Below are 107,621 nucleotides of genomic sequence, written 5' to 3'. Positions count from 1 at the left end.
CTTAATGATATTTAGTGTTGTACACATTTTCTCCTATTGAGGGGGAAATCATAATTGTACAGTGAATAGACCAAAATATGCTAAATTCTGTTTTGAAGTCAAATTTTGAAGCAACAGATGTAGTATTTGTTTTCAATGGCTCAAACATGGCAGGTTACAGTGGTAATCACCAGCAATCTCCATTCCTCCACAGCTGCTTATCACATCAATATTTACATGGTGTGGTATGCGCATTATCTGTACTTCATATTTATCAGGATAATGGTAGCGATGCCAGTTTACCCACTTGACTTGTTTTTTCACTCACTGTAATAAGCTCAGAATCAATGATGTAACTGATCAGAAATGCTTGCAGAGTTTGCAGGCAATGACTGAAGATATGTTCTGCAAAAAGTCAAAAAGTTGAATCTATATAGGTGAAATATGTGGAGGGGGAAAGGCTTACATTGTCCTATCTGGATTAAAGGGGCATAGTCCGGGTAGTGTAGAGGGCGCTGTTGATGATACTGCCGATCACCGTTAGCTTTGATACGAAGGTTACCAAAGTTGAGCTGTCATCAAGAGTAAAGTGCGTAGGTGTTGCTATTAAAAAGTAACATTGCCTTCGTTGTCTTCTCTGCGCATCGCGCAGTCTGTAGTAATGCCAGGGTGCGTGCATATGTGCTTGTTATTATGACATCACAAAAGAAGTTTGCTAAAGCTGTCATCCCCCTCAGCCGAATCACGAGCCAAACTGTAGTCCGACCACTGACTACAGTGAATCGGACTTCTTCAGACTCGGGGAAGTGGGCCAAAGCGTAAGCGCTGAAGAGGAGTCGATAGCGTAGGTCTAAATAGGAAACTTGCGCCATGCGCCCGCGTATGCATTTGACTCAAACACCGGGACCATGCACCTTTAAGATAAGGGTTAGAGTTGGGGTCAGGGGAAGAGTTTGGGGTAATTGTCCAGGGGAATTGTCCTAGAACCCTCTCAACCCTGTCACCAGTTGCCTTGGTCAACCCCAAGAGCATAAGAGGAGACCCTGTTTACCCATGGCTGTCTTCTTGTCTCGAAGAACATCATATGTTGTGTATAATGTACTTAAGCAGTGATCTCGCCAAGAAGGGAGGATTATATACAGCATGGAGAAGCTTTACCCAAGTTTCTTTCAATATATGGAAAGTTTTAAAGGAAATTTTTATTGTAATGTTCTCAGAAAAAGTGTATCATGTGCTGGCAAGTGTCTTGTACATACAATTACATGAATCTGGAAATTGATTTTTCAAAATTTAGGTAGAATGAATCTTAATCAGACAGCTTTTTCATTTTCAATGTATAGTAGTAATGAAAATGAATGACATTATATGTGTTATTCCAGATACATTATACATATTTAAAAGCCATAAGAAAGCATTCAGATTTACCAGAAAGCTATAGATTCCATCTAAATCATACATGAAAGGACTGTATGTATGCAGATTTCCCATTTGAAGTGAAAACTAAAAATGTGCTTGCTACCAAAGGGATGATATTCATACATAGTGCCACTGACATTGCAACTCAAATATGCCATTGTGCATCTGCTATGACAATAGGGAAAGTTTATGAGGATCCCATGCCCTGATCGATGAACTTTGTACCCCAGCTGGTGACTGCAGCGATGCTAGCCACAGGAACTGCTATATCATAGCTTGACATGTGCACGGCATATGAATGAATAGTGGTGCAGTGCAGTTGGTATTATTCCTGTTTCACACACCAGTCATGTACTGTTATATTGTCAGTATGATCACATGTGTCTAGATGCAAGTGGTGATATGGGAGGCGGCCAGAAGGGTGACATTTTCTTTTCTTTATAGTTGTTATTCTTCACTCAGGCTTATTGTGCCTTCGTGTCAGTGGTGAGATTATGCTTCCTGTGAAGTGCATAATTTAGGTAAATGTCATGTGGATTCACTACTGTGCATCTGAATTCTTTGTTCCTGTTTGTTGCAATCAACTGAATTTTGATGATCAATGCAATCAGCTATACAAATAAAAGTAGGAGGCATATGTTTATTATTGTTATGTGACCTAATCTGAAATACTCAGCTCATTTAAATGGGTTCTCTATCATACACTTTCATAATTATAGTTTTGATTGTACCAAAGCTTCGTAAAAATGAATTCAATCTAATTTTAATTAAAAAGATAATTAATCTAGCTGCCAGTGAGGGAGTATTCATGTGCATGTGTAATGTCCTACTTCAGGCAAATATAAAAAAAAGGAAGGAATAAAGTAAGAAAGAAGACACAAAAAACCAACCAAAACAGGACTCATCTCTGCATGGCCCCAGTCAACAGATCTCTTGCATTCGTACATCTCCTGAAATTGCCCCTAGCATTTCAACCCTTTGTCATTACAGTATAAGGAGGTTTATGTGACCTCAAAATGTCTGCACATTCTGTAAGTGTTCATAGAAAGTGTGGATTAGGGCCTCAAGGTCGTTCACTTATTTGAGGAAGCAGAATCTGCAAAGAAGCAGCAAGGCCAATTCAGTACTAGTATCCCGGGGTCTCACATGGTGCATGGTAGCAGCCGACATGCAGCCAAAATTTTTGGACTACTCCATGCATGCACGTAACGTGGTATATGCAAATTAGCGACCTCTCCCCCTGCCCCTCCTCCTCAGCTCCCCTCGTCTAACGACACAGGTGAAGAGAGTCGCGCGCAGCGTGAACATCGCACGATCATCCCGTTGGTTTGGCTCAGTGTACAATGTGCATTCGCACGCGTACGCACGCTAGTAAATCCAAGGCGGTACAACTGTCTAGGTAGGTACTGTAGCCGTACAACGCGCCCCGCTCGCGCTTACTCTCGATTTTACACGTAAGTGGGCGTAGTACGCCATGGAGCCTAGAAGCGGCCATTTCAGGAAGCAAACAGCAAGATTATGGAGAGCGTATACTAACTACATACGTGACCCTATATTGGACTTCATTCTGCCTCTCATATCCTCCGTCTTACGGGTGCAAACAGCCCTACCGATGTATTTAGGACCTCACAGACTCATTCAAAAGCAACAATTTTGCCTAAAGGAATGAAATATAATTGCAGAAATTCCATTTATGCAACATATGGATTCCCTTTATTTTCCAATTGTACTCCCTCCAAGTCCATGCATGTGCGTGCTTCAAGCATCCTTTCTCTACCTCTCCTTCTTCTTCTCCCGCTCCCTCCCTCCCTCTCTCTTCCTATCTTTTGCTCCTGCTCTGTTGGGCGTATATCACACCAGGCCGGGGGGGGGGGGGGGACGTGTCCCCTGTATTTTGTTTAATAATTCCCTGAAATTTCAAACTGATAGTATTCCTTTTTTATCATTATTAATAAAGTTTGCGTGTGCAAATATGTTCAAAAGATTACATATTATTCATTAAAAATTCTTGAATATTCCACCAAAGATGTGCATCACATCATTGAATTTCAATTCTGACAATGGGCTCCCTCTCCCTTCATCCACCTCTCTGTATAGTGAGCATACAAAAGCTCTCTTATGTGGGAAGGAGAACGAAAGAAATTGCAGCCGCTGCTCCGTGTAACGTTTTGCCTGCTAAATATAAAATGACATGTGTGAACACAATAGACATTATCATTTTGTCCGCGTCATCACGTTTTGTTCTTTTTTTTTGGATAAATTTTGGCGAGCGCAGCGAGCGAGCCGAAAATTTTTGTATTCAGCTTCCATGGAATTCTTGTCATTTTTTGGTTACTAAATCTTACAATTCTAATCATAATGAAATATTGCGACGGCCTTATAGATAACGATTTATACCAACAAACTGAGGACTTGGAAAAATACTCTAAATTAGTACGCGCGAGTGAATGGAAATTTGTATATTTCCGTGTCATCATCACGTTTTGTTCTTATCTTTTTTTTTTGATAAATTTTTGCGAGTTAGCACAGCGAGCGAGTCGAAAATTTGTGTTTTTCAGCTTACAAAACATGGAATTCTTGTCATTTTTGTCCCCGCCGAACGAGTTCGAGCAGGGGACTATGAAACGGGCTCCGTACGTGTGTGTGTCCGTGTGTCCGTCTGTCCGTCCGTGCGTCCGTGTGTGATCAAAATGTTCAAAATGCTACTCCTTCGCCATTTCTAACCTGATTTTGATTCTGTTTGCTTTATATGATAGCACTACATGGGAGCTTTGAAACTTCTATACAGAATTTCAGTTGTGACCTTTGACCTTGACCTTTGACCTATATTGTACATTTTGCTTCAAAATGCTACTCCTTTGCCATTTCTAACCCGATTTTGATTCCGTTTGCTTTATATGATTGCACTAGGTGAGGGCTTCAAAACTTCTACACAGAATTTTGACCTTTGACTTCTTTGACCTTTGACCTTGATTTTTGACCTATATTGTACATTGCCTACAAAATGCTACTCCTTCGCCATTTCTAACCCGATTTCAAGTCCGTTTGCTTTAAGTGATGGCACTAGGTGAGGGCTTCAAAACTTCTACACAGAATTTTGACCTTTGACTTCTTTGACCTCTGACCTTGATTTTTGACCTGTATTGTACATTTTGCTACCAAATGCTACTCCTTCGCCATTTCTAACCCGATTTTGATTCCGTTTGCTTTATGTGATGGCACTAGGTGAGGGCTTCAAAACTTCTACACAGAATTTTGACCTTTGACTTCTTTGACCTTTGACCTTGATTTTTTACCTATATTGTACATTGGCTACAAAATGCTACTCCTTCGCCATTTCTAACCTGATTTCGATTCCGTTTGCTTTATGTGATGACACTAGGTGAGGGCTTCAAAACTTCTACATAGCATTTTGACCTTTGACTTCTTTGACCTTTGACCTTGATCTTTTTACCTATATCGTACATTTTGCTACTAAATGCTACTTCCGGCGGGGACATATATTACGCACTGCGTAATTTCTACTTTTCCTTGTTTTTTGCTTATGTGGGAAGCTTCTTCCTGTCCGTGTGAACGGACGGTGATTTGAAACTTAATTGCAAACAAGTGGTCGTGTTCACTGGCGTAGCCAGGGGGGGGGGGGGGGGGGGGCGATGGGGGCGGTCGCCCCCCCCCCCCCCCCCTAAGATTTGGACCGGGGATTTGGGAGGCGGAAAAAAAAATGCGTGTATACTGTATGCATGCACATACATTTCACTCAAAAGTGTGCACCAGATCGTTGAATTTCAATTCAAAATATGCAAAATCTCTCGTGCTTGGGAGGGGGTATCCCCCTCCCAAACCCTCCCCCTCTGTGCCTCTTTCCCTAGCTAAGTACACTTTTTAGATTTACAAAAAATTCTGAATAATTCTGAGTGCACAAGACGTATCACTTATATTCCGAAAACTGAAGGTTCCCTCATGTATAAGGGGAATTTCCCCTTTTAATCGACCCTTTCCTTCCTCAGCCCCCCCCCATCAGGTTTTTTTTTTGTTTTTTTTTGTTTTTTTTTGGTGATTTCCCAAATGTTGATTCCATCAAATATGCGTATACGAGATATCTCAATTTCAACCTTAAAAAGATAAAAGCTCCATGGGAAGGGAAGGGTGGAGATAACACACGCCCACGCCTTCTCCCTGCTCGCCCCCCGCCGTGCAAAGAAGTAGACTGTGGCTATACCCAGATCGCTTTATTTCAATTCTAAAAACGCAAAAGCTCCGCGAGCGGGAGGGGAAATCCCCCATCCCCTAAGCTCTACCTCACTAGACTTTATACATACGCACAGATGGTGCACATTCGGAATAAGAGCTAAATTCCGTGATTTTAACACTTCGATGAAAAAGTATCGCACCAAAAATTTGCACCAGATCGCGGAATTTCAGGTCTGAAAACGCAAAATCACCTTCGTGTGGGAGGGGATATGCCCCTATCTACACCCTCGTGTGCATGCTTTTTCTGTTTGATTGCTGAACAGACAGCGTTCATGATATTCAGTGTAAGAATTGATACAAGAAGACTAGTGTATTCATATTATACCATTTCATAGGCAAATTGTTCAATAATAATCTACACTAAAATGTACTGCAACCTTAAACAAGTGGGACTGTTTCAACTCGTTAAAACACGCAAAAACATGCATCAAATTGCACCATTTGCAACATCAAAATGCAAAAAGTTCTCACCGTGGGAGGGGGACACCCCCTCCCACCCCCTCCCCTACCCCCTCGCTCGCTCCGCTCGCTCGGGTTTAGTCGCGTTCATGATATTCAGTGAAAAGAATTAATACAAGAAGTGTATCTAAATTATACCATTTTATAGGCAAATTGTTCAATAATAATCTACACTAAGATATACTGCAACCTTAAACAAGTGGGACTGTTTCAACTCGTTAAAAAACACGCAAAAACATGCATCAAATTGCACCATTTGCAACATCAAAATGCAAAAAGTTCTCACCGTGGGAGGGGGGACACCCCCCTCCCACATCCTCCCCTACCCCCTCGCTCGGGTTCAGTCGCGTTCATGATATTCAATGAAAAGAATTGATACAAGAAGTGTATTTGAATTATACCATTTTATAGGAATTGTTCAATGATAATCTACACTAAAATATACTGCTACCTTAAACAAGTGGGACTGTTTCACGTCGATAAAACGCGCAAAAACATGCATCAAATTGCACCATTTGCAACATCAAAATGCAAAAAGTTCTTACCGTGGGAGGGGGGACACCCCCCTCCCACACCCTCCCCTCCCCCCTCGCTCGCTAGGCTCGCTCGGGTTCAGTCGCGTTCATGATATTCAGTGAACAGAATTAATGTAAGAAGTGTATTTAAATTATACCATTTTATTGGCAAATTGTTCAATGATAATCTACACTAAAATATACTGCTACCTTAAACAAGTGGGACTGTTTCACGTCGATAAAACGCGCAAAAACATGCATCAAATTGCACCATTTGCAACATCAAAATGCAAAAAGTTCTCACCGTGGGAGGGGGGACACCCCCCTCCCACACCCTCCCCTCCCCCCTCGCTCGCTCCGCTCGCTCGGGTTCAGTCGCGTTCATGATATTCAGTGAACAGAATTAATGCAAGAAGTGTATTTAAATTATACCATTTTATAGGCAAATTTTTCAATAATAATCTACACTAAAATAGAGTGCTACCTTAAACAAGTGGGACTGTTTCACGTCGATAAAATGCGCAAAAACATGCATCAAATTGCACCATTTGCAACATCAAAATGCAAAAAGTTCTTACTGTGGGAGGGGGGACACCCCCCTCCCACACCCTCCCCTCCCCTCCCCCCCTCGCTCGCTCCGCTCGCTCGGGTTCAGTCGCGTTCATAATATTCAGTGAAAAGAATTGATACAAGAAGTGAATCTAAATTATACCATTTTATAGGCAAATTGTTCAATAATAATCTACATCAAAATAAACTGCTACCATAAACAAGTGGGACTGTTTCACGTCGATAAAACGCGCAAAACCATGCATCAAATTGCACCATTTGCAACATCAAAATGCAAAAAGTTCTTACTGTGGGAGGGGGGACACCCCCTCCCACACCCTCCCCTACCCCCTCACTCGCTCCGCTCGCTCGGGTTCAGTTGCGTTCATGATATTCAGTGAAAAGAATTAATACAAGAAGTGAATCTAAAATATATACCATTTTATAGGCAAATTGTTCAATGATTATCTACATCAAAACGAACTGCCACTATAAACAAGTGGGACTGTTTCACGTCGATAAAACGCGCAAAAACATGCATCAAATTGCACCATTTACAACATCCAAATGCAAAAAGTTCTTACCGTGGGAGGGGGGACACCCCCCTCCCACACCCTCCCCCCCCCCCCCCCCCCCCTCGGTCGCTCCGCTCGCTCGGGCTCGGTCGCTTCGCTCCCTCGCAGACTAACCGCCCCCCCTAAGATGAAATCCTGGCTACGCCGTTGGTCGTGTTTCAAATTAAGCAACTCGGCGCATGTAAAAAGGTCTTTATAATTTTCGCAACGGGGACGTTCAGAGGAAAAAAAGAAGAAGAAATGTTTTGAGCATGCGCAAAATCGCTTATTAAAAAGCGATCGTCGAAGCGTCGTCGTCGTGAGTTTTCACTACGCGTTCTGATGGGTTATCGCAGCGAGCTACAGTACTGGATGCACCGATTATAATAATAGGAGCTCCGTTTTATTTTGTGTAAGTTTGTATGACGCAGGAGAGGAGAACGTCCAACGCAATCGTCTCGAACGGTCCGCGTCGCAAATTTAATCTCTCATGAAAGGGAGGCAGGTGGTCACTTCATTGATTATGTAGGTCAAGTGATATACGCCCTCCACCTCCAAAAGCTGTCTATATATGCTTTTTCAAGCACTTAAAATGGGTCTTGTGAGGATGATTAAATGTAATAAATTTTGATAAACTTTGGCGAGTGAGCGTAGCGAGCGAGCCGAAAATGTTTGTATTTCAGCTTACAAAACATGGAATTCTTGTCATTTTTGATATTCTAATCAAGGTATAGTGACGGCCCTATAGATAACGATTTATACCAACAAGAGGACTTGAAAAAATACTCTAAATTAGTACGCACGAGTGAGCCGAAATTTGTATATTCCCGCGTCATCATTACATTTTGTTTTTATCTTGTTTGATTTGGTTTTTTGCGCCCCCCCCCCCCCTTTGTTCGAAACCGTTGGCGCCCTCTTTTGGTCCAATCGGCGATCGCTTCAGAACGAAAGAAATTGCAGCTGCTGCTCCGTGTAACATTAATTTGCCTGCTAAATATAAAATGACATGTGTGAACACAATAGACATTGACATTTTGTCCACGTCATCATCACGTTTTGTTCTTTCTTTTAAATAAATTTTGGCGATCGCAGCCAGCGAGCCGAAAATTTTTGTATTCAGCTTCCATGGAATTCTTGTCATTTTTTGGTTAAATCTTACAATTCTATCATGATGAAATATAGTGACGGCCTTATAGATAACGATTTATACCAACAAACTGAGGACTTGGAAAAATACTCTAAATTAGTATGCGCGAGTGAATGGAAATTTGTATATTTCCGTGTCATCATCACGTTTTGTTCTTATCTTTTTTTTTGGATAAATTTTTGCGAGTTAGCACGGCGAGCGAGCCGAAAATTTTAGTTATTCAGCTTACAAAACATGGAATTCTTGTCATTTTTTGGTTATTATATCAACGAACTGAGGACTTGAAAAAATACTCTAAATTAGTATAATAAATATGAGCGAGTGAGCCGAAATTTGTATATTTCCTCGTCATCATAACGTTTTGGTCTTATCTTGTTTGATTTTTTTTTTTTTTTTTTTTGCGCCCCGCCACCCCCGTGTTCGCAGCGAGCGAGCCGAAAATTTTCTATATATTGTCATTTTGTCCGCGTCATTATCATGTTTTGTTTTGATCTTGTTTGATTCGGTTTTCTGCCTCTTCTCCCTCCCCATTCCCCCCCCCCCCCTCCCCTCCCCCCCGGTCCGGGTGAGTTTTTTTTTTTTCCTTCTTCTTCTTCTTCTTCTTCTTTTTTTTTTTCGTTTTTTCCCCCCGTTTTCGGCGCCCCCAAGGAGTGGCGCCCGGGACACGTGTCCCCCTTGCTCCCCCCCCCCCCCCCCCCCTAGATAGGGCCTATATTATACGCCACTGCTTATAAGCGCCTACCCCCGGGAAAGGCCGAGACTTCACCGGCGTCGGCGGGCGGGTCCTCAACCACAGAACTCCTCAACCCGCGCGGCCCCGACGGCAGTGGCGTAACTTTGCACTTTGCTTATTCGGTGCAGGATTTTATACCTTGAATTTACCTTGAAGTGCCACACCTCCATCTTCACGTAGATAGATTGCAAGTGTGGCAGGGTTTAGGGAGCTTTTTAGCCCATTAATAACCCAATTTAGACAATTTCATTTTGAAGGTGAGGAGTGTCTGTGACTGGATGACATCTTCTGGGAGTTTATTCCAGCTGTCTACCACTCGTTGGCTGTAGAAGTGTTTTCTTACGTCCAGTCTAGGACGTGTCTTTGCAAGTTTCTGGGAATGCCCTCGGGTACCTTGATAATTGTTTTCTGGAAGGAGTAGGCAGGCGACATCTATTTTCTCTGAAACGTATCCACTTTTATTCTTGTGACTACTAGTATCTGATTTGTAAATATTAATCATAAGTATAGTAAGATTTTTTGTAAATGATTAGTAGTAGTGTGGGTTTTTGTTGTTAGATCTAAGGGATTATTTAAATGAATATTTATTTTGGAGCAAAATGCCCACCTGGCAGAGAGCTCCATAAAGAACATAATAACAACAACGCCCTCTATTAATCATTCTGCTTTCTAAAATGGCACCTGCATCTGCCCAGTGTTATTTTGCGTATTACGTAAAATCGAGAGAGTAAGCCTCCGTAGCAGGGAGGTCTCTTTCCGCCTCCCTGCCCCCACAGAACTCCTAGTAAAGAGTTCTGTGCTCCCGGCTGCGAATATTTTGTAGCGAAGTCCGTGTGCGCTTGCTGTTGATACAGTAGTTACCAAAGACGCTTGGTAGTTTTACACACACGCTGAGATCAGTGCAGTGGCTGGCCCCGCTGCTGTTTTGCGTACCCATCGTATGTTTGTCGTATCGATCTCATTACACACGCATTACCACCATCGAAGCTTCGATCAAAAAGAGTCTGCTTCGATCTGTTGAAACGGGATTCCTTACAACAAAGCTAGGAAATCATTTCAATTGACATGGCGTCGCGTTCAAAAAATTGGCAGAGAGATCACATGTTACACACCAGACATTATGGGGCGGATGTTCTGCGTGACAACAAACTAAACAAGGTAGGCCTGGAGTAAAATTGTTAATGATTTTGGAGCTTCGATGTCAGATGTTTGTGCAGCGAGGTCTTCTCCGTAGACAGTCCGTACGGGAAGAATTAGAAGTGCGACGCCCACTCGCCGCGGCCTGCGTCCGCGTCCCCTTGCCTTTACCTTGTCCTTGACCTTGGCCTTGCTTGGCCTTTCTCTTGTCAGAGGCAGAGCAAGAAGGTTCCCTCGTTTTTCCAATTTCGATGATGAATCAATCATTGTACTTTCCTATTGTAGTTTCAGCAAATTAGATATTAAGTATTCAGCTAACGTCGAACACTATTGTCTCGTTTTCTTATAATCTTAGCTGCACATAGAAAAGTTGTGATTGGATGTGAATGAAACTGTACAGGAAAGATTGAGAATGACACAAGGAACAAATGATAAATTTTTTGTAGTGATGCGGTAATTTTTGTCGATTTTATGAAGGATTTTCGATATTGTGGCGGGTGAATGTGGATAATGTGGGAGTTCAAGCTGCACATTTTTGAGGTTTGCATGATACGCGAAGAACTAAGTAAAGTGCATGTTCTAGTTTCTGCTAGGGCGAGGAGCGCTGCGCAGCTGGAAGTTGACGTAATAAAACAAGATTTCTCTATTGGGAAATTTGGTGTGTTTTAGCATGCATTCGTACTGGTGGAAACCACTGATCTGATCTATGGAAGAACAAGATCAGTGGTGGAAATGAGCTGCTTGGCAGAGGTCTGCGCTCTCAGAGTGCTTCTCTGGTAAATTTTTGGTTTCTACTGAAAAGAGTGCATGTCTTGGTCCTTAATATTTCACCTCAGGACTGGGACTGCCAGGAGTGGTAGAGGTACCGGTAGTAGTCTATAGTAGGAGTAGTTCAGTGAACAGTGTCGTATGTTTATATGAGTTTCTACTCAAAACTGGACATTGGAATCTAGTGTGTTTTTCTTAAACCTGATAACAGGGCCATGATTTTTTTTTTTTTTTTTGTCTTCTCATGTGCAGTCTGTGCATACCCCAACACTTTCATGTCGCTCAGACTCACTGGTTACAATACCCTGGAGTTATGCATAAGTGTGACCACGGAGCAAGGAGGTGGAGTCCACCTCCCTGCACCTGTAGTCCTGGGAGGTGTTGGAAAAGGAGAAGAAACAAGAATCACTTCTTTGTACCCATGCTCCGTGCTGCCGTAGAAGTCGTGCTGTCTATCGCAGGTGTTAATACATGTACAATGTAGATTGATGTGGCGAAAGACAGCACTTCTGATTTAACCCATTTACAGCTGTAAGGTGCACCAATTTTGCTATTTAACACATTTCCCATAGGCACCTATCCAAGCATACTCAAGAATAGTCTTTGTAGACTTCAACATGTTATGCTTCATTCAGGAAATACAACGTAGACTACCTAGCCAGCAGCAATTCACAGTCTCCTTCAATGTTTTCAGCAACACTTGTTTAGTGTGCAAAGAATGTAAGACAGGCAAAGAAATTTTGGGGAAATTGCACTTCTTCAACTTTCATATGCAGCTAGACATGCAGAAACAGTAATGAATATTCAAGTGCTAATTCAAACCCAGCAAAGAATATTAGCGAGCTTTAGATCTGTGGTGTGAATGCTAAGACGACCCAAATGTTGTTGTCCACATGAGCAGGCTACATTTTCCATTGTTCGACCTGGGAGGTGGGTTGGAGGCTGGTTATGTAATTACAATGTACTTGTTTTGTGCCAACAGATTTAAAGTGCTTGCAATTACAATGTGTACTGCCTGTTTATGATGAGGAAAATGTTTTTGAATTTTGTTCCATCCATATGATCCATACCTAACTTGCATTATGCTTGAGATAGGTGTGTGTGCCTATTGCAGCCAAATAAAAATATTTCCCATCAACATATCAGGGCAGTTATTCAGGAAGTTGTGATCGAACCACTTTCAAGCTGCAGGTACCTACAGCTGTACCTGATATGTGCTGGTACTACCAGGGATGTTTATTGTGGGCAAAATGTATCCGATTGGAACCTCCAGGGCCAGGCAGGGCTTTTTGTTTCATAGGTTTTAGGAAGTCACAGTGGCAATGCAAAAGAGTCAAGGAAGAGACACTAAATACACATTAGTAGCTTTATATAGTTTACATAAAATCTTTTATTAACGCAGACTAATTGTAATGAAAGGAAATTATGTTTTCCTTGTTTAGTGAAGTATTATGAAACTGTTGCTATTCTGGCCCAGTATTTTAAAGAGTGAATTTTGAACTTTACAGGCAAAACAATGTTCTCATAATTTCTCATCATTTGGAATGTGCTTGCAAAACAATTATATACCGGTATTGAAAATGGTCCATCAAGAAAACTTGTCTTGCTTATGCAATTTGCCAGGATAACAAGATTTTTTGGAGTATTTTGAGACCAAAATTTAAAAATTGATTAGGATCGTGTTCATACAATTCTTATTCTTCTAAAGGACCTTCCCTTTTTAATAGTGGGTAGGTAGAACATTACAACCTACATACTATACTTAATGTACAATATATGTGGTCATCAAATTGTGCCATGGCAGTAGTATTGAATTGCTGCAGGTAGCAACTTGCATGTGATGCACTCTCGTGCGATTGACACTGAAAATGTGTCCCATTATAATGTAATCAATTCTAAAATATCACAAAAACGACCATGATCGAATGTGCTCTGAGATTGTAATACTTCTGGAGTACTTTTTCGGGGAAAATTTTGCATTTTGTCAGTACCAGACTTAAATTGGGTTATCATAATGTTATTTTAAGCATCTATTACACATTGTAGGTCTCCATTTCTGAGCAGAAAATTTATGTTTTCTGCAGTCATTTGGGAACTATTATGTTTACCTTTAACAAGTACATTTTGATAAAACAGAGGGTCATGGAAACATTTACACTGTAGTACCGGTATACGAAGGGTTGAAATTTTACTGTTAGTGCACTCTAGCAGAGACCATATCCATAGGAAATTATGATTAAGCTTTACATTTTTTAACAGTGATTTGCGCAGAACAACACTTTCATTACAGTGTGCTCATGATTTCAAATGTCCTCAAGATTTAATCAGCCCATTGCATAAAGTCTTAAGGACATTCTAGCTGTTTAATGAAGATAATTGATTGTGCTCGCATTGTGAGATTATTTATGTGATGTATTGTAATTTATTTGACTGAATGATTTTGTGGAAAGCTTGACATAATTAGAAAGAAAGGTATATTCAGAGTGATAATAAACAACTGTTTCAAACCAGTGTATACATGTATTATGTAATGTGCCACACTGTCAAATTCAATTTAACAGTTGAATTACTCCTGGTTATGAATAATGAAAGAATTAATGTAATGCTCGAGAAGACAAGGTACATTGTACTTAGTAGCATAAAACTGGACATCTCCATACAATGCGAGGTTAATTTCTACAGCTTTACTAATGAGTTTTTAAAGGGTGCACAACTTCAGTCTCTTCTTGTATAACTTACATTTAAACAAGGTGGGGGGGGGGGTGGGGAGAAATCTGAAAGTACAAAATATAAATAAATGGTGTTTATGCATCTTTAGGCTGTTCTTGTACCAGGTATATATCTTTATCAGGTCTTTAGAGATTTACAGTTGTAATAGTGTTTACAGTATATACTGGAAACCAAACTTCATCATGAAACATGTTCTACGTATGTCACAATGGTCCCCAAAACAAAAGTATTTGTGGTCCTGTGTGTTAAAGGAGCAGTATACATACACTGTAACTACTGTAAAACCAGAAATGTTTGCATGGATTTTAATTTCATGAATTTTGCGAGAGCCAAGATTCGCGAAATTAAAATGCATGTGAAAGTTCCTGTCTACATGATGTTTGTTGAATGCCAGTGGCGATTTGCCAAAATTCCATGCTGCAGAAAAGGACATTGGCTTCAATTGGCAGAAATTTCATGCCGCAAAAAGTCATGATCTGAAGTATACAAATTTTAGTCCTGTATTCTGTCTCAGTTCACCATGTGTGTCTTATTTTTACCCTTCTAAGGAGCTCCTTGCTTTGACTTAAGTCTTTTATGTCTTTCATTCCTGTTATGGTGACCATCCATGTGTTACCCTTTAAACTCTCAATCTTTGTGATTTGTCTCTCTTTGTTCTACAGGGAACTGCGTTCACACTGAAGGAGCGGCAGGCTCTTGGCATCCACGGTCTCCTGCCGCCGGTCATCAGCAGTGCCGAGGTGCAGGAGGAGCGAATTCTCCACAACCTCAAGGACCACAGCCCGCTTGATAAATATGTACAGCTAATGGACTTGCAGGTACGTAAATGTGTGAGAGCCTGCCATAGTACCAGTAGAATTTGCCTGAAATAAAAATCTGGGCGAGAAAATGTTGGTATGCCCTGGATCACTTGATGCATTTTTTTTTTCGCACCTTGAGCTCATTTAAGGCCTCTGCGGCACGAAGAAATATACTTTTTGTTTTCTGATCAGCTCTCTCTTTGGATGATTTTTTATTCGTTGACAAGGTTAAAATCTGGAGTCAAAAGGGGCCTTAAGTAGCTTTTGATCCTAGCAGAATCTTCGTCAGAGGAAAAATGACAAACAGGCAGGGAAAGCTATAACATAAATATAAGGTTAAAATTTATCAAGCAAGGGAGTAGGTTGGAGAGGAATAGAGCAGTTTACGGAAAAAATTTTGGAACAGAGGCCCATTCACACTACCATTTCAGTAGTTTAAGTTACATTGTATACACTTCTGACATATAACTCGTACGTATAGATCTATTTCACAGGTCTAACTCATTTTGCCTTGCAGTATTTAAAAAGAAAGATGGGGTGTTTCTTGAAGGTTCTTTATATGTACAGTTTTAATTTTATCATCCTCACCCACTCAAAACTCATGGCCTTTCTACTCATTTTAGGTCTTGGCTGGGTGCAATATTTGAACTTTTGCAGGGTGCAATATGTGAAGATCTTGCAGGGTGCAATTGTTTGAACTTCTTGCAGGGCACAATATTTGAAGATAAGCCATTCAAACAGAGGGGATTGAAATACATTTTTTTTCTAAAATCTCTCTAAAAAGTCGTAGTTTTCTGCTTATTTGTTAGCCAATTCATTTTTTAGTGCTTACTTGAATAGTTAACCTCTTCTGACATCCACTATTGATGGCTAGTAGTGATTTTATGGACACTGCAGTCCACCCAAGCATTAATCTGTTTGTTCAGGAGCTAACGGCACTGGCGTTTGTTTGAGAGCTTTTCATTGTTTCAATATATCAAAGAAGAATGAATGGAGATCACTCAGAAGGTACAAAGGGCATGGCTCAAATATTCTCGTACAAAATACATAGTGTGTATGTGTGTGTGTGTGTGTGTGTGTGTGTGTGTGTGTGCATGTGTCTGTCTGTGTGTCTGTGTCTGTGTGTTTGTGTCTGTGAGTCCCTATCTCTCTAACTCATTCTTTGCATTGTGTTTGTATACACATTGCAAGATCCCTGCACGTGACAAGTACTCTTGTACCCTTCACATTGAATTGATATAACACTGTGGCTGAGAGATAAGGGACTAAAGTTCTTGTTTTCTATAATTTGTTCTCCTGTTGTGTACAGGCCAATGTAGCATTACACTCCTGTTTTTTTTTTTTCTTGTCATTTTGTGTACATAAGTAGGACTTGACAGTTCTTGACCTCACTTCAGAAAAAGGCTTAAATTATAAATGTATCCGACTTGTGAATGATCATAATCTTTGAGTAGAATGACAAAGCAAGTTTGTTGAAAATGAAATGTCTTATTCAAAGCATGAATCCATTCTTGAGGTTTCCAACCAAACTAGCAGATACTTTATCATACTGATGCTGCATGACTTGCTTAATTTCATGTGCAGTTTAGTGTGAGAAGCATTCTGTACATTACCGTTGGTATTTGTACATTGTATACAGGTATAAGGGCTGAGCACATTAATGTTTTAAGAACAATCCAAGCCGAATGTGTGAATTCACAGATTTTACCTCAGAGCAACATTTGAAAAATATTATGTGATAATTTATTCTTGCTTTCATTCTGTGATAATTTGCAATACTTTATGCTGTACTGTCAGTCCTATTTTATGAATAGGCATTCTGTTGTTAATATGATTGAAATCATTGATCATGGCTTACTGAATATTCTAGGAATATCGAATGTGCAATGTCAGGCAACAATCATTGACATTCCCTCTGTTTGGCTTTTTTACATTTTGTAGGATCGCAATGAGAAGCTATTCTACCGTGTAATGTGCAACCACATCACAGAAATGATGCCTGTGGTGTACACGCCCACTGTCGGGTTGGCATGCCAACGCTATGGCTACATTTTCCGTCGGCCGCGCGGTCTCTTCATCACCAAGCACGATAGGGGACACATCCGGGATATCATTGCTGCATGGCCTGAGCAGAATGTCAAGGTAATGATGATCAAGATTTCTCACTCCACTCAGAGAGTATTGAAAGGTTAAAACTTGAAATTTGCTGATATTGGGTTTTACATTTGTCCATGGATTTGCAGTTTAGTACCAGAGCTGCCAAACCTCCATTCAGAAACCAACAGGAGGCTCCCTGAAAATACTGATTCTTTCAACTGTCGGGCGAGTTAAATGTATTAGTACTTGCTTGTTAACCCGTTGAGGACGAGTCCTGAGTATACTCGGGCAAGTGTCTGTGGGAAATGCGTGCTGTAGCAAAATCAGCCCAACCTCAATGGGTTAACAGTCTATGTTTTTGCCAGAATACCCTTTTGGCATATAGGAGAAATCATTTATCGTGCTGTTATGTCATTATCAAGTGTACTACAATTAATACTCAATGCCTTGAAAGCGAAAACAGATGATTAGGCCACTGTCTCAGAAAGAGCATCCTGCTCTTATTGTTTTATTTTTTTCTCTTTCCATGGCATGATGTGATTTCCAGCAAGACATTGTTTCGGCGTGGAATTTCCTTCACCAGCAGGGTGGTAATTTTAGCAAATATGACTTCCTTATTAAACAGCGGAGATAGCACAATGGCCATCAGGTACATTGTCTCATTGTTTGACTTGCAATAGATAGCATTTCACCGTAAGTGTATATTACCTTGAACAGTGACGAAGGAAATTCTAATCATTCCCCATATCTGTGTGTCAATTTATGCCTGGACTTGTTATCATGCTTACAAACCTTTGTGAAAAAGAATGTATAAGGAGGAGTGGCCGAGAGAAGAGGGGGATTAAACATAGCGTTGCGTATGTAAATACAACCATTCTAGCTTTAATCATAATTTGATCTGAACAGTAAAATAAAAGCTCTGAAAAGTATGGAGTTTCATGTGTAGAATTTTTTATCTTTTTTGTATTGCACCTCTATTAATATTCAACATAAATTTTCTGTATTCAATCTCTTTATTGCATTTCTGTGAGAAAATATGTTCCTCATCAACATCAGCTGGGGGGGGGGGGGGGGGGGACAGTATACATAAAACCTGCAGAGCCTAGTGCTGAGATATGGGCTTGAGTTGATGACGAATATGTGTGTGTGTGTGTTGTTGTTTTTTTTTGACAATGTGTTGTGTAAGAAAATATAGGTTTCAAATTTGAACTTCACTGCTTCGAAGTTCAGTGGATCAACATAAACTGGATTTTGAGTGTAAAATACAAGATTGGAAATCATTGAATAATAAGTGGTAATCGTTTGAGGGAAAATTTGTCCTCATAAATCACATGTTCAAATGTTGCTACATTTACACAATTACAAATCTGTATGGGGGACAGGACAAGCCTGGCAAAATATGATAATTGAGAAATATGCAATTTTAGAGTTTAAGTTTGCACAGAACAGATGAAAGAGTCATTCAGAGCAAGCTCGTGAAATTCTGAAATTTGTTGGATAGGGTACTGTAAAACCAGAAATGTTTGCGTGCATTTGAATTTTGCAGGTTTGGTGAGAGCCAAGATTTGCGAAATTAAAATGCACATTAAAGTTTTTCTCTACACCGTATGCATGGAATGCCTGTGGCAATTTGCAAAAATTTCAAGCTGCAAAAAGGACTGTCTGCACCTACAGTATTCATGAAAATTTCATGCCACGAACATTTCTTCCTTTACAGTACTTAGATCTTTTTTTGAGAGTTATGTTACAGATATTCATGTACTGTATGTAGCACAAAAGTTTAATTAGAGTTTTATAATCAATGTAGTCTTCTTTGTCTGTTCTGGTATAAAGATCGATTTATATGCCTGAGGTGTAGCTTAGCTGAACCATTTGTCACATGCCAATTACAGCATGTGAGGCCAAAAAAACAAAAGGGGGAAAAAAGAAATATGCATCACACACACTTTCTTACTGGACTGTAAAATTTTTGGTATGTCAATTTCTTGATATTTGTATAAAGTTACTGCACTTTTTTTTTTCTCTTTCTCTGTCTGGCTTTATCCCCTTTGTCTTTTTTCTATTTGAATTTATGGAAAAGGAGAGAAGATAGAGATGGTAGGGAAACTAATTGATCACTGAATACATTTCAACCTGATAGATATGAGTGCAGCCACTTTTGTATGCAATACAGGCATTGTCATACATTTGTTAGTTGACAAATATTACCTCTAGCAAGTGTAAAGTCACTGTTTGCTTCTGGTTTCACTCTTCTTTCTTTTTGGAATTACTTTTGGACCAATGCCCCCTCTGTCTTCTGTCCCTCTTAAGGCCATTGTCGTGACTGACGGTGAGAGAATCCTAGGGCTCGGTGACCTGGGATGCTACGGCATGGGCATTCCGGTGGGCAAGCTGGCACTGTACACCGCCATCGCTGGCGTCCATCCCTCACAATGTTTGCCAGTTATGATTGACGTTGGAACAGATCGCCAGGTAATTTTATTTTATTTATTTGTTGTTGTTTTTTTGGTACATGCACTTCAATGATACAAGTTCATAATTGATAATTGGGTTTTTGGAGGCCTCAGATTTGAAAGGTAGCCAACGTGTGTTAGTGTGTGTGGGGATGTATGTAGAAATCTCATTGATACTTACATTGTATCTTTTAGGTATTTAAACATTTTTCTGCCATCCCAAAATCAGCAGTTCGTATGCCACACTGGACAGTAGTTATGATGTGTGGTAAACCTTTATGTTATACAGGGCTGCACACTAACCCATTTTTCTGCTTTTTTTCTGGTCCGACCTGTTTGTTGGACCGAAGGTACCCAGTTTTTTCATATTTTACTGGTCTATTCCTGAGAAGGTTACTGGTCGGACAGTGATTTTTACTGGTCAGGGATTGTCGAACACATGCCAGTGTGCAGCATTGTGTTATAGTACAGAATAATGTCTTGATGCATAGGCTCTTTACACCTGTCCATTCAGAAAACTGATTATTCCCTCAAATACTTTACTTTTAATTTCCGGCCTTCCTAAAATTAGCAGTTGGTATGTCACACTGTACAGTAGTTATGGTGTGTGGCAAAAAGTATGTTCATAGTGTTACAGTGCTGTATAATGTGTTGTTGCTTTTAGGCTCTGTACATGTTCATTGAAAAAGAAGCGAAAACTAAAACCAAAAAACACCATCAACAACAAAAAAACTGAGTACTCTAAAACGAGGAATGTTCTTGTGCATTTTGATTTCGCGAATTTTGCAAGAGCCAAGATTCGTGAAAATTAATTAAATAAAATGCAGGCGAAAGTTCATACCTACACTATACGAATTGAATGCAGGTGGCATTTCACGAAAAATTTCATGCCGCAAAAAAGGCCGTCGGCTCCAATTCGCGAAAATTTCATGCCGCGAATATATCATCGTTTTACTGTATTCCTTTAAAATGTTTTACCACAGAGTCTTCTAGATGACCCACTGTATATTGGTCTGAAAGAGAAGAGGGATCGGTCTGAGAATTATGACAAACTCATTGATGAGTTCATGGAAGCTGTTGTCGAGAGGTGAGTAGTATCTTCTTTGCATTGTTTGTATAAAGGAGATGTTCATGTTTCCGTGGTCTCAATGCAATGTTTGCTGCTGTGTATTCTGTGTAGAGGGGACACTTTAACCACTGCTATTTCAAACTTGTATCAATCCATATACAAGTCATGAAGGAAATGAAATCTTGGGTACTGTAAAAGTGTTTTCTTTCGCGGTGGTTTTATTTTTGCGCTTTTCGCGCTTTGAGGTTGAACCGCAAATTGAACATCACGCGAAAATGTTTTGAAAAGTCGTGCGAAATTAACCATGCAAGGAAATGTTTTGAACTCGCCGCTTGTTACAACGCTATTGCCACACACACACGAAGATTCCGCGCATTGAGTGTATTGATGGTCAACACACACACAGCGATACCGCGCAATGTAGGTACAAGCATGTTATAGAAGTACTCGAGAGACGAAATTTCAGGTAAGCCTGCATTTAATTTTAATTTCTATTTAATAAATAAAAGAATAATTGGATTATAGTTTGGGTTTTCATGTGCAAAATAAAACAGTTTTTGCCGACCGCGAATTTAAACACACGCGAAAAAGTCGGCATCGATGGAAACGGCGAAAGTATCTGTACGCAAAAGAAACCACTTTTACAGTATGTGATGCGAGATTTTATGAGTGAGAAAGTAGGTACTTGTATTAGCTGTTACCTCACAAAATTTATGAGGTAATTTGTCTTTGAACAATAGATATACTGTAACTTATGTTTGCACCAATGTATGCACAAAATAGTTTGTTTATTTCCATTTTGCATTATGTCAGAAAAAAAATGTGGGATATTTGAATTAATCATTTGTTTTAAAGGGATTGTATAGTTTTGGTTGAGACCTAATTTCAGGTTTCTAACATTTTTTTGTGAGATAATGAGAAACCTCTTATAAAATATGAAAGAGCATGTAATTCTACGAGGAATTCAGTGTTTATTTGATGAAAATTGGTTTTGAAATGGCTGAGATATCCAAAATAGAGTAATTCGAACAAAGTGTGGGACCCACACTTTATCACGATCGCTTTGTTTTACTTTGTTTTTGGATGTTTCAGTCATTCCAAACCCGATTTTCATCAAATAAACTTTGAATTCCTCTTATGGTATGCTCTGCACTATATCATAAGTGTTTTCTTGGTATCTTGCAAAAATTTAAAAGCCAAATTTTCATCTCCACCAATACAGAGACTCCAACCCCAAGCACCTTCTGATCTGGAGATTCTCCCGCCTGAAACCCCTAGCAAACGGGAGGCTCCAAGTTTATGTGTGCGAAGCGCGAAGTTCCTAGGGTTATAGATGCTCTCTGGTACTATCTAAGGCTTATTTTTGCAACATACGATAGCAATAAGTAAGAAATCCTTTCCAACGGGAGACATTGAGCCAGGGCGGGAGAAATTAAATCTCAAACAGGAGAACGGGAGATTTTGCAAAAATGGGTTTTCGGCGGGAGATCTCCCGTCGAAAACGGGAGAGTTGGAGTCTCTGCCAATACTGTACTATCCCTTTAACTGTCAGGTTTAGATTATACTGTGCTCAATTAGTTAGTTCAATTGACTTTGTATTTCATTTATGTATGAAAGAGAAATTCAGAAATTAAATCAAAATCAAACGAAAATAAAAAAGAAACCAAAATAAAACATGAATCCTAAACAGTGAGATTTGTTAATTTGTTGTATCATTAATGCTGGAAAATATCTGTTCTTCACATGATATGATATGCAATTCATTCCTCGTTTGGTTGTCACACCCATTTAAATTTTCACAACTGCTGCTGGGATTCTGTTACGTACAGTACACCTTGTATAGAGCTACTGATTGTTTGCTTTTCTTTCTGAGGCTGAAGTGAAATAAGGAGTGGATTTTTAGATGAAGTGATATTTTAGGAATGTGGGCCACAGTCTTGTGAATTGCGCAAGAGAAGAATTAATGTATGCACCCCATGGTTTCAGTGTATACAGAGGTTCAAGTCTTAACCTGACTCTGTTCGGGTAGATGCAGTATTCCGAATCACACAAGGTAACCACTTGATATCAGACATGTTGTGAATAACCACTGTGATAGAACAACCATCGTCTCTGCATTAGACCTGTTGAATACCAGAGTATCTATCAGCAGAATTCATGACCAGTTCTGACACCACAGACAGTAATGGGCAGGCTCGTACATCAATGTGTATTGCTGAGTCCAAAGATTTCAAAGTAGAAAGGAGCCTTTTCAGAGTAAAGCCCACATTAATGACTCATGTCAGCCACGTACGACTGCATTGTTGTGTTCTCTATGTTGCTGTAGGTATGGCCAGACTTGCCTGATTCAGTTTGAGGACTTTGCTAACAACAATGCCTTCAGACTTCTGGAGAAATACCGCAACAAATACACAGTCTTCAATGATGACATACAGGGTGAGTGTTTTTTTACCCCCATGTTTCCCACTGTGTATCATTTCAAATATCATTCCAGTACCATCAAGTTTATACTGTTTTCACCATATAGATCTGATCAAATATCATCCTCATGTCCTTTGCAAATCTATTGCAATATCAAAGTGAACATATTACATCGAGACAGTTTAATTCATGTACATTACTTTGCTGTGTATGTCAGATCAGACAGACATTGACAATAAGAAATTCATTTTCTTTTGCAAACTGTTTGTTTTTTCCCCCAGGTACTGCATCTGTTGCTGTAGCCGGCCTCCTTGCCAGTTTGCGCATCACCAAAACAAAACTCAGGGACAACAAGTTCCTCTTCCAGGGTGCTGGTGAGGTAAGGGCATAGCCTGGCACCACCATTTTTGCTGTCCACTTGTTGACACTATAGCCAAGGCTGCTTCAAAGTTACCCAAATACAAAATCTTTGTATGGCAAAAGTGTGATGTCAAGTCACAATGCATCTGAAATTTGACAGAATTTGAGACAAACAATTAACAAGTTTTATTATCTTAAAGTCGCTTATCAACAAAAATAGTGTCCCATGGGCATCATAGAAATAGTTTCTGCAGTCTTTTGACTGTATTGTTGCATGGCACTCTTTTCTCATGTATTCAAAACTCACCAAATCCAGCAAAATCTGTAGGAGACTAAAACATTGTCACCATTTTCTGTGCTTAACATTTCAAAGGGACCATAAAAAGCACTCTTCTGCTACTGTAACAGAAGCCAGTATGGAGCAGTGTTTGTGAAGATATTCAATGGAAAGAGCAATCAACGTCTTCAAATAAATTTGAGAATAGCCATGGTTTGATAGTACACTGTATGTATGTGTTTTTAATATGTGGTGGTATCTTCCCGAAATTCTTGAAGACACCATGAAGTGAATATTACAGCAAATCTGTTTTGTCCTTTAATTTCTTTTCTTGTGATCATTCAAAAAAAGCTTGCCTGTTATTCACTTTTAGCATTACTTTTTATTTGTCTGTATGCATTGCTCAATGTACAAATAACATGATGATTTGCTCTGTGGCTATTTCTTCCTTACCTTTCCATTTCTTTCTTTCATTTATTCTTGCTGTTTCTCTATATGTCTGTCTGTCTGTCTGTCTGTCTGTCTGTCATGGACTGCAGGCATCTCTAGGTATCGCCGATCTAATTGTGAGCGCCATGAGTGAAGAAGGACTCAGCGAAGAAGAGGCAAGGGAGAGAATATGGATGGTGGACTCCAGGGGACTGATCTCCAAGGTAACGCCATCTAGGTCCTAAAACCTCTTTGACAGCGAGATGTGCCGCGAGACTGCTGCCCTGCTACATTATTGACCATGTGTTGTAGCCATCGTATAGTCGCTGGGAAGCGGTCAGGCATATTTTTCAGATTTCATTGTGTGTGTCATCACATTCCCCCCTTTTATCTAATTGTCAGCCGTAAGGCAATTCCATTTTAGACTTGTTAAAAGTGATTTGCTCATATCACACAACTTCACAGTAAACTGTAAAGGGAAAGCTGATAAACTTGAAGAAAATTTGTGATGACACTGAAAAAGCTACACTACATTTTCAAAAAGTGAAAAAAAAAAAACTTTCTTGAAAGATATTGCATAGAATGTTTGTCTTAATTTTTCTCTGTACCCATACAATTGTTTAAGGGTGCTTTCAGATATCTTAGAAAATCAATGGTAGGTATACAATATTTCATTATGAGAGCATTCAGGCTGTCGTCATTGAAGCACAACAGTAGTACGAGGTGTTCAGACTGCTGGCCCTGGTTCGTAATGATCACTAAGTAATGGAAGCTGCTGTTATATATGGGTCCCACCATTCCACTTAAAGAGGGCTTTGGACAATGTGTTCATGATGTCCATGCCAGTTTTGGATTAAGGGCCAGAGTTGACTCTATGGACACTGCAACTAAGCCCTACTCTTTTTTTTTCTCAAACAATATATTAATGTGAAACCATTCAAAAGCCGTAAAATATATGATTATGTTTTTGTGTTTGTTTTTGTTTTTGTTTTTTTAGTGATTGAGGCAATGTGCAAACAGTTTCAGTATTTATACAATATTTTAATATACAAGAATTCAGGCACACACACAAAAATGATTGCTTATGCCGTATATTGAAACAAGAACTCTGTGGTCTAGATGCGAGGTTGATTAATGACCTGAGAGCAAAATGTTATGGAATGTTTATTATGGAAGATGCCAATTTCTTCAAGCTGCTTCTAGAGGTTATTGAGCCCAAGTGCCCATGTGCATGGGGAATATTACCACGAAATATGGTCATCTCGTCACCAAATATTAGCATTAAAAAGTATTATGTAATCCAGAAATCTACACACTGAAAGAGAGGATAATACCTTTCTACCATCTTGCCTTCTTCATGCAGGGTCGCCCCTCTGGTGGGATCTCGGAACACAAGTCTCACTATGCACATGATCATGAGCACATGACTGACCTAGCTGCCATCGTCAAAACTGTTCAACCAACCGTCCTCATAGGTAAGCACAAAAAGAAAGAAACAACCATAAATCCCATTATATATATACTGGTAGATCACAGAAAGGTGGTGGCGGGAGTAGTCTCACCGCAAGAAATTCTGAAGTGATAGAAAAGTTGTCTTTCATAAATTGCCAGAGCCCTTAAAAACCTGAAATTCATAGCACCTTGTTGCCAACCCTTCAATTCTCATAGTATTTTTTTTTTTTTTGGATACCCCTTAACCTCTATGAGCCATTTAAGACTATTCATTTACAGTCAAACCTGTCTATAGCGGCCACCCAAGGGAGACGGAAAAAGTGGCCGTTATAGACAGGTGACCGCTATAGACAGGTAATCCAACTTTGTGTGCATTGCCTACATGTACATGTATCATCGTTGTATCCTTCCATGTACATGTATGTGTGTACGTATGCACACACCGTGTGTTTCATGCATTTTAATAATCATGCCGGTGTATGAATGAAATTGTTGCACAGTAGTATTGTCGTGAAGAAAGCTTAACTGCATTACTATGACTAAATGAGGGATGACTGCAGCGGTGGCGATCACTGAACGTTGCCCGCAAGGCTACAAAGCAGTAAAACACGCTGAATTATCGGCTCGGCTACGGCTCGATTGGATTTTGGCCGCTATAGACAGGTTAAAGTCTACCGCGGGAAACAAATTTGTGGCCACTGGCCGCGTTAGACAGGTGGCCGCTATATACAGGGTCTTTAACAGGGCTTTTCTCTCGGGGGGATTTTTCAGTGGCCGCTATAGACAGGTGGCCGCTAAGGCAGGTTTGACTGTACCATTTCTTTTTCTCTGATAGAGTAGTAATAGTGTCATATTGTTTGCGAAACCCTAGTGGGTGAAGACTGACGGTAATTGTTCATGATTATGGACATGATAAAAGGTAGTTATAAAAATTAACAACAAGGAGCATGGCAGGGAGCTTGCACGAAAGTAAATCCAGTTTTGAAGCTTAGGTGAGCATTAATCCCCTTCAGGCTCTTGTTGATCATAATTATCCTGCAGTAACTTTTTTAATGGTCTTTTCTGATTACCTCCAGGAAGGGGGTTATGGTATTTACTGGCATCGGTTTATTTGTTTGTTTGTCTGTCTGTTTGCAAAATAACCCGGAAAATTGTGAACGGATTTAGCTGAGATCTACAGGAAAATGTTATAATGACACAAGTAAGAGATTATGAAATTTTGGTAGTGATGCTTTCTAGATCCAGAAACTCTTTTTTTTTTTCGTAGTTTTGAAGGATTCTATATCTTTGGCAAATGGGACCTTCAAACCAGGGAATTCAAGCTGTATCTATTCAAACGACAAGTCCACCTTCATATACATAAGGATTGAGAGAATGCAGCAGTATTAATAGTAGAACACATCAGTGAAAGTTTGAGGAAAATTGGACAATCTGTTCAAAAGTTACAAATATTTTAAGTATCTCCGCAGTCACTGCTGGAAGAGAAGACTACTACAGTGTATGATGTCACATGCGTACAACTATATAAGGAAAATAAAAAGAGAATTTCACTAAACTTCACTTTTTGAATAAAGTGCACATTTCTTTGACTTGCTACTGACGTATGTTAAGGGTAATATTGTTCCCCCTGCCTTCTGAAAGAGAGAAGTGGAGCATTCTTTTTTATGCGAGAAAAATGGAAATATGTTGAATTTTCTTTATTCTTTCTTTATATCGTTGTACTTATGTGACATCACAAGCTATAGTATTTTCATCCAGCCGTTACTAAAAGCAGAAACTTCAAAAATTCATAACTTTTTTAACGGATTGTCCGATTTTGCTCAAACTCTCACTGATGTGTTCTATTAATATTGGCTGCATTCACTCAACCCACATGTCTATGAAGGTGAACTTGTCCTTTAAGGTGTGCAGAGAGGCTTGAGGCGCAACAATAAGTTAAGATGGAAACACTATTAAACAAGGATTCTTTATCACTTGGAAATGGGACCATTTTTAGCGTATTGATTATGTGAAAATTAGCCGCTTGGTAGGGGTCTGCGCTCTCCGAGCGCCTTTCTAATTGAATATCTCTTGGCCTTTTCATACTGTTTCCTTTCACCATTCTGCTGGATTGTTGTTTTTGTTTTTATTTTTCATTGTGTCAATTTTTCTTTGTTTTTTGTTTTTTTTATCCTGTACAATGTGTGTAGGTGCTGCTGCCATTAGTGGTGTGTTCACACCAGACATTCTGAAGGACATGGCATCCTTCAACAAGCGTCCCGTCATCTTTGCCCTGAGCAATCCAACCAGTAAGGCCGAGTGCACCGCTGCTGAGGCCTACCAGCACACCAGTGTGAGTTTCAAAAGGTCGTAGAATAATAAATATATCCCAGTGGGGGGAAAGACAAACAAACCCAAACAACGTGTGAGTTTGTTTTCATTCATTGTGTGGGTGCTATGCAAGACCAGGATTGCATGTTAGAACCTCTTATCCTTGTATTATACAAATGATGCACAGGATAGAGTGCGTTAGTGTATCCACTAACGCCACGAAATAATCCTGTGCATCATTTGTTTTATAAAATGGGTCGAAAATTCTAAAACTAACAGCATTTTTCAGCGTTTTTCACGTACCTTTGTGGGTCAAGATGTCCGAAGATGTTCGTCCCAAACATTTACGCACGTCGCACTCGGAAATCCCGCACATACAGATTGATGGGGGGTTGGGATTCCAGACACTTAAGTTCCCGCATGAAAACTTACTTATTTTACATAGAATATGCACCCTTTACCTTAAAGACTTGATATAGACTCCTCATATAGGTCTACGAGACAACATACTCTGAAAACGGCGTGAGAATTAACCTGCTAAATTGTTGGATTTGCCCTTCAAAGTGACTCCATGTACGCGTCCGGTCCCACAACGCTTGGTCTACTGTACTGTACAAAGTGTACGTAAGTAGAGTATACATACGCCAAACCTGTGCCACACATGTTATGCACAAGGGAAGAAAGGCCGGCCGGCCGGCAGCCCGAACTAGAAGTTGTTTACAGGATTGACAGCGCGTATGCATGCAATTCAAAGGAGCCGCCGCGCGCACAGACGATCGGCAATAGGATTTAACACGCAGTGCAATGGGACTGAGTAACCAAGGCACACGTCACTCATTTCAGCGCTTCCTATTGGCTACATTCTTGAACCCATTTTATAATTGTCGTTATTGTAACTTAATAAGATCTTTTACTGGTATTCTGCACACCAGCCCCCCCCCCCCCCCCCTAATGAATAGATAAAAACATAACACAAAGAATTAGGGTAAAGAAATATGAGCATTTCCCCTTTAATACAGTGAAACCCTTAGGATCTGCAGTTTTCTTATGTTATATCAAAATTTTTGTATAGCCAAACAATCAAGTATGTAAAGACATATCGATAATGATTTTGAGTCTTGTTTTACTTTGTTGTAATAAGATTTTCTGTAAAGCCTTGTTTGTTATAACGGGAGTGCACTGCTTACAGTTTTCGGATGATGTAAACTTGGGCCAACCCATTGACAGTTCATTTCAGGCAGTCTGTGCTGTCTAACACCCCCCCCCCCCCCCATCCCCACAACTAAACAAAACAAAACAAACAACCACCTCACCCCACAAAAACAACAACAACAAACAACTAAACAAAAATGTCACTTTGCAAACAGAAGGCAGTAAGGGGCACTCCCCATGCATATTACCTTGACAGGGAATAATTTTACTTCTCAAATTTGATTAGCAGTTTTAATCAATGGGAAAATACTTCAAACAAAAGTTCTGTACAGTCCCATGTAAAAAAAACCAAAACAAAATAAAACATGCAACGCATAAGACATTCTTTATAGCAGTCATCCAATGCAAAGCAAATTGCAATGCGATACCAGGAAAATCATTCCCTGCTGGAGGTGCAGGTGTGCAGCAAATGTAAAAGTTTAAGAAACAGCAGACCGCCCTCATCCTGTCATGAGGTATACACTGACACATTCCGTATGGAAAGCTAGTCATTCAGGAATCGTGCCCTTCCTTTTGATACCCTAAGAAATACAAATACAGAATGTGAAGATACGAATGGTTTTCTTAGGGAAATTTCAGATCCAGCATTGTGTGCCAATGTACCGTATGTCAGTGCAGCTCTCCTGTCGAGCATAACTGTAAATTTTCACAGTGTGGAAATTTTCGTGTATTTCACGTAACCAGAAACTAGCTTGAATATAATAGCACGCGAATATTTTTGCATGTCATATGTTCCAGTAGTCAATGCACTGATTCCGCAGAATTAAAAACACGCGAATACATCTCGCTCGCCGAGCGCGAAAAACTTTTCTCGCGCGAAAATATCCACTTTTACAGTATACTGTAAATGCCAGTGACCATGACCAGTTCTCAGATCTCACGTGTATCATTTACTGACCACCACTACAGGGCCAGTGTGTGTTTGCTAGTGGGAGTCCATTTGACCCGTACAAGCTGCCCAACGGTAAGACCCTGGTTCCAGGCCAAGGAAACAATGCGTACGTGTTCCCAGGCGTGGCTCTAGGGATCATCGCCTTCGGGATCAAGCATGTCACTGACACGGTCTTCCTGGAGGCTGCGAAGGTAAGCCATTTTTTTTTTTTTTTGAACATGAAGAACCCGCTGCATTATTGCTTGTATCATTGCCAAGAGATAGATTAAATCATATCCAGTTCAAACTTGACAAAATTTGCTGTGAGGTGAACGCAGCATTTTATTTTTTTAACACAGATGTGTTAACCGTAGCAATGACTTTATTCTTTTTATGCAGTTATGAATTTGAGTGAAAGTTCTTTTATGTATCCCGAAGTAGCCCTGAAGTAGCCATTTCCGTCACTGGTATCTGAAGCCTGAAATACTTCTTTTTAAGTTTTGGGAGAAATTTTGGAAAACCCTGATTGTGTACAAATTCCATGTCATTGAATCTTTGCAAAATTATGTTAAAACATGCAAAATCAAATTCTTTGTTTGATTTCATTTGATTTGTTGTTCTATTTAAAGTTTTGAATGAAAAGCGTCGGTCACTATCTGTTGACAGTACTGTGCTAAACTGGATGATATGAAAAAATAAAACCCTTTCATGGACTGACTGCAACTGAATATTGTGACTTCACAGTGCATCGCCAACTTGGTGACAGAAGCTCACCTGGATGAGGGACGAGTCTACCCACCCCTGGAGGACGTCAGGGAGGTATCCGTCCAGATTGCCACCCGCGTTGGAGAGTACGCCTACAAGACGGGCATGGCATCTACGTACCCGAAACCGGACGACATGGAGGCGTACGTGCGCAAGTGTATATACGACTTCGAATACGAGTCCTTTGTCCCAGACTACTACGAATGGCCGACAGAATCAAAGTATTAGGGAGGCTGCTGACACTTGGAGTTTTTTCCCCGCGAGAGTCGTGGAATGCAGGTATTATCAGTGCAAAGGGTATTTGGAATGGTCAGTTGTGAAATTGAAATTGTATCGTGCAAGTTATCAGCATTTTAATGGGCAGTAGCAGGTGAGTGGAGTAAACTATAAATGGAAAGTAGATTAGCTGTTCATCAGAAAATGCTGTAGGTGCATGTTGTATCTTAGCATGTCTTCTTTAAGGCAGTGAAAGCATTTGTTCATGTTGATAAGAAAAGTTTAATGTGCTAGCAATGTCATGATTGTTGAGCCAAGATTATAGCCATATGCACAAAGAAATAAATGTCACATTGGCAACAGAGAGTGAATTTTACCCTCAGCATGTGTTTGCATCTTAAATATCACTACAGAAGTTGCCCTGCTTATCTACTTCTAAATAGTAGTTTATACATGACTGACTTTTTTGAAGCAAATACATTGTATGATTGTAGCTGCCATGACAAATGTTATTTGTCATGGAATGTCTTTATGTGACCGTGATTTGCATACACAATTGAATACATTGATTGAATGTTTGGAGAACTGCTTAGCCAGGGATCTTGATGTTGGAAAACCTTTCCTCCCGAACGTGATGTAACGTGACCCGTCGAGTTCGTACCGAGTTGTGACGTTAGGAGAAATATTCTGGGATTTGTTTACGCAGAGAACATGCAGAAGGATGACAGAGAACTGACAATTTTTGACTAACAATTCCACACACCATAGTGAAGTCGGATGAACAGAATGGTGTGGGTTTCATCAGAATTGAACCTAGTATAAGAGAGTTTAGCATGCTTACACTGAATAGTGAGGTTGGTTGCTACAATGCACAAATTGAGTGAGGGGATAATGATGTCACTATCTTTCACTTTCCCAATTTGTGTACACACACACACACACACACACACACACACAGAAATATCAAAATCCAGTTTTACTGATTTCACTGATTTACTGCTGTAAACTCCCACACAGAATTCATTGTTCTTAGGTCATTGTGAGACTGTAAACTAATGTCATTGTTACAGATTTCATTTCAAAGTGGAAAAAAAAGTTTGTGAAGGGTTTACAGGTCAGCTGGAGACATGTGACATGGTATCATTGACCTACCTCGGTCCTACTTGTGATGAAATCCATACCATTTTTGTTTTCTTTTGGTCTGCTTGTACATTATCCATTCAAGCCAAAGAACATGTGGTAGAATTATGCTCTAAAAGTGCCAGTCCTTTGTGACCTTGTAAAGTGCATATATGTTTGTGTGTGTCCAGGAATTCAAGGAATTCGATAGTACAGGAATTCCAAGAATTATGTCTTTCTGTCCAAGTACTCAGTTGTGTATTTGGCTTTTTAGGGTATAATATCAGTAGTATTCTCTGTTTGTCAGAGAAATGCATATTGCCTTGAGCTCTGGTGCTGACAAACTCCAAACAAACAAGCAATTTTATAGTTTTCCCTGTTAGCTTTTCATCATCTGTGATTTATGAGGGATTTTTGTTAAAAGAATACATTATTATCTCGTATGCCAGTATTCTAGATAGTATGATGGGCATGTCGAAATAGTGTGTTACAAAGTGAGAGCATTGCACAGTATTTGTTTTGAAACTCTTCTGGTCATAGCGAAGCCAATGAAGAAGAGCCTTTTGTCATATGATTTTTTTTTTTTAAATGTCAGAACTTGAGTTTCCAAAATGAAGAAAATATAAAGAAAGACAAGGAAAAAAAAGACTTGAAAGGAAAGTGAATCTCAACATAAATTTGACAAGTTTTGTATTTTTTTTTCAATGTGCTACAATGTATGTATCTTTGTGTTATCTAAGATTATAATTTCATTGATTCTCCACATCCATACAACAGGCAACATAGAAAAAATATCCAGTTGCAAGAAAACTGGTTTCAGCAGTAACAATGAGGTGTTTTAGCAAAATGTTTGTCAAGTATTTGATTTTACAATTGTTTACAATATACTTTGTGTCTCCTGTTATGTGAACTTTTCATATCTATTTTTTATAACACCATTTGAATTTCCACTTTCATTTACTTGTAGTTATATGCTGAGTCAAACAATCCATTTTATAATAATTGTTAATATATATAATTTGTCCATTCATTGATTCTTCATCCTGTATTTGGAGGAAGAAAACTCATAATGAAGACAATGCCAAAGGTACTCTGAAGCCCGAGTACTTAAAAGTTTAATATTCAAAATCAAACAGTTTTCTCAGGGATGAGAATCTTAGTACAGATCTTAGTGCAGTACATGTTTTCAGAAACACTCTTGTTATTCTTCATACGAAACTTCTATTTCAAATAATCAGAGAATACCTTTTGCCCCTATATATTGATATTATCCAATTGCTTTTTATAGGTCTTATTTTAAATGATTGTCGCTTAAACTTTCATTTCACGTTTTGTTTTCACAAAATATTTGCATTGTCTCTATTGGTGTATTGCTGTTTCGAAGAGTGACTTTCGTATAGCTCTCCATGCAGAAGTTGGCATGGATGTTTCTATAATTGCTACAGAATTCACTGTGCATCCTCGAACTGGGGCAAAGGTGAATTGTTTATATCAGTAGCCATTTGGAGGCACTTAAACATGATATTATGTGTGTGTGTAAGACTAGACATGGTATATGCTGCATCAGTGTTTGTCTCTACCTGCCTTAATATTATCCAAGATCTCTGGTATGTTTCCTGGGGGAAGGGGGGGGGGGGGGGGAGAGAAACCCCACAGAAGACAATTTACACCTGCAAGGGGTTGGTCACCTGCTCTATGGTCATTGTATTTCAGCTGCCCATGTGGATCAAAAGACATTTATCTGATGAGAATGAACTCGGTCATATGACCGTAATGTGACAAGCCATCTGTCTCCTTTGCTGTCAGACAGTGTTGGTTCTATCAGTCGCCATCATGGTATGGAATTCAACGTGACAATGGCAAGCTTTAGATCTTTGACCTAGACGTTAAGACGATGGTTGCGTTGTCCATTCTCCTCGCTTCCTGCACTGTGTTGCAAAGTAGCTTTAGGTTTCGCGAAGACCGCAGCCTATACAAAGTAAAATAGTGCCCCATATATCATTCATCATAGTGGCATCGAGTACAGTAGCTCTCTGTGTCGTGAATTTGAGCAGATGCTAAAATGGCTCAAAACCATCTTGAAAACTCGGATGACGCGAGATTGATTTTGGTATTAAAGAGGTCTTGAGCATGCGCAGAACAGGTTGTTTTTTTTCCTCTTAACATCTGCATCGCAGATCTAAAGCTCTCTATTGTTATTTGCAATCGCTATCTAAACCACCTGCGATGTGTATTTCATAGGTGTGAAATGTTCGTAAGAAATGATGAATGCAGAAATTGACTACCAGCCTTTACTGATGGTGTTAAGTTGCTAGGTGGGTAACAGTTATTTTTTGTAATGCAATATGTTTTTACCATGCAACAGAAAATTGTTCTTTTCTGATGATACTTTTCATCAATTCCACTCCATAGTCAAATTGGCTCTCTCAAATGGAGTAAAATCAGATAAACAGGAAGGTTGAACTGTCATCAAAATCACATGTGACATAAAGAAATTATGGAATATCAAAGTTTCTAATGTTTTCATAAAGCAGTGATATGTGATACAACCATATGCAAATCAAATGATTGTGTACCCTCCGACAAGCATTAGGTGCAGATTTATTTATTGCAGAAAAGAGTGTAGATTTATCTAAAAGAATAAAAGAACTGACGTGTAGATATAAGCCTGTGCCTAATCAACTACATGTCAATTAGTATTATGATATGCATGAGTTAAATGCAAAGTGAAACTTGTGAAAACTGTGGTACTAAAAGTCACCTTATGCAATCTGTAGAAATTTTATGTAGTGCGAGAATGTGATATTTTAAGATAATTATGGGTGTACGATGGTTGTCAGGAATGCTTATTATGCAATTTAATATGTTTATTTAGGTGAACCAAGTAGCAAAGTGATTGGCTTTCACTTGTAAGCATGTTAAGAAGTCACTGTGAGAATCTAAGTTGCGTGTATGTAGAACTCGATGCCTGGCATCTGCGTCAGTAAGTCTCATGGAAGGAATGAGATGCATTTTATGTGTTTTCAAAGCTTATAGTATTTGTGTTTCGTGTCTCCTAAATCTGAGAGAAAAAAATAGATCACACACAGTTTGTCTTACAAAAGTGTGTCCCCACATTATCTCCTACCTTTGCAACAGTATTATTATGTAATAGATATTGGACTGAAGGTACATGACAAATTGGTATTACACAGTTGTTGATGTACGGGAGGGGGGTTCATAAAGCTGTTCTTAAAGTTACGAACGACTTAAGAACGACAGGTGATCAGTTCTTGTGCTGAATTATTGAAATTCTGATAAGTATCGCACATCACAACGTGTTCCAGTCGTTCTTCAGTCGTTCGTAACTTTAGGAACAGCCTTGTGACACACACCCCTGGAGATGATCGTACTATGTAGGATTACCAGACCTTCATACCAATGTCTAAGCTGTACACTGTAAAACCAGAATTTTTGTGTGTGTGTGCATGGAACTTTTACGAATCTCACAAGGAACCTAAGAGTTATGAAAGTAAAATGCATGTGAAAGTGTTTGTCTATACAGTGCATTGAATGCCAGTGGCTATTTGTGAAAGTTTCATGCTGCGAAAAAGGTTGTTGGCTGCGATTCACAAAAGTTTCATGCCACAAATGCTTCTGGTTTTACAGTATGCCAGTTCACTGTCACCTATGGCAGTCCATTTTCAGTGCTTCTTGCCCAGTACAGCATCAGCCTCGGAAGAAATGAAATTGGGATGAGAAGGACATGATTGAATGAAGGACATCCTGAAGGGTTATTCTCCTTGTTGTCATTTTGTTGTTTGATAGCTTTAACTTGAGAGCCGGGCATGGAATTTGCTATGAAAGCCAAAGCTTTGGAATGTGTAACCAAGACGTGTATAAAGCCTCAGGCCTTCAGGTGTCCGCTCTTAAAAGACCTGGGCCCTGTTTCATAAAGCTGTTCTGAAAGTTACGAACGACTTAAGAACAGCTGGTGATCAGTTCTGGTGTGCTATACTTATTAGAATTTTAAAGATTCAGCACAAGAACTGATCACCAGTCGTTCTGAAGTCGCTCGTAACTTGAAGAACAGCTTTGTGAAACCCCCCGTAGCTTGAGGAAACATGGGTGGCCTGATCAAACCCATCTTCTTCCACTGCCCACTGGGGTGCATTAAAAAAACCTCCCATTTATAGGGCCCGTCAGCAAAAATGCCCATTTGTAACGGTCCACTCCTGTGAAGATGCTTCAGCTGTGTGTGTACACCTGTGTACACATATAGAGATCACTGCTAAGGCTGTATGTAATTTGTTATGGGAATTCACGAAAATATCCGAGCTGGGCAGCCTTGCCACTCTATGGTTTCCCCATGTTAGCGGATCTTTTAAAAGTCGAGATCTCACATAAACAGATTTTTCTTTGTTTTTCTTGTCTGTGTCAAAACTGTTAAAAAGATCCATTGTGACAGAGTGACTATAAATGATATATAGAGAGAAAGTAGTTATACTTTGATAATAGATATATCAAATAGATATATATATGCAATAGAATCAGAGGTGTAATATATGAATGAGTGATGTTTTATCAGCTGGATAAGGATGTAATCTGAGAAATTACAGTATGGTTTGAATGGTCTTGGAGATAGAAACATGAAACGAATCAAAAAATATATCTGAAGCACAAACTATGTGTAATATTTTACTGTCATATGAAGTCTTCATTGCCATGTCAGCATGAGAGGTAGCATAGATAAATGTCTAGCGTCCAAGAATAGATGGTTCGAAAACAAATTTAAAACAAAGTAACCCTCCTTATTCAACAGACTTCTTCACTATTTTATATATATGCATGTTATGCACTTAAAAAAAAAAAAAGAACGTATGAAATCTTGCCTACATGTGGAAGTAAAACCTAGAATTTTAAACTTTCAAAATGAATCAGGCTCTTGCCAGAAAATTTCACCTCCCTTCCATTGGTCGTGTGTTTAAAATTGTTGAATGATAGTGATAAAAATGATTTGTGTAACATGGAGCTGCATCATATATTTCATCCTTCCATAGGTAATTGGCATATAGTCATTGGTGAATGCAGTGTCCACATTAATATTATTTTGTGTTTGTTTGTTGTTGTTTTTTTGAAAGTACAATATTTTAAAGCTGTTTTATAGTGTCGGGCTATTCTTTGCTCTTTTCTGTTTTTGGATCATATCTAATCTGTTATTATTTGGTAAATATATACATCAAAACACCTTTATTGTACGTGGGATGCATTTTAATGTGCTGTGGCATTTGTTTGTGTGGATCACAAGAGATATATATTTAGAATTGACTTTAAAGAAATTAAAGATCTGTCAGAATGATATTGCACAGATGTTTGTTGTTTGATTTGTGATTTTATGTTTTCTTTGAATCCTGCTGTCTCTCCCATTTAGAAGTCCCTTCAAGAAGTAGTTAAAATCTTCCCTGTCTGCATATACTCAGTAAAAATACATGTATTGCCTTGTCAGATTTTTACACAACTTTTTTTTATAGCAAGGATACTTTAAAAGGCAAGTTCACCTTCATAAATTATACATAAGGACTAAGAAAATGCAGCAATATTAGTAGTACACATCAGTGAAAGTTTGTGAGGAAAATCAGGCAATCCATTCAAATGTTATGAATTTTTGAAGTTTCAGGGCCGCCATCGCTGGATCAGAAGAATACGACAGCTTGTGATGACACATGTAGAACACTATCAAGAAAATACAAAGAAAATTCAGCATATTTTCAGTACCAAGTCGAGAGAATATGTACTTTTTTCATTTTAAAAAGAAATTGTGAAATTCTCCTTTATTTTCCTGATATTGTTCTTTGTATGTGACATCACACACTGTAGTAGTCTTCTAATCCAGTAGTGACTTTACAGAAAGATTTATAGCTTTCGAATGGTTTGTCTAAATTTCCTCAAATTTTCAGAAATGTTTTCTACCAATATTGCTACATTCTCTCAATCCACATTTATGAAGGTGAACTTGTCCTTTAACTGTAACGTTTCTTGCTGTGGACTCTTCTTCGCACAAAGTTTCAAGCTACTGTAACAGTGGATATTTTCGCGCGACTAATTTTTCGCGCTTGGCCGTGTAAGAAGACTTTCACATGTTTTTAATTCCGCGGAATCAAGACATCAGGTACTGGAACATATGGCATGCAAAAATATTTGCGTGCTTTTATTTTTGCGCTAGCTTCTGGTTGCGCGAAATGCGTGAAAATTTCCACTTTTACAGTAGATCAATTTGCACGCCATGTGCAGTGACCAACGAGCATTGATCTTAACCAAAGTTTGACCTATAAATCCTTATAAAGTGACATCTCGATAATGATCAAAATATATCTAACCAGGTGGCATTCCGACAGATTGTTCTTCATTGAAGTTCGGGCTGAAAAATGACATTTTAGTCTCAGTTCAGTAACCTATGACCTTCACAGAATTTTCCCCCCAAGTCAAATCAGTGCATATCTTACCTGGTGTAGGATATATTTGCCGGAGTACATGTACAATGTATCAGCAAAATCAGCCATAGCAATTTTTTGCAGTTTGGAATATACGAATAGATGACTCGTCAGATGACCAGACAACCCAATCTTACATCTCTGGTTCCCTTTCCTCAAAGGAATAGCCATAGATTCAAATTTAAAAAGAAAAAAAAAACAACAAGTACATAATTTCCTCATTTCTTCATAATAAGATGTGTGTAATCTCTACCAAGTTATTAACCTACTTTACTATTATGCAAATGTACCCCCCCCCCCCAAAAAAAAAAAAAATGATGTCAAACAAGCATAAATAGCCAACAACAACAGCAACAAAAGAAATGAAAGATGCCTGGACAACATGTAAAATGTAAGTACATTTTAATTCAGGGTAAATGGATATTAATCTTTTGTGTGTGTGTGTGGCTATGTATGCATCAACATTCATAACATTAATCTGATGAGCAGCTGTAATTCACCAATCCCATGGAAGTTGTAGAATGTTTGTCCGGGAATGATTTTTCAAATTTCTACCTTTGTATCATTGCAAATCCTTGTCCAATGAGCTGGCTGTTCTGACAAGACTATTATGCATTTGCTTTTACACATGACATGAACATTTTGAAAAGGGATCAGTATCAGAAATGCCGCCTTGTCCACTGATGTAAAAAGTGGTGGAAAAAAAAACAACCCAACTACAAATATCATTCAAATCACAGCCGTTACAATAGTTGAGTTTTTAATTCATAAGCCGCCGAATGGTTGTCATACAGAATGTTAATGGATGACCACCTCACTGATTCACAGAATAGGTCTATTTAATATTCAGGCAACATAATGACAGCATAGAGACATCAAGCACCTTGGAATGACAAAGCATGTGAATGATTGAATGCTTCATAAAAGGACACAGCAGAGTTCACAAGCTGGGCAGAAACACAATTGGAATAATCACTTCGGGTCACGGTGTCCAGCAATATAGTTCATAGAAGTTGATTGTTTTTAGCATATTATGTCTGTATTGACATAAATCTCTTTGGATCGCATACAACCATGTATCAGTGAAGGAGGTAGCAAGTTGGGTGTTATTGTTTGAGAAGAAAGGTACTGTAAAACCAGGAATTTTCGCGTGCACTTTAATTTCGAGAATTTCGCGAGCGCCAAGATTCGCAAAATTAAAATGCACGCGAAAGTCCTTGTTTACACTATATGCATTGAACGCCAGTGGCACTTCGCGAAAATTTCATGCCACGAAAAAGCCTGTCGGTTCCAATTCGCGAAAAATTCATGCCGCGAATATATCATGTTTTACAGTATACAGTTAACCTCATCTAAGTCAATCTCACACAAGTCAAATACTGTTGAAGTTCTAATCGAAATGGGTATGAACATGTGTAAATTGTATTGCGTCAGTCAAAATTCCATGCAAGTCAAAGGGTCGTCTCTGGTCCCTTTTAATTTGACCCGGACGAGGCTGACTGTAACAGGGCGGGATCCAGGAATTCTGGAAAGAGGGGGCGCCTTTACAAAATTAAACTATAGAAGGGAGCACGCACCCTTCCCCTCATTTTTGTCTTTTTATTTCTTTTGTTTTAACAAAAAATAAAGGGGGTGCGCACCGGATGTGCTCCCCCCTGGATCCACCACTGCTGTAATTACATTTGTCTTCTCTTTCCAATTCAAAGGCATAGCAATTTGCATCTGTCACAACTGACTGGACACTACCCGATTGTCATACAGGTGAAGTTGCAGCAAGATACAAGTAGCGGGCACCTCTTACATGTGAATTTTCTGACAATCAAGACGTCATTACAATTTCACAGAGAGTGCTGAAAGAGCTTGAACCTCCCTGAAGGCAGATAATACCATTACATCAAAATGTCCCCACCTGTCTTCAATGAAAATCCTAAATTTCTTGCTCCTGATGTAGATCACCATCAACTATCAATCAACTGCTCCCCTTTTCCCCCCGTCTGACCTCTCTTGAAAATGTTACACAAAAAAAACCACACTCCCATATTAGAGTATAGATGGCCATCTGTATTGAAAAGTTTAACACCAGTTTCAAAAAGCACTCTTCTTTGTATTATAGGCATATCAAAGAAAAATTCTAATTTGAATAATAATTTGTTTTAAGTGGCTGCTAGGGAAACAATTAATGCTTGTAAGCAAGGGACCACAGGTCTGTTGGCTTAAGGTTCCCTCCAAGGACTAAGCAATAAGGATAAAGTGCCTCACATAGGGACACAACCACTGCAGCCTCAGGACTCAAGAACCAGGGACCTTGTGACTGATAGTCCATGGTCTTGATCGGCTGAGCTACGATAACCTCCTCAGCACCGATGGTACACACATTTGCCAGAACAACTAAAAGTAATCACAAAGCTTTGCACTGCATTCTGATTTCATGCACAGTCTGATGACACCAGTTTTCTCCGAGCATCTCCCACCTCACCCTTCCCAGTAACATATAATAAATGCATAGTGAGTTAGACTCGGCGATAAAAAGAGATTCATACAAGATTTTTAAAAAAGCAACAAAGCAGGTGCAAAGCTCGTCACTCAGATCATCTGAAAGAAGTATTCAGAAATCTGAATAGACAACAAACCTCTTTCATTGACTCCCTTTATCATGTTCAGAAAGTGGGCATATACCTGAACATGACCATTTTTTTTTTTTGCCAAATGGAAGACACCTTCTATATAACAAGAAAACAAAATGTAAGAATATCACCTGTTTCTATTCTTTGTTGCACAAAACACAAACAAAAAGAGGAGCCAGTTAGTTTCTGAAAATTTGACAGACCTAATTCTCCTGTTGATTACAATTTTCAAGATAGAGTGTGGAAGCTTGTGCACGATAGAGGCTGCAGTTGATTTCCTGATCAAAGTCTCGCAATAAAGTAGTACACGTAGAATGAACAACATACTTGAGGAGAGGCAATTCTGCATGATTATCTGATGGGTTCAAGCCGAGAAGACAATGACTAATCATACTCATGTCCTACAACTCACTGTTAAAGTGGATATTTTGGGCAAGTATATTTCCGCGTTCGGCAGGGTCAGATGAATTTTGTGTGCTTTTTGTTTTTTTTTAATTCTCCAGAATTAATGCATTCATTACTGAACATATGAGATAAAAAAAAAATATTTGCATGCTTTTATTTTTGTGCTAGTATCTGGTTACGCGAAATCCGCAAAAAATTTCAACACTGCGAACACTTCTACTTTTACAGGATTGCACCTGCTGTGCATGAACTCTGTTCCCTACCTATTTTGTTGTCTTTCTCTGAATCACACCATCCATAAAGTTGGCTCAATGTACGTCTGCTGCTTCACTAGCATACATTGCGGTATACAAGCGTACGCTGTACGAGTAGTGGTAAACATGCACTTGCATTCAGTTAAGGCATATGGCAATTCAAATCCTCCTTTGTGTATTTGCAGCAGACACGACTCACGTTCTATGGACTAGTGAGGGCAGATTCTCCACGGTATGGTTGCTTACATTGCATGATCAAGCTAAAACCTTCTACTTCTTAGAGTGCGATGCAATCTGTCTACAGATAGTGTAGATTATAATCATGGAAGATGGATTTCTCACTGGTTGTAAGGTAATGACCAACCAAAATGGTGTAATCAATTTCAACACATATTGGCCGAGTTTCAGCTGAAAACTTCATGCGGTTCAGACTGACATGCACAAAGAAATAATCAAGATAATGAAATAATAGATGGTTGCTCTGATGGACGGTGAGACGTTCAAGCACAGACAGTAATAACCTGGCAGACTACAATACAGAATTATTAGAACATGAAGATTTGCTTTTATTCCACTGTTTCTGAAAAAAAGAAAAAGACGAATTGTCATAACCAAAGAACTTTCACATCTTAAAAAATCTTTCTAAAATTATGAAGAATTTGGGGTCAATGTAGCCTCCACTGTCTGAATTAATGTATTAGTGTGACAATTTTACAGATCCCATGTTAGTCATCAGACAAATTGCACAATATAGTACTTCATTTACACACAATAGAACAATTGGTCAGTGATTTCAAAGTTCAGATACATTTGGACAGGAGTCAGCATGCATCAACCACAAGTATCTTTGTTGTTGCAGCACTGTTATTTGTTAATTTTAAAATATATATGTTTGAAAGCCAGCAGATGTAGATTGTAAATACAATGCACCCTTACAGACTTCAGTACAACAGGTGTAATACTGTTTCATGGTATGGCAATGAAATGACGGATTTTATTAGCAAAGGAGAATTTGATATCATCAGGTGATTTCTTGCTGGGCATAGAGCTGTGATGAAAGATGACAATAGAGGGCAGTATTCATCTACATGAGTGAGTCCCCTTCTGGCAAGACAACCATCTGACAAAAAATTGTTTCTAAGCACCAAGAGCCATCACACGAATCATATTCCTAGATACTCATCAAGTAAGGGACAATACAGAGAAAAGCAATGATTACTGGTGGCTATTTTTACATTGGTTTGTGTTCCGGTGAGCACAAATCTTTGCTTGTATTTTCAAGTGGCAACGAAAAACAGTAATTGACTGCCTTTGAGCAAGCTTCTGTGGGACTGATGATTTTCAGTTTCTGTGAAGAACCAGGCAACATGGACAAAGTGCTCTGCCTTTAAGGGCACAACTGCTACTGCCATTGGCCTCCAACCAGGGACCTCAAGATTGACAGACCATAGCCTCATATTTCAACTGAGCTCCTCACAACATGTATGTCCATTCATGGGAAAAAACACAACTCTGTGTAGCAGGCTCAAGAATGCATACCTTTTAAGCATCACAAAGCTTAGAGTGATGTTTCTGCCTCTCGTAAACTGTACGGAGGGTAATACGGTCAGCTTCTAACAGACAGATATCTTCTATTCACTCTGCTGTGCAGACTATAATACTTGCCGCACAACGGCAAGTACAAAGTGGGGTAGAATTTCCCTTTTTCAGTTATAAGAGATCACAAAAAATGGCATAGACACCTTCATAAACTCAAGGAACGAGTCAGGCTCACCAATTTCATGATCTCTTCCTCTTGCACACCATTTTGCATACTTTATTGGGGGATACGGCCTTCAAATTCTGCACGCTGTAGCCACATTCAATCCCCTGAATTCGAGTGTTTGCAAATAGATCGCGCAGTCTGCACATTAGAGTGAATGGAAGATATCTGTGTATTGTGAGGGGACCGACCGTATTACTGGCCATACAGTTAACAAGAGGCCATCGAAACAAGAGGCAGATTTATCGGTCGACACAAAGCTGGATTTGTGGTCACAACAATGTGAAGCTATTAGCAATTTGTCATTTCCTAGAATGAAATGAATTTCATGTCCAAATTTCTGATCCAAAATCTAGTATACTTCAATGGCTCTGCCTGAATAACTGGGTTCAGCAAGTACCAGGTTCATGAACACACATGGGCATAGTGTAATGCACGTGTTCATTGGTCACTAGAAGCAACCTTTCCTCTGTTCCACACCAACCATTGCTGGTCCACAAACTGTGCTGTACACAAATCAGACCTCAAAAGACAGTTCTTGTTAAAGTGCTTCGTAGACAACAAAACACAGAGCATGGTGACTCCGCAAGATCCAAGGACAGAGGTGTGGTTCCATTCCATCTCTCATACGTGTGTGGCATAGGAACAAACTATGGTACACATTCACCAGGTCTACAGAGCTGGAACGTGCTTTAGACTCATCTCCAGGTATCCTTCGTGCAGCACTACCAATATCATCTCCATCAAGAAGTGACGATAGCAACAGACATTGGCATACATTGTGATGGAAATGTACACATACTTGATATAATCTCAATTTTGGCATAAAAGCACAAATACTCTTTATGAAAAAAAAAATCAAGTATTGATATATCTATAAAAAAGAATAAGAAAAAGAAGAAGAAATCTAGTAACATTTGGCATCATGTCCTTGAGGGAAGTAAACTCAACAGAAATGCCTCTCTCCTCTTGCTCAAGTCGGCAAGAAATTTCGCTATCCTCGCTTCGCGATCACTGGCATATTTAGAGAGTCTCTCGTTGAACGTTGACTTGCTGGTCTGAGTTGAGGCACTGTGGCACTTTTGATCCTTCTCACACTCCAACTGGCTGAGAACACACAGATGGTCGCTTTCCTCAACATCTCTCCTCCGATTCAACATCATCTCCGCTTTTGCACTCTGAAAAGAAAATAATAATAAATGATAGAAATTCAAACACATATCTGAAAAGATACACAGATAAATAGATAGATAGATAGATAGATAGATAGATAGATAGATAGATAGATAGATAGGCAGACAGATAGATGTACAGATATATTGATAGGTAGAGATGTATGGAAAGATAGATATATAGACAGACAGAAAGAGAGAGAGAGAAAAAAAGATGAGTAGGTACATAGATCAACAGACAGAGAGACAAATAGGGAGACAGATAAATGGATGGCTAGATGCAGAGTTAAAAAGAGTTGGATATGATGCACAGCATCGAAGCTAAATCACCAAATTGAACACGGTAGATAAATAGTGCACCCTTGAGAAAATCAAATGCAGTCTGAATAATTAAGCAGATAGAATTGTTGTAATATTTCTGTATCCAAGAAGAAGAGTGAAGAGTGTGACCTGTGTTGAATATTTACTCATCACAAAAGTAGCATTACATTACAATCAAAATCTCATTTCTTGATGACAAGTACACATTCCCTCGACTTCATTATATCGTTCAATATTTACTCATCACAAAAACAGCATGATATTATGATTAAAATCTCGTTTTTGACAAAAAGTACTCATGCCCTCGACATCTTTATATCGTTGTACATACACGATGATCACCAAGGGTTGTAGTCTTCTCATCCAGTGATCGCTGCACCAAAACTGTACAAATTCAGAACTTTTGGACAGATTGTCTGATTTAGGTAATAAGAGTTTCTTCAATTTGTCTCCCTCTACAAACTAAAGAAACTCATACCTAAACCTTCACCCCTCTGAATGATATCTTGCTTTCAGATTGTCTAATTTTCCCCAAACTTTCACTGGTGCCTTCTACTGACATTGCTGCATTCACTCGATCCACGTAGTACTGTACGAGCTGAAATCTTCGCGTACAGATATTTTTGTGAATTGCTACTTGGAGGACATTTTCGTGTGTTGTTAATTTCGTGGTTGCGAGGGTCTAACTGAACTTAGTTATTCACGCGTTGTTATTTTCGCAGTTCAAAGGCTATTCGCGAAATTCGCGAAGATAAAACCACCGCGAAAATTTCAGCTCGTACAGTATATAGTTGTGTGAACTTGTCCTTTACGCAACAAACCTGTACTGACGGGTACTTGGACTGGTAATGGAGGACAGCAGCAAATAGGTGCCAGATGGAAAACTCTGGCCAGAGGACATTCACAAAGGACAGTACTGAGTAACCACTCTGGGAGAGAACAAAATCGGGAGATGAAGAATCACAGAATCAGTTATCATAATAATACTCTACTGAAATGATTTAATCTGCTTTACTGTCAGTATATTATTTAATAGAAGACAAATTGACAGCAACTTTGATATTAATCATGTTTATCTGATAATAATGTAGATAATCATAACACTACTACTAAAACATGATACAACATACTGTAAGCTGTTACTTTTGTGTTCAGATATTTTCATGAATGAGGTCACAGACGTTTTCGCGAGATGTTGCTTCCGTGATTTTGATGCTGAGGCTACCATAAGTGCACTATTATAAATGCCTGTCAGTTTGAGATATTTTGGTGTGTTGTTAAATTCACGGCAGAACGTACAGTGGTTCACACAATTTGTGAAAATTAAACCCTCGTGAAAATAACAGCTAATACATGTACAGTACCAGTTACAATAATACTTTTGAGCAATAACAACAATCATCAGCATCATCTATGGGTGTGTTTTAAAAATATCAACTCACTTCTGGTGAAGAATTACAGTGTATGGTTTCCAAACAATTTTCAGGGAGATTTGGGCAGCTGATAAACATAAAGATGTTTTGACTATGAGGTTAGAAACGCCTTTCTGAAACATTGAAAAGGTGCGATGGCAAACATTTTTTGAGCCAGAAATGCTTTTCTGTGGAGATGATAAACGCAAGGTCATTTTGAAACGAGTTTACCGCTCAACCCTGCCCATGCCAACCACTGCCAACTACACATCTCCGCTACAAGGGTCAAATTCCGCGATGGAGCTGTGTGGTGACAAGGCCTTCCTCTCGGCTCAAAGTAGAGACGATAAATGCAACAACTTGAGAAAAGTGATCCGAAAAACCTTTGCAAACATGTTTTGACGGTGGGTATTGAAACATGTTTCAAACATGGGAGAGATGATAAACATACTCTTCATTTCCCCTCCCTGATGACATTTGAATAAACAACTTTTTATCTGACTTTATCTGAGAACAGATTTGTATCATCATAATCTCTTTTGTAATCACATTGTATGAAATATTAAGATCATTACTGCATAAAAACATTCTACCACCTGCTCTGGCACAATTTTCCCATCCATGATGATAAAAATGTGAGCCCTGTGGCTGTACTATGTAAGGTGAAAGCAATGAATTGCTTTTTGATACCTGCCAAAGAAGGAAGTCACTGAGTCTGACTTCGCCTGATGTCCTGACGAGTAGATCTGGGTCTCTGGATTTATTCGTGTATAAACATTTCTCCAGCAACTCCTCTGACACATCACTGAAAACAAGGGAAAAAGAAACACAGTGAAATAAACGAAACAAATAAAAAACACACAGTTATTTAAGAGTATTTATTCATTCATTTACATGTATTTCCATTTTGTGTTCAACTTCAAGTTCAAGTTTGTAGAAAATTTATTTTCCATCTTTTTCATGTAGAAAATCACATGCATGAAATTGTACAAGGAAGGCAGAACCTCAAAAAAGCAGAGCTTATGGTGAGCTGCCTTACAAAATACATTACATCACAAACAAGGCATAATAATGACATTTGAACATTTCAAAATGCATCTTTCATAGTATGCCTTAAATGGTGGGAGCATAAAAAGTACACAAGAGGCGTGTTAAAAATGATCCTTACAACTAAGTTGTTAATGTATCTGAATTGTGGGAAATTATCTTGTCATGATTTCACTTCATGGCAGGCTAAACCACACGTAATCAAAGAAACAAATAAATAAACAGGCTGCTACTGATGCTACGGTTCTTTAGTCAGTGACGATTCATGATTAAACCATCGTCATTACCCAAATGTCTGAATTTACTTGTTAAGATGCACATAATCAGGTGGAGGTGGTGAAGATGGGATCAAAGAAAGAACCCCTGCACAGTCAATTAGTAGGTCCACGTTGAAACAGAAAGACAAGTTTTCAGGTTGGTTACCTTGGTAACAGAAGACCCTCCTCCACTCCTTGTGCAACATCCCTCACTGCACTTGCCATCTCTTGCCTGGAAGTGTATGCTAGACATACATTAAGAGTTGCTCTGGGATACAGTAAATGGAGAACAGAACAGAGGTGTTTTCAATGAGTGCTATAGCTCAACCAAAGTTCCTTTTACAGAGTTGGTCACACAAAAGCACCGACTCCAAGAGACGCAACTTGGTATGGGAGGCTGAAAATAGCTTCACAGCCCACCTACAGAGTTTCTGATGAACATGATGTCTTCTCAAAGAAGCAATGTCACAAAAAATTCTCGGTTCAATTAAAAGCATTTGAATCATGTAAGAATTTCATAAAATGTATCAATGACCTTGCTTGAACAGATACATTTTAGCATTCCACAGGCTCTGCTGAAACAATCATGCAACATCATCCTCTTGATTTTCTACACCGACTATACAGTCAACTCACTATGAATTGCAGAAATTTGATTTTTGTTCATACTATCTCTGCACCAGCATATTTTTGTTCACACTATCTATGACCCATCTGTCCTGTAACTCACCCCACAGTCATGTTTATTCATTAAGTAATACTGTAATATAAAGTGCATCACTGACATGCTGGCAGTTACGTCAGCAGTTGTAACTTGAACATGAGGGAGAAAACATAGAGACAGACAGACAGACAAAGAGTGAGACAGAATGAGACAGAGACATACCATGACAGACAGAAAAATAGAGAGACATACTCAGTAGATAAATAGATATCAATACTGTATTTAAATACAGTGCACTCCCATTATAACAAACACAGTTACAATGAAATTCTGTTTGCAATGCAGTATAAATTCAGGTCCCCAAATTAACATCTTCATGCTTCGTTTATTTGCCCATAATTTTTTTTTTTTTGGATGTAACAAAAGAAAACTGCAAGTCCTGAGGTTTCGTTATCGATGTAATGTCAATGTAATGTCAGGGTAATGTCAAGGTATAATGTGAAGGTAATGTCAAGGTAATTACCCTAGCTGACTAGGGTAGAATTTGGCAACAGTTACCCTGGCAACATCATAGCAACACTTTGTATCAACTGTCTTAACAGGCACAGTAAAAAAAGATTGCCCGGAAATTGCCCTCGCAGTAACTCCGGTTTGAAAGACAGAGAAACAGACATAGTGACAGAGAATATGACGTGGGGAGAGAAAAAGAGAGAGAAGGATATCAACAGACAAACAGAGATATAAGCATATTATAGACAGAGAGTGAGAGAGGGAGTGAGAGAAGGGGAGAGATACGGTTACCGAGAATAACAGAGAGAAAAGGTGTGCAGGGAAAGAGAGAGGGAGAGGGAAGAGCAAAGTTTGGAACTCTGATGACTTATGACGAGCCGAAACAATGCCCAGTTCCCTCCTGGGTCAGAAGGGCACCTTCATAAATGGAGAACTGTTCCAGTTCAGTCAAAACAGGATGATGCAATGTGGCTCAGTGACAGTTCTCCCTACTTTGGTAAGTGTCATATCAACTTCAAGACACAGTAGAGCAATGCTAACACTGAGTTTATTCTCATGATCTCATGGCTGTTGATAAGAATATCACACATAAGTTGTGTGCTTATGTGTGTATGTGCATGTAGAACCATATAGAGCAATATATGCAATAGGATAGTATAGGGCAACTTAAAAGACAATGTATGGTGTAAGAGATGACAGGAACTACATGGTTTTTACTTGAACTGTGTGAATTCATTTGCGAAAAGTTCAAATTTTCCATACAATTATCCCTACAGTTTACATCATTACTAACACGGCAAAACTGCCATGATTCATATCATTTATTTTCCTTTGATTCTTGATGTTATGCTTCTTTTTTTTAAAGGAGAAACATATGGCGATGCATGATGGAAGTGTCAAAACCCTGAAAAGGAGTGAAAACATGATTTTGAGAAGGGAATAGTTTAAAACCTGGCACCACAAGTATAATCATATATTTTGACACTATTAGCCTGCTTGTTAAACTGGGGAAATCCCTTGAGTCAACCATTGTGCCAACAACTAATTAAGGAGCATGTCCCAGGCACACATTTTTTGAGCTTGTGTGTAACAGCATCAAACTCATAACATGTCGCTGTGCTATGCTATGGGAGTGAAAATGCCATGAACATAATGAACTCCAAGTCCAAACGCAATGTTGCAACGTGCTCCTTCCTTCAGCAGTTAAGATGGGAAAATATGTTTAATAGTGTATAATGGTTGAAAGTTGTTTCGCTACATGGACAAGGTGCTCATGGGTAGACTAGAATGACAAACGAATGTGGGTAAGAGGTAGTCAGACAGGTTTGTGGAACGGCCCTTACCTGGTGTTGTGCTGTGATATATGCATGGCTTCAGCTACCACTTCTTGCACGTCCCTGGGGAGGAGGTTGAGATCTCCGATGACCCGTATACAAACTCCATGTTTCATGATCTGATCCCTTGGGAAGGAAAAGAAATGCACAAAAGAAGACAACACCTCAATATTAGTCTTCATCTTGCACGAAAAAGAAATACGACTGATTTTTTTTCAATATGCACTGCAATGACAAAATCCACCAACTTTGACCTTTTTTTGACACTCTCATGATAATTTGCCATGTGCCACATGCAGCATGTGTAAATCATATGGTACACACACACACGCACATAAAAACCTTCTACCTTTTAAATCCCATAATACATCACACACATTTTTTTCTTATCTTCTTTTTTGTTGCAGAGTGTGAACATTCGCAAATAAAATAAGATTTTTGCATTGTGATGCAAAAACCCATAATTCCTGTATATGAATGCTGCTACTGCACCTTAAAAGTCCTAACTGAACAAACAACATAGGATTTTCTTTTCAGGGAGTATTATCTGATCTTACAGTAAGATAGCATACAACATGAGGCAGAGACCACATATTTTGAATCAACTCCATCCAGACTGTCTGGACTCCTACTAGTTGATCTTGTGATAATAAGGTACCAGGTAACAACTCTGCGGTCTGGTGGGAAAGAGTTCTCAAACATTACATGTAGATATATAGAGTAATCCTGGCCACCGGCACCACTTTGGGATGAGTCCAGAGTATACTCGGGCAGGTGTCTATGGGAAATGCTTGTTGTACAAGTGTAGCAAAATCAAACCGTCCTCAACCGGTTAATAGCAATGACCAAAAGCAATTCCAAAACACAAACCACAACAACAAAAAGGACAACAAGAACAAGATCAACAACAATGACAACAAGAACAACAACAAAACATACACTTTAATAATTGTAATAACCAAATTTAACTCACTCTCTAAAACAATGCACTGTGACAGGTGGGGCACTGCATGTAATTTTACAGATGGCATCAAACTTATACAATTCCCTACCAGATAATTGCTGCATGAAGTTTTGATTACTAAAGTGTTATTGACACACATCATATTACACACCAGAAGGTCAATAACTATCAGCCCTTCTAGGTCAATGGCAAATATTTATACATTATACACACAGGGGTAAGGGAAAACTGGGTAGAACAACTGAATACACTATAAAAAGGTATAATGTCCTATCACATTGCAATTATTTCTCAGCCAACTGATACCCAGGAAACATTTATTGTCTATATGGTACAGAATAAAAAATTACTTTTAAATAGGTTAGAACTATAAATGTTGTGTAAATACTCGTTTAATGTCTGGAGTTTCTACAAATAGCATAGTTAAACTTTCTGAAGACAGTATATTATGAATTCCACTTTAATAAAAAAAAGGGGGATGGTTAACGTTAGAATCATATCACTTGCGGAGAGAACAGACAGGCAGATACAATGGTATCTGTGTGTATGGGGTGGGGTGGGGGGTGGGGTAGATGCAGGCTAGGAATAGGGGAAGCAGGGCAAAAAAAGAGGACATTAATAGGGTGGTAAGGAGGTTGTAGAAAGTACCTTTATAGGTTTATAAGTTGAAGGTTAACTTAGGTTCAGGAGGGGCAGAGGGAACTGGGGCTTGTTAGGTTTAGTTAGTTTGGTGCATCTGCAAAACATGTCCCCCCCCCCCCCCAATCATGTTCATTGCTACCTTACACAACTACAAAACACAACTTGACCCCACGGAAGACCAGCTAGTGCAGCTGAATATGGACTATACAGCCATCTTGTCAATGGAAAATGAACACAAACTAGAAAAAGAAAAAATGAAAACAAACAAACAAACAAATGTTACGGATCAAATTCTGTTATTTTGGCACTGTCTATACATGTAATACATAGTACAATGTACCAGATTATTCTATCATTTTAAATGTACTACTACATACATAGAACTAAACAACAACAAAAAATACAGTAGGGAGTCCTGGTGTGTGTGTGAAAGCAATCAATCTTCAATTAGGAAAGAAACAAATGTTCAAAAGAAAATAATTGCACACCGGGCTAAATGAGGTCATCTATATACTCTGCAGCACACATTTCCTGAACATACAAACCTGTACTTCCTAATCTACAAAAATGGCACACGAGGATTGGAATTCCATGCTAGCATGGGCAGGCTAGAAATCTTTCACACAAGTATTTCACAAGGAGTTTTAATAAACACTTCAAAATACAGGTAGATTTGGTTTTACCGAGCCTGCTTGCTATACTCCTTTGCACTTCGGGGTTTGTTTGCTTGTTTGTTTTTTGTAATGGCAACTAACCACTACGGTAATCAGTAAATCTATTTATATTTGTTTTTGTCCCAAGAGTAAACAGTTATTTAAATCAATAACGTAAAATTTCGAGCACATTTGAGCATGACAAATTGTAATTTAAGAAAAGAAGCAGAACATGTCATATATCCATTTCAAAATCTGGTTCATTCATCACTCAATGTCTCCTTCACATGAAACTTTTGCTCCCTTTGTCTTCCTTGACTGCAAACCCTGCAAATGCATATTTAGTAGGTACAGTTGTATCTGGTATTGCTGTTTTTAAAACAATACTACATGTACAGCATTCACAGACATGTGCTACATGAGTGAATAAAAGCCTCTCTTCACCACACTTTAATGTTCTGAGGAAGAGGAAAGTTTGTTGACCTCTCTGTACCAACACCATTCCCTTTGCCCTCAATTCCAGTCATTGTAATCCTGTGATTATTGATTTCACCCCCCCCCCCCCCATTACTCAGTCTTTGCTCTGCTACATGTACAATACCAGTGAAGCACAAAGTCCAGGAGCAAACTAACTTTAGGAATACAATATCAAAAGAGCCAGCTGATCCACAAATCAGTGCTCCAGAGATAACGGTGACCTTGAAGATCAGTCTTTCATCACTGTGTTACACAGTCAAAGCTGTCTCAACCTGTTGAAGATACGTCCCGAATACTAGTATACTTGGGCAAGTGTCTATGGGAAATGCGTGTTGTAGCAAAATCAGCCCGGAAATGACGCTGTGACTGCTGTGACGTATGGGATTCCAATGATGAAAAAAATAAAAATAAAAATAAAAATCATGGCTCGCGCTTTCACCAAGAAGGCAACTTCCAGGTCAACAAATAACAACTTACTCCCAAGCAGTTGCAACAGCGACTCATTAATCCTTTCACTCTACGATCTAAAAAATGGCAGTTATTCAGTACATGGGGCTCTAATCTTCGTGTCCTGACTGGGTTAAGATGTCTTCTCAGTTGCCGAGATGACACATCCATGATACCTCCGCATCGTCGGCAGTACAATTTTGTACATCACCACGGGTATTCGCAAGATTGAGAAGTCGTGGACAAAAATTAATCTCTGCCACAAAGCTGCAACCGATGGAGATGTCTCTTGACACCAGCTGGAGACCAGAAAAGTCTCTTAACAAAATTGAAAAAAAAAAAATATTATTCACCTGTGACTCCCCGCAGACCCAGCTAGTCTCAAGGAGACATAACGGAGATGTAATGAGATACCCACTTTAGTAACGGCTTGTCTACAGCTACCAACTGCATTATGCAGCCAGTAGAAACTTCCAAGCAAAATACATTTATTTTACGTCACAGGGGGGTGTTTCATAAAGTTGTTCTTAGCATTTACGAACACGTTCTGATGTGCTATACTTATCAGAATTTCAATAATTCAGCAAAAAACTGACCACCAGTCGTTCCTAAGTCATTTGTAACTTTAAGAACAGCTCTATGAAACACCCCCTCCCCCCAAATCTATATGGAGTATGCAAATGAAGAAAGTAACAGAGAAAATATGAATTCAATCTTTGAATCCTAAACAGCAATGCAGGAAGAGAGAGAGAAAAAAAGAAATGCTCCTAAATCACAACATACGCCTTTGTTCACTGATATGAAATTTGGTTTCTCACCTTTCCTCCAACAGCCGGAGAAATTTCTTTCTTGCCAGTTCCATGAGTCCGTCCACCTCCTCGCGGGATCGCTTGAAGTTCTCAATACTGAACGCGTAAACTGTCACCTCGGTAATGCCCAGATCCAAGCACCATTGCAGGGTCTGTTTGGTAGGGAAGCACGAAATGACACCTTGACACATAATCTGACTCATAGCAAAAGCAAAAAATCATTCTATTTCATTATTATTTATTATTATTAATATTTTTTTTCACACGGCCTGGTCGTCCTGGTAACTAGGATGAATTTTGCTTGTATTTTGATTTCATGGAGAGTCATGGTTGGGGTAACACTGCGAGCACTTCAAACATTAACTGTGTTACTGCTAAGGCAATAAAAGGCTTTGGCAGCAGTTATGTACTGCAGTAAAAGGTACTGTACAAAATGTAACTGGTGTGCATTACAATGGCAAAGTTTACTCATACAATGTACTACAGGACTTGAAGAAAACTAGAAATAGCAATACCCCTGTGAGGATATGTATCTACCCTGAGATCAGTTCTATGTCAAATATTACATACTGTACACAAGCAAAACAATTGTGCACTTTCATTTTTGTGCTAGTTTCATATTGCATGTTATGACTAAAAAAAGTTTCACTTTTACAGTATATTTGGAGTAATACACATGTTGTAGGTTGTATCTCTCTGGTGTTCTCATAGAAATTTGTGACTCTTCTATGACTAAAATTGCATTGGCTTTCACGATTCAAGCATTATTGTCCCTTTTAAAGGACAACCAAGAGCATGGCTTGGGTCTCCTGACCTGCAGTTCATCAAATATCAAATTGCTTCCATCTACTCTTCAAAATGGAAATGCTCAATGTTCAGACCAAAGAATAGCATTTGTTGATGGGATATTACCAGGATATCATTCTGATGATGATTGAAACAAACTGATCTAAGCAATGAAATGGCAGGTTCTTTGTGGCACCAAATTCATTATGGGCATCATTTACAAGTACATTTGTAGTACAAGGTGACTACAAAGTGAATCATTCAGTTAAGATGTCAGAACCTCTCAACATCAAACTGTTCACAGAACCTACTGTGGGGTGAACATTTTTGATACAGGAAAGGATTTATGTACTAAACATTGACTTACAAATAACAAGATACCATGTTGAAGGGGGGGGGGGCATGTAGGATACAGTCAAGTTCAAGATTAAGTATTGATCTCATGAAAAATCACTTGGGATTTATAATACTGCTCACTAGATACAATGTAGCACCTTTATAGGCATTGGAAAAATGAAGAATATTGAAATAGTGAGACAATTCGTGACCTGGCTTGCATAATATACTGTAGAGTCATTCTCACCACAACGAGTGTAATTTCATCCTTTGCAGTGTACCGTAGGACACACCATGTACAGTGTACAGCAGGGGTCGCACTTAACCTTTTTTTTAACTAGCCAGGCGGACTACTTAGAATCAATTTTGACACTGAAGCAATATTTTGGCTAGCCAGACGGACTAGTAACTTCAGAATTTTATGATTTTTAGCTAGTCCGACGTGATTTTGGGTGGCCAATGGCCAGCGGACCATCGCCAATTTTGAACCGAGTACAGGTGTACAAATACATGGTAACACCAGTGCTACAGACCTCCACAACATTGTATACTTGCCTGCTTGCCAAGGGCAACCTAAACTCAGCACTGGGCAAGTGAGAGGTACTTACATGTTGATAATAAAGGGTCTTTAACAATACCCGAACGGCAATTTTCAAGTTTAGGCAAGCTATAGTCCGTGTGTTATCCTCTGGGATAGACATTTGAATGTACCTAAGAACAACCCCAGACAAAATTTGGCTATCGCCTTTGAAGAGACTTTACGAAGGCACACAAGACTTGTTTTTACATTAAATTACATTCCAATAAAACTGAAAAACTAAAAGTAGGAATCTATATTTTTTTCTAAATTTTCTGGAATGGACTTGGGTCGTTCCTATATTCAGGTAATCCTGTATCCATGTGCACTTTATAGAATAGATATTCCATCATGGAAATGTGTGCTTTGAATGTTCTTAATACAGATAAATGGTGATAATATGAATGCTGTTTCTTCATTATCACTATCATCACCATGGAAATGTGCATGCACGCAGTAACTTTTATAGAGCATACACACCAGAATAACCTACGTGTACATTTGTACAGGTGTGCTGTCTTTCAAAATTAGTCATGCAGGAAGCTGGATATGATACAACCCTCTGTGCATACCAATCTCAGAAGCAAGTGGTAGAATGTACACACTCGTCTCACCAATATTTGATGAACCTGTTACCAACCTAGCTTTGAAATTCTCTAGACACTTTGCCATCTCCAATATTACAACAAAAAGGAAACACATTTTTTGGCCACTCTTCTAGAAAGTACAATGTACATGTACTCCTGGGATAACAAACACACCTAAATAATGAAATTCTTGTTACAACAAAGCAAAAATTCAGGTCCAAAAATTATCATCTTTACATCTTTATGTACTTTATTGTTTGGCTGTAACGAAATTTGTATACCCGGTATCGAAAGAAAACTGCCGGTCCCCATGACATGACGGGAGTCGCCTGTATTGCCATTTTACAAGTGCTTTAAGGTCATGTCGTGCAAGCCTACAAGTAGCACAGCCAGTTTAATTTGAATTTTACTGATTCCTTTGTTTAGAGTTTAAGACAAGATTTAAACAGCACAGACCAAAGACATTCAAAACCAAGTTACAAAACCAAGTTAAACATTGCAGCTTAACCCTTTTTTTTTCTCACAGATGAGACAGCAAAGCAGAATGGTCAAGCTGACCCTTAGCGACAATTTTCTACCCCCGGTGTCAAACGCTCACCTCCGCAAGTTTCTCGAAGCCAAGAGAGTGTCCCTCTATTGTTTGCACTGACTGCTTCTTGGCAAATCGCCGGTTGCCATCCATGATGAAGGCCACGTGTTGCGGGACGGGACCACATTTTAGGATGCGCAAGCAGCAGGACTGTAACCACGTCTTCTGGGCCTGGTATCGCTTCTCTGGGAACCACTCAGACGTTTCTGCCGATGCCTCAGCCCTATTGGACATCATAAACACAATAATACAGATGATCATTACAGTGACATCAATAGTGATATTGATAAAGCAATAATGATAGTAATGATACAAATATTGACCACTACTTACATGTACTACTGTTTTACTTGTATCCCTCCAATGAGTCCTAAAGTAGTAAAATAGTTAAAATAAAAATGTGAACATACAGACATGGCAGAGCAGATGACCACTGTACCATGGTGGATACAATGCAATTTACAGAGGTCTGCAAGGACAATGCCAATTGCACTTTACACACGCTGTCTAAAACAACAACAACAACAACAACAACAACAAAATTGATCAAATGTATGACCACATCAATGGTATTGTGCACTACAGTATACCATGAATGTCATCACAGTACAGCATACTTTGCTCCATTAATCAAAAAAAAATATATATTGTGATGTTATGTTTGGTCACATGATGCTATGAAGACCAATCACTAAACAGGATTTCATTGAAATGAGGAACACAATAAACCAAGATAATAGTTGTTTACTAACAGTGAATAAGGACAATAATGACATAATTAATACAACTATTATCTAATAGTTATATTCCTCCCTACATTGTAGACTGCTGCTCCTGTTACAATAGTACTCATGCTAATTACTGTATAAAGAGGAGAGGAGCAAGAGGAAGAATACACAGGGGGATGCGATGAACGAAAAAGAAACTGGAGCTACCTTGCTTTCTCAAATATCAAAGAGTTACAAATTACACATACCACCGAGGTTCGACTTGATACATAATCATTATGTACTTGTTCATGAATGCTGACATGCAGAGTAGAAATATTAAAGTTGTATTAAAGCTTTACTTCAGAATTAAAGCACTTGCACAAATACAATGTACCTCACAAGACAGCTTATCGAGGGAAGTTCATTCATGAAGCCTGTACAATGCCTTTTTGAGAAAGTAGGGGTTCCTCTTCAAGTAATGTTTTTCTTGCTAAATCAGTACAGAGATGATTTTTTTTTTTTGTTAGTACTGTAGTAGCACACTGCACTGAATAACATGAAAATATTGCTCCCTGGAAGTGATACATGCCTGTGGATGTGTGTGTGCGTGTGTGTTTGCCGAGTATTACTGAAATTGGTTTAATATTAGAGTAAATAAAGCATAAATTGTTCAAATCTTGGAGGCTTGACAGTCCATGGGATCTTCTCCATACAATGTAGATCCATCCCAGGGTTCTGGGTCATCATCTTGTATCATAGTTTACCAAGTGACATGGTTGAGTGAATATTGAATCACATCAAACAAAGCTCTTAATCATGGGATCTACTAGTAACAAACCAGCATACAATATCATCATTATTGACTTTGGAGTAGTGAATGTAGCTTAATATCATACATGTACATATCATAGTTTATATCAAATATTGACAATGAATGTCATGTACACGATCTGTAATTTACCAAGCTCAATGGTCTGACAATGCAAAAGGAAAAGTATCTAAAAGATTTTATAAAATGGGATTTAGAATCTCTGCGATCTGATTGGTCTATTGCCATGCATTGATTTTTACTGATCCACACTGAGCCATGCGTCCGGTATAATTCAAACGCATGGCTCAAGTCTTGTACAGTGTTGTAGGTGTACCGGATACATGATGGAGGAAAATGGTTCTATTTCATGAATTTTCTATTTTCATGAATTTTCATCATATCACACAAATGATGCAAAGGCCTATTTCGTGGATCAATGTGAATTGGATGCTCTCATTTAACTTTGGAACTGTTTAAAACCACGAGCTAACTCGCGCATCCAATTCTCACCAATCCACTCTGTCCTGTGCATCATTTGAATAAAATATGTGTTATGATACAAAATATTTCAACACGTATGCCCCCTTTACTACTGCTTATTTCTGTGTATTTTTGTTCATGCGCATGCGCAATCGTTTGTCGTTGTCATAGAAGAAATCATAACAAAAGAACGCTTTCATGCACTGAGCTGATCCGAGTCCAACGTTACCGGACACCCCGCACTCTCGCTTGTTTTGTGGATAATTAATCCACATTTAACACCAGTTAATATCGGTGGCTGAGGCATACTCTCGCCATCACGGAGTTTGTCAGGACTTTGTTGTCTGTCTCCTGTTTTAACGGTAATTATAACTTTTGTAAATTGTAAATATTTTTAATACAATTCTACGTTGGCGAGGCTTATATCCAATATGTTTTTATGAATATTTGTACTCTTGTTTTGCATAGGTCGCCAATAATTTGTCACCTGATGTGAGAGGTTTTGCAGGTCTTTGCTTTCATTGGTGTATTTCCTCATTTCTTGTTAGATGTATCTTATTATCGACACACTATTACGTCAGGTTTTGAATAGTGAAGATAATATTTAAAGCTTGGTTTTTAGAGTTCAAATGAAAATGTATGTCATGCAGGTCGATAATAATCTTCGTATGGATGTATTCGTAGAAGTAATACCAGTTGTACCATAATGTGTTTCATTGTAATAATTGATATCATCCATATTATTATTGATTTCTTTTGCTAACATAAGTGAAAGTATTATTTACTTCATCGCTATCTTCTTCTCCCTCTTTTTCTTCTTCGTCTTCTTCTACTTCTCCTTTTTTACTTCATCTTCTTATTTCCTCTCTCATTATCATGATTATCTTATCGTATATTCTTCTTATTACAATTGTTATCATTATTGTTAACAGGATAGTTGTTACTTTCGTTGTTATTATCACGTGGATCTGTCTCTTTTAATGTGATGAGATATTCGCTAAACTATTGTTGTATTATTTTGTTTCTTCTGATGTGCACAGCCTGGATCACGATGAAGATGGTTTAGCTCTTATGGTTTAGCTCTTCACCTTGAACACAGTGTTGCGTTGTTTTAGGTTTAAATTTTAATTTCATTCTTTGTATTCTTGTATTCCAAAATATATTGTTTTGTAATTATTATTCAGATCTAAAAAAATAAATAAACAAATAAATTTACTATTCAATTTAAAAGAATTGCTGATAATGCGTCGTTCTTTCTCCCCCAGTCTTCTTATTTGAACAACAGATTTAGAAAATTGCTCTCCCACTTTGATATTTATATTTCTTTTGTATTTACTTAAATACCGAGTGGACGCCTATTTGTCACCGACGGGATAAATAGGAGTCCACTCGGTATTTAAGTAAAATACAAAAGAAATATAAATATCAAAGTGGGAGAGCAATTTTCTAAATCTGTTGTTCAAATAAGAAGACTGGGGGAGAAAGAACGACGCATTATCAGCAATTCTTTTAAATTGAATAGTAAATTTATTTGTTTATTTATTTTTTTAGATCTGAATAACAATTACAAAACAATATATTTTGGAATACAAGAATACAAAGAATGAAATTAAAATTTAAACCTAAAACAACGCAACACTGTGTTCAAGGTGAAGAGCTAAACCATAAGAGCTAAACCATCTTCATCGTGATCCAGGCTGTGCACATCAGAAGAAACAAAATAATACAACAATAGTTTAGCGAATATCTCATCACATTAAAAGAGACAGATCCACGTGATAGTAACAACGAAAGTAACAACTATTCTGTTAACAATAATGATAACAATTGTAATAAGAAGAATATACGATAAGATAATCATGATAATGAGAGAGGAAATAAGAAGATGAAGTAAAAAAGGAGAAGTAGAAGAAGACGAAGAAGAAAAAGAGGGAGAAGAAGATAGCGATGAAGTAAATAATACTTTCACTTATGTTAGCAAAAGAAACAAGGAAAAGTAGAAATTACGCGGTGCGTAACATATGTCCCCGCCGGAAGTAGCATTTTGTAACAAAATGTGCAATATAGGTAAAAAATCAAGGTCAAAGGTCAAAGAAGTCAAAGGTCAAAATTCTGTGTAGAAGTTTTGAAGCCCTCACCTAGTGCCATCACATAAAGCAAATGGAATCGAAATTGGGTTAGAAATGGCGAAGGAGTAGCATTTTGTAGCCAATGTACAATATAGGTCAAAAATCAAGGTCAAAGGTCAAAGAAGACAAAGGTCAAAATTCTGTGTAGAAGTTTTGAAGCCCTCACCTAGTGCTATCACATAAAGCAAACGGAATCGAAATCGGGTTAGAAATGGCGAAGGAGTAGCATTCTGTAGCAAAATGCACAATATAGGTCAAAAATCAAGGTCAAAGGTCAAAGAAGTCAAAGGTCAAAATTCTGTGTACAAGTTTTGAAGCCCTCAACTAGTGCCATCATATAAAGCAAACGGAATCGAAATCGGGTTAAAAATGGCGGAGTAGCATTTCGTAGCAAAATGTACAATATAGGTCAAAAATCAAGGTCAAAGGTCAAAGAAGTCAAAGGTCAAAATTCTGTGTAGAAGTTTTGAAGCCCTCACCTAGTGCCATCACATAAAGCAAACGGAATCGAAATCGGGTTAGAAATGGCGAAGGAGTAGCATTTTGTAGCAAAATGTACAATATAGGTCAAAAAATCAAGGTCAAAGGTCAAAGAAGTCAAAGGTCAAAATTCTGTGTAGAAGTTTTGAAGCCCTCACCTAGTGCCATCACATAAAGCAAACGGAATCGAAATCGGGTCAGAAATGGCGAAGGAGTAGCATTTTGTAGCAAAATGTACAATATAGGTCAAAGGTCAAGGTCAAAGGTCACGACTGAAATTCTGTGTAGAAGTTTCAAAGCTCCCATGTAGTGCTATCATATAAAGCAAACAGAATCAAAATTGGCTCATAAATGACAGAGAAGTAGCAAATTGAAGATTTTGATCACACACGGACGCACACACGGACACACGGACACACGGACGGACGGACGGACGGACACACGGACACACACACGTACGGAGCCCGTTTCATAGTCCCCTGCTCGAACTCGTTCGGCGGGGACAATCAATAATAATATGGATGATATCAATTATTACAATGAAACACATTATGGTACAACTGGTATTACTTCTACGAATACATCCATACGAAGATTATTATCGACCTGCATGACATACATTTTCATTTGAACTCTAAAAACCAAGCTTTAAATATTATCTTCACTATTCAAAACCTGACGTAATAGTGTGTCGATAATAAGATACATCTAACAAGAAATGAGGAAATACACCAATGAAAGCAAAGACCTGCAAAACCTCTCACATCAGGTGACAAATTATTGGCGACCTATGCAAAACAAGAGTACAAATATTCATAAAAACATATTGGATATAAGCCTCGCCAACGTAGATTGTATTAAAAATATTTACAATTTACAAAAGTTATAATTACCGTTAAAACAGGAGACAGACAACAAAGTCCTGACAAACTCCGTGATGGCGAGAGTATGCCTCAGCCACCGATATTAACTGGTGTTAAATGTGGATTAATCATCCACAAAACAAGCGAGAGTGCGGGGTGTCCGGTAACGTTGGACTCGGATCAGCTCAGTGCATGAAAGCGTTCTTTTGTTATGATTTCTTCTATGACAACAACAAACGATTGCGCATGCGCATGAACAAAAATACACAGAAATAAGCAGTAGTAAAGGGGGCATACGTGTTGAAATATTTTGTATCATAACATATGCAAACATATACTCAGTCGCCACGTCTGCGGATGATCTGCACTCAAGCATTGCCGCGCCGCCGCGCCTGGCGACACTCACGCCAGTAATCGCTCGCATTTCAGCATTCGCAGGGGTCGTTTGACATCGCATTTAAATCCATGATTTTAGATATGATGCCTCAAACCGATTTTGCTCAAATTTCGTGAGTAACTAGGAAACTTGTGAAGCTTTATGGACATAATCAAGCGAATTGCCGCAGTCCTTTCATTTTCGCGTTGCATTGCAAAAAAGCGTGGAGACTCCTTATAAGGGGTGCCCCGGGGGTTACTTATAAGGGGGACGGGGTTACTTATAAGGGGGACGGGTTACTTATAAGGAGGGGCCCCCCTTGTGAGTGGGTTTCCCGAACTGATATTGCATGTCAATACTTGAAAGCGTTACTTGATATCTGTGATTGTAAGGAAGCCCAGTATGTGCAAAGCAAAACTTGTTGAAGGGGGCGGGGGTCAACAAATACCAGTATTCAACCCGCTACAGGTAAATGTTTTTGCTTGTATGTGGGACTGATGTACATGTACAATTAAAACAAGTTCAGAGTGGGCAGTGTGTTCATTTGCCATGCCATTATCCACATATTTTCAGCAAGTGACAAACAGTGTAATATGATGTTCGAAATTATATATATGACAGAATTTTTCCAGTAAATGCATACTCCTATATGCACATTACACTGAACACTGCCACTGGCCTGACGGTCCCAGGCCAGCAAAAATCACTGCTGGACCAGCAAATTTTCAGGAATTACCCAGTGGTACTGAATTTACTGGTCCGCCATGACAGGTAAAATAACAAAAATAACATTGTCGGGGCCAGAAGAAACAAAAAGGACAGGACCAGTAAATTTAAGGTTCGGACCAATAATAGGGAAAATGAGTTAGTGCATGCGCATCCCTTCGTACATTGTATAGAATCTACGTAAGAGCCATCAAGACTTAATTGTACGCCCTTGGTCATCAATAATGTAAATTATGATTTAATACAACCACCCTGGTTATTTAAATTTCATTCATACTGCCAATTGATGATCAAAGTCTGTCATACGCTCATGCAGTACACCTTCAGCTACAGCCGACAGGTGAACTGTACATACATGTAGGCTTTGGATGGCTTGCTAAACCAGGCATAACTATACACAGCCCAGGCTCCGCACAGCATCTGGTCGGGCTAGCTAATAAACCAGTAATAATATCAACAATATCCCTGACTACATACAAGATACACAGACCGATTTCAGGGGCGGATCCAGGAATTCTGTAAAGGGGAGGAGCCTTTACAAAATCATAGCGGGCGCACGCGTCTCCCCCCCCCCCCCCCACCCCCATTTTTTTCCTGTTTATTTCTTTTGTTTTAACAAAAAATAAAGAGGGGGTGCGCACCCAGTGGTGCGCCCCCCTCTGGATCCGCCACTGGATCTTTATGGTCAAGTAGACTGCTAGAATTTGCATCCCTTTTGCATGGTTGAAGAATGATGTCTCTCAATCATGTCAACATACACTGCAATATATACAATGTGGGATCTCCCAGCTTATAACGAAAGCTAAGTTAGAAAAGAACATAATTTTCACAGTCAAAAAGGGCAGTGAGCGCAGAAGGCTTTTCTATTATATAGCAACATGATAAAACTTTAAAGATTACATGTAGCTCACTTCATTGTATGGGCTAATGAATACTATTTGATTAACAGAACATGTGCCTGTGCTGAATGTTTCGATATAATTAATGGCAATTATTAAAAACAAACAGCAGAGAATCACCACGGTCATAGATCCAGTTTCTGGAATGGGGAATGTAAATTTATATTGTAGAAAACATCAAACAACCCACTCGATGTGTGCTGTGACCTGTGCTGCTGGTGTAATTTTATTTAAGAAGTGAAAACAGTCAAAAAAAGAAAAAAGAAAATTTGAAGTTAGTCACACTGGCTAGCTAGTTACAATGTACATGTCCAGGAAGTACACCTGTGATATTTCAACTGGTTGCATATCGTTGATTCTTGACTTGGCATCAGAGCAGAAGAGCACCATCATGTTCTCGTCGTAGGTCCAACGGGGCGGGGAGAGGCTTTTGACTCCTTTCCTAATCCCCCCAACTCAACAAATCTCTGAACATGTGCAGCCGTAAAATTGCTCTAGTACGCTGTCACTTTCCCCTCAAAACAACATTTTACTTCATAAATCTCCTTGACACCATAATTCCTCTGTAGGGAAGGGATAATACTTACCAGTGCAGATCAGATTTATTCATTTGTGGCTCCATTTTCTCGCGAGCACGTCGGTAAATCCGTTTATTCCGCGGTCAGAGCTGATGCTGGTGGCCGACGACGCCAGCGACTGCGGGGAAAACGCTCGTGACAATCTTGGATGGGGTGGGAGCAGGCAGCGAGAAATACCCGTAGCACATTCACTGTACTACCGAAGCAGAAATCTGACGCAAGCGGCGAGTGGACGTGTGCCACGCACGCATTGGCTCGCTCGCTTTCCAACTGCACTACGTAACATGCGCCCAATGCTATTGCAGTAGACGGCGGTGTACTGCCATACTGGCTGCCTACGATCGCTTTCCACACGTACTCAGTGTACCTGTGTACCCGAGCTGCTCGTGCCTCACGAGCTCAGCTAGCGAGAAGCATGCAACGTGCGTTGTACATCCATGCATGGCATTCGTACACGTTGCAATGGGTGGATGCATGAACTGCTGCTACGGCGCGGTGATGCTTCGTACATTATGCATGTGAACAATTTTCCCCATACACAATCGAGTCAAAGGTCATGGTTGCCTTCGAGCGGATGAATTAGTCACCACAAATTCTTGTTATAAACTCCTAGTATTCAAATGATAGCGTTGACATTTCATAATCTATAAATGACGAAATTAAAGCAAATGTATAATTAGGAAGAATAAGCATTTTACTGAAAGATTTGAATGTCTTAGTGCCAATCATGCCGCGGACTTGTTACTGCGCGTAGAGACATTTACTGTGATGAGCAAACCGAATGCAGCTAGCAGTACACGGCTGCTCGGAACAAGGACGTAACTTCAGAGAGGTGTTTATCGCTACCGAAATGTGAAAACACATGTCGCTCATATAGTCATATTTACTCCCCATCTTGCAAATTTCATATCTCTGTATGTATTTGAAGACAATGCTTAGACATGTCTGAAGAGGATTCAGGGAGGACAAGTACCAGTACTGCCGAATCAGGTGAAATTTTGTCGTCTTTTCTTCACGCTCCGTGGCCGCGCACCGCGCCATCACGGCGTTGAGAAGGGTTTACGACAACAATTTCTCACTGACGGCTTTTCCTCTCGTTTTTTCCCCAGAATTGTACTTCTTGATTTCCAAATTTCTGGCCCATGGACCCTGCAAAGAATCTTCGAATGTGAGTATATATCATTACCTCACTTTTGCTTGTCAAACTGGAGGGTTTTCGGAGTCTAATCATATGCAATTTTCTCGTCTCTTTTCAGGTCCTCATACGGGAGATTCAACAACATGGGGTGAGTGCCATTGACTGTTTCTAACCGTCGCCGTCGCGTCGTTATTTCGAAGTAAATTTTGCCCGAAATTTCACGATTTCTTGATATTTTGACTTGGAAGAGATATTTTGAATAGACATTTCGATAGATTGATAATTGTTTTAACAATATCAACCATTATTTTAAATGGTTTATCGTTTTCCTGTCTTTTTTCAGTTATTTTCTCCGCGTTTTGACTGGAAAGGCAACGAGCATCGACAGAGCTTCGAAAACTTGGTGAGAGACCGAAAAAACTTTTTTGAAAGGATATTATTTTTGAATTTCCCTCTAAAATAGCGAATTTCTTAAAATGCAAAAATTTGTTGATATCTGGGTATAAAATGACATTGCCAATCTGATATCACCGCTCACATTCACCAAAATGCAATTTTCCACCTAAAAAAACGAGAAAATAGGTCTCAAAATGCTCTTCTTTTCATCTCCATGAAATCAAGCCAGAGCCAAGTAATTTGCATAATCGGAGCGAGCAGTCGGACCCCCCTTGGTATGACGTCACCAGTGGACGGTTACGCGGACCAATAAGAGTGAAGATAAAATGCTTTTGCTCTCTCGTTGCCGCAAGATAGTAGCTGCGTTTCTATTGGCTAGTATGATGATATGGTAATTAGATATGAATATTTATCACTTGGATCTACTGAAGAGGCATGGCACTCCTCGCGATCGCGACTGACATCTTGAACTCGTAGACAGAAGCTGCACTATTTTCATTATGAGTCTGTGCTTCTTTTCTATTTTTTTTTAGTGGGACGATGTTTCTCGAGTGTGAATGTTTTCCTCGAGATTAGTTTTTCCAGCTATAGATTTTTACATCTAGGCCTATTATAGGCCCCTCAATGGCTATAGTTCATATTTTTGTCAGACAAACGTTTTTATTCCTTTTTATGGGGATTTTTTTTTCTTTTTTTAATTTTGCAGAAGTGTTTTGGGGGTTTGGTTGTCTTGTTTTTGTTTTGTTTTTCTGTTTTTTGTTATTTGTTTGTTTGTGTGTGTGTTTGTTTTGTTTTGTTTTGTTTTGTTTTGTTTTGTTTTTTTTTTTTTGGGGGGGGGGGGGGCATATGCTATGCCACAATGGCCCCAGAATTTTGTTGTGTTATTTTTACTTCAACTGTAGATCCATATATCTCTCAAATTGTGTCATATATTATGATTATTATCCCACTCTCGGGATCCACTTCCCTCTGTTCTTTGTTCATATCACAAAGGGGGAAGTTGCAGGGGAGCAATTTCATTGTTAAAACTTGATATGTGTATGCTAGGCCTGTGTTTTTATCTCATCTTTGGCATGGTTAAAGGGATGGTATAGTATTGATGGAGATGAGAATTGGGCTTTTAACTTTTTGCGAGATACCAAGAAAACACTTAAGATATAGTACAGAACATACCATTTTAAGAGGAATTCAAAGTTTATTTGATGAAAATCGGGTTTGGAATGACTGAAACATCCAAAAACAAAGTAAACAAAGCGATCGTAATAAAGTGTGGGTCCCACACTTTATTAGCATCGCTCTTTTTGGGATATCTCAGCCATTTCAAAACCAATTTTCATCAAATAAATGTTGAATTCCTCATAGAATTACATGCTCTTTCATATTTCATAAGAGGTTTCTCATCTCACCAAGAAATGTTAGAAACCTGAAATTAGGTCTCAACCAAAACTATACGATCCCTTTAATATATATTGTAACTATACATGAGTCACTCTGCCATGCGAAGGCTGTTATTTAAAATATACTGATCAAGTTTCTTGTTGCATAGATTGATATTCTCCTCAAATCTAAAATGGTGTATTCATGAGATGGGCAAGTAGTGACACAGTGGTTTCTAATTCTTTCTTGGTTTTTGTTGTTGTTGTTAATAATCCTGATAGAATTTTGTTCTGCAATTTGGTGTGTGTGTGTATGTGTGTGTGTAATTTACATTTGGAACTGTACTTCTGTTATTCCATATAAGTCACAAAAACTGCCTTACAGTGATTTAATTGATTATAAATATCTCTCTATTATTATTTATTTTTACACTCTTTGATGGTCTTTTATTAATCATGGGAATGAACAACTCTATATTGTCTTTCACCCCATTGAAGTCGTTTGTTGTTCATATATAATATTAAATTTTTCTTGCAGATTTTTCAAAAGCATCCTTTGTAGTTGCTGGATTTATACCTACCAGTGAAAATGGTAGCATGTTTTCCACAGGTTCTTTATACAGTGTATTCCGCCTTGAGTCAGCAAAACTTTATAAATCTATGGCAGATTTTATTTAATTCTAGTTTATGTTTAACCGGTCCATCTAATCTTTCTTTGATTTATAAGATAGAAATTCTGATGTGTTGATTGAATGATAATGAGATGGCTGTTAGTAGTTCTGCGGTGCAATAATTTTCGGATGCTTGCATTGTGCTAATCTTTCAGGCTGACCGCAACAGGCACATCGAGGGAGACCACCTCCTTCGAATGGTCAGCAGAATTGGCCAGCTGCTGGACAAGGAAGTCAAGCCGCGAGTGGTCGGCGTAAAGTCGCTGCTAGGTGCCGGTAGGCAGTCTCTAACACGCACTTCAGCAGGTGAGATCCTATATGACTGTCTTGACTGTATGATGTATTGACTAAAATTAATCACATGTATAATTACTTGTCCTCCTTGAAAATAGTTGTCTATTTCCTGATGAGTGTCTAGTTACTGTATACGCCAAATATTTCATGAGGTTTTTATGTTCGTGAATTTCGCTAGTCAGGTGCTATTCACGAAATTTACACATGAAAATATTGACTCTGATCCCAATATGACTGTGACATGCGTGTGTACATTATTCTCCGTTCTGTACAGGACTCCACGATCGCAAATTCAACCACTCGCGAAATCGTCAGGAATTCCCTATTCGCGAAAATTTAGACTTGCGAAATATATGGCGTATGCAGTATTTCCTTTAGAGCTCTTTCATTTGATGTTTTTATAGAAGGGGTCTTGCCAGATATGGACAGATGATACATTCTGAGCATGTCAAAAGTGATGTGTTATACAAGCAGGGTCAGAATTTATGTTGGTACAAAAGTTTAGATCAGAACATTTTTGTGCAGAATGAATATACAGCATTAAGAATGTTTCTATAAACTTTTTAACTATGACATTTAGCTTTGATTAACACATGTAAATTCAATAATTTGTCCACATAATGGAGTCATTCTGTTAATATCATGTGTGATTCCATTTAAGTCAGTTTCACTCCAGGTATCTGTTATCTCTCAGTGCAATATATTCCATCCTGTGATATCATGTTGATGACTCACAAGAAGGTCATGTAGTCATTCATAGAGCACTGTAAAAATGGAAATTTTCCATTGTGGATTTTTTTTTTTTTTGCAATTCACGCAATGAACTCAGCTCAAGTACATAGGAAACTATTTTTTTTGTTTTTTTTTGTGTGATACTATTTTTTTTTTTTGATTCTGCGAAATTAAAAGTACAGAAGGGTATATGAATTTGATCTTTACACAGCTGAGCACAAAGAAAAGATCAGCGAAATTCTCATTCAAAAATGTTGGCTTTGGCAGTAAGCTAAATAGATTCCATTCAGGGTCAGACTTTAACCCCATCATAGTTATTCATGTTCTCATTCTAACATCAAGCTTCTTATGCATATATTTCGCATTACTTGAATCTTGATTGAACATTACTCATGGACTTCCCAATGTTGGGCAAGTCCAAGATAACATGCACGTTACGTATGGGACATTCAGAGACTTTTATGACCTGAAAAATAGTGTTAATGGCCTTTGATCATATTGAACTTCATCATGGTGATTGATATCTAGAAGAAGTATAATCATGTACAAAATTGAGAAAAATGACCTTGACAATTATATTCTAGAAGAGAAAATATGTGCCGTTACGTATGGGACCAGAAAAATTTTGTTTTTTTGAACATTTTTTTCAACCTCAAAACTCTCTGAAAGTATATTATTCTACAACTTGTAACTCACTGTGATGAAAGTCACAACACTCAAGATTATCACAGGTAAGTTTCATGTCATTAGGCAAAAAGCTCTAATTACAGATTCTAATTAAAGACAGACATGACGTGTTACGTATGGGACAGTTTGTCCCCCATTCATTTAGTGTGTTTTTATGCATAATTATTGGAGTAAAATCAGTTGAAACTACTCAAATACTGATCCAGATTGTCAAGGAAACAATATTCCCCAAATATTCACCTTCATAATCATATTCAATCATATTTTTATATTTTTATGACCAACCTGGGTATGTATGCCCTTTGTCCCCCATTCGTTTAGTGTGTGGAGAACCATGTTTATAGGTATTTTGCAAAATAATTTTGCAAAATACCCATTTAAACAAATTTTTGCATAATTATTGAGGTGGAATCAGTTGAAATTACTGAAATACTGATTCAGATTGACAAGGGAACGATATTCCCCAGGTATTTACCATCATAATCACATTCAATCATATTCTATATTTTTTATGACCAACCTGAGTATGTATGCCCTATTTTTATCAGGATATAAGTTACTACTGAAAAATTGAATAGTTTAAAGTGTTTACTTGCATTGATGAAGGGCAGTTTGCCATTTAGTTTCAATAAAAAACAACTTGACACAAGAAATATTAAGTTTAATAAATAAGCAATACCTGCTGCGTGGAACCCCAGTGATCGAGTAGATATATGATGTCTGTCTAGCAGTCAGGTCATTGATTCGAGTCACAACTCAGTATGTATACCCATGAATTTTGTTGTGGCTACTACTGAAAACTGAATAAGGACAATTTGTGTATCTCTTGCAATAAAAAAAGAATAATTTTACTTATTTTTCTTCTATATATATCACAACCATTTCAAATTGGATCTCCATCACATAAACTTTGAATTCCTCTAGTCTTAGGATTTTATGCTCTTAAGTAATTCATATAATTGGTTTCCAATCATCTCTTTAAATGTTGAAAACTGAATCCCCATTTCTACAAAAAACTATACCATCCCTTTAATGCTGATTTTTCATTGTGTATTTTGCCATTTTCCCCTCCCCCTTTCTGAAAATTGTTCAGTCAAGTTCATGTATTGTTTCAAGTGTCTATAACTCAAAAAGTAGCTACAATGTTGGGATGCTTTCTTCAGGATGATTGACCATTTGTGTACTGAGAGACCTTCCCAGCTAGCTACATGCATTCACATGCAATATGTATGAGGATGTCCCATACGTAACACATTTGTCCCATACGTAACATTATTTCAATGCCTAATAAAAAATATTTCTTTTACTTTTTTTTCTTTTTTCTCTGGTATTTAATTTCTCTAAACAATAAATTAGAACTTTCCAAAAGGGCATTAAAATAACCTTATGTAGCAATTTCAGAAAAAACCTTAAAAAATTACCTCATTTTGTTACGTATGGGACATCTCATGATAGGACACGAGCTAATTTGCATAATCATTTGCATAATCCCTAAATTTTCATACCAAGTTAAACTATGTGATGAACTTCTTATGTCCACATATTAATCAAATGTTATTTGCTTTCCTTTGAATTAATACGAATTTTTATAAATGTCCCATACGTAACGCTGTGTTTCACATTTATTCAAATGAAGCCCTTAAAATTTGCATAAATTTACATAATATCATTTTTTCCTTCACGGAAATCAAAACTTCAACTCATAAGCTTCAAAATGATACCAAACATGTCAATATTGAGCAGAGATGAAATTTTGCCTTCTGAGGGGACCTTATCTTGGACTTGCCCTGTTGTGTTTGTTTAGATGCGAAGCCACCGCTATGGTCACCATCTGTCCATGCTGCCCTGGTCAATGGAAGGCCGCTAGCCCCTCCAAACAGATTGGCCAAAGTGCCAAATGCCTGTGAGTACTCCTTGAAAGCCCCAATTCCCATCCTCGGTTTAAAACGGTTCACCCTTTACAGCAGTGCTATGTAGTAATCAAAATTGAATCTCGTCAACATTATTGAGTACAATGTTTGAATTGTTCTCTCTCTCTCTCTATTTCCACCCTCTCTCTAAGCTTTTTCTCTATATTCTATGTCTTATCTCTTCAAAGTATGTTCAAACAAATCCTTTGACATTGTTAATGATATACCCGTTCAGTTACATGTACTTTTGCCGAGTTTGTGGGGTTTGTTTAAAGGCATTATTTACCATTTGCAGATGAAACAAAAACCCAGCCTTAGCATTTCAAAATAGTTCTAAAATGAGAGTTGGGGATAGAAAAAGCAATGTAAAAATTGTAATCATTTTATCCATGCTAAGTATTGTTAAATATACAAAATGCGAACAATGGTTATCATAAAATTGTTCAGAGACTAAACCATCTACAGTTAGGATTTAGTAAGAAAAACAGTGATACAACTTGTATCTCCTTTTATTTTATGCTTTATTGCAAAAAAAAAAAAATTATGGTAGGAGGTTTTGTGATACAACTGACCTACACGAATGCATCAAATCTGATAACTTGAACAATTTTTTTTTTTAAATCACTACTCCCAGTGGTAAACAGGACCTTTAGAATCAGTTGGGTTTTTCTGATTTACTCAGTGCTTCAAGTTTGTCAAGTGTATGCTTGAGTTTTAGGTTTCCAGTTTCCTTTGTTCACTGAATTCATTTCATGAATAGAATTGTGGAGCAAGATTAGATGATGTGTCTGCTGGCAAACAGAGACATGTAATGTACCACCAAACATCAAATGATTAAATTCTGAGAGCAGGGTCTTCAAAGACAAAGTACTACAACATTAGTAGAATTAATGTGTTACATTAGTTTTTTGTTTTATGTCAGGATGCAGTACCTAGTGGTAATAACGTAAGACTGTTGTAGTTATTGACACATCAGAGGGGATCGAAAAGACTGGTTTTAAAGGGCCAAAATTTAACAAATTTTCTTGTACTGATCCACCAGACAATGTGGTGAGGGGAAGGATGCTGTCTGGGGCATCTCGCATGGACCACATGATCCCGGGCGAGCGGTACGGCAAGATGACCCTTCACCTTCGCACTCTAGGTCATCTGTCATCAGCCTACTGTGTGCTCTTTGACCAGACGGGGAGGAGGATATTTACAGTCAGTTCACTTTCTCTGAATTTCAAAAAAATGTCGTGCTTTGTCAGCATCATGCAGTGTTATCAATTCTATGGCAATCAAATTGTGTGATTGGGCATGGAATGCTGTTGTTTAAAAAAAAGAAAAAAAGTGGGTTTTTCATGTACATTGTATATTTAGGGATTTTTTTTTTTTTTGGGGGGGGGGGGATCAGTTCAAGTCAATGAAAACTTGTTATAAATATATTCATGGACATATAATGGTGGATGTAGCAAGTAATTAGACAAGAATTACACTGTATGTTTTCATTTGATATCACCGGTAGCTATGTTTATACAAGTTTTAGGCAAATTTTTACTTTGAAGATGGTGTTTTTTTTTGCCATACTGAGTGTTCTTATATTTTCACATTTTGTCTAAAGCAAGATTAGCATTCCAAAAATCCAAATAAAGACTAAATTTGGATATACCAACTGGGGTCTTTCTTCATTATTTTCAGTCACAAGGCTGCTGCAGTGTGGACTCGATTTGATACAATATCGTGGCAGAAATCAAAGCAAGATGATTATGATTTATCGCTCTTTTACTTTGTGACCAGATACACTCACTGCATGCTAATGTGCTGTAATAGTGTTAGACTAAAGTGCCGTTAGTCAATCAAAGTTGTTTTACTATGTGTGTGTGTATTTGTGTGTGTGTGTGTTTTTGATGATACTAAAAACTGATTTTCACAAAAAAGCCCCCATTCAACATTGCCATTGTGTTGTAGGGTGCGGATGACAACCTCGTGAAAATATGGAGCGCGGAGGATGGCAGGCTTCTGGCCACCCTGCGTGGTCATGCGGCTGAGATCGTAGACATCAATGTGAACTACGAGAACACGCTCCTGGCTGCCGCCAGCAACGACAAGGTGATACGGGTGTGGAACCTGCAGACCCTGGCACCTGTGGCCGTACTTATGGGGCACTCCGCTATGATAACATCATTAGAGGTGAGTATCCAAACGGGCAAATGGATCATAATAACGATATTATACAACACCTGAGAATGAGATCGCACTGTGATTGGCCAAGAGCATGTCACATGACATTCGATAGAAATACCTATCAAACTCCTTGACAGAGACAGCCGTGCATTAGGCCCCTGGCATGGGCCTAATGCACGGCCGCTCGACTTCTTCACGTGTAAAGCGCCAGCAAACTACATGCTGGCTGAGCTGGTTCATTCACAGGCCAGGCGTGGCGCGGCACTGCCAAGTGTACTGCAACATTACGTGTGCGAGCAGCTGTCTTGCGTACCTGTAGCTGCTGCATATGCATTGCGTATTACGGCTGTGTTTTTACTTTTGACTTGGATCTGATACATGGACCACAGTGATCTCAAAATCAAGCCTTCAATTCAAGTCGAGAAACCGTAATTTGATTAGTTTTCTGTGTTTTTATACAAAATCATAGTCGGAAATAGATATAGTCTAGACCTTCTAATGTGGGAGATCTATAGTCTAAATCTAAACTGACATTTCAGATCGGCCTAGGCCTAGCGTTAGAACGTTCTCGATCTAGTGTAGACTGGGTATAGACCCTACAGAGTTTGCTTTGATTACTTTGTGGTTGAATGGTGGTGAGTGTTTGAATACACTGGGTGGTTTAGAATTCTCGTTTTAATTGTTACATTTATTATTGGGCCTTCCCGAGTTGCCGGTCATTGATTTAGTAGTGTGATTATGGACGAGGTGTTCTATAATACAAATAATTTATGATTTTGTTCATGCATTGAGGCACATAATTTCGCACTCAGCGCGAGATTCACTACTGGTCTATTCAACGCGGCGCTACGCGGCTTGTTGAATAGACCAGTTGGCTTATCTTGCGCTTTGTGCGATATTCGTACCCAATGCATTTACAACTCATAAATTATTCGTATAATAATACATTTATAGAGCGCATTTTCCATAAACGTACATGTTCAAATGCGCTCGTTACTATTGGATCTCTGATGAAATAAGTGAGTTTTTAGATGTTTTTTGGTGCTGATGAGAGATCGCTGGTTGCGGAGAGTTTTGAGTAGTTGATTCCACAGTTTGGGAGCAGCAGATGAAATGCTTCATCACCAGATGTGGCCAGCATCTGGGAAGTGGGATTGTTCAGTGTGATACCTTGTGAGGAGCGGAGGGTGTACCGGGATGGGTGACAGACGGTTATGAGTTCGGATAAGTAAGGCGGGGCGAGACCGTGGATACATTTGAAAGTGAGCAGAAGTATCTTGTAGTGGATCCTGAACCTGATGGGTCAGATGAACGGAATGGAGCTGTAAGTCTCCTCCACCCGACAAAGATTGACAATATTACCGGATTCCTTTGATTTTACATCCATCAGTGTTCTCATACAGTAAGGACCCCTTTGAAAATCAGCCCTATAGTATTATGGCTGAAAGGGCAATCCTTCCTATGAGTGGAGAATGAATACATAAATATACCCAAAAAAAATCGTCTCAAATCTCATTTAACCCCTTTTGTGTTCAGGCATTTTGCTCAGATTGCTAAGCTTTTTTTATTGGCATTCAATAATCCCCCTAAACTTGATGGTTGTTAGACGAAGGGTAAAGTGTAAATTTGCTTTCTCCCAGTTGCATTCCAGATTTTTTTTTCTTCACCATCTCATGATACTGCTCACCAAAATCAAAACCCTTCACAATATTTCAACCTTTGTCTCCCTTGTGACAGTTCTCCCCATACTCCCGAGGCTCCACCCGCTACATGGCTACCACTGGGGCAGACGGCTGTGTGTGCATCTGGGCATGGAACAAGGACACACTGAGTTTCACGTAGGTGTCAATCTATAAAGTTTAGAATGAGATCCCAAGTTTGGTATATGAACGGAAGAAAGAGAAAGAAAGGAAAAAAAAGAAGAAAACATTGTCTAAATTCTGCTGTAAGTAGTTGATTAGACAAAGTCATATACATTCCTGTTTGGGTACACCAATCAATCAAGAATGATTAAAGTGAATAAGCCAACACCATTCCTGCTACAAGTCATAGAATGGAGGGTAGCCATCTCAACCCAATTCTAACTATTCTCAGATATTCCCAATGATAAATGCAATGTCATATTTCACAAGATTGCATGAAGTATGAGTAAAAGTCCAAACATTCTTTAGTAATTTCCTCACAGTATGCTCATCCTACCTCAACAGCAATGTGATAGTTGCAGTAGAAATCATTGTAATTTAGGTGCAAATATGGCGAGCTACATAGAATAGATCGAAGAAGTGTATATATCCCTGATGAAATGGAAGAGAAAAATATCAAACCAGTGCACTGTCACCCAAAGAAAATTGTTACTCTTATATTGAATTGTGACCCTGCTTCCGTGTTTTGGAATGACCGTCACACAGGAACCGACCAATCAAGTTCCAAGAGAGGAGCAGACCAGGAGCCCAGATGTTGTGTGTGTCTTTCAGCCCAGGTGAGTACTGTATTCACCAAATATCTCTTGAGGTTTCTATTTTCGTGAATTTTGCGAGTTAGGTGCCGTTCGGGAATTCAAAAACAGCTGTGATGCCAACATGAATGTGACGTGCACACATACATTTGTCCTTCAGTCTTGTACTCTATGAGTACAAATTTTACTCTCGAAATTGTCTGGAAGTCTCAACTCGCGAAAAGTTAGACTCGCCAAATCATGCCGTATACAGTATGTGAAATGAGAGTCCTTGAAGTTATGAATTGCCACGGTACAAGTAAGTCTTCAGAGATAAGTACCGGTAGAGCATCACTTTTGCAATGCATGTTTATCTAGTGTTTTGGCAGCTTTTTTATCTTAGATAAACCCCTCTGTAATGACTTTAACTTGTCAGATCACTTTTCAATTAATGTCTGAATGTCAAGTTTTGCTGCCAACAAATATCTGTGAAACCAATCCTTTGTATTTGCATTTATCCCTAAAGTAATGCGTAAAGAACAAATGGTCTGGGGTTTAATAATCGTTCAAGTGTAAAATTTGAAATGTGGATTTGTACTTTGTTGGCAGGTGGTACATTTCTTGTGGCAGGTGGCACAGATACACTGATCAGAGTCTACAACTTCAACAACACACCTCCTGAGAAAGTGACGGAACTGGAGGCCCACACAGTGAGTTTTACTGCAGAGAATATAATACTTGTAGTTGATAGTGAAAATCATTATTTTTTTTTTGATCTGCAGTGTCAAAATTTTTTTACACCAAGCATGTCGGGTATAGCAGTAGGATATAAATCGAGTAGAGCACAACATTGCCTAAGATCACCTGGAAATGAAGATAATTTGAACCCATTTACATGCATTTCTGGTGAAAACAAACTGATCTGCTCTTCTTGTAGAAGTGTTACATTTTCTTAATTTTTTATGTTGGTATTTTCAATGATTTGGGTTTTATATTTGTGTTCTGCAAAAAAAAAAAAAATTGAATCAGTGTTCTGCAGGGAAGAAAAAAAAAAATTGCTGACTGTAGCACAATCGACATATCCGTTCCATCTGGAAAACTATAGGAGAGTGTGATGGTATTTTGCCAAGTTGACAACATCCCTTTCCCCCCCCCCCACCTTCTCTGACCAGGACCGTGTGGACAGCATCGCCTTCTGCCACTCTGGCTCTCGCTTCGTCAGCGGCTCCAAGGACGGTACGGCCAGGGTGTGGCGTTACGAGAGGCAGGAATGGAGGAGTATCCTCCTCAACATGAACACCAGGTTACCGGGGTGAGCGTTGCCAAGGCAACTGTAATACAATTCAGCTTTCCAGTTTCTTTTTGCTCTCTTTTTTATTTGTTTGTGTGTCTTTTTCTTTCCCGTCATGGCTGTCTATGTCATCTGTGTGTTCTGTGGTTATTTATGGAGGTTGAACCTCCTGATACACATATGTGTAGGACTATCCACTTGTTCAAATCAAGATAAAGTGACACTTTCTACATGAAAAATTTGCAGGTTTAGGGCCATGCTGCTAGACTGAAGCATACAACTGACACAAAATTGTGAAGTACGTAACTGAAAAAACTGTGAAGTAACGGTTCAGAACAGCAATTCAGTCAGCTTAGTAATAATTTGGAAGGTGGCACATGCAGTTAGAATCTGGAAATACCAGAGCTACCAAGTCTCACGCAGAATGCGTGAGACTCAAGCATTAAGGGGCTATCTCATGATCTCACGCATGACACCCATTTTTTTCTCGCATGGAACGAAGTGTGCAACTTGGGCCTATAATAATGAGCATAGCTCAAAAGATTAAAGTGATAGTTGCAATTGAAGGTATATTTCCCTTTTGTCTTTCAAAATAAGTAAAAAATAGTCCCTTAAGTATGCATCTGATCGCACCATTAAGAGCTAAAAATTGAAAAAGCTCTGTACCGTGGGAGGCACGGGGGGGGGGGGGGGGGGGGGGGGGGTAACCCCTCCCACACCCTCGCTCGTGTGCACATTGGCATGCCGAGATGCTGAGTCACGAAAATCTCACTCATAAAATTTTTTTGAACTTGGCTTCCCTGAAATACCAACTCAGCAACAGCTGTACTGCACAAAAGTTTTCACATATCTCTGTCAGACATGTCAAATTATTCTTCTTTTTTGTACGGTCAAAAAAAATATATACAAATGTATCTGTAATGCATGTTTATCAAGGGGTGTGATTTGACCTACCCAATTTGCCAGCAGGAGAAATCAAACAGACCTTGATGTGAATAAGATGTTTTAAAACAAGCGCATTGTGCCCTACACTTAAGCTGTAACAGCCTCTTTGCACTACTTGAATAATGCTTTTTACAAGCACATTTATTTGACAGTAAGGACACAGACAGGTAACATTGAATATGAATCAATCTCTGTCACCAATGACTGACTTGGTTAGCCCCAGAATGCCCGCCCCAGAATGCCCTCCCCAGAATCCCCAGTAGAATGTTTTCCACTCAATCAGTGTCTTTGTTTTCAACAAGAGACAACAACTTTTCCTTTAACCCCAGATCAAAGATACAAGGCGTAGACGAGGGCAACAAAATCGTCAAGCACAGGGTGACAATGGTAGGATGGGACAAAATTGACCGATACGTCATCACGGCCGTCAACGATCACTCCTTACGAGTCTGGAATTCTTATAACGGCAAGCTGGTGTACGAGCTCTGCGTAAGTTACCCTGCCCACTGTATTTGGGTATCTACCCGTACCGGTATGTTTTTTTTGTGTCTGTCTGTACGAGATACATGCTTGGTCTCTCTCAGAGTATGGTATCACTGAAAAGTTTTGTAATTAAACTGCTCAAATTTCTTTTTTATATTGTTTATTTACTTAGTCTCTGATAGTACTTTGTTTTGTTGTTTGTTGTATTTTAATGTAAATCAAGAGGATTAAAGTACTGTACGAGCTGAAATTTTCGGGTACAGATATTTTTGCGAATTGCTACTTGGAGGACATTTTCGCGTGTTGTTAATTTCGCGGTTGCGAGGGTCTAACTGAACTTTTCATATTTGCGCATTGTTATTTGCGCGTGTTATTATTTGCGCGGTTTAAAGGCGATTTGCGAAATTCGCGAAAATAAAACAGCCGTGAAAATTTCAGCTCGTACAGTATTGGAATTGTCATCTAGAAGACCAAGAAGGAAGTTGAAATATGGGATATAATTGGTATCGATTTATAAATGTCTGTACTTTCTATGCATCCCATCGTAGTTCTCTAAAATCTTAAAGAGCTTTTGTAGATTCTAGTTAAAGTGAGGGAACAGTGCACATGCTTTGAAATAATGATTTAGAGTGTTCTTTTTTTGCCCTCCCTTCCCCATTCCTTTACCTTGCCCTCTTGGCTAACCAGGGTCACACTGATGAGGTGTATGTGCTGGAGGGTCACCCCCTAGATGTGAGGATATTTCTCAGCGGGGGTCACGATGGCCTCATCTTTCTCTGGGATCTGACCACGGGGCAGCAGCTCTACCGATTCCTCAATACTGTGAGTGACCCCCTCTTTTGGAGCTGGTAGTCATAGCTCTAGTGGCTTTCAACTTTTTTGACAAAATATAGGTGACCCGCTACAACAAAAGGATCCGAAAGTCGTTGGAGGACAATTTTCTGAAAATGATATGACATTATTCCCTTACTCTTCCACTTTAATGTCATACAAAACATGACTCATAAAAGTACTCCGTTGCAGAGATATTGATGATTTTATTAGCACATGTCAAGTGGTTTAGGAAATCAGCATTTCGAGAAAACCGCCTTCAAAGTTTTCCTTCTGATGCTATTATGATCAAGGGGAAGGCCGAAGCAAGTCAGTTTTCACCGTTTGACAATACAGTGTAGAAGGTACGCTCCTAGCAACCTCCGCGATGTTCATTCACTGACCAATTAGATCACTTCCTCGTTGCTAGGGGCGGAGTCTAGCTGCGGCGCTAAATCCAAATCTTCGGACACGTCTCTCTTCCAGTGAAAGTCGGAAAATCATGGCCCAGAAAAACGCTATTTTCTTGCCTTTCCGTTGATCATTTCGCTTCGAAATTTTAGCAGATGATAGAAGATACATTCAACTACAAAATTATGTCAAAAACAGAAATCCGAACATTTTGACGGATTTTGATGATCTGACTTAAAACTCGATTTTCTCGGCTCACCCATCAGCGACTTTAGGATCCTTTTGTTGTAGCGCGTCACATATGCAGAATAGTCCACAAGGGTTTGAACATGTTGCTGCAATATGTGACCCGCTACAACAAAATGGTCCTAAAGTCGCGCACGGTCGAAGCCGTGAAAATCGAGTTTGAAATTAGAGCATCAAAATTGGTCAAAACTTACGATTTTCTGAATTTGACATATTATTAGAGTCTGACATGTCTTCTATCAACTGTCGAAATTTTGAAGCAAAATGATGAAAGGAAAGACCAAAAAATAGCGTTTTTCTGGGCCATGTTTTTTTGGCGTTTCAACGAAACAGAAACTGGTTCGAACATTTGGATTGAGCGCCACACATAGGCTCCGCCCCTAACAACGACCAGAGTGATCTCATTGGTCAGTTTGCTGCTTGCCGCTAACCGAAGCGTGAAGCTCGCACACTGCCCAGTCGACTGGTGTGTGCGGGCGGGTTGCGCTATGCCTAGCCGCTTCTCCTGACATCCTGGTCACTGATTGGTCGGTGAGGAGACCGCCGACGCTGTGTTTGAATGAGCATTTCGGGGGTTGCTAGGGCTTAACTTCTATTGCCCGGAGGTGAATACTGACATGCGTGTCTCTTGATTGTGATTGCGTCGCAAGGAGAACTTTTAGGGCGCTTTTCTCGAAACAGTGATTTCCCAGACGTCTTGACATGCTCTCTTTTAAACATCGATACCTCCGCAGCCGATTATTTTTATGAGACGTGTTATATCAATTTAAAGCAGAAAGATTAGGCAATTGTGTCATGCAATTTTCAAATAATCGACCTCGCCCGACTTTAGGATCATTTTGTTGTAGCGGGTCACATATGCTCACATTCTTGTGCAACATCCTCAAAATCCAGCAATGTGCTGTGCAACATTATCAAGAATTGGCGACATAGCTCAAAATGAAATGTAATTAAACATGTAAAAAACATGCAAAACTTGAGAAACATCAAACTACTTTGAAATTTATGCGCAGAAAAAAAAAATGAGACAGAACATCGAATGTAAGCAGCACAACAGGAAATAAGTCATGAAATATTGTACCCTACGCACTCATGCAATTTCCTCAATACTTTCACATTCACAACTTGAAACATGCTCAAGTTTCAAGTTGTGGACCACCCAGTGCACTCAAAGCAAATAAGTTCCATAACTGTGGCTAATTTTGATGTAAATTACCATTCTATATTAGATCTAAGGTTGCTTTGCAGTATATTTAACTTCATTTCATGCTAACTGTGCAATGTTACACTGTACAATACAAGGTACTGTAGTGCAGTTTAATATTTGATATTGACGTACAATAAATATTACTCACATTGCAGTTTTGACTTGTGTAGTAAAAATATAGAGATTGACAGGAAACGTAAAATGTAACATATGAAGAAAGGTCATGGATTTGATGACATGTCGTATGAATTAACACTAAGTCTGTTCCTGCTCTGGTCCCCCTCATGATGTAGATCGAAGGTCAAGGCTTTGGGTCCATCTATGACTGCAAATTTGCCCCCAGTGGAGACTGCTTCGTGGCCACTGACTCACATGGGCACCTCAGCATATTTGGAGTAGGGTCCAGCGAGCTGTACGACATGGTGAGTTTTTCCATGTGTGTACGTATGTATGTATGTATGTGTATGCATATGTGTATGTGAAAATGCATAACTATACATTAATTCCCACATTATGAGTACATCATCTTGTTTAATTGTTCATTTGGTCATTTTGCTTACGTTTGTGTGTGTGTGTGTGTGTGTAATGTAGGCATACAAGTTTTTCCATTCTTTGTTTTTATAATGAAATGAGTGGACATAGATGATGTATTTTTTTTATCAAAGTCTCGCAAACCTTGCAAATCCAAGTGTAGCATTTGTTTTATTGAATAATTTCCCTAATTTTGTGTCAGTCTTTGATTTTACAGTTTGTTACCATATACATAAATGTATTTTTTGATGTGTAGAGTGTGGGGAGTTGAGGAAGATTCATTTTCAGATAGTGCCAATACAGTTTGTACACCTGCATGAAACAGCAGACAAACAACAACAATTTGAATAGATGGAACTAAGATTTGCCCGCCTTCTCTTGCCCACATAAAGGCCCAAACCATTCGACCAAAACTTGAAATCCTGCTTGCCCCCTCACCACCACCAGGTACCCACAGAGCAGTTCTTCCACACAGACTACCGCCCTCTGGTGAGGGACGCCAATAACTATGTCCTGGACGAACAGACCCAGCAGGCTCCCCACCTCATGCCCCCGCCCTTCCTGGTGGATATCGACGGAAACCCCCACCCACCTAGGTACCAGAGGCTGGTTCCAGGCCGGGAGAACTGCACAGACAGTGCCCTCATTCCTCAGATCGGTGTCGCAGAAAATGGTAAGTTATAGTCACAAGGGTATAATCACTGATGTGATGGTTCTAGGGCTATTAGCCCCTGGACAATTACCCCAGACCCTTCCCCTAACCTAATCCTAACCCTTAAACTTATCCTAACCCTATCCCACAGTCTAACCCTAAACCTACCGTAACCCTAACCCTCCTTTACCTCCAACCAGTATCACTAACCAGTATTTAACGGGGGGGGGGGGGGGGGGGGGGGGGGGGGGGGAATGGCTGTGATCTATGGATATAGTATTCTTATTCAGGTACTCCATTTATATGAGAGGAAGTTAACGTTTGTGACAGTTGTAAAATATTTTAATGATGCCTAACAGGCCGTCACATCCAATGTGCTGGGATGATGATTATTCACAATTTTCCATCCCATCCCAGTCTTCATGGGCTTCTTTGATTTCTGAAATCGCAGTTGTCATTTCGTAAGTTTGCCATTTTATGTAGGATTAATATTTCTGGCCAGTGCATATCATATCAATATCTTAAGAGTACAAGTATGAATACATGGACTATAGGTTACTTTTTCTTTGTTCACTGTTTGCTTGAGTGACGTATGTATGACATGTTATGGTCTTTGCTTCTAATATTAGTTTTCTTTCTCCCTCATTTTTCTCTTGCTCACGCTAGGTAACAATGAGGTGATAGGAGAGGGGGAGATGAGAGAGCCAGAACCTCTGGATCCCGAGAACGAGGCCAACCAGGCAGCCAGCCTCCTGGATGAGATGATCCACCGCATGCAGCAGGAACAGGACGAGGAGAGGGGGGAGTCGCCCCAGGAGGGGCCCCACACCCCTGGGAGGGACAGATCAGGTGAGGGTTGCCAGTAGCTATATAGCATTTAACCCTGACTGTGCTTTGTGCATCAATTAATTGGCACACACTGGAGTGCTGTCCTCGCGAAGTGGCCCAGATGTCTGAAAACTAATCATCAATGATTAGAGATTACTTAATCCCCCAAATCCATTATTCTGTCACCAATGCTTTTCCAGTGGACTTGGAGGCACATTGCTACACCTGAGTGGGCTTGATAATCTACAGCTCTCTCAAGTTGGGAAGGAATACTACAACTGTATATGTCACCATAAATGCTGATGGGGGGGGGGGGGGGGGGAGGAGCCTTGGCAATTTAAGCTACATGTCTGGACACATACAGGGTGAAAGAAGAAATGTCATACTGTGTGGACAGCAGAATATTTGTTCCAGGGATGAGAAGCCAGGCAAGTATAGATCATGAACCCAAGAGCAGGATAAGGGACATCAAAGAGATACAGGGATATGCAAGAAAGCTCCCGTATGTAAATGCTTATGTACCAAAATTACTGTGTTCATGCGAAGGCTCTTTGCGGTTCCTGCATTTCATTTCAAGGAAGAAAAAAAATGATGTAAAGTATCCCAAACGACTGTACTGTTACAATTTCAGCCAACGGTCCACTATCGCCATCACTATCGCCCCGAGGGCTTCGTAGGGCAGGGGAGATAGAGGGCGTGCGTCAGGCCACAGGCAACGTTCCAGTCAGCCAGCATGCCTCCCAGGCCGACCTCATTGCCTTCAAGACCAGGGTTGTGGTCCCTGAGCTGTCTCTGGCTGTGGCAAGGTGGGTCTCCATTCTCTCTGTTATTACCCTGATCTTGATGGCAGTAATATAACTCAATCAGTAGTGCGTCTGCCTCCAAAACCAAGGGTACTAGAATCAATTCCCGTGTCTCATTGAGCAATGTTGTGTGTAATTATTCTGTCCCCTTTAATTGTAAGAGGCAAAACACTCTGTCCCTTGGATAGGACACTAGATGGAGGTCTTATGTGTGAGTTATCCATGTCTCACGACGTAAAAGTTCCCACTTCATTCATTCATTGCAAAGAGCAGGATGCTAACCTGGTGAAGTGGTCCCCCAACCCACTCACACAAGAAAACAGGCCAATGATGTTAGCCCCTCTTGATTTGCCCAAGGTGACTAGCAGATAATGTGGGTGATCCTACTTGTCTTCAGTATTTGACAGACAGTGTTGGCCTAATTGCTAATCATCTTCCCCCAAAACAGGTCTTCAATAGTATCTCAAGTACGGGATACAAAGTATGGTTTATGAATTTTGATCCAGTACAATGTTATGCTTCGTGGCTTTGTTCGAGTGCATTCTTATTATACCCCCGCCAAACGAAGTTTGAAGGGGGTATATAGGAATCAGCGGTCGGTCGGGCGGTCGGTCGGGCGGTCGGTCGGGCGGTCGGTCGGGCGGTCGGTCGGGCGGTCGGTCGGGCGGTCGGTCCGTTGCAAATCTTGCGTCGCGAACTACTTCCTCAGTTTTCAACCGATTCCCATAAAACTTGGCACAGATGTGTGCCTTGGGTTGTAGATGTGCAAGACGTATTTTTTGACAGTACCCAAAAGTACGTTGCCATGGTAACGGCATATTATGGGCAAAAATGGGTACAAATCTTGCGTCGCGAACTCCTCCCACAGTTTTTGATCAATTTTTATGAAATTAGGTACAGATGTTCATCTGAATATGTTAATGTGCAAGACACATATTTCCGCAGTGGCAAAAAGTGCGTTGCCATGGTAACGGCATGTTATTGGTAAAATATAGGGCAAAATGCGTCATGGCAAAACTGCTTCATCAGTGTTCTTCCAATTCTCATGGAATTCATATTTAATGTTTGTCTTAGGATATAGGTCAGCATGACACATTTCTTGACAGTGACAAAAAGTATGTTGCCATGGTAACAGCTCACATATTATGAGCCAAAATGATGGAAAATTTTGTGTTGCAAACTACTTCCTCAGTTTTTGCCCAATTTCCATGAAACTTGGTACAGATGCGTGCCTTTGGTTGTAGATGTGCAAGACGCATTTTTTGACAGTACCCGAAAGTACGTTGCCATGGTAACGCCATATTAATGGCAGAAGATCAAGGAAAGATCTTGCGGATTTAACTACTTCCTCAGTTTTTTGACCAAAGCTTATGAAATGTGGCACACACCTTGATCTTGGTGGGAAGATGTGGAAGACATATTTTTCGGACGTGTCGGAAGCTGCGTTGCCATGGTAACGGCATATAAATGGCAGAAGATCAAGGAAAGATCTTGCGGATTGAACTACTTCCTCTGTATTCGACTGAAACTCATGAAATGTGGCACACACATTGGTCTTGGTGGGAAGATGTGCAAGACATATTTTTTGGACGTGTCGGAAGCTGCGTTGCCATGGTAACGGCATATTAATGGCGGAAGATCAAGGAAAGATCTTGTGGATTGAACTACTTCCTCAGTTTTTGACAAAAGCTTATGAAATGTGGCACACACAATAGTCTTGGTGGGAAGATGTGCAAGACATATTTTTCGGACGTGTCGGAAGCTGCGTTGCCATGGTAACGGCGTTTAAATGGCAGAAGATCAAGGAAAGATCATTCCTTGGGTAAGACTGTCGTCACGGGGCGGGGGTATTAATCACCTTCAGTGATATTTCTAGTTTGCTTCTGTTTTTATTCTGAATGCCTACATAACGGTAGGTTACAGTAATGTCATCTGTATGATCAAAATGCTTATCAAATAGCAGAATCAGCTGCAATTCAGCTTCAAGCATTTCTTGCTCTGTGTTTTATCTTCTTCTTTTTTTACATCTTTTGTGTTCAAATTTGTTTTGATCACAGGTTCCAGGAGGAATTGAGGAGAAAGCTTGATGAGGAAGCTTCTGGAAGATTCAAAGTTGAGAAGAAAAAGAAACCCATCATTCACCCAGCTCCATCGGATATAGTAAGAAATGCTATTTCATATACTTGTATTCAGTAATCAAATTTTTCATTTTGTTTTTGACCATCTTTTTTGGGGGAATGAATTATCAGAATTTGATTGTAGGAATATTTATCATGTGCATTATACCTTTTCAGAAGACTCCAAATTGTGTCATCCAAATTGGTCCATTAACTGACCTTTTCAATCAAGACACAAAGCTCATTACAAGCGAAAGCCTGTAAACTTGTGTCGTGCTCTGTTTGGATTTTTGAAGAAATCATTGAAAGAAGGGATGCATCATTTCTAACACCCCTTACCTAAGACCACTTTTTTTTTTTTTTTTACAGATCCTTTCATCTAATCCTTTAACAGTGTATGTAAACCCTGAGTATGTTGTCAGTCCCATCATGATTTGTGTGTGTGCTAGTGGTGTGCTGTTGTTGTTTTGCATAAACGAATGATGGAACAAAATACTAGACAAAACAATAGTAAATTTAATGGATGCAAAAGATAGTGAAAATTTAGAATGAGTGTACAAGCCATTGCAAAAATATCGCTTGAAACCCATATGGCCTGAAAAAAAAAATGCATATTTGCATACTTGATAAGCAATTCATTAAAAACTAAGGAATGTATGATAATGAAATTCCATGTGTTGACTCAGCTTGAGAGTTACTTCATAAGCATGCTTAATTTCATCTTGTTTCATCATGCAGTTTCCGAGATCGGGGGTGGGGGAAGGGGGAGGTGGCAGAATCGCCCCACCTTGGCTGTGAGATATGTCCAAGAAAAAAAACGGTCTCTTCTAAGGTTAAACATTCCTATGTAATGTTTATGATTTGCTTTGTTTTTTGCTTCTTTTTTTTTTTTAGACTGACTCTGCAGATTCATCAGAGCGACCAAGGAGGAAGAGGAAGACGAAGAAGGTGAACCACAGCTACCAGACGAGGGCCAACCAGGACGGCAGCCCACTGGAGGATGGGCGGGGCCTGGAGGAGGAGAGGAGGAGGAGGCGGCTACAGCTGGAGGAAGAGGAGGATGAGAGGGGAGACGACACTCTGTCTGATATGGACGAGGTAATACAGGTACCGTAGCCGTACAGCCTTTAGGGATAAGTTTGGCTTTTGTGTCTCTCAACCTTAGGTTTGTCTAAAGGCCATCACACACTACTTGATACAACCAGTCACACGACTCTGGATGCAAGCTGGGTTGCAAGACCAGTCATGTGACTCAATACTACACACTATGCGATCAGACCACAAAGCTAGTCTAGAATGAAACTAGAATGACAATGTTGATGAAACTTTGATAATGACCAGTGAACATTGCTGGTAATGAATTCTGCACTGCAGTTGATTATTGACTACAATACTGTCGTAAGCTATAAAAGTGCAATGCAACACTGCTACCACCAAAACAAAGAAATAGTTGCCATGTTATGTGATATTCTTAATTGTAGAGTTGACTTATTTGACAGTGAATTGTTACCCTCTTTCTTCATCTGTTCATGATGCAAACAGCAAGTTGATGTCGAGGCCTTGTCTGGTGCCGAGACGTCAGAAGAGGAGCTTGAGTGGGGAAGCTCCAGTAAGGAGGAGAGGTAAGCCAGAACTCAGTCTGTCTTCCTGATGATCTGTGGCGGTCTCCTACAAAGTCATCTCATAATTTGTGATTTGACTGAAATTTGGATGAAAAGGAAATACTGTTTGTTCAATCATTTCTTGTTTCAAGAGGCTTTTTCAAATAACTTACAACTTTCATTCACCTGTATGAATACCTGTAGTTAAGAGTTCTATCTTTGATAACTTCTTGTCATAAATAAGCTATGATCTGTTTGATTTTCAAAGGGCCAGTTCAATTATTGTTTTTATGCCTCCGCCACGAAGTGGTGCCGGAGGCATTATGTTTTCGGGTTGTCCGTCCGTCCGTCCGTCCGTCCGTCCGTCCTTCCGTCCGTCCGTCCGTCCGTCCGTCTTTCCGTCCGTCCGTCCTTCTGTCCGTAATGAATTTTGTGGACAGCTTAACTAAAAAACCTTTTGAGGTATCCTAATGAAACTTGGCATGTATGTGTATTAGGGGGTGAAGTTGTGCCTATCAACTTTTGGGTGCACATGCTCAAGGTCAAAGGTCAAAAGGTCAAGGTCAAATACGTGAAATTTCACTATTTCCACCATAACTATGCAATGCTTGAAGATATTTTCTTGAAACTTAGTGTATACATGTATTACCCAATTAAGATTCTCTGGTGAAAGTTTGGGGTCATGAGGTCAAAGGTCAAAGGTCAAAAGGTCAAGTAGAAATATTAAAACTTCACTTTTTTTCTCCGTATCTTGGAAATTGTTCATGGTATCTTCATGGAACATAGTATATATACATGTACTGACTGGCAGTGATTATCTAGAGAATTTAGGGTTCATGGGTCAAAGGTCAGGGGTCAAAGGTCAAGGGCAGCACTTCAAAATTTTATTATTTCCCTCATATTTATGCAATGCCAGCAGGATTATCTTTTTTTTAAACACTTGGTGTATGCATGTATAACCTAATAGAGATTCTCTTGAAACTTTCTTTTTTCTTCTTTTTTTTTTTGCCTCAAAGGTCAAAAGGTCAAAGATCAAGGGAAAGTGCTGAACTAACTTTTTCCGCCATATCTCAGAAGTGGCTCAAGTTATCTTGAAACTTACTACATATTTATGCATGTTGTGCCTGACAGTGATTATCCTATGAATTTTAGGGTCAAAGGCCAGATGAAAATGATAACAATGAACTTTTCAATACAGAAATTGCACTTTTTCTCCATACCTTGAAAATTACTCAATGCATTATAAACTTATGAATGGGTCAAAGTCAAGTTAAAGTCCTTAAATCCCCAAATACATGCTCTCCTATTCATCCAATTAAACCTACAAATGTAGGTCAAGGAAGGTGAATATTCAACATATTTGTGACAAACTTGTCATTTTAATATTTTGCCAATTTTGTGAAAATGTAATCACACATTGTCTACATGTACTATAGACCTATTAGGAGAATCATGCATTATGGCGGAGGAATACCAGTCGCCTTAGCGACATTTCTAGTCCTATGCATACAATGAGATACTGTCTCTCATTTGCTTTGAAGAAAGTAGTACGAATGACAGACTTCTGCATACTTTGCTATTTTACATGAGGTCATACTGTAAAACCAGAAATGTTTGCGTGCATTTTAATTTCGCGAATTTCATGAGCGCCAAGATTAGCAAAATTAAAATGCATGCTTAATATAGTTCTTGTCTACACTATATGCCGTGAATTCCAATGGCAGTTCATAAAATTTTCATACCATGGATAAGGCTGTCGGCTCTGATGAGTGAGAATTTCATGCCGTGTAAATTTCTAGCTTTATAATAGTTTTTGACAGGGTACATGAAAATGTATGACTCCAGACCCATTTGGGTCCTTAAGACATTGATCAATGATGGAAGTCCCCCAAAATAACACTCAAGTCTAATTCTTTGCATACCAGTGAATCTAGCGAGTATTCCGACTGGACGGCTGATGCAGGCATCAACCTCCAGCCCCCAAAGAAGCGGAGCCGGGCTCAGAAGAAGGGGCCCCCGTGGGAGTCGGACGGGGATACCAGCGCCTCCCCCCAGAAAACACCAAGTGCCACGCCCGTCAAATCCAAGAGGAAGAGAAGGGTATAAAGCATATCCTCCATGACTGAACAGTGATACAGCAGACATTGTCTTTTTAGCTGTCTTTCGTAGTTGTGGTTATTTAGTGAAAATGATTTGTGTCTTGATTTGAATGAGCATAAACTAAAGGACATCTTTTGCCATCAGATTCTGATAATGGGGGAGTCCATTTATAGTGAGATTGTATACAACGAGAATCCGCTTTTAGCTAGTATATCGTCGGGTCGCAACTAACCTTTATGTGTTAATCTATGGGAATTAGAACTTTTGAATGGATTGCCCAATTTTCCTGAAACTTTCACTGGCATGCTATACACATATTGCTGCAGTCACTCAATCCACACATATATTTGAGTGAACATGTCCATTAAAACCCATTTATCTCTCATCGTGGTCTCCTCCAGCCGCCCAAGAATCTCATGGATGACGAGGATGACGATGACAAGATTTCAATCGGTGAGCTGCCAGAGGAGATGAAGCCACCCCTGTGGATAACGGACACCAAGCCCCGCCGGTGCCCCTACGTGCCCCAGATGGGCGACGAGGTCATGTACTTCAGGCAGGGGCACGAGGCGTACGTGGCGGCCGTCAAGAAGCGCAAGGTCTACCACATCGAGCCCAAGAAGCAGTCTTGGACCAAGCTCAACCTCAAGGTATGTTCAGTGATTTTGGTCCATATGCTCTATCAGTTCTGTCTTTGCCACTGCATGCCCCACTTAGGGTGCGTTCGAGCGCTCTAAAGCGAACCAAAGCGAACTGAACCAAAGCGTACCGTACCAAGCTGTGCCAGTTTTGGAGTGTTCAAGCGCTCTGTTGAGAAAGCGTACCCAACGAGTTATTTTTAGAAAAGGTCACGCATGTTTGTAGCAAGAATGTCATCCACCTGTCGCTTGAACTACTTACACCTGTCCCGAACAAAGAGAATGATGTCTTTCCATTGTGACGTATGCGCATGATACGCGCATGCTTTACAACAAACTTTTGGTACGCTTTTGGTACGCTTTTGGAGCACATCAGGAAGTGGTCCACTTTTGGCTCGGTACAGTGCGGTACGGTACACTTTAGGAGCGTTCAAGCGCTCCTCTGGCGCGGGTACGGTACAGTTCACTTTAGGAGAGCATTCGAACGCACCCAAAGTCTCACCAGCTATATAGTTATTTGTAACAGCGTAGATAACATTTGGATGGTGAGACAAGTTGCATCTGCTAGAAAGTTACTGACTGTTCTGATGTATGAATGATTAATGATGACCCTTTCTATGATTTTACTTATAATGCTGATGATTATAAATACATGTATTATGATGGAGAAAATGATGACAACAATGATGACTATTGTTAGTGTTCTGATGAAAGCGATGAATGTGATGATATTGAAAAGGGAGACCATGAAAGCAATGGTGATGATTATCACAAATGTTCTGAAGGTGTTGATGGCAGCAATCATACCAGCAGAGAGAATGAAATGTTCATTAGCACCTTACACTGTCGACGTTTGACTTACTTACATCGCTGGTACCAGTCAACCTCTACTGTGTTTGGTTGTACTGTGTTGTAGGATCACGAGTTGGTGAGAGTGATGGGCATTAAGTACCAGGTTGGACCCCCCACACTGTGTGGCCTGAAGCTGGCCTTCATTGACCCGGAAACCAGAAAACCCACTGGAGGACACTTTTCCATCAAGTAAGACAGCTTTCTCTGTGACATGGAATGTAACAGTTTGCATATTAAATGTTGAAGTTTCTTGATAGATGAAGGGCTTATTTTTGTTTTGTTTGGTTATGTTTTGTTTTGTTTCACAAGTGGTATAGTATGATACTGGATGAATTTGCAAGTAAAACTTAATTAAATGGTATAACCAGGACTGGACATTTAATTTAAAAGTGTAGTGAAAAATATTGTCTAAAATAGAAGAAGTCAAGTCAATCTATTTTGAATCTTAGTTGCCCAATCAGGCCACCAAAAGATATAGCTGGTATGATTTTTGAAAGTTTGGTGGTGCGATATCAATTTTTAGTTGCCTAGGGCCACCAGGCCATCGCTAATGTCGAGCCATGGTATAACTAACCAACCGATGTTTGCCCAGAAGGGAGAAATTTGTTTTAGCCTCTGTCTTTTTTTTTAAATGACAATGATACATCTCAGATGGAGAAATGAAATACACCCAATGCAAAATCATATTCTTCTGAAAACTGTTTCTTGTTTCAGTGTTAAAAAGTCCATATTATTTCTGGAGAGAGTCCATTGTCTTGTAGCCATATGACGTATGTCATGTCCTGGATTTAGACCTATGATTAAAAGAAATCGAAAGACAAGAAAATGTTTGATATGCTTGGCCCCAGGTACCACGACATGCCCGACGTGATAGACTTCCTGGTCCTTCGCCAGCACTACGACCAGTCGGTGGCGCAGAAGTGGAAGACTGGGGATCGGTTCCGGTCCATGATAGATGACGCCTGGTGGCTGGGCACTATCGTGGCTCATAACCCCCTGGAGTCCGACCACTCCGAGAGCCTCTTTCAGTGCTACCTTGTGGAGTAAGTGTTACAGCTCCGTTTCTATCTCTTCTCTCTATGTATATATATATATATATATATCTCTTTTATATTTCTATCTCTATCACTATCTCTGTCTCTATCTCTATTTCCCTCTCTATCTCTCTCTTTCTCTCACTATCTCTCCCTATCTCTATCTCTGTCTGTTTCTCTCACTCTACTTCTTTGTGGGATCTGTCAGTGACTATCAGAAAAACTTCAATTTCCTTTCAAGGAAAAGTCTTCTTTTTTTTTCGTCATATATATTTTTTTCTTTACAGTTTTTTGTTTTATTTTGTTGGTTTTGTTCCCCTGTTCTTGATGTCTGGACTAATTTCACTTTTAAAATGAAAAATGTGATTTATTATATAGGCAGATACAGTGTTCTATTCTTGAATGTGTGATTCTGTCATTCTTCTGAATGAAACAGTGAACTTTAAATCTCGACCGTGCGATTGAATTCCTCATTTGGAATTATCCACCAGGGATTCTGTTTGCCTTTCATTCAATTTTTTTTTGTAGCTGCTCCTGAGGCTGCATATAATCTAACTGCCTCCCTTCCCTTATCTTTCAAACAATGAAATTGCAGCTTCAGTACCACGTTTACTGTATACGCTGTTATTTCCGCGTTCAGATTTTTTTGCGAATGACGCGGTCACAGACATTTTCGCAAGATGTTGTTTTCGCGAATTGACGCCGACGCTTACGTTCATGCGCTATCAACAAAGCGCATGGAGGCATTTTCGCGTGTTGTTGAATTCGCGTTCCAACTGTGATAGCGAAATTCGCGAAAATAACAACTTATACAGTATATTATATCTTGGTCACATGTGTAATTGACACCTATGCATTTGTCCTGTAATCGCACTGCAATTCTCTCTCCCCCCCCCCCATCTCTATGTTTGCAGCTGGGACAATGGCGAGTGTGAGCGAATGAGTCCCTGGGACTTGGAACAGATTGACGAAAACAGTGAGTACTCATTATTAGGTGTGGTAACACTGTGCAAAATGATGCGTAGTTTCACTACCTGGACGGGTATTTTGCTTCGCGTAGTTTGGGCAGTGTAACCGCAAACTTCTTGAAGTTACCGCTTAAACTTCTTCCCTGCTTGCACCTGCGAAGTTTCTCACTTCTCATGAAACTATAAAGCATGGTTTTATATAGTGTGACCGTGTGTGGCTAAAACTTCGAGAAGTTTGTTATGTGATAATGGATCCATTCATGTTGTTTACACACATTGCACATTCTTTTTCATGCTGTTACATGTTTGCATTTTTATATTCAGGGGGGTCTTTTTTTTTCGAGATCAAAACTATGGGTAATTTCATATTACAGTGGAAACTCGATATAATGAGATGGTCGGGACCGAGTCATTTTCCTCGTTATAGCCGATATCTCGTTATATCAGTAGGCATAAAAGAAGGCATAACATAAATTTGCACATGTGGGACTATCCATCGTATTTCAATCAATACTGATAACTTGATATTGTGTGTGAGGGAATTACTCATCTTTATGGGTAAGAAGATGTTTTTCGCCTAGGAAATCCAATATCAAGAATGTGTTTCCAATTAATTGTAGATGTTTGAATTTGTAAATTTATATAGCTTGCGATTGTATCACTACTGTATCAAGATCGTCTGTGGATTGGTATGTGGTTATCGTATGGGTGTGTGTTGTGTGGAAAGCTTGAATTTGGTGTGCACAATGCTGTGTGTGTATGTGACACATTCTGTATGTAGGCCTACATTACGACTGCGTGTGTGTGTGTGTGTGAAGATGGGGAATTCCCTACGTAGAAGGCCAATCACAGCATCAGATTGCCTCACACCTGCTAAACGTCACGATGATGTCATGTATACATATGGCCGTCCCACCACATTTTCTGCATGTATCAGTGTGCGCGCACACACACACTTACACATACAACATGCAGTGCTAGCTGGAGTGCACTGAAGAAAATGATTATGTGTGTACAAGACAGTTTTTGGCGCATCAAGCTTTACAATCTCCGAAGATGATAGCACAGGCGAAGTAAAGCTTTACCGAAGGCATTTTGCTTTACCTTGCTATAGCAGGTTTGATTGACTACGTTTTTCTTTGTTTGGAAGTCACAAAATTTATCTCGTTATAGCAGTTATTTCGTTATAGCCGATCTCGCTATAAGAGTAGCATTTTACATAGACTTGTGTGGAAGGAAATTTGGGACCGGGAAAATTTCCTCGTTATAACCGATATCTCGTTATAGCAGTGTTCGTTATACCGAGTTTCCCCTGTACTGCAACTATGCATCGTTTTGTTTGTAATGTGACTGTGTGCTCAAACTTCTAGAAGTTATTGGGAAGGAAACTATGCATATTTTGAGTATATTTTGAGTGTGACTGCAGCTAAGGAACTAGATTTTTTTCCCTAGTCTACCATTCTACAAATAGGGCCCAGTAGTGAGGATGTTTGGTCAGTTGAGTGCGGGAGTAAGGGTGGTGATTTACTACTGGCGTAAAACACACAAGGTACAATGTGCCAAGTGTAGTTTGCACCCAAACCAGTATAACACGCTGTATCCCTTCAATGAAAGTAACCTAGGCTTCATTATCTCATGAATCAAATTATTCAGTGAACTTGAAAAGGTCATCCTCATAAGCAAGCACAGTCAATCAGATTTCACTCCAAGTATGGTGCTTCAATATTGGGTACCATATTGATACATTCAACACAAATTGAATTGAAAAAGAAAAATGAAAATAAACTTTGAATTAAACTGAAACTGAAACATTGGCCAACTGCAGCTGCAGATTTTAGACAGTGCTATCAAATGCATCCATTGCAACTGGATTACGTGAATGGATAATACATGTAGATAGATAGATATGAAGAGTTTGTTTGCAAAAACCAATAAGTCCATATTTGCCAAATGGAGATATTTGCGATTAAAGGTCAAGAAAAATAAGGAGAATAATAAGAAAATATTTGCTTCTTTTGCCCATAACTTCAAAAATATACCTTTATATGTAGTGACCAATATATCATTTAAAAGTTATTATTTTGTACATTATGACAGAAATCGTACTTTAAAATCTTCAAAAATGGACTTATCGGTTTTTGCAAACAAACCCTTCATATATAGATAGATAGATATATAGATCGATAGATAAACAAGTTAATAAAGAGTAAGAGATATTCCTCTAGTTACATGTTTATTCCCCAAAAAAAATCATTTGTTTAGAGTATCATTTTCATTTATTATTGAATTCTCATGTTTGACTGTTGTTGACCCTATAGACATGCCAGAGGAGAAAGGAGGCAGTATACCGGTCACTGACAATGAGCTCCTGGGGAGGCTCTACCAGCCAGGGCCAGGAGAGTGGTGCAACGTGGACCGGGACACCTTCTGTGACCGCCTCCTCAAGTGCCTTCAGCAGGTGAGGGGATGGTATTCGGTTTTCTCGTCCTTCAGGCCCAAAGAAGCATGTATTATTATAACTGCTGGGATTTTGTAGTGTTCAGGCTAACGTTTCAGATCATCAGTATTATTACCTGTGGCATGATATTCAAAGGAAGCATGGAAGCTGGCAGTTTAATAGTTTCTTGTAACACTGGACCAGATGACCAAGTGACGTCTAAAGTTTTGTTGAAATTTCTTAATTAATAGTTACTTGATTTTGCATGGTGTAATCATTCAGACTGAAAATGGACTATGCAAGAGGCAAATGCAGGGAATCACACATGCATGTCAAATTTTCACTTGAATGCGCTTGTACGTTTGGTGCCATAATATCAGGCAATGACTGCGACTTTCTGTTGGCGTGTGATGTGCAGTTGTCAAGGAAGTAATATACTATGTTATTTGTAAGCTTCCTCAACGTGTATGACAGACCCCTAGAAATTATCCCAAAGTTAACTTAAAACTTGCCCTTCCCCCCTACCCCCCTTTCAACAAAGGTCATGTCCCTCCGCATCGCTGAGCAGTTCAACACGCCGGTGGACCTGAGCCGGTACCCGCTGTACGCTCACATGGTGCCCTACCCAACCGACCTGAGTACCATCATGGGTCGGCTGGAGCGTCGCTTCTACCGCCGGGTCACGGCCCTGCAGTGGGAGGTGCGGAAGATCGAGCAGAATGCCATGCAGTTCAACGAGCAGGATAGCATCATCGTCAAGTGGGCGGAGACGCTCACCAAGATCCTCATGGAAGCCATCAAGTAATTATGACTGCATCACTGTGAATTGATCATGTTAGAAATAAAAAAAAAGGAACATTCAAGTTTTCTGCTGTAAAAAGGTAAAACATGAAGTTATTCCAGGGTGAATAGCTTCAAAATAATAATCATCAGATATATTAGGATTTGAGGCGGGGACATAATTCCATTTTTTTTTTGTAGTGTTTTCAAGATTTTAAATGGTTTGTGAATAACAGTGAAATTTTGCAGTTTCAGAACTTCCCTAATTTTTATCAGATTTTTATCAATTGTTCACTGTTTTGCTCATAAAACTTCACTCTTTCCTTTCAGACTAGCTTTTAAATGGTCCAGATTTGTCCTTCAAGAGGCATCTTGACTAAACAATAACTGATGGTTTCGAAAGGAGAAAGGGTGTTAGCAAGTATGAAGAGAAGTTAGCAGATGAGACATTGCTGTGAGAGTGTAATACTGGTAGACATGATCCTTGAGAGTGTTTCATCAAACTTGTCAGTCACTCACAACTGTTTTAAGCTACTAAAATCCTTGCATCTGATTGGCTGAGAGCAAATTTATCAGTAAAAAAAAAAATCACTGACAGAACACTTGATGAAATGCCCCCCTGGAACCATTTTACTTTCCTACAGGGATGACCACTGTGATGACGCCATGGCGATTTACAACAGGATAACAGCGGACAGTGATGATGACTCGCTATCGGGCAGCGAAGACAAGCCAGGACCGTCCAGCAGAGCAAAGGGAAAGAAGGTACAATGATCTGAAATTATTCTCCAACGTTTAAAGGGAACCCAAACCCAAAGAGCAATGTGGATTGAGTGAAAGCAGCAACTTTAGTAGAACACATCAGTGAAAGTTTGAGGAAAATCGGACAATCGATGCAAAAGTCATGAAATTCTAAAGTTTTGGTGTTGGAACTGCTGGATGAGGAGACTACTAGAGGTTATGATGTATGTGTGGACAACAATATTAAAAAAAAAAATAAAGGGAATTCCACAAAAATTCATTTTTCACATTCCATCAGCTTGATACTGCCATAGTTAAGCAAAGTTATACATGTACTTCGTTTCGATCACTTCTGCTTCTTTTTTACTACAATGTATAATTACGATAAGGTTCTCAATTGTTGTACATTCTTTTGATACATAATGTTTTGTTCACCTTATTCTCTTTATATATGTTTTGTCGAAAAAATGAAATAAACTGTGAATTGAATTGAATTGAATATGTTCAGGGTAGCAATTATTCTTCTTGCTTTCTGAAAGCGGTTAGTCAAGTGCTCTTTCATAATGCTTGAAAAGTGAATTTTTGTGGAATTCCCTTTATAATTTCTTTATATTGTTGTCCACATATACGTCATAACCTCTAGTAGTCTCCTCATCCAGCGGTTCCAAAAACAAAACTTTAAAAATTCATAACTTTTGCATCGATTATCCGATATTCCTCAAACTTTCGCTGATGTGTTCAAAAAACGTTGCTGCTTTCACTCAATCCACATTGCTCTTTGGGTTTGAGTTCCCTTTAAGCTCACAGCCTTGTTTGTGGCATGCAATTTGCGCGAATTGCCTCTCCCATCCATTGCATTATAGTGTTGACAAGAACTTTTGCATGCATTTTAATTCTGCGAATCTTGGCTCGCGTGAAAATTGCAAAAACTGAAATGCATACAAAAATTTCTTGTTTTACGGTGTCTATAATTCTGACACTCTTTCCATTTGAATTCTTATATTTCATAATGTTTAGGCAAACACTAATGACTCTCTTTCTCTCTGTCTATTCTCCTTCCATTGATTTCCTTGTAAGTTCTCATATTTAAATGTTTCATCTTATGACTCTCTCTCTCATTTCTTTCTCAGGGGTCACCTTCACCAAAAAGGAAGCGTCAGAACAAGGCGTGCTATGATTCCAAGTCGTGGCGAGAGGTCTGCAAGCAGCTGCTGGCCAAGATGTGGGACTGCGAGGACTGCGAGCCGTTCCGCACCGCCGTGGACGAGAGGCTCTATCCCGTGAGTGGGTCTCCGGTGTTTTCGTCGAGAAAATCTTGTGATCTCATGGATCCAGAGCTATGTGTTGATTTCTGCTGGCTGCGCATTGCCTCACTAGTGATAGCCACTGTAAACATGTTATCGCGTACTTGTCGTAAGAGTTCGTGCACCCAGTAAAGAGACGCCTATTGGCTAGCTAACCATGCATCTAGGAAGTTTACCGTGCATCGAACAATCACTGGATGCATGGTTGGAAGTACTGGGTACATGGTTTTCGTCTATGGCAAGCCAACAAGAAATGCATCCAGGAAATTTGCCATCAGGTTACATGATCAAAAAGTGTATTTCTGAAAAAAAAAAAAGTCCCGTTTTATAGAATAGATGACACGTATGTATTTTTATATGTCAGCAGGAATAGTGTGCATGAAGTAACCATAGAATTTAGGCTAAACTCACAAGGTGAATTAAGCATTCCATAGTTACTTCTTATGCACACAATTCCTACAGACACACTCAAACTGTGCATCATTTTTGTAGTCTGATAGCCACTGTATTACTCTCATGGAGCGGGGAGGTATATGTACATGGCGGGGAGGTATATGTACAGGGCGGTGACCTGTGAATTTTTAATTGGATTGAATTTTGAGAAATGACCTATTTATATTGATCTAAATCACTCAATGTGACCTTCTGCTGCATACTTTTACCTGTTTTGTTTTCTACAAGAGCTATCGTGACATCATCGACCACCCCATTGACATGTCGACCATCAAGCAGCAGTTGGCCAGCGGAAGCTACCGTGACCCAATGGATATGGCCAAAGACATCCGTCTCATGTTCACCAATGCCAAGAGCTTCACTCCGAACAAGAAGTCGAGGGTATGTGAATTAATTTCCAAGCTGATGTTTAAGTCAGGTTTTTTCTTTTCCCATAGTTGATATCTTATTTCTCCATCCAACAGCAGACATGGTAGAACAAGTCAGGAAAATTCAGCAATCTCATTTCTCAAGAGCCTTGCATCAATTATTAGGCCTACTGGCTGCATGGTTGATAAGAAAAATAAAAATATTGCAATCACTGGTAATAGACACTAAACATGCTATTGCCTACTTATAGCAAAAGAATCCGTGCACTGAGCAAGCATTTTAGTGAACTTTAATAGCGAGAGATGGCTAGCTGTGCATTCATTAGTAACAAGTAGCAAGAGTTTTGCTTGCTTAGCAAGGAATGGCTGACCATGGCTGGCAGTCACTATTGACTGGGAGAAAGAAATGCAATTTCAGTAGGCCTTTTGTATGAAGGGAATTTTTTAATTTTAATTTTATTTTTTTTTTTTTTTGGGGGGGGGGGGAGGGGGGAGGGTTTGGACTATAATAAGATTTATTCTCACTCTTTCTTTCTGAGTCCTTATACCTTCCTCTTTGTCCTCCTATCTGTCTATCTTCCAATTACATGTCTATCTTTCTTTCTCAACCTCTGTGGAACAGATCTACGGAATGACGCTCCGATTGTCCGCCCTGTTTGAAAGTGACTTCCGCAGAGTCGCCGACGACTACAAGTCGGCCATCAAATATGAGAAGCAGGTCAACGCGGGGCTGAAGAAGTAAGTCTATGACTGTCTCTTTAGATTTAAAGAGGAGTAAAGGTTGGTGTTGGCAAGGTGCTACATAAGCACTCGCCCGATTGCCCAGGGCAAGTGAAAATCAAAGTTGGGCAAGTTGTTTGTGTCAATGAGGGGAAAAAAATGCTTGCCTGAATTGGAGCAAGCAAAAAGTTTTGAAACCACATTTTTCACTTTTCCCCCTTCAAAGTCAACCATAAAGAGGCCCAAAGATAATGACTGTTCAAAGATGCAATGTGCTATAAAATCATTTCAGTAACTTTCTATCACTTTAATACCTGAAGAAGCCCCAAGGCAATGCAACACCAACACATATCCAACCAAGATTGTTACTCAAATGTATTTTAGTGATTGAATCGATGTGTGCTGTTCATTCAGATGATTGTGCTTTATGATGCCCTTTACTTACAAGTGATTTCTGCATCATTTTCTTATATTTTTTTAACTTTCTTTTCAGGCAACTGAAACTCATATTTGGGCAAGTGTTCTGTAGCAATAATTTGAAAATCTGTTTGCCTGACCAGGCAAGAGGTAGAAAAGAAAAGGTTATGTGGCACCCTGGGTGTTGGTGATGCAGACGAACAAGTGAAGTAATCTTACATGTCTGAAATGAATGTAAAGACACTGTTTGTTTTATCCTGACTATGAAATATAAAATTGGATACATTGATCATGGCATCATGCATGTAAAAATTTCGTACAGCTCTTCAGGTTTTAGAGAAACTGAAATGTGGATTCTGTGATCTTTGTTTATCTGTGCATTTGCCAAAGCAAGAGAAAAAAAAATGTGGTGCATGTGTCTTGACAATGATGCAGTACAATCTTTAACCCATGTATGTAGAATGTAGGAAAAGTGAAAAGAAACAGAATACAAAGTTCTCTGCTCCAATGTTGGGCCTACTCTGTACAATATTCAAATAAAGGTCAGATGGCAGACATGATAAGGACAATCTCAACCTAAGTTCAAGTGCAACTCTGTATTTCCTATGTTTGTGCCCTTTACTGGTTCTCTTTTTCTTTTGCCTCTCTTTTTTAAAATCTTTTTGCTCTTTTCCTTTTAACTTTTCTCCTGTCTTTCTGTATTTTATACCCATTACTTTCTTTCAGTTGCTGATTGAAGTGTGTGTGGCTGTCTTATAACATTTAGTCTTTGTCTTTCTTTGTCTTTGTTGTATTTGTTTTGTGTTTGTGCTTCAAAAGGAGGAAGAGGCTCCTGTCCAGTCCGGAAGGTCGGCGGATGACACTGAGCAAGCACCAGCGGAGACTGGCTAAGATGAAGAGGAGGAGGCACCAGAAGTCTCGAAGCCAGGAGGAGGAGGAGGAGAGGGAGTCCAGCGACATGGATACCCCGGGTCCGTCGGGACTGCAGCACCACCGCTTCTCGAGGTCGACCAAGAAGCGGAGGAAAGAGGAGAGCGAGAGCGACGACGAGAGCAGGGAGCTGGAGGTGGAAAAGGTCGAAGAGGAGGAGGAGGAGGAGGAGGAGGATGACAAGCCGGGACCCAGCATCCGCCACAGCAGCCGCGGGGAGTCCACCAAAGGAGTGGCCCAGCACATCAACGGTGTCATGAACAGCGAAGATGACGAAGATGAAGAGGACATTACTCATTGTAAGTGTAGAAAGTATCTGTGCCTTGATATGGCGTATATCTAATATTGAGATATCACCCCTTGCTCATGCCAGTTCCATCATATTTTTTTTTAAGCCTTGCAAATTATTTAAGATGATTGAGATTTTGCAGTGGTTTGGTGAAGCTTTATTCAAAACTTACTCTCGTAATCATTCATTTTGCTGGGCCGTATTGTCACCTGTTGGCTTGGTTTGATAGTCAAGTCTTCTTTTAATCATTGTAAGTCTTATTTCTGTGTCATTCATTTTTCATAGGTGATGCAACCCCCAAAAAGGTTAAGAAATGTTCTCTTATGCTTGTGTTCCACAAATATTGTTCTGAGTATGGGAAAGAAAATCAGTTGTAATCGCAAAATGCGGTGGGTTTAATTTCATTTCTATGTTTGTGTTTGTTTTTCCTGCAGCCACCAGGGGCAAGGTGAGGTTAAAAGAAAGTGCACATCACTCCCAAGCAACTACAAAGACTGTCACAAAAAATGTGAAGGGGAAGTCAAAAAAATCTGCTGCAATACCTAAGGTTGACGAAGAGGAGGAGGAGGAGGAAGAGGAGGAAAAGGTGAAAGAAGAGAATGAGGAGGAGGATGAGGATGAGGAGGACACTGAGGTCGACACAGGAAGTGACAAAAAAGGAAAAGATGAAGAAGATGACGATGAGGAAAGTGAAGAGGAAGAAGAGGAGGAGGAGGAAGAGGAGGAAGAAGATGACGATGATGAAGAATCAGATGAGGAAGAGGAGGAAGAAGAGGAGGAGGAGGAGGAGGAGAAAGAAGAAGAAGGGAGAAGGACCAGATTACGAAGTAAGTCATGTGACTCCTGCAAATCCTTGTCTTTTAACATTTTTCCTCTGTGTATCGATCAGGTGTATCAAAGGTGTGTATGGCAGTGTTTCCGTCAGTGCACAACCAGAATGAGTCATTGCAAATCCTCCTTGCGATGATTTCTTGTTAGATGCCGCTATCTATTACTGTAAAAGCTGGGGTTTTTTTTTTGCGTAAAGATATTTCACGAATGAGAAGGTCACAGACATTTTCGCGAGATGTTGTTTTTGTGATTTTATCTTCAAGGCTGTTGTAGGTGCACTAATACCTGTTCGTTCGCGATATTTTCGGGTGTTGTTGAATTTGCTGACCAACTGTGATTTGGGAAATTCACAAAAATTAAATCCTCATGAAAATAACAGAATTCACAGTATACATGTAAACTGGACATGCAAGATTCTTGGTGTAATATGTCTGACATTGTCTGAGAGTCCTGGAGTTTGTTAGCAAGGATGTTTAACACCTGCACTCCAATGACATAATTCCAAGGAGCATTTTGACAAAAGTGACCGATACAAGCAAAGTCTTAGTTTATTTTTTTTTAGACATAGAACAATAACTTATTCCAAGCCAATGAAAATTCCAGATAGTTTCAGAGATTCTCTTTACAACGGTACATCATTTAGTTTTAATGCCCCGCCAGGAAGTGTTGTCGGAGGCATGATGTTTTTGGGTTGCAGTCCATCCATCTGTCTGTCTGTCCGTAATTCCATCCATCCTTCAGTCAGTAGTTCATTTTATGGATAGCTTAACTTGAGAATTGGATGCACGACTTTAACTTTGGAAATGTTTAAGCCCATGAGCACAGCAAGTGGGTTTTAGACTGTTTCCCGAGTTAACGAGAGCATCCAGTTTTCACCCATCCACTAATTAGGCCTGTGCATCATCCTTTGTACAAAATGGGCCCGTAAATTCATGAATTCAACCTTTTCTCCCATCGTGCGTCGGGTACACCTACAAGACTATATAAGGCCTGAGCCTTGAGTAAGAACTTTACTGGACGCATGCCCATGCATGCAGATTTAACCGGACACATGGCTCAGTAGAAATTGATGCATGATGATTAACCAATCAGATTGCAGAGATTCTAAAGCCCATTTTGTAATGTGTACTTTGTATTCCCTGTCATTTGAGCAGTAGCCAACAAGATTTCTTGTCATGCTTGTTTTCCTTCACAGCGAGAAGACAAATGACAAATGGAATCACACGAGGCAGCACTAGACGTGGTGTTGTGGAGGAGTCTGAAGGAAGTGAGACGGAGGAGGAAGAAAAAGAGGAGGAGGAGGAGGAGGAGGAGGAGGAGGAGGGGGCTGATAGTGACCATAGCAACTATGAGGCGGAGTCTGACATCGACTCGAATGATGAGAGTGAATCTTCATCAGAGGAGAGTGACAGTGAAGGCAGTGATTCTGATGAGGAATCACGCCGATACAGGACTAAGACAAGAAGCAGAACTAAGCGCAATGCCGCCCGCGTCACGCGGAAATCCAAGCGTGGCACTAAACGGAAAGCCAGGTCAAAACCTCCATCAAAGAAGTCGAAGAAGTCGCGGAAGACGGAGTATAGTGATGATGACAACGCTTACATGCCCTCTAACAGAGGGGTTTCAAATTCGGAGAGGAGAACTCGAAATCAGGGTCGACCCATGCAGTATTATGGGGACTTTGACGACAGCGACAATCAGAGCGACGACGACGCCCAGTCTCACAGTGTGTCGAGCCGCGGCCGGGTCCGCAAACTCACGGCGCGGGCGAGAGCGAGCCTGCACCGCACGTGATATTGCAATATGTTTGACAAGACTCTTGATGGGAGTGTGAAATTTGACGAAACCTTCGCAGGCATTCGCCCTCTTTGGAGTGTTTGGAGCGACAAGGAGATCTCTACAGTGCTATAGCAGTCTCCAAACTTGCATTCATCACCGTGGTTCAGAGGAGGAGTTGTGCGGTTGAGGGGAGGGAGGACCTTTTCCATGAAATAATCTCTTCATCCAGTGTGTGCTGCATTTTCTATTTCCGTAGAGATCAGGACGAGCAAACTCCCTCCTGGTAGATTCAGAATACTCTCTGTACCTTAATGTTGGAGATGCAATTTTTAAGGTGCATGTCACGAGTTTTTGTGTGTTGTTGGTTCTTTTTTTTTCACTTAGAGGTACGTCAGGCTGGTTTGGCCTGCACATGGCCAATGTGCAGTTTGTGTTCATCTAAGCACGGATTCAGTGATGACGTGCAGCCAAGTTTTATGCACACAACAAATGCTGCTATTCCAGAGTACAAGACAGGTTGTATGGAAGATGGAAAAATCAAGGGGAAAAATGAAAGAAAAGTGAAATAGATAATGAGAGAGAGAGAGGGAGTGTGAAAGAGAGAAACTACTGAGATTATAAGAAAAGAAGGCAGACAAATGAATGAGTGGAGGTACAGAAAGCATTTGTTCACTCTGTAGCATTTTGGGCAATAAGTTTGCACGACTTTCAGGGAATTCAGGGAATGACGGAGTGAGAAAAAGCATGTGAAAACAGGTCAAGGTAACTTGGCGTGAAGGCGAGAAGAGTGTTGAGAAATGTATCACGCACCGGCAAGCATTTGCTCTTCCATGGATATTTAGCACATCTGCCATTTGGCCCCTGTGCAAAGCTGAAAGGGGAGACTGTAAGAAGTGAGCTCTGAGAGAGGGAGTGAGAGGGGAAGTGTTGTGACTGATTAGAAGTGTGAAATAGCAAAAAATCTTTAATATCACTGAAAATAACGTCTTCCAGGACAGCTGAATGGGTAACTTTTGTTATAGCGCAACGAGCTGCTGCAATTAATGGCTTGTGTCGCATTTGTATACCGATGTACCGAGATGAACTAGATATTATCCGAAGATGAAGGTTGTACTTTAGCAGTGACATAAGAGCTGACTCAATCTGATGTCTAGGGGGAGAATACAAAACAAAAGTAATAAAGAACAGGAAAGAAGGAAGAAGGAAAAGCCTAAAGTTGATAGTGGACTAAAATAGACGACTCTACTTGAATTTGTTAAGTGCTCAAAGTGAATCAATGCAAATGTCTAGTCGCCTTCATATACATATTGAGGCTATCAGTTATTTGTTACATCACTGTGTCATAACTCATAATCCCGGTATACTTCAACTACTTTGGTGTGAAGGAATGCTGAAAATTAATTCATCATTTGCTTGTAAAGATATCAATTGTTCAATAAAAATGTAAGCAATGCCCTGTTCCCAGCAGCACAATACTTTTACTTCTTCAGCATAAAGAATGACACAGATTTCAACATTGTTAAACAGAAATGTAACCCAAGAAAATGAGGCAGAATTGTTTCTCAGATGTTCGCAAACGTACGAGTTCATATTTATTTTCTGTTGTGTACATGAGTGTATCTGCAGTGAAAGTACTGTAAAAGTGGAAATTTTTGCGGTGTTGAAATTTTCACACATTTCGCGCAACCAGAAACTAGCGCGAAAATAAAAGCACGCGAATAATTTTGCTTGCCATATGTTCCTGTGCGTGATGTCTTGATTCCGCGGAATTACAAACATGCGAAACTCTTCTTACCCGCCAAGCACGAAAAATTACTCGCGCAAAAATATCCATTTTTACAGTATACTTAATACACCATATATTTCACCAAAATATTGCCTTCTGTTTGATAAACAAATGCAATGATTATCATCTCAAAAGTGGGAAATAGAAGAGGTGTAGGAAGAGGAAGGAGAGCTACAGCATCTACATCTGCAAGGTTCTGATGCAGGAAAATCATTAGTGGTAACT

The 107,621-nt window shown here is 39.5% G+C and overlaps 3 protein-coding genes across 3 annotated transcripts; 2 read left to right on the top strand and 1 right to left on the bottom strand.

Moving 5' to 3' along the window:
* Positions 1–10,563: 10,563 nt before the first annotated feature.
* Positions 10,564–31,696, top strand: LOC139724808 (NADP-dependent malic enzyme-like). The gene is made up of 12 exons (XM_071635931.1): positions 10,564–10,761; positions 14,901–15,056; positions 16,980–17,180; positions 19,446–19,607; positions 20,572–20,675; positions 22,984–23,093; positions 23,360–23,457; positions 24,255–24,368; positions 25,508–25,619; positions 27,786–27,928; positions 30,028–30,201; positions 30,734–31,696. The coding sequence occupies exons 1-12, from the start codon at positions 10,669–10,671 to the stop codon at positions 30,980–30,982; spliced, it is 1,716 nt and encodes a 571-aa protein (XP_071492032.1). The 5' UTR covers positions 10,564–10,668; the 3' UTR covers positions 30,983–31,696.
* Positions 31,697–44,045: 12,349 nt separating this feature from the next.
* LOC139724831 (dehydrodolichyl diphosphate synthase complex subunit DHDDS-like) lies at positions 44,046–65,391 on the bottom strand. The gene is given in 9 exon segments (XM_071635956.1): positions 44,046–44,110; positions 44,527–44,782; positions 45,919–46,026; positions 47,200–47,314; positions 47,980–48,081; positions 50,331–50,447; positions 54,323–54,465; positions 57,198–57,411; positions 65,250–65,391. Coding segments are annotated over 9 exon segments (1,155 nt in total). The 5' UTR covers positions 65,285–65,391.
* A 666-nt stretch (positions 65,392–66,057) lies between these two features.
* Positions 66,058–107,189, top strand: LOC139724830 (PH-interacting protein-like). Its single transcript, XM_071635955.1, has 35 exons — positions 66,058–66,230; positions 66,350–66,408; positions 66,497–66,526; positions 66,722–66,781; positions 68,977–69,127; positions 72,339–72,437; positions 73,487–73,647; positions 74,395–74,616; positions 76,348–76,448; positions 77,019–77,089; positions 77,654–77,754; positions 78,217–78,356; positions 79,610–79,769; positions 80,451–80,585; positions 82,731–82,859; positions 83,416–83,641; positions 84,287–84,469; positions 85,080–85,254; positions 87,309–87,411; positions 88,263–88,466; positions 88,911–88,990; positions 90,895–91,069; positions 91,471–91,719; positions 92,624–92,748; positions 93,408–93,602; positions 94,508–94,569; positions 96,880–97,019; positions 97,540–97,799; positions 98,423–98,543; positions 99,650–99,799; positions 100,505–100,657; positions 101,267–101,382; positions 102,601–103,010; positions 103,435–103,827; positions 105,027–107,189. Exons 1-35 carry the CDS (start codon positions 66,182–66,184, stop codon positions 105,623–105,625), a joined length of 5,787 nt encoding a protein of 1,928 aa, XP_071492056.1. The 5' UTR covers positions 66,058–66,181; the 3' UTR covers positions 105,626–107,189.
* The last annotated feature ends 432 nt before the right edge of the window (positions 107,190–107,621 follow it).

This window comes from Diadema antillarum, unplaced genomic scaffold (genome assembly GCF_040938485.1).
Source record: "Diadema antillarum isolate AM-2024a unplaced genomic scaffold, OU_Dant_1.0 scf00000231, whole genome shotgun sequence".
NCBI lineage: Eukaryota > Metazoa > Echinodermata > Echinoidea > Diadematoida > Diadematidae > Diadema > Diadema antillarum.
The sequence above is the reverse complement of the archived record's forward strand: the minus strand, read 5'-3'. Positions and strand labels throughout refer to the sequence as shown.

Bases quoted from the DNA above. Each gene is read 5' to 3' on its own strand.
- LOC139724808 (XM_071635931.1), top strand. From the start codon at position 10,669: ATGGCGTCGCGTTCAAAAAATTGGCAGAGAGATCACATGTTACACACC. The intron at 23,094-23,359 runs GTGAGTGTTTTT...TTTTTCCCCCAG, and splicing joins CTTCAATGATGACATACAGG to GTACTGCATCTGTTGCTGTA. The intron at 24,369-25,507 runs GTAACGCCATCT...TTCTTCATGCAG, and splicing joins CCAGGGGACTGATCTCCAAG to GGTCGCCCCTCTGGTGGGAT.
- LOC139724830 (XM_071635955.1), top strand. From the start codon at position 66,182: ATGTCTGAAGAGGATTCAGGGAGGACAAGTACCAGTACTGCCGAATCA. The intron at 66,782-68,976 runs GTGAGAGACCGA...CTAATCTTTCAG, and splicing joins GACAGAGCTTCGAAAACTTG to GCTGACCGCAACAGGCACAT. The intron at 92,749-93,407 runs GTAAGACAGCTT...GCTTGGCCCCAG, and splicing joins GGAGGACACTTTTCCATCAA to GTACCACGACATGCCCGACG.